Below are 144,179 nucleotides of genomic sequence, written 5' to 3' on the forward strand. Positions count from 1 at the left end.
TACTTATAATAAATCTATATTTGTTAGTGATAAATCTGTATTTTTAACCAACTTTCAAAACAAGGAGGAGGTTCTCAAATAAATATTTTCGATTCGATACTCGATTCATTGATTTAATTAATTATTTTCGCTTCGATTTGAGTGTTTTTTGTAATATGCAATCATTACAAAAAATGTAAATAAAATGGACTATCTTACCACTAGGTTCTTCTCATCGCTCTGTCTACCCTGCTATATGCGTGAAGAGGAAAGTAAAACAAATGAGCCACCAACATACTATATGCTTTATTATATTTAGGTCGACGTTACACATTTACATTCATATTCAACAACGACTAGGAATAAGTCAATAGTAGGTACGACTACGCTAACAGTGGGGCCGCCCTTCCTAACGTCATCGCAGACAGATACAAACGGAACTACTAAAACTACTCTATAAATCAATTATTTACTTAAAATTATATAATATATGTTAAAAAAATAAGCAATAATATAAATACATGATTTCATTTACCTAAACTTGATATTTATACAAATATACATAGGTATGTACATTGATGAAACACTACGTACTCTGTCCGATATATAAAAATAAAATATCTCGTCTGCGCTAAAGTGTGCTTCAATATGACAGCGAACAGAAATCACAGTAGAGGTAATACACTCGTGTATATCTGCAATTGCAATGACATTAGCACGCGACGAAGAAGAACAACAACGATACTAAAAACTACCTTAAAAATATTTGATATGTATTCGTTTCTATATCACTAGTATACGATATGTTCGTACAAGTATAGTATAAGTCACACAATGATATGTACGAGTAGAGTAGAGTCTTGGCGAAGTAACAGGCAGGTGACTCGCGAGTCACCAGCAGTGGACAGTTGAACACGTGGCGTGTAAAGTCGGGGAACATCGACACATGTAACCTACGATTAAAGGTTTATTCATAACATCAGCGAAACAGCTGTTGAACAGAACCGTATATGTCAGTTATATACAAGTAGTGTGCCGCTGCAGCGCTAGCACTAGCGGAGTACAATATTAGTGTATATCTAAACAACGCGTAAACTATGTATCTCGAACACGTCAATATGAGTAAACTATAAAACATCATATAAAAACCAACAATTCGTGATCTATAATATCGTTTTGTATTATTTTACAATAAGAAAATAAGAATAGAGTTTTTAGATTTAACGCGATTTGCTTTAGAAATTTGGATAATTCGTCAGACAGTGGTTTGTGTACGTAAGCCGCTACAAGCGTCGCTCTCCGCGTTCTCCGCGCTCTCCGTGCTCTCCGCGCTGTCCCTACGTTAATTGACTTAAATAAGGAATCTCTTTATAAATAATGCATTTACATATAATATAATATATCTCATCTAACGTACAGTATATTCTCACAATAATTGATATGTTTGTGTTTCGTTACATTACATACAAGTTGGCTACAAAATAACATTTCTTCAAACACTGTTCTAACTATTGCTTTACTTACGAACTACCCCTTCGTGTGTGCCGTAAAGATACTGTAAACATTGAGCACTAGGTACACGGTATCCACGCCATCAGGAGTCAGGATTTGTCATATCCATGTTTAAAATGTTTAATTTCGGCACGAGGATGTCTCTAAAACAGCTGGCAAAGAACATCTTTATATCAAGACTAAGACAACACTTGAAAAATAATTGGTTATTAACACTAATTACGATCCATCCCCGCTGAAACCAAATTAATAATAATAAAAGTCGTCTCAGAAAGCCGTTTGTTTTCCAAACGGCTGTACTGGCGGAGGAGCATTGCTGTTTCCGAAGAGAGGAGTGGGTCCATCATTGGGATCATCGAGATCATCATCATCAGGTTCCAGGGCTGGGTTGATTCTGCCAGATTTTTCATCAGGGCCCACTAATGTGGATGCGGCACCATACAGTCGTCCGGGGACTCCCCCGAGAACCGACATTTGTTCCCCCGCTTCGGAGGGCTCGTCCACGCGACGGATGTCCTCAGGAATGTTCACAACGCAGTTGAAGTAGTCTGATTCGGGACTTAGGTAGCCCGAGTTGAATAAGAACCTGTTGATAAACATATACTCTTAGCAGCTTATAGAAATTATATATATTTTACTATTTTTATTAGAAGGGAATCTTATAATGAACTTTTAAGATTTCATATCCTAAAACCATTGCGCTCTTTAGAAATCTCTAATTAAAAAATAAAATCAAATCAGTAGGCAGAGGGAACCTAGTGTTTAAGCCGAGTTCTGGGAGCATTGCGTGTTGAGGCCTCGACACCAGAGCGGAGACCGCGCCACGCTGCTTACTAAATATGTTAAGCGTTCTCCGGTAATCCAAATGGTTCAACAGTTCTCGTATTAAATCTTAGGTATTACTGAGATTTATTGTGAAATAACAATCTTAAATACAAACGATATTTCTGTTTAAAGATCTTTATTCTCATTACGACGATGTCATTTACATGAAAAATTAAATAAAAGAAATATTATATAATATAAAAAGGCATTAGTGAACAAAGCTGATAGTAATAATAAAATGTAAATATAAAGTTAACGTTAAATGTAAATATTAGGTAAAAATAAAATGTAAATATAAAGTTAACATTAAATGTAAATATTAGGTAAAAATAAAATGTGAATAAAAGTTAACATATATGTAAGAGTAAAATTACTAATAAAAACATACAAAACAAAAACGTCATCCAATGGATCCAAATCCAAACCCCATCCACGCCCGTTGCCCAGCCATCATTCACCTCTTAAGAAGAGAATGATCGCCAAGCACGGACGCGCGAAGCCCGGACTTAAACTCATCAAACGACTTACAATTTGTAATCGCTTGCGGTAAACCATTAAATAGCATCACTCCCTGAAAAGTTATTAGTTTGCTCCCATATTTAGTACGTGTCTTTTGTAATATCAAATTATGCGCTCGTCTGTGATATTGGTTCTGATTGCCTTTGATCTCGAACGCAATCTCCGTGTGAACACTTCCATCTAAGATTTTTCGAATGAGTATGCATGTAGTGTAGTTGTATAACTGTTTTATATTCATTAATTTAGTCTTTTTGTATAGTTTTTCTGTAGGTGTTAAATGTGGATAGTTAAAAAGTGATTTAATAATTTTATTTTGTGATGTTTGTATGCATTGTATATGCCATTTCGAAGCCGTTCCCCATATTTCGATTAGATACAAGAGATGTGATTTTACCAGTGAGTTATATATCATTAGCCGGACTCGATGTGGAAGACATCGAGCGATTGATTTGAGTATGTACATAAGACTAGCAAGTTTGTTACATATATAATCAACCTATTGATTCCAACTGAAGTGAGAGTCGAGCCATATCCCAAGGTATTTTTCTTTATTCTTTTCTAGCAATGGAATGTTATTGATAGTTAGAGGCATATGATGTGGAATTTTTTTATTTTTTGATTTGAAAAACATATAACAGGTCTTTTCAGTGTTAATGGTTAGTAGGTTGCTTTGAAACCATGTATATAAAATGTCTAGATCTTGTTGTGCCCGAGATAAGATATCGTGTACTGAATGTCCGTGATAAATTAAGCAAGTGTCGTCGGCGTAAAGGATAAGTTCTCCGTGTAGGTTCAATTCACAAATATTATTGATATAAATTAAAAAGAGTAAGGGCCCTAAAATGGACCCCTGAGGAACGCCATAGGTTAAAGTGGCTGGCTCACTCTGGTAAATTCCTATTTTGACAATTTGAGACCGATTTTCAAGGTACGATTTGTAAATGTTAAAGGCGTAAATATTTAAATTATCAAAAGTTTAATACTAAAAATTAATTCGTATTCTGTCTTCATACATAGTTGTTTCACAAGAAATGTAACTAATCTACAAATATGACCTTCACGTGTTTGCCTGCATAGCAAGGCAGACAAACGGAACGTAGTTTTAAGATACTCCATTCCCACCGCGCCACCCGATATTGGAGACATTGAGTATTGAGTGGCCGAACTCGTTGCAAAATTATATATGCCAGTAATGAAAATAATGTAAATATAATAATTCCCAAGTGAGGACAATATTCGCCACGCGAGGACTGAACCCACAAACAGCGCCCTTGAATAGCACTTGCACACTTGCACTTTGTAATATACGAAACGTTCTCTAGAACAAACAACTGAGTGCTGTCTCTATTTGTAGAGAGGTGCTTCATTATACAGGGTTGCTGAAACTGCATATAGGGTCAAATATTTCAAACCCAAAACTAAAGAAATTAATCAAGGCACCTCAACAGTTTAGACGTAGGATGATGTGACCATACCTATATTTCGCGTGACGCATACGCGTGCGACGTTGCCGCGCCGACAGGTAAGTGTGTGCGTGTTTATGTTTTACTTTACAAATGTCGTTTTATTTTAAAACGATAATTTTATTATTTATTTTGTTTGAAAAAATAACTTTCACATATTTGGGAATTTTTTTTTTCTGAATTATTAGGCTTTTAGAGTAGGTAGTTAAAACTGTGGTTTCATTTAAAGTGGTGCTGACAATTATAATGATATATTTATTGAATTTCATTTAATGACTTCAAGATAATATGATGATAAATATTTTTTAAATACTTGATGTAATTATCAGAAATCGTTATACTCAAAATATTAAAAAAGTAGATTATTATACCAAGGGCTACGTGATATTATTGAACAATTAATATTAGGCAGTAAACACGCGGCACACCGACCCCCGCACGGCGCGCGCTCTAGTGCTCTAGAACTTGGACCCCGGGACTAGTCTCGTCGTTAGGTATATCATAAATCTCTAGTCCTATTTTGGACTAAATTATAAATAAACCAGACTCTAACAATTAGTCATTTCCCTTTATTAAAATATAAACAAATACAAAGAATTTTATTAGGTTTTTATATTAGCTCCTGTACATCAAGCACTCTAAGTACAAACTTAAGTTTTAAAATTTTCCTAAGAGTCACTTAGTTACTTATAAATAATATGAATATACTTACACTGACAACCACGAGATGAAGGCCAGTGTGAACAGCGACAACACCATCGCCAGGGTCCTGAACGGGAAGAGCTGGACTTCTTCCTTGGGGTCCCACCCTGGGTAATGTATCAAGGCAGATAGTCCCAGTAGTTTTTCGCCTCCGGAGAGCCGCACTAGTAATGCCACTATATACGCGGCTAGAGAACCGTAGGTATTGCAGTACTTCTTGAAGTGTACCACCATTAGTAGTTGCGGGAACAGAATGACGTAGACCAAGTCTGAACACATCGACCTGGAGACAAATGATATTATATTATGCATGCGTCTTGGGTGGGTTTAACGTACCTACCTACTATGTTTAAGTATAAAATAGGTAAAGACTTGAGATTTATTTAATCTCATAAGAATTTTAAATATAATTTTTAAAATCTAAAATTTTCTATACATAAATTAGCAAGTACAACATTAGCTCTTGTTGCTGTATACCACAAATAGCTGTATAACAGAAAATGACGGCACATTCTTTATAATTGAGTTTCAGTTTTAATGAACGCGAGTTCCTCGCAGCACAGGGCCGCGTGGACCCCGCGTGTGTAATGAGCTTCTAAAAACAAAGTTTTATTTTGTTACTTTGTTTTGTCCACTATTGTAAGAAACTCTCTCTTTCCACTAGCTCTAATTGTTTTGTCACTAAATATATTTCCATGAAAATTTTCTTTTTGACATTTTTCTTAACACCACATTCCAAGACTAATAAACATTTGACACAATGACTGCGCGGTTGTATAATAATTATCAGACTACGAGTATATCATATATAATTTATACAAAATCAAACGTGTTCAAGCTCTATCCCGCATGTAGAAGGGTGGGGAGCGAGGAATGGAGGAGAGACACAGCCAGTGCTTACAGTCAGATGGTGCCACTCATCACTGCGCCACGACAGGCTCCTGGTTCTCTGTTAGGTTAGGTACCTAAAGCCACATCAATATACTCGTATGCAGTGCAGTACGAGTATTTCCACCTATTACAAAGCATACATTTAATAGTTTTGTATATGCCTATAACAAAGGCTCTAATAGGTAGCTTGAACTAGTTGCATTTCCTGCCACGATGCGATGCACTTCCCATATAACATGATTAGAATCAAATATGTTTTAGTCATCAAGAGACTTCAAACGCGGTAGTTGTGGGTTCGATACACACGCAACCTAAAACTTGACATCATTCATAAATACAAAAAACTTCCAAATGCAATAATCATTTTGTCTACAGTTTTTTAAATCCACTACCACCAACTTTTATACTAAAATTGTATACCATTTTCAATTTTTTTTATGTATGGTTGTTACATTAAAATAATATATGAGTAAACATTTTTTAAAAGAACATAATCAGCTTACCACAGTCCATATATGGACGGTATGGTGAGCGCCATGACGGTGGACAGCACGCCCACCACCAGGATGGACACGCGCATCACCCAGATGATCTCCATCTCCGAGGCGTTCTGTCTGAAGATCAGCTTGTACACGTTCCTTAAGAATAATTAAAATTTTAAATAAAACAGCTTATTCAACATATGTTATTTCAAAATAAATGATACAATGGTTCCCCGAGCAGTCTCGGGCTCTCGGGTAACTCGCAGCGCTTCTATGATACTTAGTCAGGCTTCCTTTTACATGAGAGCTGCTTTGGATTTGTTTATGAACTATTTCATGAGATAATGTCTGCCTTGTCTTATTGCCTGCCCTATTCTCGGGCTTTTTACCCGCTTTTACTATGTTATAATTTACTATATTATAGTATATTAAAAAGGCTATTGTTTTTTAGGATTTAACTACAAATGTATATTCAACAAAGAAAGAACCTTCTCTGGTTTATTCGTCGGTTAGTGAACACAATAAAAAACATAACGCTTACCTAGCAAACATAGAAGATGCGCTCAACACACTTGAGTCAGCAGAGGACATGACAGCTGCAGACACTGCTCCGAGCCCGAAGAAGGAGACGAAGTCGGGCGTCAGGTACTGCAGCACTAGCGGGAGTATCATGGAGGTCTGGTCAGAGGTGAGCTCGCCGGTCTCGCTCAAGTGACCGTGGTAGCCGGTCTCGTTCCATGCTATAGACAAATAAAATAAGGTAAAGGGATTTCATTACAGTTCGATAAATAGAATTAAATAAAAGTTATTGATAGAAGATCCTATAATTTAGTTTCCTTATATTTTTTGTCTAGGATTAAAGCTATTGTTTGATTATTACAATAATGAACTCTCGATTTAAAGAAAACTAACAAACTCAATCAATTATCTACTACAGGGTTAATTTGACTTTAATAGATATATACATAAGGGTCATCATCATCATACATTTTGTGTCTTTTCTTGTCCCGCTACTTTGAATGCGTTTTAAAAATACAATTTTAAAGATAATTTAAATATTTTGCCATTTACGATAAATTTACTTATTAACTTAAAGATTTTTGTAATGTTTTAAATGTATTAAGGCTAATAATAATATTTTATGCTAGTTGCAAAAAACTTTTCAAAATGCTTCCATACAATTTTTCGTGTCCCATTCACCAGTTTACTTTTTAAAAATTGATTTGTTACGAATATTTATGGTTTTATTTGATTTCAGATATGTTTATATTATTTTATTTTATGCATAATATTAAATAGAACTATTTTTATTGATACATTATTTAATAAATAATATATATTAATTAATTAAATTTGTCCCAAAATATTGTCTTTTTGTTACTCAGGGCTAGTAACGTACAATTAAAATATGAACGCAATTATTTTGGATGGTATTTAATATTAGTTTTTATTGTGGCACCATACTTCTAAAAGTCAATGCTGTCGTAGCTACAACCAGTGATGTTCTCGCAGCAGTTGAGGGGTTCAAACGTTTTAGAGGGAATGCGTAAAATTACATCTCAGGGTTATAAACGGCTTTTATTTTGGTAAGTATTCTATTATTTCATTTTCTTGTTTATGTTATTTGCTTCTTTTTACAAAATCTCAAAAAAGTACTTCAGTGCTTGCATATGCAACACGTGGCTTATGAGCAAATATTTAAAAAGGTTAGAATTTCTCAGACTTTATTCTCAATTTTGTTATATTTCGTTACGTAACGAAACTGAGAAAATATGAAGCCTAGTTCATAATTACGTTACCATCGGAAGATATGTATATAAAAAATAAATTGCTGGCATATGGAAAAAATTATTGGTGACTTTTGATAACGTAAAATGACCAAAAATAATGATTTTTAAGTTTTTTGCCTGTTTGCTTGTTTGTCTATGTATTTGTGCGCGTAAGCGTGCGCTTATCTCAGAAACGGCTTAACCGATTTAGTAAAAAACATTTTTTATTCTTCCTGAAATTAGTTGTGATTTTGTAATTACTATTTTTTCTCTGGAGATAGTGAATTAATAAATATATAGCTCAAGCGAGCGAGGCTTTTATTTAAAAACAAATACGTTCTGTACTAGCGTTCTTAAAGATTTAAACAATAAACATGAAGTATTATTAAATACCTATTGATACATATTTTTTTATTTTCAGTAAGCGTCATGGCTCCTATGTCAAATGCTGAAAGACAATAAAGATATAGAGAACGTCTTAAACAGACCCTATTAAATATGAAGATATGCGGAATAAACACTTACAAAGAATTAAACTTAATTCCCGTGATAACGTCTCATATTTTGATATATTTTAAAGTGGATTTAATTTTATCATTAACTTTGTGATCTTCAGAAATATAAGTATATTACGTTACGAACTAGCATTATTATATTGTTAATATGGTCACTTTGTTATGTTTTCTTACATTTATAATCTGTTAATTCAACGATTGAATCTTTAAAATTTTAATTTGTGTCTCATTAAATAAAAAAAACAATAGTTTTATTCATATAATATTTTTATTTTGTTATGTATAATGCCTTATAACATCAGTTTCGTAACAAACATTATCAGTATTGTTACTTATCAGTTACGTTACGAATTCGAAAATGTCCACTTTTCTGATTATGACCCATAAACGTTTTTATTAAATAAGATATTTTAATTTTATTACATTTTTATTAGTGTTCAAAGTGACAGTATGTGTTCTATACCTATAAATTGAAAACGTGTTTAGCAAAACATTTTTTTTCCCGGTGAACCCTAAAATTTAAGTCCTAAAAGCAATATTTTTTAATGTTACATAAATATTTGTTTGGTTTAAGCGATTTTAATTATAATATGTATTTTTTCTTATAATAAAAGTAACACACTGTAGCTTGACATTTAACACGTACGCGTAGTCACAAATACGCATCTTTTTTCAACCTACCTCACAATCACATTGGTTTTTATTTGTTAGTGATTTTGTTTTATTTTTGTGTCTGTTAAACATTATTTGTATTTTTGTATAGTTTTTATGTTTTCTTTAATTTAATGTACTTAGGAATGTGCAGTGGTCACACAAGCCAAATCGGGCTTAAGACCGCGAAGAATAATTAATTTTAATGTACTTTGTTATAAATAAATAAATAAAAAAAATGCGGTTTTCATTATTTCAAATTTCCCTTTAAATTTATTGTTTCATTTGAAAAGGTTTATAAATATAAAAATTATATAAATTTTAATTAAAACTCTTTTATTCTATTGAATTGACTAATATTTTAATCATCAATATGATAGTTCCTGACCGATTTCGGCCACAGCGACTGACATCTGGCTAACAAGAGCTTCGTTGATGAGCTCTAATATGACTGACATAACCGACTTTACCAGAAAAAGTTCGGCCACATTCACTACATGTCAGCACACCCCCCAAATAATTATAATCAATAGCCTCAGGTACCCGGGCCTTAAGCTCGTCGCGTCTGAGATTGAGCTCATGTCGTCGTTTTATTTCAAACTCCGACACCTTAGTGCTAAGGATGCGTCTCCATTTAAGCCGATCAGCTGCAATTGTCTCCCATTGGGATGGATTGATGCCGCAACTCTTCATATGGCGCTTCAGCACATCCTTGTATCGCAATAATTGGCCGCCATGTTTCCGCTTTCCTACCTGCAGTTCGGAATAAAAGATGCGTTTTGCCACTCTTAGTTCCGTCATCCGGGAGATATGACCAGCCCAACGCAACTGTCTTCGCATCAAGAAGGCTTCCATTCCGTCGATCTTCGCACGTTGTAGAACTTCTGTATTACGAACACGGTCCCACCAACGGATATTCATAATATCACGTAAACACTTGAGATGGAATCGATCAAGTGTAGTAATATGCTTGCGATAGAGCGGCCATGTTTCAGAGGCATATAAGAGAGACGAAACTACAGTTGCCCTGTATACAGCTATTTTGTAACGAGCTTTAAGTCATGCGAGCGGAATACCTTGTTGCGCAGCCTGCCAAAGGCTGCGGCAGCAGCTCCAACTCTGCCGTTAATTTCGGTATCAAGGAGGCATTTCGATGTAATGGTGCTACCCAGATATCTGAAATGGTCTACCTGTTTGAGCGGGTAATCATCGAGCTTTCTCCAGCTGAGCCTCCGTTCAGAGTGTCATGTACCATCACTTCAGTTTTCTTTACACTGATCTTGAGGCCAAATCTTCGACATGACTCAGCAAGACTCGTGATAAGTCTTTGAAGACCCATTGGAGATTCCGCTACGAGACACAGGTCATCTGCAAACACTAACTCGGTGACAGTTGCATAAGACACTTTGGTGCAAGCGTTTAGTCTAGTCAGATTAAAGATACCGCCGCCATCAGTACGACAACGAATATGAATTCCTTCTGATAAAGTTTGCAAAGCCTCCCGAACTACAACTGCAAAGTACAGTGCGAACAGAGTTGGTGCAAGCACGCAGCCCTGTTTGACGCCACATCCTACCGAGAAGAACTCAGAGTCTTCACTTTGCATTCTAACACAGCATCGCATGCCATCATGCAGGAGACGAATCATTCTCACAAACTTATCTGTGCATCCAAGTTTCTCCATTACCACCCATAAGGCTTCACGAGGCACGCTATCAAAGGCCTTCTCTACGTCGACAAAGCATAGATATAGAGGTTGACCCTGTTCACGACTCTTCTCTTGTAGTTGTCGCACTGCAAAAATAGCCTCACACTTGCCTCGGTTCGGTCGAAAGCCGTATTGGGTTTCGGGCAATATAGATTCAGATAGGGGCAACAAGCGGTTAAGTAAAATTCGCCCAAAAACTTTTCCGGATGAAGCAAGCAATCTGCTCTGTTGCCCTTGTTCTTGAATAGAGGACAAACACGCGATGTACGGAAAGTATCAGGTACTTGCTCTTTTTCCCACATTTGTGCAAAAAGCTCCCACATATATATATGTAATTCTGGGCCACCGTACTTCATTAACTCCCCCGGTACACCGTCAATGCCAACCGCTTTTCCATTCCGCAATTGTTGAATGGCAACACTTACCTCACGCAGAGGTAGTGGCTCATCCAGCTCATTGAGTTTGGGAAGTGGTATAATCGACTTTATGTGAGTAATATCCGCAATTCGATCAACATTGAGCAATGTGTTGAAATGCTCTTCCCATCTTTTAAGCATGTCCTGTTTGCTAGTTAACAAAAGTGTGCCATCGAGAGATTTCAAGGGTACTCTAGTAAGAGGGCTAACGCCAATAAGGTTGCGGATCTCATCATAAAAAATTCCCAACTGATTAGTATCTGCGAGCCACTGTATGTGTTCCGCTTTTTCACGCCACCACTTGTCTTTTATTTCTCGCACATATCTCCGTAGGTCATCGCCAACCTGCTTAACCTGCCTTACCTGATGGTCGTCTTGGTGGCAACGCAATAGAATTCGATGTTTCTGAATGGCCTTGGTCAAAATTTCATCGTTGTCGTCAAACCAATCCTCGTGTCTATTAGGTTTAATACCCAGTGTCTGTGAGGCGGTGGCAATTAAGTTGGACGAGAGCGTGTGCCAATTAGCAACGAAGTCACCATCCTCAACATCCATAGTCTTAAGCTTAATGCTGACTGCCTGAGCGTAAATCTCGCGTGACTCTGGGTTTTGTAATTTTTGTATGTCTATTGTCTTAAGCTTAACTCCTCCTGATTTACGAGGAGGTTTTAATCGAAGCCTTTTCTTGGTGATGACGAGGCGGTGATCTGAATGACAAATCGCATTAGAGTTGCGCATAACGCGAGTGATATGCACCTGGGAGATGTTTCTTTGACGAACCATTATATAGTCAATCAGATGCCAGTGCTTCGATCTCGGATGCATCCATGTGGTTTTATACCTAGCAGGAAGTCTGAACATGGTGTTGGTAATGGCTAGTTCAAATTGGGCACACAACGACAGAAGAAGTTGCCCATTAGTATTCATATTTCCGACGCCGTGTCTTCCTAAGACATTTGGCCGAGATTCAAAATCGCGTCCGACACGTGCGTTAAAGTCGCCCATCAGAAGGATCTGTTCTCTAGGAGGTACTTTAGAAAGAACCTGCGTGACTTCCTCATAAAACCTAGCCTTTATTGTATCATCCTTGTCTAACGTCGGCGCATACACACTGATCACATTTACATAATTGTTATTGTCCAGATGCAGGCGTAGTGTGGTTACACGATCCGAGATGTGGATCGGATGTTCCTCCAATTTAGAAGTGATACTATTTTTGATAGCAAGGCCGACACCAGATCTTCTTGGTTCGGACGATGGAGTGCCTTTCCAGAAAAAAGTATAACCACCCCGACGTTCCACTCTTTCTCCTTCATCAGGCAAATGTGTCTCACTGAGAGCAGCGACATCAACATTATAGCGCCTGAGCTCACGGGACACGAGGGCTGTTTTTATGGGTGGACACAAGTTTGCTTCGTTGTCAATAAGGGTGCGCACATTCCACGCTGCGAAAGTCATATTAAGAATTTTATGGTTGTTTTTATGTTTATATTGTTTTCGACCACGTTATGAGTGATGCAGAGACAGCCGTGGTTACTACCTCTGAAATATAGTGGGATAAGCCTTTTTTAGGACACCTTTTCTAGTCCCCTCCCCGAATTGGGGGTAGCAGGGCGTCCCTGAATAGGGCTGCTACGTCACCCTGGGAGCTGCCGAATCGCACTGTTAACCCAAGGCAATGCAAAACGACCATCTTCCCGAGGCCGCCTACGTGCAGACATCAGACAAAGCCTAGCCGGCATCACGACTAAACCTCTCTACCTTTGTCCATCGCCGCAGGACTATTAGTAATCGGGGTCCATTGTCAGAGTCAAGTCATTTGCGCAGGATATTTTATAGTGCACAAGACGTATGTAACGACAGGGTGTGCGCAAACACAGGTGCACTCTTATCTCTCCCTCCCTGAGTCCGATGGAACGGGTACCGCTACAACCGGAGAAAGGTAGAAAGGCTTTTTTTTTTTTTAATTAATTTATTTATTTATTTTGTACCGTACCGAGTTTTTAGTTTGTATATATATAATTTTTTTTATTTTTTGGAATATTTTTTTTTTATTTTTTTTTTTTATTATTATTATTATTTTTTTATTTTTTTATATTTTTTTTATATGTTCTAGACATTTATTTATTGTTAATAAGGCTGACGCTGATATCTAAAGGTAGGATGTAGCAGATCTATACGACTCATTATATTAGTTGATGAATCAACTTTTACACCAAAAGTAGTACTATCGCAGTAGTATTATCGTATGTAATTTTATTTCGATGGTTTTTTTTTTTTTTTTTTAGATTTGTCCAAGACAGTCTTACTGACAGGTGGAGGAATATACGTTGCTCAAAGAGCTATCGTACGACTTTGATTAATATTTACTGTTAGCTACAAATCTTCTCAAGAACTCTCCCATTCCACCAAGCGGAGGAAGCCATTAATATTTCTCCACCGTCTTTTTTTTTTTTTTTTTTTTTAGCAAAGATCCCTACCTCTTCGATAAACAGTTTAATTATCACTAAACAATTAAGAGCTTAAAACACCACTATTTAATCAGGTTTCAGTTATAATAATAATATCATAGCTATTACAGTTTACATTTCTGTAGAAATCATGTGTTTTGGTGCGCAGACCTTTTACATTCTGATAATACATATTTAATAGATTATATAAATAATTGCATGCAATATTGTTTTACGTAAGTTTGTTCAGGGAATCCATGTTGTTAATGAGTTTGTAGTCGCTGTCGTCAGTTTTTCTCATGAATATACGCCCATTTCGAACCCATACATGTTTGTACTGTAACTCTTTTCCTTTTTTACGAGCGGCAGCGTGAAGTGATTTATTTGCTGTCGTTAGATGTTCGCAAACATATACAGGAACCTTGTTTCCACCAATACCAAGATGAGATGAATTAAGTTTGTTGAAGGGGTTACTTTTGTTGTACTTGCTCACAGTTGCTATAAATTGGTCGCGGACCAAGGAAGCACTAAGTTGGACTATAATTGATCTTGGTCTCGTCGATTTTGGATTTATTTTGGCAATGCGAGAACAGTGAGCAATTTCATTATCTTTTATATTGAGGTTTATAGATTTTGAAAGTTCTTTAACTATAGTGATCAGATTTTCGGTTTTAGATTCTGGTACACATTGAATTTCAACATTGTTTGCTCGAGCTTGTTGTTCCATTATATTAATTTTATTTTGTAGAGTATTCACGGTAGTTTGTAGAGCTTCATTATTTTGTTTTAATTGACTAGTTACTTCACAGTGCATGTCGAGTTGCTGTTTCATACCTTCGTATTGATTACTCATGAAAGTAACTGACGTTTGCAATTCTTCAATTTTGTTTTCAAATCTTTTAAAGTTTGTATCAATAGTGTTGGTTATTGTTTTATTAATGCTGACCATTAAATTAGACATTTGTTTCTCAATAGCGTCGCTCACAATACTTCGTATGTTATCGTGGGTAATTTGTTCATTTGTTATTGGTGACGTCGGTGAACTAAGAGCTTGCCTTTTGTATGACCTTTTAGTAACATTAAAATCAGTAGCTTTTGAATTTGTACGGTTACCTGCAGTACGTACAGGCGTCTCATCAGTTGTTTTATACCTATTACACTTAGGACAGCTCCAATTAGTAAGCGCACTTGAATGCGAGTCAATTCCCAAGCAACCGAAGTGGTAACCTTTTTTGCAATGCAAACATTTTATATATCGATCCTTATTCTTAGGCGTATTGCAACATCCCCACGACGATTCTGTTTCCATATTTGCTATTATTTTTAAAATTTATAAAAAGTTATTAGAAAAATATTTATATTATATTTAACTGAGGTTTGAACTAAGGATCGGCAGATTAATTCTCAGTACTACACCACAGATCCAATTTGCAACTACCGTAAGTAGCAAAAAATACGCTTTTAGTTTTGCTGTAAAGCAGCGAAAAATAAAACGATGACGGGTATGTATCGATTTTTTTTTTTCAAACGTTGTCACCTTCAATGTTTGACTTCACTAATTTAACACTTTAGTTAATTATTTTAGTCATTATTACGCACTTTCACTGGTGTATTCTTCACAAATATTGCACAAAATCAATATATCACGCAACACAATAATTTTATGATCATTTCAACAACAAATACTACTTTGCAAATTAAAATGCAACAAACGAACGAAAACACGTCTACCTCCTCGGACGGTACGGTGTATTCTCGGACGGTACGGTGTATTTCTCTAATCATCAATATAGAGTTCTTAAAATCATAATACTAAATAGAACACGAAAGCAATTCAGATTAGTAAATGTGTGATAGAAGCGAGCGACGCCGCGAGCGGGTCGCTAGTACCAAACGAGGTAAAGGTTGAGGACAAGCTCACCGGTGCCTTTAGCAATGGCGCCGATGAGCACGGGCGGGATGGCCATGAAGATGCAGCCGATGGCCGCCACGTACGACAGCACCTGCGCGCGCCCCGCCGTCTTGCTGCTCAGCACGCGCTGGAAGTACACCTGGCCACCCAACAGTTGTATATAGTTAAACAATTGACTGAGCCCCTTTGCTGTCAAATTATAATTATGTTATAGGATATCACCTGCCACGGTATCCCTCCAAACACAAGTAACAGGCCGTAATCAATATAGTACCAATAATAATCAGGGTCGACTTCGCCTATCCAATCCACTTCCATGGAGCTGAGTGGCTTCACGTGCTCGTTTGCCCACGCGAAGGGAATACACATCCAGAGGCCGATGAATATGCAGAAGAGTTGGATCACATCAGTGTAGGCCACTGAGTATAAGCCTCCGAAGAGTGTGTAGAAGACCGCCACGCAGGCACTGAATATGACTGAGGTCCGGTGGTCCATGTCGATGATGACAGCGAGTGTTGCACCTAAACAGACCCATTGTTGTGAGGAAATTATATTTTAAGATCTAATACTTATTATTAATATAATGTGCAGGTTAAAAATACTCAGGTTTTTCAGGTTGTAGCAGGAGAAGCCAAGAGAACCTAGATAGAGCGCGAAGCTAAAAGAAACTAATTTACAAAACACATTTGAAAAAAGAAAATAAACATTAATTTTAATATGCTTACATATTTAATTTCTTGATATAAATTATAAAATTTCTCCCATAAAAAATCTTTAATAAAATACTACAACTTTACGTCCAGAAAAATTGTATAAGAAAATAGAAAAGGGGCAAACATAAACAAGAAACTCAACGCAAAAGTGCGCTTTTACTTTAATATTATAAAAGTGAGGGCGGCTCTTTTAGAGTGGCATCGACATCAGCGGTGGTAGTACTGAAATAAGCGCTAAGAATTCCTTGACTTCCTCGCGCGATGAAGGCCGGTGCGAACGATTCACAGTCTGGGGCCAGGAATGTTAACGACGCTCGTATTGTATGTACAATATGTGTACGACATATACCAATATAAACTAGTGCTCGCGTGGACTTTAACATACAAACAAAAGACAAGAGAAAATGGAAAGTAAAAACACAATATAATATTCCCGTTACGTTTTTCCGTTCTCACAAAATTTTTTGTCTATAATTCCTTTTTCTACGTAAAAAAGACATTTTCCTTTATATCAGACAGTCACCTACTTGCTGCGCGCTGGTGGATGGCTCAGTCACAATAAAAGCGGAAGACAACCTCGCAAGTAATTTATGTCCATAAGCAAGGATTGAAGTTTAGCACGGTAATAGTTCAAAGTCTAATTCAACTTATAGGTTTTTTTAAGCTTCACGCTGTATCCCGCACACAGCGCGGGTACGCAGAGGGAACGTAGTGTTAACACACTCCGTTCCCCATTTTCTGCCATTGCGTGTTGAGTGGCAGAACTCAACGCGGCGCTTTGCCTCGACATCAGAGCGAAGAAATGGAAATATAATCGTACATAAATATTTCACTCCCTCGAGTGGGGATCGAACCCACATCCGTTGCGTGACAATCACATCCTTGTGTATAATTTTGAACATAAAAAAAGCAATTTGTTCAATTTCAACCGGATCTCATAATGAAATCTAAGCACCCTTGACGTGTACCCTTCCCAATACATTTGCCGGGCCGAGCTCACAAAGTGTGACTGTACACGCGGGTGGTGGTGGTCCACTCGAGGAAATTAAATATTTTTTTCTTTTTTTATTTCCATTTTCTTTGCTTTCTTGTCGAGGCAAAACACGGCGTTGAGTTCCGCCATTCAACACGAAATGCTTTCAGAATTTGTCTGAAAGTGGGGAACGGAGTGTCTTAATACTAGGTTTCCTTTGCCTGTCTGCTTGTGACGTCACGTCGACACGTCATAGAGGAGACCCGCGTCACTCACCTGCTTCATAATCCTATACGAAACAAGTTATGTAATGTATAATACACAGAAAGGGTAAGGTTTCTTCAATATGTCATATTTAATGGTTTTGATTATTTGGTTAGACAAAGTTCAATTCATTTAAATAAAGTTAAATAAGTATATATTTATAAATTTTTAACAAAAAAAGGTATCTTTTGTACTTACTTAGACTGAAGTCGTATTCTTAATTGGGATCAACTTTCAGTCTGTCTAATTGGAATTTACTCTTTCAGGAATTATAACAATATAATTTGTTTTAGGTACTAGCTTTATCTGCGAATTCTTTACTTGTATTTTTGTTTATATTTCATAAATTTTAACTTTGATTGTAGTAATTAATACTCTTTCAAGAAAATATATTTTAAAGTTATTTTTGCAATGAAAAAGAGAATGCAAACAAAAGTTACGATTAGCTCGCCCGCCTAACAAAGTCAGAGCGACGCCTGAGGGAACCTATCCTGACCTAACCTACCCCTCCTCACATAATAGATGCTTTGCCGTCTGGTTAATAACTTACCAGACTAGAATATACTTTTTACTTTTTATTCTCTGCCTGCCTTACTACACCCGTAGTGTGCGGGAGTAAGCGTGAAACTGCTTTTTCATAGCGCTCTGCGCGATACGAACCAGAGATGACTGACAACCAAACATCAGCTTTCATGTATACAGTAGCGGCGTTAGGGTAGGGCGACGCCGGATAAAAAGGGCACCGTAGACGCCCGTTTAGGGCGCTTTGCGCAAAGATGTCTCCTCGCTGCAGTGGCGTAGCTAGGGTATTTGCTGCCCGGTGCGGCTTAGGGGACTTGATGCCCTTTAAAATGGTCTAAGAGCAAAAAAAAAAAAAACAAAGTGATCGTCGACTTTGATTACTGATAACGGGGACACAATCTAGCAATCTAAAGTAACAATCTTAACAACTTTGAAAATAAAATTGCAGAAAACATAGACTTTGAATGCCTAATAAAAGAGTTCGCAGATAGAAGAGAAATTTTATTAGTTTTTTTCATTATATTTTTTTTTAAATATATGGTTATTTTGTTGTACCCATTCCCTTTTTTGTATGTTATTGAATTGTAGTTAGGGGGCGCCGAAAAAACTTTGCCCAGGGCGCCGGTAGTGCTAAAACCGGTACTATATATATATAAACAATTTAAAAATAACTAAAAAGTTATTTTTAAGTAACTAAAATATTGTTGATGTTTTAAAAGATAAATGGAATGAAATCATATCACATGAACTTTTTCTAAGTGCCTACGTACGTAAATACTACAGAGTCTAGTTGTATGTAGGGAGCACCAGCACAGAGATGAGAACAGTACTCCATATGAGGCCGAACCTGGGCCCTATGATGAGCTAATTGGTGTTTTGGCGTAAAGTACTGCCTCGCTCTGTCGATGACCCCAATTTCTTTGAAGCCAACTTCGCCTTGGTTTCCAGCTTATGGGGCAGTATAATGCGTAGTGGAGTGGCATAAGGGAGTTCCCGAGGGATGCCTCAACAGAAAACAGAAGTTTATTTCGGCACTGATCGACGTTATCTCGAGACAGAGTGTACAGCGTCCACTGTGCTATCATCTGTATAGTAATGAGCTTTAGAATCTTCTGACTTGTTATTGATATTTGTTGTTATGAAATAATGTAGGGGACGGCACCCCGTCTTATGGAACGCCCGTGAGTTTTATAAGTAGCGCACCGTGCCACACTCGGTCGAAGGCCTTTGCCATGTCCAAACTACCTGCCAGGCCCTTCTCCTTGGTTTCTATAGGTTACGTAAGTCAGAAGATCACCGGTTGAGCGACCGTGGCGGAAGCCATTGATTAATCGGTGATTCTCCAGATAAGCCAAGAACTTAAGATACTTCCCAACTGCGACTCAATGGAATCAACAATTATTATATTATGTACTTTATTTTCAAAGCAATCTACAATGACTATAATATTTGGAAAAGCTATGAAAATGTGCACATCATATGTGCGAGTATATTTAACAAAACTAATATTAGCCGCGTGTATATATTTGCATACAAATTAAATCTGAGCTTTCGTATCTGAGCGCTTTGAAAATGAAAATGTAAACGTTTTGACGAATGTTATTATTACATTTAATAAATATTATTAATATTACTAAACATATCGTCCAGTTGAAGTCGGGACATCTGAGTAGCAGTAGTACTTTGCTATTTCAGAGATAAGTTTAACAAAGTGAAAGGCTGGACGAGGATAGTATTTTCATAAGGTGCAACTGTGGAACGTCGGGAGCATATCCCAAACACTACGGTGTTGGTTAGTCCGTCATCCACAACTGTTTATTATTTCCATTTGACTAAAGGAGCGAAGTGACAACAGTATAGGCGTCGTCGTCATCCAACCCCTCTAGTATAAGCTCTAGATATAAGTACAGTTTAAATTGTCCCAAAATTAAGTACGCCACATTATAAGAACTTTCTTAAAATAAAAAAAGCACGGGCAACTATGCGCCCGTGGATGTAGTTTTTAAAATGAAAAAAAAAGTATAGGCGTCGTTAACCCTTAAGGACGGCCTTATTATTAATATAAATGAGGGTGGGCTAAAACTCTTTTTTTTATTTTAATTGTTTTATATACATTTTCATTTGAGGCCAGTCATGGCGCAGGGGCCGCAGGGACACTAGGCTTCGATTCCCAATCAATAAATATTTTAATTTTCTCGCTGTATCAAAGCGCGGCGTTGAGTTCCGCCTCACAACATGCAATTCCTATGTTCTGCATCAGTCTATGTCAAAAAGTGGATGTAAAAGTGACCATGATGATGAGGATGATGATGATATTAAGATGATGATGATGATGATGTTTCAACTAAGTTACCCAATGCCGCTAATATGCCGGCGGCCCAGAACACCTCCCCGCAGAGCGCGGGCAGGAAAAGTAGCCCGCCCATGCGGCTCCCGAACGAGTCCTGCAGCGGGTCCAGCATCGTCACGTAGCCCTGCTTGCGCATCGGGTTCGCGAAGAAGATGCCACCTACACATATTATATAAATGTAATATATTCGCTATGTCTACCTTTAATAAAGTTGTCCACTAAACAGCTTAAATGAAAATAACATATTATTCAATAAAGTAAATTAAAATTAAATTATACTGTACGAATAAATTACGATAAAAAGTCTGTACCTGTCGTGGCGCCAGGACTCAACAAGGGCACTGTAAACTCGACAAAGTGGGAAACGGAACTACACTCTCCACCCACCACAGATACTCGTATAACATATTTGAATGTTTCCGTGATATCACACTAACACTCGCCATGTCGTAGAAAAATATGTACGTTACTTACATCATGAAAATTATGAAAATAACTAAAAGTCAAATTTAAAGCAGAAACCAAAACTTTACATCTCCAAGCCTGGCTACGACAGCGTCTTAATAATATTTGGCTTTATGAAATCTCGCCTAGACCTTCTTACCAGAGTGCTGTCAGCACTTAAGAACTGGGTTTCCATATAATCTACTAGCGGACGCGCACAGCTCCGCTTGCTTATTTAGGGGTGAATTCTAATAAACCATAAAAGGTGTTTTCAATGAAATATTTTTAACAATCTAAATTTAAAATTTTATAAAAATCGGTGGCGATTTAAAGATTTTTCCATACAAACTTTCAACCCCTTATCTGCACCCTTAGGGGGTGAATTCTAGAAAACCATAAAACACATGTTCAATTAAATATTTTTAAGAGTCCGAATTTCAAATTTTATAAAAATTGGTGCCGATTTAAAAAAAATCTATACAAACTTTCAACCCCTTATTTGCACCTTCAGGGGCAAAATTTTAGTAAACCATGAAACATGTGTTAATTTAAATACTTTTAAGAGTCTGAATTTCTAATTTTATAAAAATTGGTGCCGATTTAAAAAAAATATATATACAAACTTTCTACCCCTTATTTTCACCCTTAGGGGGAGAATACTAGAAAACGATGAAACACGTATTCAATTAAATACTTTTAAAAATCTAAATTCCAAATTTTATAAAAATCGGTGCCGATTTAATTTTTTTTCCATACAAACTTTCAACCCCTATTTCACCCCTTTTGGGGTAAAAATTTTTCAAAATCCCTTCTTAGTGGATATATATCTATATATATAAAAGGACTTGTCCTCACTGACTGAGGTAAGACGCACGCACAGCCGTAACCGCTGTGCGTAGAAACGTGAAATTTGGACAAATGTTTACTTTCGTAATCTGGACATCCACTAAGAAGGGATTTTGAAATAATTTAACCCTAAAGGGGCGAAATAGGGGTTGAAAGTTTGTATGGAAATTTTTTTAAATGTGCACCGATTTTTATAAAGTTGTAAATTAAGACTCTTAAAAATATTTAATTGAACACGTGTTTCACGGTTTTTTAGAATTTACCCCCTAAGGGTGCCAATAAGAGGTTGAAAGTTCGTATGGAATAATCTTTAAATCGCCATCGATTTTTATAAAATTTGTAATTTAGACTCTTAAAAATATTTCATTGAACACGTGTTTCATAGTTTATTAGAATTCACCCCTAACTAAGCAAGCGAAGCTGCGTACGTCCGCTAGTATTTTGATATAATTGAACAAGGTATAACTTCTGACAAGTTTCGGTACAGGACGTGTACCGAACTCCTAACAACTTTGATGGACGATCAAAATGTGTTAAACGCTTTTTTAATTCATCGAACTCACGCCGAGAATTGTATGAAACCTTTCTACTTTTTCTCGTGTTATTAGTGTTTCTTTCACAATCCGTCCCTCTTAATTAAACATAACTGTCAGCTACAAGTTTTTAAGTATTTACTAACATATGTATGTGTTATTCACATGGTATAATTAAACTTTTTTGTAATTTTTTTAAGTCATATAAAAACATACATATAAAATACAATTACTATTTTTACTAACTTTAAACACATAAAAGCAAATATGGAAGATATTATACAGATATAATACAAAGATAGATAAAAATAGTTCCAATCGAAAACCCACAAAAATAGTTTGAAGACTTACTTATATATCGTGAAGATATATTCAGTACTATTAATTAGTTATTTAGCTTAATAATTACATAGGTTGTAGGTTCGATCCCCACTCGAGGAACATATTTATTTAACCTTATATTTCCATTTCTTTGCTTTGATGTCGCAAAGCGCGGCGTTGAATTCCGCCACTCAATACATTCTCAATTCATTCCCAAATTCGGCGGAAAGTGGGAAACGGAGTGTCTTAACACTAGGTTCCCTCGGCTTACCCCGTTGCGTGCGAGTATACGTATAAAACAATAGTAACAACTAAGTTAGTACAAGGCGGAGCAGCAGTCAGTAGGCTGTGGATAGGGGAGTGGCAGTTAAAGAGGCCTCGTTACACCTGAATATATGTCGAGAGGCCCTCCACGTCGCCACGCGCTGATGCTGCTTTAATAAAATTGCTTTTTTCTATCTTATATCAAATAATGAAATCGTGGCCCAGTTGGAAGTATCTTTCATTGAATGAAGATTGTAAATTCAATTCATAGGTTATTAAATATTTTATTTAAATGGGAGGAGTCTTCCCCTCTATTGACCTTCGAGAACACAGTATCGACGATATTGGAGGAAGCTCACGTAAAAACCATGGAAGTGGAAGAGGCATGCATGTCGCAGCGTTTGGCGCTCCATTCTCTCTGACTACCCCAATAGTCAACTATCTAACACGAAATGTCTGTAAGATGGTAAGAAACAGATTTTCCATGTCTATCTCTGTGCAAGACTATGGAGCGTTTACTGAATGAAAGGCTTCTGGTATATCTGGAGGATAATGATCTCCTAAGCGATAACCAGTACGGATTTCGTAAAGGGCTATCGACGGGAGATCTCTTTGTGTGTGCCACTCACATATGAGGCGAGGCTATCGAGAGATATGGCGAGGCCCTTGCCGTGTCTCTCGATATCTCTAAAGCATTTTACAGGATCTGGCATGCAAGCCTCATAAGTAAGCTTCCCGCATATGGAATACTGCTTGACCTTTGCAAATGGATATCAGACTTCTTCAGTGAGCGATCTATACAAGTTGTGCGTTGTACAAGTGTACAGCAGGTGTTGATGGCCGCGTATCTGATCAACAGGCTATAAATGCCGGAGTTCCTCAAGGATCTGTTCTATCCACAACCCTATTCCTGCTGCACATCAACGATATGTTAACACCCGGTATTGTTGGGTACGGTGTTGATGACAGCACGGTTGTTGACAAATATCTGTCCAATGCGAAAACCAACCGAAACGAGATGCAGTCTTGTCGAGAGTCTATGATCGGTCGTCTGAAGAGATGTACCCATACCGATAGCTGACCATCTTGAGGTTCTTGGCATGAACTGTGAACTTGGCATAAAATGACTCCATTGAAAATCGCACCAAGAAGCTCATTGGCCACACAGCGATTGTTGAGGCACAGCTGCAAAGCCTTGAACACCGTCGTAAAGTAGCATACCTGTCGGTATTCTATAGCATACATTTCGGAGAGTGTGCAGCAGCGCTGCATGACCTGATAACCTCTTCTCCTTTCCAAATGTCATTGACGTGCCTCCTTTTCGTACGCAGCGCTTCGCCTCCACTTTCTTAATGCGAACAGCTAAAGAGTAGAACTCCCTACCTGCTGAACTGTTCCCCGATAAATAAAACTTGGCCCTTTCGTCCGTCGTTCGCATCGCCACTTACCACCAGGTGATAGTAGACAAATGCTTGCCTATCTACAATAAAGTCACTTGTGCTAAGAATGAACACATAACAGACACACACATATATCTATTGACCTACTTACGTCATATTTTTATAGGAAAAGATAATGACAGATGATCTAATAGACAAATGGGCAAACACCATCGAGTGTACCTATTAATAAGAAATTAGTCGTCGATACTAACATCAGTCTATGTCAACATATGTGATATAGAGAAGGAGAGAGCCGTGGTCGTGTAGTACTTTCACTTTCTCCTTTTAGAACTATAGCAGGTGGTATACGACCACGGCTGTCAATTTCAGGTGAAAATATTTTCTTGTTTCATACTTTGAGAGAGTGATTATCAGTAGTCGAGTTTTAGTATTGAACTTATTTATTTAAATTATTTTGGGGTTTTAACTCGTAATACAATATCTGTAGGACCTTTCTTTGTTTAAGTTATAATGTTTGTTAGTTTGTTTGTAGAAGTTACGTACCACCTCTTGTAATAAAACTATATATCTATATATATATATAAAAGGACTTGTCCTCACTGACTGAGGTAAGACGCACGCACAGCCGTAACCGCTAATGGTAGAAATGTGAAATTTGGACAGATGTTTACTTTCGTAATCTGGACATCCACTAAGAAGGGATTTTAAAAAATTTTAACCCTAAAGGGTTGAAATAGGGGTTGAAAGTTTGTATGGGAAAAAAATTAAATCGGCACCGATTTTTATAAAATTTGAAATTTAGATTTTTAAAAGAATTTAATTAAACACGTATTTCATCGTTTTCTAAAATTCTCCCCCTAAGGGTGCAAATAAGGGGTTGAAAGTTTGTATGAAAAATCTTTAAATCGCCACCGTTTTTTATAAAATTTGAAATTTAGACTCTTCAAAATATATCATTGAACACATGTTTCGTGGTTTATATTAATTCCTCCCCTAGGGGTGCAAATATGGGGTTGAAAGTTTGTATGGAAAAATCTTTAAATTACCACCGATTTTTATAAAAAATTAAATACAGACTCTTAAAAATATTTCATTGAACATGTGTTTCGTGTTTTTTTAGAATTCATCCCTAAGGGTGCATATAAGCGGGCGAAGCTGCACGCGCCCACTAGTCTATATATATGTGCTAAATTACTTTATGATTTTTGAGCTCTAGAGGGCGTCACATAGTCAGGGGACAATTGAGACTCATTCAACGATATCTCAATTGTCAAATTATGGTATTTAAAACTTCTATTTAGATGTCTATCTATCATAATTTTAGAAGCAACAGGAAAACAGATGAACATACATACATACCGGTCAAAGTCATAGATATAGTATAGTTTAGTAGATATAAGAATACTTACCAAACACGAGCGACAGCGCATATCCGAAGGGCGCCTGGCACCACACGAGGCCGGACGTGTAGATGGCCTCCGCGGTGCCGTTGATGTAGCCGCCGCCCACCCACGTGGCTGTGTGCGGGTAACCTTACATTGATATTACAAGCCTACATCTTTAAACTATGAAAACGCCATGTGTCATTCAATCGTAGCATTCACTTCATAACCCTTGCAGAGCCAGCCGGTTTCGTAGATATGCTATTTTTAACCGACTTCATAAAGGAGGAAGTTCTGCCATTCAGTAATTGTCCCATATCTCTTAAACAACGAAATTAATTTTATTCAAATCAATTTTTATTTGAAATTTTCATTGAATTTTATATTTACAGTACTTTTTTACAGTTTTTTTCTACGTTGTCCATAAATAACAAGGTCCAAAAAGTGTATTTTTGGCATTTTAGAAGCCAATATCTATCTTAGGAACCTCCATACCATTTAGAAAGACTTATCTAATGGCACCCCATACGGGATGCTCCCTCGATTTGTTTTTTCATCATCATTTACAAGTAGAATTTGAAAGAAATTAAGAGAGGACGGAATGCAATGTCAGTTGAATGATAAGATATTAGAACAAGTGAATGAGGTGGTGTACTTGGACAGTATGTTCAGTAGAGATAATACGCCATAGATGTGGAAAGGCGTGTTGCTGCCGGTAACAGAGTTAACGGAACCTTAAACAGTATCAAGAAAATGGAGGAAGGTAACGTAAAAAGCATGAGGATTCCCCGGAGGGCATGTATGAAGAGGTTGATGACAGTGGACGAGGCGAAAGAGGTATGTAGAGACCGTAGCGTTTGGCGCTCCGTTCTTCCTAACTACTCCGCTAGGGATAAAGCTGTTATGTTATGTTATTTACAAGTAGGTATAGTACATTCCATATTTTTATTTTTCATAGTTAAATATTACCATTTTTGAAAATATAATGTTTAATATATACGTTTATTATATAAGAAAATAAATTTTACATTTTTAAATATAGTTATTATAAAAAAAGACTTAAAAATATAATTATTACTAAGACATCGTAATAAGCTTAAATCGTGATAAAATTTGCCTTAGACCAACTGATAGGGGAACTAATTTACTCTTAATTATGTTTTATTTTAAATTCAATCAATACTCAAAGATAACAAGCTCGTAAATATGAGATACACAATACTATACGGTCACGCTCTGCTGGAACTCAGGAACATCAGCTGTTGGTATCACTATTAGCATCCATATAGATGGGATAAATATTTGTTAAGTTCCTCAAGCCGCCGTGGCGGCTGTAAGCGCGAAGGTTTTGGGTTCGATTCCTATTCAGGAGAATGAAATATTTAATATTTTTAATTCCTCGCTCCTAGTTACCACAAGGCAAACCACGGCGATGACTTCGCCACTCAACACGGGATGCCTCAAGTATTCAGTTTTATGGGGAACAGAGTTCTAGGAACATGGAACACCAGGTCCCCAGGTTTCCTTTGCCTACCCTGCTATGTAAAAGTGCAAGTAAGGGTAGGTGCAGTATAACTGTATACTGTATAGTAATATAATATCACACGTGGATGTGACGTTAGCCACATGTCATCTGACCTGTCATAGTAAATATGCCGACGAACAGCCCGATGGACCTGCCGGCCAGCATGACCTCCTCCTCGGAATCATTGCCGGGCGGCTTCTTGCGCCCCGCCCAGATGCCCACGGCCAAGATCAGCACGTAGAACAGCACGATGGAGATCACGCCCCACACGTTGATCATTTTCAATGTTCTGATATAAATGAAGTCACATACATATATGAGAATAGATAAGAGTGTAAAGTTTACGAGTAAATTTCATTCATAAGTAAAATGTCATTTTATTTTGTAAGATTTAACTAAATATTTAGATACGTTCTTAAAAATGGAATCCACAAAAAAACCGTATTTTCTACGAGTATATCAACAGCTAGACTGACCTGAACATGTAAAGGTCACGCTACTTCGCTACAGCTTGCACTCTACAAAGCTCAAAGTACTCACTTGTAAGGTAAAGCCTCAGAGTTCTCGTCACGCGCGGTCACGCTCTCGGCACGCGTCTATTGTAAGTAGCATCGGCCAGTATAATAATAATAATCCATCATAAAATATATAATCTAAACACTATGGTTATGTCACTCGCAAGTCGCGATCGCGGTTAGCGGGGCGCGCTAGGCCGGCAGCTGTCGCCCCATCGGAGGGAGGTCTTCTGCGAAGGGCTGTTCCTGGTCCTGAAGCTTAGCCCGCACATGTGCGCGCGTGTGCGGCCTCCGACATCAAAGCAAGGTCCCTGGTAGGCCCGTGTCCCGTTATGTAACCCGCGACGACAGGCTCGGGCCCGCTGTCACGCGCTCTGCCCGCTGCCGCCCGATCGATCCCCTGACGTCAGCGGCCCCGACCGCGCATGCCTCGCGCCTCCCACCTTGGTACTGAACACCCACGCGCCGTCACTCATACATTACTCATTTTCAAGCAAAGCTCACAGCGATAAGCTTAATGTGGCGATCGCTCTATAATACATGTTTGCTGACGAAGATAAGGCGCGGAGGTAGTGGCAGGAAGGTACCAGGACCAAAATAGAAATTGAAGGTTGTTCTTTTTTTGTAATAATCAACGAATTTACAGTCATTGCTGAATTTCTGAGTTGATTTTGAAATTCTTTAAATAATTTATAAGTTTGTTTGCTCCTGCTAGAATCGATAGCCTCAATTTATAACGAATCTACTTGTATTGATATAAATGATGGATTAATGTATTAAAATTATTAATACCTGACTATGAATGATATCCGGTTGTATGTTATTGAATAAAACAAGGATATCTATTCAAAAACAATAATCTTGTCACACGAAAAACGTTCTTAAAGGATTTAAAGAAAGGTTAACAAAGATGTATTATATTTTGTTCAAATCTACATTATTAACTTTAAGCATAGTAAAAGTAATCGATTTTTTTAAATATATGACCTTTTACTTCAGGCAAAATAAATTATAAAGTTCACCTTTACTAGTAGGTACATATTTCCCGCCCAAACTACTTATTCGATATTTTGTCGATTTATCTTTTTTTTTTAATTAATAATATATGTATTTTATGATTTACCCAAAAGTTCAATATTATACAGTAACAAATAATTGTTAATACATTGTTTGTTCTAAAAACCAATATCTGTATGTAATATTTCATACTAGCTAGACTAGCGGCGCGCCCGCGGCTTCGCCCGCTTGAACTATATATTTATTCATTTATTGTTGTTGTTCTTTATTTATGGCATTTAGTTCAGTTCAGCACTGTCACGTTGATTGTAAGACACACAAAGGAGAATGTACGGTAAAAAAGAGACAATATTACACAATAGGAGTATACACGTTAAAAAGAGATCCAGCTAAAATACTGCCTTCACCTATTATTCATTTACTAAACAGAATTGACTGACAGTCAAATGTGTTGATGTCAATGAATAATTTAATTTACTCGTTCAGAAACAGCCTTAAATGTTAAATTATTGATTTGGGTAAGGATTTATAATATTCTTTGTAAAATATTTTGATGAAACAAACTTTAGATGTTAAGTTGAGTTAAAACAAAACAATTGGTGAAAATTTTAAGTAAATCGGTTTAGTACTTTCGAAGATTAGCGTGACCATACATACAGACAGACAAGAAATTAAAAAAATATATTTTTACTTTCTATTTTTGTTTTTAATAGTCACTCTACCTATTTCAGTGAAAATAATAAATATACAGACAAAATGTTTTTACTATATAGATTTAATAAATTATAATTCAATGTTTAGGCCACCGTGAATTGTTATTAAACTAAGATTCTTTTTTTAGCTTGATTTGTCAATTACTGTCAATTGTCCATTTTATAAAAATATTTTATGGCTCTATTTTATGCATTTTTTTAAATATTTCTGTAATTGTACATTATTTAGTTAGTTTTGTGTTATTATTTATTATGAGATAAATTTCTAAATAAAGTGTATTTACTTCTTTGTTATAAGTGGAAGAGAGCATGCACGATACGGTACTGTATTAGTATATGCCTACTCATATACTTTTAATATAACCGACACCAACTAAACCTATTGTATCCATACCTATGTTATAAATTAGAAAGTTACTCTGTCTGTCTTTTACGCAATCAGGGCCAAATTGCTAATTTAATTGTGATAAAATACTCATATACTTTTGATGAACATAGGTTACGTTTTTTTCTCATATTTGTAATATTGTCGTTATGTACTAATATATTAAAATATTTATTAATTTTACATGCAATTTATTCCGCCATGTTAATAAGAACCGTCGCTATGCGACCGTTGCTAAGCAACGGCAAATGTCAAAATGAGCTTGCTTACGCATACAAGGCGCGCGCCGACTCAACCTTATAAGACACAAGTAAATGTCCGTGATGATATATGTATGTTTATCTCTGAAGGTTGAGCAAAAGTAACCATTTTAATTAATTTACTTTAAATGTATCGGGTTTCTGTTGTCATCCTTATGAAAATAAATATAATGGTCGCTTTTAGTATTTTATCTAGATTGAAATTATAGTTTACTGTATAACATTCTAATAAATAATTAAGATGTCACTGATTCGAAATGACCTGGCAGAATGAATGAATGAACGGGCAGATTACGTTGACGATTTTATAAATTGCCATACGTTTTCGAACTATTGTTAATTTTTATGTAATTATTTGCTTTTTATAATTAATTTATCTTTTTATTTATTTATACTTTTCTTTGGGTCTCTTCGAACTCTATTGGAAGAGAGCCAAAGTGCAGCCTAAAAAGCAGTTTAATTTGTTGATGTTCCATTGCCCGCTACTTTTTGTTTAATATTATAGAAATATATTTAAGAAAGAATGTTCGCTTATCTATACCGATGTTATATCGTAATTTTAATCATTTAGGATTTTATTTGATAATGTTTGCAAAAATTATGCTATTTAAAATAAAAAAAATGTTTAGTACGCGCGCACGGCAAAGTTTAGGTAATTTTTCTTATATTAAGAGTTTCCTTCAGTTACTTTTGCTTCTTTTGTTATCTACTTCATTTCAATTACTCAGATACTTTTTCTAATAATAAATTTTTAGACTTTAACTTATTATTCTTTTTTAGCTTATTTTAATCATTTAGGCTTATATTTTCTTACTAATTCTTTTGAAAACTGAAAATAATTTCATAAACATATTAAATAAATATTCGTATAGTTCAAGCAGGCGTAGCCGCGGCCGGGTCCGCTAGTATAAATATACATTTTTTCCCGATCCCGACAGTTCCCTGAATGTGAGTGGAATGTAAAATAATTTTACAATGGCGTCATTTGTTAAATTAATAAATTTTACTTTTATTCAATTAAAGTCTAGATTGGTGAGCGCGCGCAGCTTCGCCTGCTCATTTGCACCCTTAGGAGTGAATTCTAAAAGACCATTAAGCACGTGTTCAATGAAGTATTTTTAAGAGTATGAATTTATTTTTTTATAAAATCGGTGGCGATTTAAAGATTTTCCCATACAAACTTTCAACCCCTTATTTGCACCCTTAGGGAGTGAATTCTAAAAAACCATGAAACAAGTGTTAAAACGAAATATTTTTAAGAGTCTGAATTTCAAATTTTATAAAAATCGGTGACGATTTAAAAAAAATCCATACAAACTTTCAATCCCTATTTCATCCCTTTGTGGTTAAAATTTTCTAAAATCCCTTCTCAGTGGATGTCCTGATTACGAAAGTAAACATCTGTCCAAATTTCACGTTTCTACGCACAGCCGTAACAGCCGCGTAAATTTATCGTATATATGTACGATTAAACCATAGATTACTTATTATTTAATATTTTTATTAGATCGTACGTCTAGCAGATGTCTGGAAGACGTGCAACAAGATCCGCGCGGCAGCTTTCCGCGTCGGACTCAACTTGTGGGACTGGTACCGCCCCCTGGACCCTGAAGGGAACTCTCTCATTTCTGGTATATATTTTTAGTCTATTAATAATTTATTTTTCGAACATTTTTATAAAGTTATTACACCGAGGCCAATATCCTATCCTATCCTATATACATCCTATCCTATCCTATATCTTATAAAACAAAGTCGCTCTTCGTGTCTGTCTGTTGTTTCTAACTCTTCTTCTTCTAAACCACCCAACGGATTTTGATGCGGTTTTCACCATTAGGTCGAGTATTTTCCGTAGAAGGTTTATATATAGTTTATTATTTGTACATTCTTATATAAATTAGCATAAATACGATAAATATGTATAAAGTCCTACCCGTTGAGCCACTTTCGCGCATGTGCTGCTCTAATGGTAATTACTACATGAAAAAAATGTACTGGAGTATTGTTCCTCTTAATAAGATCTACAAAAAAGTCCGCGACGGCATATTCGTATCTTTTAAGAATAACGTGTAGTGATCATTTTTCTGTCTAAAAATAATAATTTCAATATATTTTTTATTGTGAGACATATTTTTCCATAATGGAAATAATCCTTGGTAATCCTTATCCTTTAAAATAATTTATTAATTTTCTACGTTACACGAAGATAAAATTTGCTTTTACACTATTTCGAAATTGCGAATAGTTTTACAGAAAAAAGCATTTAAATGTTAACACATGCTGTATGTTACTCAAATTTCACTTATTCCTTACTCTCAGCATATAAATAAGTATATTAGTTACGTTGGCCATTTAATGTAGATCAAAACTGTCTTTTGCTGTTTTTCATTTTAATAAGTACTTTAGAAGTTGTTCCAATATCAAAAAATCCTTGCTGCGAAACGGCTCGCCACTCGCCATGCGTCCGCCGCGCCCGCCTGCCTTACACGCATCGGTGGTTCAGTGGTAGAATGCTCGCCTGCCACGCGGGCGGCCCGGGTTCGATCCCCGGCCGATGCATTCTATTTAATTTTCTTCACAGGCAGCCACGTAGTGCTTGCTTTTCATCAGGGACAGAACACTCTCTTCAGCATTAACCACAAGCTCGAAAAAAAACCCGCCTGCCTTTATGGCAACGAAGATTTAGATGCGTTTGCACGTATTGGATAATTGGAGTTGAATGTATTATTTCAGCGCGATATATTTGGTTTCATATTTTTTGTAGTAGTTATTAGTAGGTAGGTTTTTGTTTATAATTTCTTCCGTTTAAAAATAACCATTTAACCTTCAAAAATAGTCATTTAAATATATTTTAATAAGTACTTGAAAAGATTAGTAGCACAGATTTAAAATTACCGTACCTACTAAAAAATCCTTGCTGTGTTTCCAATTGTTTAGGAAAGAAATTACGAAAATGCGGGTTGCATTAGGGTTTAATTAATTTATATTATCTTAAGTGCTTTGCAAACATACATTATATGAATAATCCAGTAGTAAAAGCGGGCGAAGCCGCAAGAGGGTCGCTAGTATTAGATATTTTAATTTATCTACTAAATATTACCATATATACCTTTCACTAACTTGATCATCCAATAACGACATAATGTTCGCCTGTTGTCTCTATAGCTCTACTCATGCTTCAGCTAGTTAACAAATATTAAATATATCATGGGATGGGAATCGAACCTACGGTCGCACGCTATTACCACTGCGTCTCGACGTTTGTCCAGAATCCAAGTTCGTGTCGGTGCTCGCGGGGCCACTGCGCTCGGTGATCGGTCTCTCCGAGGCGGAGATAGCGCAGGTGGCAGACTACTTTCGCGCTCAGGATGGCCGCGTGCTCTACCACCAGCTGTGCCAGGTCATACATGGAGAAGGTACCTACTTTTAATAACTTTCTTTTTATTAATGAAGTCATAAAAATATTGTAAATTTTATCTTAGCAGAAGGCGATCCTGCCCTACTTCACCTAGCCTACCTATACGTCTAACAATAATGACCTTCGCGCGCCATCTTCAACATTTTGACTATAATATTACTGTTGAAAGACGGTTTTTCTAAACAAAATACTTTTGTTCCTAAATCTATCCATATTATGTACTTTTAAAACACTACTTGACAATCGATACATTGATATATAATATAAATGATGACATTTACACACCAGTGTTTTGTTTTATTTACATTGCATCTAAGACACTGTCAATAGAAGCCGCAAAGCTTGCTAACATGGCAAATGGTAACATTATGGTGCGCACGCCTAACTGACATATATTACGTAAATAAGCGCATTTACTGCCGGTTGATCTACAATGATGTTGCAGACGGGGGCGGCGGGGAGGCGCGGGGGCGGCGAGGCGCGGTGGCGTGCGCGCTGGAGGCGTGCCCGGCCCCGGCGCCGCCGCGCTGCCGGCGCCTCGACGCGTGGCAGGCGCGCCGCCTGTGCTGCCTGCTCGCCACCATAGCGCAGCGCGACATACCCTTCAGGCCTTACTTCCAGGACTATGAACTGGTACACTGTACCGAGTTACTCTCACACCTCTCTCCCACACGCATTTCTCACGTTCAGCAAAGTTGTATAATGTGCAGGAACAGACAGATATCTAATAAATATATTTTTACTTTAATATTAGTATGAATTCTAGTATGTAAAGTTTAAGCAATTAAAACTGCTCATTACACTTGGATGCACTTACAGGTGGCCAAGAACGATGGTCGCATTACATTCGCCCACTTCGCACGCATCCTCAACTTCGTGGGCGTGCTGGTGTCGCCAGAGGACTTCAACTTGCTCGTGCGCCGCTACATCAAGGACTCTTACACTATCGATTACGTGGAGTTCCTCAGCGAAATCGAAGCTGTCAAAAAGGACGGTATTCAAGGACTTGGACCGGTAAATCTTGATCATCTTTGTAAATACATTGGATCGCCAGAATGTGAGTTGCAGGCACTGAGCACTCTGAAAGAAGGGTGTGCAAATACTGGTCTAAGCCTGAACAGACTATTATTTTCGCATCCTGCGAGTGAGACATACAGAAAGGACGGAACGCAAGATCAGCGTAAATGGTAAGATATTAGAACAAACGAATGAAGCGTCTCTGGCAGTAGCGTAGCTAGGGGGGGTACGAGCGGTGCGGTCGCGCCGGGCATCAAAAGGAAAGGGGCATCAAAGTCGACGATCAATTTGCAAGTCATAAAATTTTTAACGGGCATCAAGTCCTAAGCTGCACCAGGCAGCAAATACCCTAGCTACACCACTGCTCTCTGGGAAGTATATTCAGTAGACGCGGAAGATACGAAATGGATGTGGAAAGGTGTATTGCTGCTGGTTATAGAGTTAACAAAGTCTTCGGTCCATTTATGAGACGGTGACACGTTAGCACAGCAGTGCTGTACCGAACGAAACCTGAAACAGATGAATGCTGTAGAGATGCGATTTCTTCGTAGGATATGTTGAGTCAGCTTAGGTAATCGAATTCGCAATAAAAAGATACACAGAATGGCAGGCTTGGGCACGTCAAACGAATGAGTGATCAAAGAACAGCAAAAAAAATAGTAGGAAAGACACGATATACTCGAAAACACTGTATCCATGTCACTGGAAGGTCACGTAAAAAGCATTAACCTGTAAATTATTTTTTTTTTTATCCTCGTGGCGTAGTTCCGTTAATTTACGTCGAAAGATTTTAAAAATAATATAATAATCTTTATTTCGAAATTACAACTTAATAAGCTTGAACGGCTACAAAATGTTGCAATTCGGTTCTCAGAGTTTCGAACTAAGCTCAAGTGGCTCCCAATCCGAGTTCGCAGGAATACTCCTCTTCTCCATCTTCTTTACCGTGTACTGTTTGATCCAGTAACCCCACCTGCGATCCCACTCACGACACCTGCGCTCTAATCATAACTTCCTTCCTTAGCAATTCTTTTACAATTACATCTTCCCGACTCTGGAACATTTTACCTTTGAATATTAACGGGCAAAATCATTACCTATTTTTAGATAAATAAAAATAAAAAAATAAAAATAGCTTTATTCTCATAATTTTTTACAAGTTGAGTCGCTGAGACTTCCCAGTAAGTAATCAAGGATACTTGTGTTGAGAATGACTCGCTTCTCCGTTTGGTACATTTAAGCTTAGAGAATAGTTAAATTTAACAGAAAACAAATAAGGGGGCCGTAAATGTAGGCATTTGTGCCTGTGCATGAGTGTGTGTGTGTATGTGTGTGTGTGTGGGTGTGTGCCTGTGTGTGTGTGCGCATGAGGTATGAGAGGGTTGTCCGTGCATGTCCTGTACTATATATTAATAGATTATATATATCTGTGCATTGTGTGTAAAATAGAGAACAATATTACGAAAGTAATGTTTCAGTTTCTATATAAGAAAGTTTATTTAGCCAATTAGTCAAGATCTTCTTGCATGAGTAGTTTTTCATAGAATATATGCGGAGGAAGCGATTGATTTTATTGTATAAAGTAGACGATTGGAAACTATATTGCCGTTTTGCGAAACTCGAGCGTACTTTACATATTGGGGCAACACGATCATTTCGTCGTTTCCTTAATTTATTTTTATCAAAAAGTATGGTTCCATGACACTTTAAGATTAGGTTTAGAATATAGAGTTTTCTCACAGACAATATACCGCTGAATTCATATAGGGCAGTTGTTGGAAATCTGTATGACTTAAAGTACATCACCTTAATGAGAGCTCTTTGGGCTCTTTCTAAACTAAGGAAATGGGACTTTGCAGAGCCACCCCAGATCGGGATGCAGTAAGTAATTACAGACTGCACAAGTGCAATGTAAATTCTCTTCAATAATTCCTTTTCCATCACATGCCTGAGTGATTTGAAGACCCGAATTAGTTTTCTGATACGAGTCATCAGGAGTTCAATGTGAGCCGTCCAACACAGCCTTTGGTCCAACATAATCCCAAGGTACTTTGTGCTTATAACTTTCTGCAAGGTGGGACAGTGACAAGAGTTAAGAGTAGAGTTGTCCTGTTGACAATTATGAATCTTTAGGGAGAAATCAAGAGTAGGTTGTGTATTTGCATACTTTGTAAAACATATATAGCTTGTCTTTTGTATGTTTAATGTTAATATATTATCACACAACCACTTTGATATTTTTGATAAACCCCTTTCTGCCTTATTTTTTACGTCTAGCCAGGACTTGCCAGTAAACACGATGGCAGTGTCATCAGCATAGGAAAAAATATTCCCTCCAATGTCCTGAAGCTTACATAGGTCGTTTATGTAAATAAGAAAGAGCGTTGGCCCGAGGACGCTTCCCTGCGGGATACCGTAAGAGACACATTCTTCACTACTTAGGTGTTCTCCAATCCTGACCATTTGCTTCCTATCCCTAAGATAGCTCTTGAATAGACTAAGAGCTTTATCTCTTATACCTATTTGCTCCAGTCGGCGTACAAGCGTGACTACAGAGACGGTATCGAAAGCCTTTTTTAAGTCTAGGAAGACTGCGAGACATTTGTTACCCTTATCTACTTCTTGCACAATAAGAGATGTAAGTGCCAAAATAGCATCTTGTGTAGAGAGCCCCTTCCTAAAACTGTATTGTGAGCTAGATAAGATATTAAACTTGTTCAGGTATCCCATCAGTCGATTATTCAAGAGTTTCTCCACAATCTTAGAGATAGAAGTCAAAAGTGATATAGGCCTGTAGTTGTTAACGTCGGTTTTATCTCCACCCTTAAACACAGGAATCACTATAGACCGCTTAAGTGCTTTTGGGAATATACCCTTATGAAAGCATAGATTAGCCAGCGAGCAGATCAGCGGGACTATAAATGCTCTAGACATCTTCAAAAATTTGGTTGAAATACCGTCCCAACCCGGGGCGCTGTTTGAATCAAGACCAGTCAGTATTCTGTCCACTTCTGTGGGATCGGTGTCAAGCAGAACAAAAGATGATACGGTTGAAGATAGGCTATGTGAAATCACGGATGAGTTTTGAAATTGTTTTGAACTATAGATGACCTCTGCCAAGCTTTGTCCAATACTGACAAAATACTTGTTCACATGATTTACTGACTCTTGCGGAGTGGTTCGTACTGCCAATAAATTGGTGTTTGTGGTTTTTTCTTGTCTATATTGGGCAATGTAATCAATAGTAGACCATAGCTTTCTGGGCTGTTTAAGTTGTTCATTTATTTTGTTTTTATGATATTGTCTTTTTAGTTTATGGATTAAATTTGAACAAAAGTTACGATAACGCTTAAAAGTTATTTTTAAAATTTCATTGTGCGAATTTGTCCTAAGTTTAATTTGCATTAGATTTCTTAACCTAATACAGCGCAGGGCACCTATTGTGATCCACGGCTTTTTAATTCTTTTGTTGGATGGGATGGATACAACACGGGAGTGTTTACTGAGAATAGTTTTTATCATATCAATTAGCGCCACAGCATAACATTCTGGATCTTTGAAAATGTTAAGACAAAGCACGTCTGCGGTTATCAGTGAGTTGTAAGCATTCTCATAATCAACAATAGTTTTATATTTTAGTAACTTAGATGTCTTTAAGCCCTGCGAGATGTGTAGAGTAACCATATTGTGATCCGTCACGGTAGTATTTAAAACCGCAACCAAGGATGAGCTGTGGGAATTGTCGATTTTAAGCATCACATGGTCGAGGCAGCTGTCATCTCTCGTTGGTAACATATGACCGGGCATGAGTCCATGTGTGGAGAGGATGTTAAGATAATTTAACCTATTGTTTCGTTCCCAAGATTTTTCTCTTGGTGTCGATATCAAGTCTATATTTATGTCCCCAAGAATAATAACATTATTACACTTAGTAATACCGCTCAGGTAGTTATTAAGGGATAAAATAAAATTTTCGGCATGTATAAATGAGGGAGATCTATAAAGACCCAGTATAACATAGTTAGCAAATTTAATTTCAAATCCAGTAGCTTCATGTAAGCTTAGTTCACTTACTTCAGAATTAATATTATTCCTAATATAAACAATTACACCATCATTCTGGTTTAGTAGATTAATTGTTTGGAAAGATGAATAATTATCAAGAATGGGAACTGATTTCGCTGTTTGTAATCTACATTCAGTTAAAATTATTATATCTGGGTTATTTGGTAGTAGTGTCAAGTTAATCAGTAAGTCATCAAAGTTTTTTGTAGTACTCCTTATATTTTGTGTGACAATTGTAGTCAATTTTAAATTAGTTTTACTAAGGAAATTGGGTAAGCTTTCTATGTTACATTTTATTGAGTCTGTAGATTTAATAAAGTCTATATTATTTAATACCTTTAAGTTTTCATCCATAATCGGGAGACAAATTATATTGCGAGATGTCGCTGGCAGGCATCATAGGTATTACTTTTTTACTGTATATTCTTATCGTTTTATTTATTACAAAGGAAGTATTAGTTTTATTATAAATATGCACAGTATAACATATATAGTTAATATAGTTTATATGTTTAATTGTATGTGAGATCGGTGTGTAGTGTATAACAATGTTGAAGACAAATAGGTTTGGCCCAAAATCTTTCGATAAACAAGAAGATGATTATTAAAACAATATTTTCATACTTTTTGACCGTCCTTACCTTTTATTTATTTACATTTTATTTATATTATAAGCTATATATGTATACTATGCGGCCATGTATGTATATATGTATATGTTTATATATTAACATATTTATAATTCCTATATTTTATATATTTCTATAATTTCTATATTATATTTTATTAAATTTATTATTCTCACCCCCAACCCTTTCCTACGCTTTACGTGCTATGCCTTAAGGTTGTCTGGAAGAGATCGCTGTTTTAGCGATAAGGCTGCCTCTTGTACATTTCTTTCTGATCTTGATTCCTTTTCTTGTGTGATAAGCTACTTATACCTACGGTATCTTAAGGAAAAGAGTGGACGCGTGCTAAGATGTCATGTCGTCTTTTACTTACAACTTTTGGATTATACGGCAACGATTTGTGGTATTTTAAGATTAGGTTGATTATATAAAGCCGCCTAACTGATAACAATTCCCTAAACATGTATAAGTAGTCTGTTGGGTATCTATAGGACTTAATATATAGGCTTAGATCCCTGGGCATGGGCACGTTCCAGGGCTATAAAGTTAGATTTAGTCGCTCCACCCATACAGGAATACAGTAGGTATATGATGACGGATTGTGCTAAGGCAACATAAATCTTAGTACATAATTTCTTATCCATAATATGTCGGAGTGCTTTAAATGGAGTGGTGTATGGGGAACGAAGGGTCCTAAACCAGATTTCTTCTCCCTATCCTGGCATGTGCAAGGTGATTCCAGGAGTACCAGCACCCTCAAGCGCTGATCGACAGTCGTCCGCCGCCGACGCCGCGGCTGCCGGCGCTGCCCTCTTCCCCCGCCGCTTCCCCTGCCGCTTCCCCCGCGCCCGACCTCGCGGAACTCATGTTGCGCGTGCAACGACACGTGCTGGAGCGACGGGTGCGGGTGTCGGAGTTCTTTAGGGTGAGCATCAAGTTAAAATAATTAAGCAATATTATTTTCCACATGCACGATGTTTTCGTCGCGGAGTATTTGGTTCGACATTTGGGGGATGAAATTCGTTTAAATGTTTTAAGAAGAACGCCACAAAGTTAAATACCGCAGTGAAAAAGAGAAATAAAAGTATGTATCTTTTTTAATTAAGCTGTTTTTTTTTAAACTGTTAATTAATGACTATATAAAAAAAGTCCTTAATAAATTTGGATCACATATGTTAATGTGGGATAACATGTGTGGGTATATTTTAATTTTTTTTCCTTGGAATTGTAATATAAAATTACAAAGTTTTAGTTTTACATGTAATTTTGAGAACACTCGTGGCAGGGGCAGAAGCGTATTCACTTGGTTGTTTGTTTGATCTCCTGATATATATGTAAGATGCAATCTTCAGGAGATAGGAGATGCTTCAGAGAACATGGCGGTGTAAGTCTTAGTTAACAATATCAGGGAACACGTTAAGTCTCTTATCAATAAGACGCGATAACGTATTTTGTGACAAAATATAATTGAACATTGTAAAATGATTTTATCATTTTATCATTTTGACATTTATACTGAAACTTCAGAGTGAAAGTTATTTCATCATAAAGGAAATTTAATGGACATTAGCTGTGGCTTTTGTAGTAGGTTTGGACGTCATTTTATGAGAAAATGCGCCTAGGTCCGACTGGTGAAAGTGAAAACAAGTTGTTCATGATTGAATGTATCAATCTGTATCAATGCAGAGTGCGTGCGGGCGAAGCCGCGAGTGGGCTTCTAATATTTAATATTTTCATTCGTTCGCTCTAGTGTCAATGTAGAAAATGAGGAAACCCTTTGTTCGTGCGCAGGACTACAATTACAAACTATAAGTCGTTCGTGTGGGGTGACTATCAACGCAAGCATTGCAGGACTACGACCCGCTGGGCGGCGGGCGCGTGTCGGCGCAGCAGTTCGTGCGCGCGCTGGACGCAGCGGGGCTGCGCGCGGCGCTGAGCGCTGCCGACGCGCGCCGCCTCGCGCGCTGCTACGCGGACGCAGCCGACCCCGCGCGCGTGTGCTGGCGCACCTTCGAGGACGACTGCGACCAAGGTGCTCGAGTGTTACAGCGATGGGGGAACCCCTATAACTACCCTTTAATAATATTTAATCAATACTCCCTTTTTTAACCGACTTCTGTAAGAAAAGGAGGTTATCAATTCGATTGTATTTTTTTTATGTTTGTTACCTCAACTTTTGACTAGGTGAACCGTTTTTGATTTTTTTTTTATTTGAAAGGTGAAGCTTCCCGAATGGTACCATTTTTTTTTGGTCTATGTCTGACAATGGTATCGATGAGAAAATCACATAAGTCTCAAATTTGCCTTAGGTATGTGCGCGACAATATCTCTCAATACGAACGACGAATAACTCAATGTCGCGCCAACCGATTTTGATGATTCTTTTTTTATTTGAAAGGATACACTTCAAGGATAATTTGGTGAAAGTTTGGTTAGGTTCCGGTTATGGGAAATTGAGAAAGTTTGTTTTTCCATCCCATCCCTTAAAATCCTAAAATAAATTAATTTTTAACAAAAAGAAAAATCGAATCGAACGAACTAAAAAGTGAAAAATATTATTATTATTGTGTTTCTCTTTAAAGATTTACGGGTTCAAAAGAACCCGGTCCTTTGGAAGGCTTGCGTGGGGACACAGGTCAAACACGTAGAGGCCCCTTAGAAAATATTCAAATGTTTTACTATGACGCATCACTCATCAGCCGGGATCCATCTCTGGGTAACCACAGGTAATTGCCCAGAGATGGTCTCCGGTTAATGCGTAGGAACTATGGAAAATGTGGAAATCTAAACTAAGGCTATGAAATGGCACTTCCACCCTTTCGAGCATATAGCTCTTGCGCTCCACTCTGCCGGCCAATAAAGGCAAGCCAGAGGCGGGGGATAGATCACAATTCCCCTCCCCAACAGCTCGCCACAAGCTGCCCTGCGGCTTTATTATTATTATTTGTATATGTATTAATACTCAGTTTGAAACTGGATTTTATTGTATCTACGGGTTGTAACCAAGTAGATACAATATAAATTAATAGAATGTGTTATTGTACTTGAGGTGTATTCGTGTTCTGTTCATCTATTTGTGTTGTGTTTAGTATTGCTGCTCGTTGTAATGTAATATAAGTTGTACGTTTTAAGTTTAACATATTTAGACTATGGTGAAGATGTTTCGGAATAACCCCAGTGGTAGAGAGAACTATAGGTACTATGTATACTGTTTTTTGTTTCCAAATTCTTGTCACTTCTTCTTTTAATTCTTCATATTTATTAATTTTCTCGGCAATTGTTTTTTGGAGATTATGTGTATTAGGCACTGCGATATCTATCAGGTATGTTATTTTATCTATTTTGTTTTGTAATATTATGTCTGGTCTGTTAAAATGAATTGTTCGGTCGGTAAGAACAGCTCGATCATAGTATATTTTATGGGTAGAATTTTCTAGTATGGTTTCTGGTGTGTACTTATAATAAGGGGTATCAAAATTGGTTATAAATTTATATTTGTGTGCAAGTTGTTGATGTATTATATTACATATTTGGTTGTGTCTGTGCGTGTAGTCGGAATGTGTGAGATTGGAACAAGCTCCTGTTATATGTTGAATGGTCTCTGGTTGGCTGTGGCATCTACGACATTTATCATTAGTGACTTTGCTATCTTTAAGTATATATTTTCTGTAATTTTTTGTGTTTATGATTTGGTCTTGAATGGCTATTATGAATCCTTCTGTTTCGGGGAATAAGTTACCAACTTTGAGCCACATATTTGAGCCTACTGAATCTATATGTGCTTGTTCCATGTCATGCGGATGTCTTCCATGTAATACTTTACTTTTCCAATTCTCTATTAGCTGCTTTTGCGGATCTGTATGTTGATTATTTTGACAGCCAGTAATTTCTTCTAAATTTAACGGAGTGTAATTATGATCATTATCTTTTATTATTTTATGTATTATGCTACTATTTGATTTATAAATGAAAAACTTTTGTAATGATTTTATTTGGTTTTGCCACAAAATGTTAATATTTATGATACCCCTTCCACCGTGTGATCTTTTAATGTTTAGCCTTTCTATTGCAGATTTAGGGTGAAGATAATTGTGTTTTGTTAGTATAGTACGGATTGACCTCTCTAAGTTATCTATATCTGTTTTTGTCCATTTTACAATACCAAAGGAATATGTTAACATTGGGACGGCATATGTATTAATTACTTTAATAAGATTTTTTCCTGATAATTGTGCCTTGCAAATAGCATATAATCTGTTTTTAAATTGTGTAGTTAAAAATTGTTTTGTATTTGTATGGTATAAACCTTTTAATTGATTATATCCTAAATACCTGTAGATATCGTCACTTTCAAGAGCTGTAATAATGTAGTGATCGTTAATTAAATAATTACCTTCTTGAATTTTGCCTTTAATTATATGGAGAGCTTTACATTTATCCAGACCAAATTGCATTTTAATGTCATTGCTAAATTCTGTAGTTATATCTATTAGTTGTTTCATATCTGTATGTGTTTTAGCATATAGTTTTATATCATCCATATAAATGAGATGTGATATTAGGGAATTGCGTGAACGTGAACTAAAACTGTATCCCAACCGGCTATTCTGTAGAAGATTAGATAATGGGTTCAAGGCAAGACAGAACCATAAGGGACTCAAGGAATCCCCTTGATAGATTCCTTTTTTAATTAGAATATGTCTGGTTCTCACGGTAGTACTATTGTAATTAAGCTGCAAGGTGGTTTTCCATTGAGACATAATAATGTTCAAAAATTCAATAATAAAGGGACTTATTTTATATATTTTGAATATTTGTATTAACCAAGTGTGAGGTATGCTGTCAAAAGCTTTTTTATAATCAATATATGTACAATGCAAATTTCTATTTTTTGTTGTAGCATGCTTGTGAATGGTGGAATCTATAATGAGTTGTTCCTTGCATCCCATATGGCCTCGCTTACACCCTTTTTGTTCCTCCGCTATTATATTATACTTTTCTATATGTACCGTGATTCTAGATGTTATAACTGAAGTGAGGATCTTGTAAATTGTGGGTAAACATGTTATGGGCCTATATTGTGAAGGTTCCGACGAAAATTTCCCTTTTGGTATCATGTATGTAATTCCGGTTGCTATAAAACTGGGTATATTCTGCTTATTTAAAATAATATCTGTAAAATTTTTTGCTATTGCTCTGTGAAATATGGTTAATTTCTTATACCAAAAGTTATGTACTTTATCAGCACCGGGTGATTTCCAATTGTGTAGTTTGGCAGTAATTTTTAAAATTTCTGTTTCAGTAATTTCGTCAAAATTCATTGTATCTATTGTTTTATATTTATCCGTTTCTTCTACAATCCATTTGGCATTTTCGTTATGTTTCGATTCTTGTTCCCAAATGTCTGACCAATATGTAGTTAACTGTTCTTCTGTAGGGATACTCTCTGTATTTCTATTTCGGGATGGATGGTTTGGTTTTGAAAGTTGTCTGTAAAATGTTTTTTCTCTTGTTGCAAATAAGATATTGTCATCTTTTTTTTTCTGTGCTTTTTTGTATCTTTTTAGTCTATGAGATTTAAGAGCTAGTTTTTGTTTTAATGTATCTAGAAATTCTTCTGATTTTTGGTTATCATTTTCATGCTTAGTATGTAAAGTTGTATTACGGAAAATTTTCTGGAAAAAATCACTGTTTTAACTACTTTTTGGGATCTATTGCTATTGATATATTGTGTGAGACGTCCAATATCTAACCTAAGTTTTTCTATACTCTTTTCTAATCTTATTTGCCATGATGGTTTATTTTTATAATTTTTTCTTTGTCCTGTATGTGTTCTTTGTATAATTTTATAACCTAACTCTTCTCCTATTACTAAAGCTGTACAATATATCAATGTATGTATATCTATTAATTGAATCTCGTTGGAAATATAGTTACCTAATATTTATAAATTAAATATGTGTATTAGTTCAGTGAGTTTATGAGTATATTTTAATTTTGGTAGACTTGGTCGAATTGTTGGATCAAGCCCAGAAAAAAGATTAAGTGTTGTTGTTAGTTTTTCTCTTAAATTTGTAATAAGTTCTTCCGTGTAATTAGTAGGTACTCTTCTACTACTTCCGTGTAATTAAAGTTTCTATATCATTTTCTATTAAATAATTTAAGGATTCTGTTTGCGTAGAAGTCTGTGTTGTTTGGGTATTAAAATAATTTTGTGATTGTTCTCCAACTTGGGATACAGCAGTTATTGTGTTTGATAAAACTAAATGACTTTGGTTTTGATTTCTATTTATATTATCCATCTCTTTTTCTTCTAATTCTATTTCACGTTTTACTTCTTCTTTTATTTGATGTAGTAAGACCTGAGATACTAACTTATTTCTAACTATTGTTCTCCATGGGTCAGATACTCTTTGCTCAGAAACGGTAATGTAAGTATATTTTTGACAAAATAGTTCGTGTAGGCGTTGTCTATATGTGGAAAAATCTGTTTCTAACTTTGTGCCCGCCTGTTCAACTCCAGACCGCCGACGGTTCGCATGCTGAAACACCCAGCGTCAGCTCCAGGTGTGCCCCGACGATCACCCTCGGGAAGCGGCCCTCTCAGTTTCTTTTGTAACCGTGTCTCCATTTTTATGGGTAACCTTTACCTTGTTAGCCGAGTAAGTTTCATAAGTACTCGTTACCGCCCCCCACGTTAGCAAGGTGTTCAGCTAGGACGTAAGGTAGGATTTTGGGGAGCTTATTATTATTATTATTATTATTCAATCTTTGTAAAATTATTTTTCACTTTTTAGATCGTTGTTAGAAGACGGTTTTTCTTTTTGTTAAAAATTAACTTATATTTCGTTTAGTGTTTACGATAAAAGAACTAGAGAAACATCCGACGGTGACTCCGGGCGGGCCAAGCGCGACGGCGAGAGTGGGGGGCACGCGGGAGGTGGAGGCAGAGGGGGAGCGCGGCGCGTGCGACCAGGTGCTGGCGCGAGTGCGCGCGCGCGTCACCGAGCGCTCTCTGGACCTGCGCCCGCTGTTCAGAGACCACGACAAGTACTGCATGCCTTTTATTATATCATTTAACTTTTACCCTACGTCCACGCGGCGGCGCACCCCCGCGTGAGTGCTTCCGCACCGCCGTGTACCGCGCGCCAGATCTTGTACTGCGAGTCACCATGCGGTGGCGCGCGGTACAAGCACTCGACTGTTGTTGAGCGCGCGCTTTCGACACGGATATACTCATCAGGTCAGGAAACCGAAGCTTTTAATACGGAGTTGTTAATAAATGAAATAGAGAAACGTCCTACGATGTGGGACATGACAAGTCGCTTTCAGTCAGCCTGTGTGACAAAATTGAGTTGTTGAAAGTTCTACGTACAGCGCGCGCTGAACGCTTGTTATCTGAACGTAGCCTTATGGTTAGTTTGCGGTATAAAACACAAGCCGCCGTCGTGTGAACAGGTGACCAGCGCGGCAGCGCGGCCATGTGAACGTAGGGTTATTCGCCTAATACCTATCGAATCATAATTAAACTTAAACATGTTCAGTTCGCTGTATCCTCCACGTATATAGTAGACATAGGGAACCGAATCCTCATACACGTCTGCGTATACAGGCCCTCGTGACACAAAGACACAAGGGAGCTACTGGGGGGAAAGAAATATTTAATATCCAGCCAGCCTCAAAAATCTTTATGATAACACTAATTTAAAAAAAAATTACAGTTGGCTTAAAAAAATCAAATAATGTTTTAACGTCAGACGCGGTACGGGCCACGTGTCGCGCGCGCAGTTCCAGCGCGTGGTAGGCGCGTTGGGCGTGGTGGGCGACGACGCCGCCGCGCTCGAGGGCGCCTACCAGGACCACGTGGGCGTCAATTACTATGCTTTGTTGCACGAGGTAAATACTACACACTGACTTATGTTGCCTTCTGTATTGATTGGTAATTTCTATCTGTTAAGTAGGTACTAGTACCTTACCAGTCAAAGCTATCACTATTAGTTTAACAATGACAAATTACCTATCTAAATTGAATCCCAGCTCGAGGATGAGGCGGAGCCCATCGCGCCGCCGTCCGCTGTCGTCGCGCGCGGCTCGCGGGCGCCGCCCGACCCGTCTCTCACCGACATTGTACAGATATTAGCCAAGATCAAGGGGAAGGTAATAATGTTGAATAATATGTTATATCAACAGTAACAAGCTAAAATATCATCCACACCACCAGGATATGTGGTACTCCACTACTGTGCGGTTTCGTAGGAACTTCCTTCCACATGAACCCAGAATTATATTGTGTTCCCCCCAGGCGAACACAATATAATTTCATATGTATCTTTGAATAGTTTTGCGGACTATTTGGCGCCCCTTTATGAGCAGCTCCGGGAGCGTGATGGCCTCCCCTTGCCCTCCCACTGGTTGTGGGCGGCGGTGATCACTTACCATCAGGTCACATACTTTCACTCCCATAAAACTATTGTGTTATGGCTGTTTAACATCTGATTGGATGTGAAACCACAGCGATATACCAGCTCCACGAGGGTCCACTCCGCCCCGTAGGCACAAAGCATGTTAAAGATGTAATCTATATATATAAAAGGACTTGTCCTCACTGACTGAGGTAAGACGCACGCACAGCCTTAACCGCTGTGCGTAGAAACGTGAAATTTGGACAGATGTTTACTTTCGTAATCTGGACATCCACTAAGAAGGGATTTTGAAAAATTTTAACCCTAAAGGGGTGTAATAGGGGTTGAAAGTTTGTATGGAAAAAAAAATAAATCAGCACAGATATTTATAAAATTTGAAATTTAGATTTTTAAAAGTATTTAATTGAACAGGTATTTCATCGTTTTCTAGAATTCTCCCCCTAAGGGTGCAAATAAGGAGTTGAAAGTTTGTATGGAAAAATCTTTAAATCGGCACCAATTTTTATAAAATTTGAAATTCAGAGTCTTAAAAGTATTTAATTGAACACATGTTTCTTGATTTTCTAGAATTCTATCCCTAAGGGTACAAATAGGGGGTTGAAAGTTTGTATGGGAAAATCTTTAAAACGCCACCGATTACTTTAAAATTTGAAATTTAGACACTTAAAAATATATAATTGAACGCATGTTTCATGGCATATTAGAATTCACCCCTAAATAAGCGAGCGAAGCTGCGCGCGTCCGCTAGTTATTAATATTTAGTCTCCATATACATTCTACCATTAGGCATGCAAATATTACATTTTGTTTTATTAAAATAAAATTTTCAATTTTTATATTTAATTATTATGGTTTACAAAAGAAAAATCTTACAAAGTTATAATTCATGGCTAAGAAATTCAGAAACAGAATAATACCATTTATCTATTAAAAAAAATATTAATTGTTTTTTTTATTTTATAAGTGGCAATTCTTTAAAAACTTTAGGTATATTGTTATAGATACATGGGGCTATTTTGCTAATCCTGTTTTATGGTAACCCATATGTATAAACTAAGAGAACATTTTTAAATATTTTTTTATACACCAACATCCTTCATATCCATGCATCCTTTGATATATCCTTTATATTCAAAAAATTCTAATTAAATATATGTATGTTTTTTTGTTGCAACATATTACAACATCCCATCTCGTTATGGATATGACTCTGTCCAACTAACTGTGTTCTACATGGAGATGGTGCGCGAGGGTGTCCGCCCAGAGCAGTTCCTGCAGCAGTTCGACAGGTCGCGCGGCGGCGTGGTGACACGCGCGCAGTTCCAGCGCGGGCTCGCCGCCGCCGCGCTGCCGCTGCACCCGCTCGAGCTGGACACGCTTATGGAAGTGTGAGATGTGTTCACAATGTATTATAGCCTAATTATACTAAATAATCTCTTCTCTATATATAATAAAACAGTAAAAGTATTTTGTCTGTACATTTAGTATTTTTGACTGAAACGGATAGATGTACACTTAAAAAGAATAGAAAGCAATTTTTTTTTTAAATTTATTGTTGTTCTGTCTGTATGTCACGCTAATCACCGAAAGTACTGAACTGATTTACTTGAAATTTTCCCCGATTTCTTTGTCTAAACTCAACTTAACTTCTAAATAATCATCTTGTTTCATCAAAATCAGTTCATTAAAAAAAAGATAACTTTTTTTTTTATAAGATATTATTAAGATAGTCATTTGAAAGAGCTCAAGCATGAGTTTGCCCGCAAATATAAAGCAATCCATATCTATACTTATACTTGCACTAAAACTGTATTTGTTTGTAATTAATCTGACTGATCTGACTTTTAAACTGACTTTCAAAACAAGGAGGATGTTCTTAATTAATTATTTTCGATTTCATATTCAATTAATTATTGTGGATTCGATTTCGATATTAATTTATTCGATTCGATTTGAGTATTTTTTGTAATACGCAATCATTACAGTTATTTTACTAACAATATTAAACATCCTTACCCAAATTAATAATTTAACATCTAAGGCTGTTTCTGAACGAGTAAATTAAATTATTCATTGTCATCAACACATATGATATGTCACTTTATAAATCGCGGGCGAAGCCGCTGGGGACCGCTAGTTTTAAATAAATGTAAAGTGAATAATTATAACAGTAGAATTATTTTTTATTTATCCCACCGACCGGCAACAGCAGTCCTCTTTGACAAAATATTTAATATTATTATTAAAACGATATTAGCAATAGCGAATAGTCTCTAACAGCACGATGACATAGTTTCAGCGCGCCAGGCCGCCGTCAGCTGGTGGAGTACGCGCGCTTTTGCGCGGCGGCCGGCAGCGCGCTGACGCAAGGCGGGCTGGAGCGCGCGCCGCTGCTGGCGCCACTGGCGCACACCGCGCACGCGCCGCCCACGCCGCCCGCGCACCTGGACTACGAGGAGCGGGCCGTCGTGGCCAAGGCGCTCGACAAGCTCGCCAACTTCCCAGATCGGACTTCTAACCTACTTGATGTGTTCAAGGTGCGTTGCTGGCCTTTAAGGTAGAGATATGCGCGCTTTTTAAAGGAACCCATGTCGTATCGACCAGTTTTTGTGCAATTTATGGTGGAAATCAGAGGCGGTCCCAGACGATTGGCAAGGTGCAGTCATGGTGCCTTTATATAAAGGCAAATCTTTACAGGTAGACTGTGCAAGCTATAGGACTATCAGTATAATTAGCTTGCGTAGTAAAGTTTATGCTTTTTAGCATATTAGCGAGAAGAATGCAAAAGAGATCCAAAAGGCTGTTGTGGGAGGCCCGAAAAAGCTATAGACCTGAAAGTAGACATGGATGAATCGGCACAACGGCCAAGAATTTTTCCGTGACCATTCACAAAAAATTCTTGGCCGTTGTGCCGTGTGCACACGCACATACACTTATATACTTACTTGTTTTGCATTCCAGTATCATGTAATGTTTCAGTTAGTAATATAGAGCCGTACGGAGTTGTTTTATTTATTTCCCTAACAAGCCGCTACAGCCGTTAACCAAAACGTTTTCTGTGCTTTTGTGGAGTTGGAAAAGGCGTTTAACAGAGTCGTGAAAAAAGTTACATGTGAGTGAAAGTAGGTAGGCGTAGAAGATTCAGTGCCACTCAGGACGAAGGGTTTGAAATTAATGGTTTGAACCTAAATGGGAGTAAAATAAAGGTTCTGGCAAGTATTTGAAAGGAACAAAAGACGGGATGCAAGATCCGTGTAAATAGTAAGATATTAGAACAAGTGAATGAAGGGATATATTTGGGAAGTATCTTCAGTAGAGATGGAAGATACGAGATGGATGCGGAAAGGCGTATTGCTGCCGGTAACAGGGTTAACGGTGCCTTGACTGCATTGATGAGATGGCGAAACGTCAGCACATCTGCAAGTTTGGTCCTACATAATGCAGTATTGGTACCGCCGCTTCGACCGACGCGCAGTTTTGAAGGACGCCAGGTTTCAGGGGTATATATTAGAGCAGAAACCGTCGATAACTGATTGATGCTGCTGTCCCTTTCGATAGTCGCAGGCGCACCAAAGTCAGCTCAGGGGCACATGAACGGAGCACTAACGGATATCCAAAAAACACAGAGCTCGCCTAACAGCTTTTTGGCTGAACTTAACATCAGGCATTGAGCTCGGGCACTGCGGGATGATCGACGGCGTTGTTCCTCGGTCATCCATAGACGACTTTGAGGCAAAGAGAGAGCCCAGATCGGCTTCTTTGCCGTATGAACCAAGATGTCATTCCCTGTGCTCGATGGCGGAGGCGATTGGTGGCTAATGTTGCCAAGTGCGGGCTTTGAAAGGGGCTAAGCTGACGAGTTCCAGATTGGCAAAATACTATGAGGCTCGATTGTACTTCCTTTTAAAAGCTTTTACTTTTGGATCCCCAGTGACTACTACTATCATTCTCATTTCTCTTCTCTAGAAGACCCAGTGCGGCTTTGAATGTCTCGTCTCGGAACGTGGTAGTGCTAAAGCACTAGCACAGTAACGTTAAAACGTTACCTCCGCTTTCCGTTAGTAGGCATCAAAATCAGTACCTCAGTATTGCACCGTACAGGAGGCGGACCGGAGCCACAGCGGGCGTGTGTCTCGCGCACTGCTGGAGCGCGCGCTGGCCCGCAGCGACGTGCTGGCGCTGCTGTCGTCGCGCGAGCGGGACGTACTCTGCAAGTGCTTCAGCTGCCCACAGCTAGGCAACGACGAGGTTCCCTTTATATTCCATTTATTTCATACTAATATTTAGATATAACTAGTAAAAATATAGAAAATATTTACATACATCTTTTCGTGGTGTAAGCAAATAACGCGGTACATATGTATTATAACATTGAGTTGTATCATATACATCATTATTATATAGGTATAACATTGAGGCTGTAACTGTAAGTGTAGCCTAATGGCACAAGGGTGTGACTGTAGCGCGACGGTTTGGGTTCAATCCCCACTCGAGGGAATGTCTTGTTTTTATTAATATTTTCATGTCTTCGCTCTAGCACCAAGGCAAAAACCCGGTGTTGACGGAATAACGGAAGATCCTAACATTAGTTTGCCTCTGCCTACCCTGCTGTGTGCCGAATGCAGCATGAAGTAGATTTTTTTAATTTAGGAAGTTAAACATAAATAGGTACTTGTCACCAAGTATTACGTAGATAAGAAACACCAACATCGTTTACCAGGCGATTGGTACCTATGTATAGCATAATTTGTATGCTGGTCCCGCCAGGTAAACTACCGAGCGCTGTGCAACACGCTGGACGTCCTGCACGCCACGTCCAGCGCGCAGCCTTGTTGACGACTACTAATACTGCTGCTAAGTATGTATACTTACATTTTTTGGCATTACATTTAAAAAATTAACAAAATTAACATTTATATGAACGCAAAGTTCTACGTGTCCAAATTTAAGACATGATATAAAACTTTTTTCATTTTCTTGATAAAATTCTAATGACGGAGAGGAACCTACTGTGGCATGTGTTTTATTAGTTGTGTGAGCGGTTACTAAAATGTATCATTATTTAAAAACTAATAAAAACCTACCAAATGTCAATAACTTTTAATAAATTTGCCCTGAAGTTAACTGTAAATAGCACTAGCATAGCATAGCACATAGTTACTTGCCCAGTGAAGAATGCTCAATAGTTCAGACTTCAGAAAACCCAACTGTAGTAAAAACCCAACTGTAGTATCTTAGGTAGGTCCTAAGATATATCTAGTCTATTCATTTGGGTTTGAGACAAAGTGTACACAAAACAATTTCTCAAACCTTTATGGATAATATACATCCCATTCAGATACGAATCCTTGGGGTTTCTTCCAAGTGTTAGAAATACATTTACAGGATTTTTCTTAGATGTTTTTCATCAATACAACAAAAATAAATCATCACCAGAGCCGATAATGGCCAGACCTTCGATAAGCTGTGCGCGTGCACCCAACAATGGTAAGTATTGGGTGGCGGTTACTTTGGAGTTATTAGGTAACAAAGATGCAAAAAAGAGTATCTAACTTTCGTTAAATTATAAAGCTCTAATTTTTTATATTTTCTTAGGAATAATATCAGAAATGACGTCCATTGCCAGTCACTTAGCATGCATACGATCGCAACCAGACAAATCTTATAAGCGCCTACCCGAATATTAGGAGCAAATTCACTTGTGTATTATTTTAGATTGAACAATTCTATATTCTCATCAAATAAATTTGGTTTTTTTTTCTCTTAAGGGTTCAAGAGAATTTTCGAAGTCTGATAGTAGTAGCACTAGACACAAGCACAATACAAAAAAAATAAAGTCCTTATGCTTTTGGACATTGTAATATTTTACTAATACACATACAACATAGATAGGGAGGAAGAGGGGACTTTCAGGATTTACTCGAGCGCGGCAGATTAGGATACTGGGGGATTCCTTGTACTCGGTTATGGCCGCTCGTCTAGGATAAAGGATCAGATTAGTTAAAAAAAAATTATCATCTGACATTTTCAAGCGCATCAGATTAAGGTAGGGTAAGTTAGTTATATGCTAAATCGTGTATATTCCACTAATCTGACAATTTGAGGGGGACGCAAAGACCCCTTCTTTCGGGGGCGGAAGGTTCCAGTTGTAAAAAAAAAATGCTATCTCGACATCTCGAGCGCGGCTAATTTTTGTTTTATTTTGGAAGGAATAATTCAAGGATTACGAAAAATATATAATCCGACGAATCCCGCAAGCCGAAGTAATAGAAATTGATCGATAGTTTAATGTACCTACGAATTGTCTATATTCCTCTCTCTGTATTTCTATTCCTCACTCTTTCTCTATTTCTTACTCCCTTACTCATCAATGAAGACAATAATTTAAAATACTTGAAAAGTTTTTTTTGTATTTTTATTTTATAAATACAAGTATTCTATTTCAAACATACTTTCTTTTATTTACATTCTATTTCTTGGGCTTTTCAATCGATTACGTTCAATGAATAAAAAAATTGAGGTCAGTCGTGGCGCACGGGCACAGAGTGTGACTGTAAAACCGACTGGTTGGTTGTGGGTTCAATCTCCATTCCAAGAAATGAAATATTTATTTAAATTTATATATCCATTTCTTCGCTCTGGTGTCGAGGCAAAATCTTAATGTTAAGTACTGCTACTCAACACTCAATGCCTGCAAAATTTGGCAGAAAGTGGGGAACAGTGTCTTAACGTTAGGTTCCCTTTGCCTACCCTGCTGCGTGCGGGATACAACGTAAAGCTGACACGTCAAAATGACACACGATTATTTTTTTTTCATTTTAAATTCTTGCGTAAGACCACCTCCGTCATGGAAACTGTCAGATTAACATATTAACATGTTTAAGACATTGGAAATTGATATCAATATCTGACGCGCTCGAGTATGTCCATGCAAGTTTTTTTTACATTTTTGAAAATCTATAGCCGGTCAAAAGATATGTATTATACGACATTTCTCGTTATCATCTAAGCTTTCTCAATTAAAATGAGCGGGTAAGGGAATATTAGGTTTCATGTTAAAAAAATTCAGTAACAAAAATAATAAGAAATAACTAAAAAGGGAAACTTATTTAAACAGATAAAAAATACGAATTTAGAATGGAAGTGAGCAAGACAATATTGTTACCATATTTATTTTGACCATCTTTACTTAAGTTAGAAGTACTTAGGTTTAATTTGTAACCAAATCATCGTTCAACACAAATACAACGATCATTACACATTAAGTGACAAGACGACAGTGGAGCGCTGGCGGTTGTAGTGGTGGTGGTGGCGGTGGACGCCCCACAAACAAACACCCATGTAGTTACACAAAAAGTCAACATTTTATTTACAGTTTTATTTGGACATACAGTTGTATATCAGCAGTTTGTTCATGTGATCCTTATTACACTACCCGAGCGCCGCGGAGGGACGCCGCTCTGTATAAAATACATGATTCTGATTTAGTTTCTTGTTTCGCCTCTGCCTCCAAATGAATACAAATCTACAACGATTGTTTGCAGTGAGATCCTTCTCTTCACGCACACTCGCGCGCGCACACACACACTCGCGCGCGCACACACGCGCGCACACACTCGCGCACACACTCGCGCACACGCTGCGGGACGCCGCTGTTACTATACTTTATGTTAAGCTCTGTATAATTATTACTATAAGAATCAGTTCAAAGGTAAGAATTCGATACTATAATGTCAAATTGAATCTAATCAGCAATAATACTCGAGTTAATCTATAAATCCATACTATATTATATTAAATGAGCGCTGCGAGGCTCGTAGTCGCGCGCCGCGTACTTTATCCTTAAAATGTTCTTAAAAAGATTTCTTAAATTAATGTGGAATGGAATAGCGCGTCCCCGGCGCGGCTGCTGGCGGCGGAGCACCCGGGGGCGGAGAGCCGGCGCGGCGGCGCGGGGGACGCGCGACCGATCGCTTAACCTGCAACAAGCGACCACGCCGTCAGACACCGCACATCACAACTGGCGCACCTACAGAGCTCTACGCAAAGCGCGTGTAGCAATAAGCAAGCGTGGTTCCAGAGTGGTATATTCCATATTCACCTTACTATTGGACTGAGATGACTATCGGCAGGTACTGGTGCGCGCCTAGTAGGGCTGGTGCCTCTGGTTGGCGCGGCCGCCGCCGCCGCCGCGCTGCTTGCCGCCCTGGTAGCCTGCTGCAACACACGCGCACTTGTACCCACCACGCACACTTACACCACTAACATATCTAACAATACATCACATTAGTACGTCATTAGCAGTATTTAAACAGTCAAGTAGTTGTAAGGGACAATTAAGTACCACCGACTGCGAACAGGGTCTGCGGCGAGTTATTCATGCGAGTATTATGGAGTAACGGTACGCTCACACGTAACGGGAAAACCGCAAACCGGTCACCAGTTATAGTTCAGTACAAGTCCAATTTTGAATAATGTTTCAGAGGGATCATTTTTTATCATATTTCATTTCTGTTGAATATAACATCAGAGTTGCCCTCGCGCCGTGCGGTCTAACGGAATCACGAATATATTAATGCTTAGCGAATATTAGGTGTAAGCGTATCTTTACGCAATTAGCGTTCAATGGATGACTAGTGTGTGATGTAAGCAAGAGCTACTTCTATCTAAATTGAGCAAAGCCTAACTGTGAGATGACACTGAACTATGAAAACATAACTTTATAAATAAAGGTACAAACAACGTGCCGACTCCGCGAAGCGTGTTATCTCACATAGTTACTAGTTGCTAAAGAAATGTGGTATAACTAGTTAATTCATACAATTTGGGTAATTAAATGCAATGCAATGCTCACAGCCGCAGCAACCAGACGTCACTACCAAATAATGCTAACTAGATGGTGACAGTTCATACCAAACGTTTTGGCACTTTACACTTGGTGGACCAGAGGTGGTACAAAACGTCGGTACGAGATTGCGGGCAGTGGGCGTGGGTAGTGGGGGGTAGGTACCTTTCCCGCGTGGAGCCGCTCGCGCGCCGTAGCCGCCCTCGTACCCTCCGTACCCGCCGTAGTCTGCCCGCAACACAGTTCCATTAATTACGCGCTCGGCCGTACGCGCCACCAAACATGGCAAGTGGCCATCTTCAGTGGCGCGTATTGTTTCTGCTATAGCTGCCTGCGGTAACAGCGGACTCAATACTTTGTTCATATTATACTAGGATATTATTTCATTAAAGTTCTTGAACAAATTTGTTTAGTACTGAAATGATTATATGTTTTGCTATTAATACTTTATATAAATGTAAATTATTTAATATTATCATTATTATTGATAAGTTATCAATATAAATAAAATATGTCAAAATATTTATATTTTAAATGTAGACTAAATTAAATTATAATCAACAAAATATATTACTTAGTTTATCTGTAATCACTCAAATGCAAGACTGTTTCATTGACTTCAATGAACAAATAAAATGTATATTAAAGGTGACAGTGAAGGTGTCGTGTTCCGTCATATTAGTTAGGGTAAGGCGGGGTGAGGCGGGTAGGGGAGGACAGGGGTGATGGAGGAGTCAGGGCGGGGTATATATGGAAACACATTGATTTTTGGTAACAGTGCTTTATTCAAAGCTTCATCATATCTTTATCACTTTCACAATGTCTCTCCATATATTACCCCAATTACCCAAATGTAGCATGTGGCGAGAGCGTTAATAGGTAAAATAGAGATACCAAAAAACAAATAAAACTCGGGCGACATTGCTACATATGTCAAAAGTGGTATTACAAATGAACACTTATATAAAACGTAAGGCGGTAACATATATGTACAAACATAGTACCTAGTGAAACAATGATAAAGAGTGATCTAGCTGCGTGGGCACTCGCGCAACAGTGATGCAAATCAGTGGAATTACATAATGAAACTAAATAATGCAAATAAAATGATCTCTCGGAAATATTACAGTCCGCTTGGGATCGACGGACACGGCGCCCCGACGACATTCACTACACATTATCTCGATAGAATATCAATGTAAATACGCAGTTATAATAGAAAAATAAATATTTTCTACACACTAAGACATACACCTAACGACGCTCAAGGACGGAGGCGGCCCACTACGCTAACCTAGCGGCGCGGCGGCCCGCAGCCCGCCGCCTTACTCTACGTCTACTCTACTCAGGTAACGTCAGTCGAGGTAGTGTGTCGGAGCGGCCCCCCGCTAGTGCTGCTTGCCGCGTTTACCGTAATTCGGGTAGCCCGAGTAATCGTATCCGCCGTAGCCTCCGTAGCTGTCGTATCCGTATCCGCCGTAGCCGTAGCCGTCGTAGCCACCGCCATAGCCGCCCTGCCCGTAGCCGTAACTGCCGTAGCCCTGATTGCCCCATGCGCCCTGTCCACCGTAGCCCCCGCGGCCGCCGCGCCCCCCGCGCGCGCCCCGCCCACCGCGGCCCCCTCGGCCACCCATGCCCCCGGGGCCGTCGGGCTTCGGCGTCGCGCGCTTCACGTCCACCTAAAACAACACAAACACACATTAGAATACACAACAAAATACACATCAAATAATAGGAGGGCGCATCCAAGAGGGCGCTGGCTCTGTACCCACCTCCTTTCCGCCGATGGTCTGTTTGGGAGTTTTCAGTAGCTCATTGACAACTTGCTCGGACTCAAATGTGATGAAACAGAAACCTTTCCTTTGGTTCTTTGTCTTGTCGAAGGGCATCTCCACATCTATGACCTATAAGTAGAAAGAAGATATTATCCCAATGTATTTGAAATAAATAATAATTATTAAATATTATAAATTAATTATCAGTGGCCCGGAGTCATCTTCACCAAGATTCTAGAAAATTTCATCTCACCAAAACCGGAATTTTCATCATAAAATGACAAAAATATTTTAAACAAGACAAAAAATTAACTTACTGCTCCAAAATTACTGAAGAAGTTTTTTATTTCATCATCAGAAATTTCACTGCTGAGTCCACCAACAAATATTTTCCCATGTCTCGCCTTGGCTTTCTTTGGGTCTACTTTTTTGTTATTGATGGTGTGGTCGCCGGCAGCCATCACCTTGTCAATGGAGTCAGGTGCCTTAAAAACAATGAATGCAAACCCCCGCGACCGCCCCGTGTTAGGATCTGTCTTAACATTGATACTTTCAATTTCTCCATAAGCACTGAAGTGATCACGTAATTCCTCTGTAAAAGAACGAAATATAGTAAAACAGAGTCACAAGTACAAAAACAAATAATATTTATTGGCAATGTTCAGTATTGTGGGTATGTTGACTTCAAATAACTTCAGAAGCAGAACTGATATGTTCATCATTTGAATATTCTAATTTATTTCAATGTAAAGATTTATCCCTAACACAATAGTTAATAGTTTGTTAAATTTATAATTAGAATATTGTGATTTCTTAAGAAATGACATGAATGATGTATCAACTTACTATCTGTTGTTTCCCAGCTCAAACCTCCAACAAAAAGTTTTCTGTAAGCACACAACAATATAATTAAAATAGGAAAAACACATGAAAGTCATTTGCCTCGATAAAGAAACTGACTTAAATTACAATTAATTTAAAATTAACACTATGCAGTACTTGTTTATAGTACTTTACAGCTACTTTTTTTTTGTTAAAAACAAACTCCAAGCACTGCAGCAAAATAAATTCAGAAACCTGTAAGTTACAAAAATTAAACTGCAAAATTTAACATTATCAATCAAAGACAACGAGAAATGAAAACAAGAATGTTACACTGATATCGCAAGATTTGAAATTGGCAAGTGTGAATAGGGCCCAAAGTTAAGTGGATTCAAAATCAAGTGGTTTCAGTCAGTGGGTTCAGTCGTCAGTTTGGTCGTTGTTTTATTGTAGTGTGAGCCTTTGCGGATATATACCATGACGTCCTCCGGCGGCTGCGGCGGCGGCGGCGCAGGCTCACACCTGCAGAGAGACAGGGCGTTAGTAGCGCTCCAAACTGACCGCGGCCGCACTGCACGGCGCACATATATGCAGCGCCATAAATGCACTACCACCGATTTAAAATCTTGCAAGCTAACGCGGCCGAGCCCGAGCTGACCGTAACATCCATTAAACAAATAACTAAACGTGCGAAACAAAATCAATAACGGGACCGCGCCGGCGTCAACTCGAGAGTGACGCGCGAGTGACGCCATTTTGAGTCGAGAGCTTCAAAATAAATTTAACAATTGGTAACCTGGAATTTATCTGAAATGAGAACTACGACATTGATGATTTAATTTAAATCGCGAAGAACCCGCTGCAAGAGTAAAAGCATTGAATTTTGAATAAACATCATGGATTAAAATAGATTAGAACGCCGATATTGAAAAAATGCCGGACCGACGCCGCCATTGCGGCAAGCTAGTAATTACTGTGAAAATAAATTTAGAACGCAAAAAAACTAATTGAAAATTAAATATTTAAAGTATCAATTAAAATATATTGAAATGTTTCATTATATTATCGATAAATACATAGAAATGGTTTTACCTGTCGTCATCGCGTCCCGGGGCGTCGGCACTGTTATGTTCTTGGCCATCGCCTCCACCGTTTTCTGCATTACCATTCACTTGATTTTCAGTAACATCTTGTGCAAAATTATCGTTATTAGCCATTATTACTATTATTATTACTATATTTAGACTTAAAGTAACAATAAACTAAAACCTAAGGTCTGAACACGACCTTCAACGCTGAATGCCAAATGCAGAAGAATGAGAGAGGGCGTATGATGAGTCGGCGCGAACTATGCCGTCATGTTGGCTAATGGCAAACAGACGCGCTTTTTTGCGTACTATTTCATCCCTTCTTTGACATTGGCCAATAGGGAGCGAGCAGAGTCTATGAGGTCAATGGCACGGACCGGCGTCGACAAAGATGGACGATGCAGTCCCTTGGTGCGCGAAAGAGAACAATATATTTGGCAAGCAATCAATAACTTTTACCAACGTTAAGAAAATAAGCCCGCGTAATAAAACATACTTACGTTCTGAAACACGCAATATCATTCTTTGAACAAAATATACCAAACTATATGTTTAAGCAATATCAAACAATTTTAATTCTATTAGTTTTTATTATTGATGACAAATATGAGCTAAATTTTTAATTATGAACTATTTAAATATTTTTATTAGTATAGTTAAGATGTAAAGCATTATAGTAATACTAGCCATTTAAAATATAATTGTATTTTCTTTACAAAATAATTATTTTATACAAGATTTAGTTACATATATATCAATTATCAGACCTACAAATTCTTTATTCACAGACACACATCGTATATATTTTTTACAAGTTATTTACATTATTTTTTTCGAAATCGGGCATTAATCTTTTTGAATCGTTATTTTTCATATAATACAAGTACACGTACATGAATTCCATATCTTTGCTATGTGTCATTATATATGTATACTACCGTATCGTAGTTTTATGTATTGTAAATAGAAAATTCAAAATTAATTCAGGAAAAGCGGCAACACTGCGCCTAAATTGACACCGAACGGTGAGGTAGGCTCTTTTTCTGTTTTCAGTCCTTATTTATCGTGAAAATTACGCGATTTTCGAGATTATTCGTTGCAAATTACACCATTTTGATGCCTATAATTTACTGAGGTAAGTTTCATGCTTTTTAAAAAATGATACTGTCCTAAAAATTACTTATTTTGGTCGTCGGCAGGGGATTTCTTTCTATAGGTTAAAGCCCTAATGTTTCTTTGATAGATGAACCGGACTTACTTTATGGATGTTATATCGTTGTCTTTAACAGTAAAATATTTTTACGTTAAAAATGTTGTATGAACTGCTCTTTTGAAAGCGGGGATGAAATGTATTACTTAATTTATAGTGATAGTCGCCATGCGTGGTTTGACGGACCCCTGGATGCTGATCGTATGTAACAGACTAGTCTCTTTCTGTTCTTCTCGTTTTCTTTTCATACATATTTATTGCTAAACTATAGTTGTTTACAACGAAGCATACTTCGTAATGTAGGGCATGCATATTACATCTTTTGTTCTAAATACCATGTAACAATAATATTTGTTTTTTAAGACTATACCCGATACGAAAATTACTAGTATTACTTCACTGCCTTATTACTTTCTTGTAAAATGGTCAATAACTCCATACTTTCATTTAAATTGTTGTCAGCAATATATTTTTATAGTTTAAAGAAGAAACTAAAAATTAAAACTTTAGTTAACATTTGTCAGTTTTAGATATCATTTTTTTGTTAATATAGTACTTATATATGTAAAGGTCTGTTTCTTACATTTAATATCCTTTTGTAAATAATTATTAATTTCATTGTTGTCTTTAATTAAATGTGGCAATATTTTAAGTATGAAAGTAATCTGATACAATGCTTAATTTTAGGTTTTGTGTGTCGTAACTAGTAAATTAACATTATTCTTGGTTTAATTGTATATGATGCTACAAGCAGATAAAACCATATAAAATTTATTAATTATAAAATTCTCAATAGTAAAACTTACAATTTTTCTTTCATGTAGATCAGCATAACATTTATTGTATATTTTTTCTACATATTTACTATACTCTACAATTTTTGTAGAGCATTCATTTTTTGCACAATTTTCTGATATCCAGGATAACTTAACCTTCAAATATAACCAGTAAATATTTTTTCTAGTATATGACAATATAGTATTATATAATAATACTATATTAGCATCTGTGTTGATCTTGATTGTTATATTACAGTATATTAACAGTTTTTTTTTTCAGCAGGGTAGGCAGAGGAATCCTAGTGTTTAGATATTCTGCTGTCATCATTAAAATGGAATGCAATGTAGCACTTTGCCTCAACACCAGAGTGAAAAATTGAAAATATTAAATATTTAATTTTTTCAAGTTGAAATCAAATTCATAACCTGTCACGTTTGCAGTCACTCTAGCCACAACTAGGATTAGCTAGTAAAGCTAATTGAAATTTTATTACACAATATATTTTATATACTATCTTATTATATTTTGCCAAATTTGCAATGATTTCTTATTGGCTCATCTCATAAGAATTTTCTGCGGCAGTTGACTATTACAACAGCTTCTTCACTCAATAAAAGGCTATTCAATTCCACAATCCAATACTCCTTGTTTGTAGGGCAACGTGCATAGCGGAGGGGTGTATCAGTCGGCGCAGTGTTAGCAACAGCGATGGTAATGGAGGCGTCCCCGTCCCCGCAGAGCGTAGGTCGCGAGTTTGTCCGCCAGTACTACACGCTACTTAACAAGGCGCCTGCGCATCTCCACAGGTAACTTTTGACACACGTTGGTAAAATAATCTCTCCTATCTATGATTGTTTATTTCTGCTATCTGCGACACTTGTATTATCTGGTCTGTTAGGGTAAGTAGGTGAGGTCTCACCTACTCACCCACTCAGTAGTGCGAGCAAACCGAAACTTATGTCACGCCGTATCCCGCACACAGCAACCCTGTTGTGCCTACTGGCTGAGGCAAAGGATACTTAGTGATAAAACACTCTGTTCCCAATTTTCAGGTATATACATTTTGGAAATAATCTTTTTCTCTTTAAATAAATAAACATTATGTTTATGTCATACCTGTGTATTTTTTCTAAATATGTTGTTCTTCTATAAAAAGTAAAAGTTATCGTAGTCCTTCTCTTTGATCTGCAGTCACATTTTCCTATTTTGTACACTTTGTATTTAATCGACGATATGAGGCCCATGGTCTGACTACAAACGCGCTTTGAACACTCGCGTTCTATCTATCTTTGTTAAAAAGACAAAGCGTGGCATTGCGGTCAATTTTGAGGAAGGTGGATGGAGAGAGTTCTTTAGTGGGATGGAAGTAAAACAAGGGTTATGCAACTATGTTTATATTTCACGGGTTTATAAATTTGTGAACATCGTTCAATCGATACACGCTATTTTATACTGTTTTTAAAATACAATTACCCACTTTTACAATTTATATTTTAATTTAAACACGTTCCATTTCTCGATATCAAATAATTATATGTACTAAAAAATAATGAAAGTACTATACTTTATATGCTAATACAAAATATTTATTGAGCAGAGCGCTCTACTGGAGACTTTTTACCTCTTGGTAACGCTAGGCGCCTGCTATAGATACCGACTAGGTAATTAATGTAACTACAATTGATACTCGCTTCGCTCAACATGTGAACACTACCGATATTGTTAACTAGCGGTCCGCGGCTTTACCCGCTTGCACTACATAATTGTTCATTTAATAAACAGAGTTAACTGACAGATCGAATCGAAAATATTTAATTGAAAACCTCCTCCTTGTTTTGAAAGTCGCTTAAAAATACAGATTCATTACAAATAAATACAGATTTATTATAAGTATAAGTATAGATATGTATTGCTATATATTTGCAGGCAAACTCATACCTTGAGTTCATTCAAATGCCGATAACTTTTTTTAATGAACTGATTTTGATGAATCAAACTTTAGATGTTAAGTTGACTTTGTAGTGTATGTAGACTTGTGTATGGTGTTTAGGTTAATATAACATCTTTAATACATGCATTTAATATTTAAGCACAGTAATAAACTAGTATTGATCAAGAGCAGTCTTTCATTAGACGTCTCGAACACACCAACATTACATGGCTACCCTGCCAGGCGGTACCAGGTATACATACACTACAACTTAAACAAGGCAATTGACGAAAGTTTTAAGTAAATCAGTTCACTACTTTCGGAGATAAACGTGATCATACAGACGTACATATCAGTGGCGTGGCTAGGGTATTTGCTGCCCGGTGCGGCTTGGGGGACTTGATGCCCCTTTCCTGTTGATGAGTTCTAAAAAAAAAAACAAAGTGATCGTCGACTTTTATGCCCCTTTCCTTTTGATGCCCGGTGCGGCTTAGAGGACTTGATGCCCTTTAAAATGGTCTAAGGTCTAAAAAACAAAGAAAAAACAAACTGATCGTCGACTTTGACGCCCCTTTTCCTTTTGATGCCCGGTGCGACCGCCCCGCTCGCACTCCCCTAGCTACGCCACTGGTACATATAGACAAGCTTTTTCGCTTTCCATTATTCTTTTTAAGTGTCCGTCTATCCATTTCAGTTAAATGTACACACAAAATATTCTTACTGTTTTATTATAAGTATAGATTAAATCATATCATATTGAAGTACAAGAGAGAATATATATTAAATAGTGGTATAAACCGAGGTATTATATATCTGTTACATAATGTCTCCAAAACTCGGTGGGAGTCGGGGTACTCAATATTTTCTAATATTATATGAATGTAATTTGCCAGATTCTACAACAATTATTCGTCGTTCGTGCACGGCGGGCTCGACGCACCCAACAGGGAAACGCTGCCCGTCGTGGGGCAGAAGCAGATACACAACCGCATACAGCAGCTCAACTTCCGCGACTGTCACGCCAAGATTAGTCAGGTACGGGGCACCGCACGAGTAACCGTGCCATTACCACACCTCTAGTCGACCTACTAATACAGCTGATGTTTGCGTGGCAGGTGGACGCGCAGGCGACGCTGGGCAACGGCGTGGTGGTGCAGGTCACGGGCGAACTGTCCAACGGCGGCGCGCCCATGAGGCGCTTCACGCAGACCTTCGTGCTCGCCGCGCAGACACCCAAGAAGTACTACGTGCACAACGACATATTCCGCTACCAGGTATCCCTATGTCCCTAAATGTTGCGTGTAGACATTCTGAGTCCTTCATTTAAAGATTATGTTGTTACAAACAAATTTTTAGAGTAAGTATCAACAATAAAATTGTAAATTTACACACCTTTTCTAAGTTTTAAATAATAAAAAATATGCTCATGACAACAAGTGTTTGTGTTTTGTTTGCATAGGACATAGTGTTCTCTGACGAGGAGGGTGAGGGCTCCGGGCGGTCGGAGGGCGAGGAGGAGGAGGTGGCGGCGGCGGGCGGGTACTTCCCGCCGGCGACCGCCTTCCCGCCCGCGCCTTTCCCGGCACCGCCGCACGCGCCGCTGCCGTCGCCGCCCGCCGCCCCTGCTCCCGCCGCCCTCGCCCCCGCGCCCTCTCCCGCTTCCGCCCCCGCGCCCGCGCCGCATCTCAACGGGCACCCGCCGCCGCACGAGGACGCCACGCGACACCTCGTGGCCGCGCTGCAAGGTGAGCCGTTAATTAATTCAAACTAAAAACTTAGAAAAATGCATACGTTTGGCGCACCAACAATACGATACAGAGTCAAGTTTTTGGAATTATTTTATACTCTTTCATTCTCTTTCTCTTTCATTCTATTCATAATGTAAGACTTATAGTGTATAGTTACAATATTTTAATACAAAACTTTTTTTTTTTTTTTATTGAAGATAGGTAAGCATTTGTCCGCTATCTCACCTAGTAGTAAGTGACGATGCGGACGATGGTGGAGCATGCTTACCCAGATAATGCCTATTCACTCTTTCCTTGAAGACGGCCAAGTTGTATTTATCGGGGAACAGTTGAGCAGGCAGGGAGTTCCACTTCTTAGCTGTTCGCATTAGGAAAGTGTAGGCGAAGCGCTGCGTTCGAAAAGCAGGCACATCGATGACATATGGGTGAAATCCCAGCCTACGTCTTGTGCCCCGCTGATGGAAAGGAGAAGAGGGTACTAGGTCATGCAGCGCTGCTGCACACTCTCCGAAATGTATCCTATAGAATACCGACAGGCATGCTACTTTACGACGGTGTTCTACGCTTTGCAGCTTTGCCTCAACAAGCGCTGTGTCGCCAATGAGCTTCTTGGCGCGATTTTCAATCGAGTCTAAGGTCGCTAGCTGATATTTAGCAGATCCGACCCATAGGTGACAACAGTACTCCATATTCGATCGGACTTGAGCTTGATAAAGTTGAAGAAGCTGTCCCGGTGTGAAATACTGCCTAACCCTTGAGAGGACTAGTTTTTTAGCTGCTGTAGTAGCCAGAAACTCGATATAACGTCCAAAGTTCAGATCTGACGTAAGGCTCATGCCAAGAAGCTCAAGATGGTCAGCTATCGGCACGGGTACATCTCGGAAAGTCGGAGCAAGATCGAAGGGGCTCCGTTTTGTAGAGAATAAACACGCCTGAGTTTTGATGGCGTTAAACCTGACAAGATTAGCATCACCCCATTCAGAGACGCCCTGAAGTGCCAGATTCAGACGACCGCGACGAGTCTATGATAGACTCCCGACAAGACTGGATTTCGTTCCGGTTGGCCTTCGCATTAGATAGATATTTGTCAACAACCGTGCTGTCATCAGCGTACCCAACGATATCGGGTGTTAACATATCGTTGATGTGCAGCAGGAATAGGGTTGCGGACAGATCAGAACCTTGAGGAACTCCGGCACTTATAGCCTGTTGATCAGATACGCGGCCATCAAGGACAACTTGTATCGATCGCTCACTCAAGAAGTCTGATATCCAATTGCAAAGGTCAGGTGATACTCCGTATGCGGGAAGCTTACTTATGAGGCTTGCATGCCAGACCCTGAAATCAAATGCTTTAGAGATATCGAAATAAATTTAGAGATCGGATAAGTTTAGGGCGCTGATATAGCGTGTTTACAATTTATCTTTAGAAATAATGTTTATGCTTGTGCAGTACCCTTACAATACTGTCCCCCTTTGGGAAAAAAATGTACAGAAAAATATATAACTACAAAAATAAAATATGTTTAAAAACCAAATCGAACTGTAATGTCGGTGTAATTGTTCGACCAGACCTCGTAACTTGAAGCAGAGTTTTGCTGTTGTCGGCTGCTGCGTTTGCGCATTGTTGTCGTTCTGCTGATGTTGTATTTGTGGGTTCATCGCCTTTGTTGACAACGAAGGCTGGCTTAAGTCGGTCAATTGATATGACAGCTGTTTTGTTGGAGCGTTGAACTTTAAAATATTTTTCATGTTTTTTCAAAACTTTGTAGGGGCCCTCGTGCGATCAGTGGTTTTCTTACAGAGTGGGTCCTGAGAAACACATTGTCGCATGTACTCATATCTTACTGCTCAGGTAGCTCAGGTAGCTTCGGCTACCTGAGCTACATTTAGCCACAGAGTAAATCGGTCCCATAATATCGATGTGAACATGTTCAAATCGTTCAGATTCGGGGAACTGCATGAGTGACGAATTATTGTGACGCGACCGCGTGATTTTCGCTTTTTGACAAGATACACATTGTGTTGCCCACGTACTTGCGTCTATTCATTCCAGGCCAGAAATAATGACATGTTAACATCTTTCTCGTTGCTCTGACGCCTGGGTACGCTACGTCGTCTAATATACTGCGCAGTATATACGGTTGACTTGCACTTGTATGGCTTCAGGTTGAGCCTTGGAAAAGAAATTGCAGTTTCCCATTCATTAATTGTAGCTGTGGAACGTCTTCGACACATGCTTGGGATGCGTCGGTAATTATCGATGGCGGTGCAATGGTTCTCTACTGACTGAGAATTTTCCCTAGTTTCTTCGTTCTACTTGTATTTATTTTATGGCGCTCAATTATTGATAATCGTAATTACAGTGTGCCAAAATTAATTATCCTTTTCGGATGTAATAATCCTGTAATGCTGCCGACTAATCTGTTATCGCGCATATCCACTAATAAATTATACTTTTTTTTTTAAAAATCGACCCCTTCATGAATATTTGTATTTTTCATTATTTTATGCAGCATTTTGTGCAGCGGTCGCACCGGGTATCAAAAGGAAAAGGGGCATCAAAGTCGACGATCAGTTTGTTTTTTTCTTTGTTTTTAGACCTTAGACCATTTTAAAGGGCATCAAGTCCTCTAAGCCGCACCGGGCATCAAAAGGAAAGGGGCATCAAAGTCGACGATCACTTTGTTTTATCTTTGTTTTAGACCTTAGACCATTTTAAAGGGCATCAAATCCCCTAAGCCGCACCGGGCAGCAAATACCCTAGCTACGCCACTGTTCCACACTAAGACTACACTAAAGTCGGTTTTTCGGTCGGGTTAATTTCATTAGAAAAAAAGTATTTTTTTAAACAGGTAGGATTTTTAAAAATATAAACAGTTCTGATTCATTGTTATGATATTTGCGTAGTATATTGTTAGAAACTATATTCTTTATTATTTTAACTTGATTATATAATTTGCTAAGGTAAGTTTTATAAGTTCGACCATAAGTCTCAAGTCCATATTGTATACTAGCGGCCCCCCCGCGGCTTCGCCCGCTTGAACTACATGATTATTCATTTAATAAACAGAATTGACAGACAGTCAATTGTGTTGATGTCAATGAAAAATTTAATTTACTCGTTGAGAAACAGCCTTAAATGTTAAATTATTGATTTGGGTAAGGATTTATAATATTCTTTGTAAAATAACTTTCATGATTGCATATTACAAAAAATACCCAAATCGAATCGAATAATCCAATGCCGAAATCGAATCCAAAATAATTAATCGAATAAATGAATCGAATATCGAATCGAAAATAATTCATTGAGAACCTCCGCCTTGTTTTAAAAGTCGGCTTAAAACACAGATTAATTACAAACAAATACAGATTTATTATAACTATAGATATGGATTGCTATATATTTGCAAAATGAACTCATGCCTTGAGTTCATTCAAAATTCATCCAGAACCGATTTTGATGAAACAACTTTAGATTTTAAACTGGTGGTGGGTTTTAGGGTGGTCATAAATACAGACAGACAAGAAATTTAAAAAAATATATTTTTGCTTTCTATTATTGTTTTTAAGTGCCCCTCTATCCATTTCAGACCTAAATACCAAATGTACAGACAAAATATTTTTACATATAGAGATATGAATGGGTTAGGGAGTAGTACAATAATAGCTTGACCTTGAAGGGGATACGATTTTTTATAATTATAATCACAGTTAAGAACTGCCTGAGTTTATTATATACATGATCAATTTGGTGAGTCTAATTGAATTTATTGTCAATATTAAGTCCAAGATAAGTATGTTTGTTAACTATTTCGTTATATGGACAATTGCATGACCCATTTGTAAATACATGCAGGCAGTTATGATTATGGGTGATTATACATTTTAAAGGTAACTGCCTAATAAAAGGTGATTTAACTATTACTAGCTTATCCTGCATCATGGCACCACATTATAAGGTTGATGGGCAAAAGAAAAGAAAAACGAAAAACAGCGCTTAGAAGATCTCGATGCCAAACGCCAATTACGGAAGACTCGACTCAAACCCTCCTACACCTATACATATAACGATGCTGGCCAACTGTACTGTGCGTCCTGTAAGCGAATTTTCAAAACAAAATTCATATTTCGGCTTAGCGAGTCACACATAAGAGCCCACCAAAATTAAAGTAAAAAAAGCGAGACATGCAAGAAGTCGCCATCGCCGAAATCAGTGTGGATATATATATAAGGCTGATAAAATCCGTTTGTAGCAATTGTGTGGCTTTATCTGGATCAATACTAGCAGCTAGCAGGCATGAATCAACTGCAAACTGATAGCATGAACAATGTTTGATACAGTTGCTCGTCTCATTGACATAATATAAGAAGTGCAATGGACCCAAGACTGACCCTCGAGCTGTACCTTTTGTGTTCGGGACCACGAATACCGCAATTGAGCTTTTCGATTGCTCTTTATCTTGCAAAGTGTCAAAAGCGCAAGTACATGTCTTTTGTGATTTAAATGTTGGTTTACCTTGTGAGTAAATTCAGCTCAGGTCTATTGTACCTGGTAAAGACCAGGTTGAAATTCAAACTGTTTTTTTTTGTAATGACGTCATTATTATGTGAGAATATATACATATAACATGATATACCTATATAGAGACATATATTAATAATGTCACTTAATTTTATATTCTTTCCAACTTATGTCCATATTATCGAGGTCTGAAATAATTAAAAATTTTAAATTAATAATGTTTGGTGATACAGGTAACGCGATCTCGGGCGCAGTGCCAGCGCCGCCGGCGAGCGCGCCGCCCGCCGAGCGCGAGCCCGAAGCGGCGCCCGAGCCAGAGCCGCAGCCAGAGCCCGAGCGCGAGTTGTCGCCGCCGCCGCAGCCTTGTTTGTGTTTTGCCTTACTAATAGTTTTATATGTTTGTAATTTTTAGAACAAACAATTTTTTAATATACGTTATGGATTAAGAGCCAAAGATGCAAAAAATAGTACCAAACTTTCGTTTATTATAAAGCTCATTTTTTTATATTTTCTTGGGAATAATATTAGAAATGCCAGACACGTTGTCCATTGCCAGACACGGCACGGTTTTAACCACCTTTATAATTTAACCTTATTTATTTAATAACTCCCAAGGTACCACCACAGAAACTCCATATTCTTTAATCGTACTTATCGGTTTCGAGTGTAGTTTTTTATATTTTTGTAAACAACAATTAGAATCTTCATGACAAATTCTATTACTGACTGGGGCCTAGGGACTTGAACTATACAAATATTTAGATGTATTTAAGAAAAAAAATGTGGTATGTTTATCTATACTGCAATAGACTAAGTAAATCGTAATTTAAGTCTTTTGGTAGTTTATTAAAATAAAAAAATCACTGACACGCTTGACACTGTATCCCACATACAACAGGGCAGGCTGAGGGTACCTAGTATTCAGATACTTTCCCGAATAAATTCCGACCCCGTGAGAATTTTGGGATAAAAAATAGCCTATATCTTGCTTCACAACCTGTCTCTAACTTTCAATATTAGTTAGGTACATAATAATCAGTTTATATGCCTCGGAAAAACGGAGGGACAAAAAAAATGATATTGTTTGTTTCTGTTTTGGTGTTGTGCTATGTATATGCATTTGAAAAAACACGATTATTTTGAAATCACAGACCCTTTAATTGTATTTATTACAAAAAAAATATTAGCAAATAATATAATCTTTCAAAATTATCTTAATATAATTGGTTTTATAGACGTGAGGTCAACTTACATTGAAGATATCTAAATCCTAAATCTTGAAATCTCAGTGTTTTTATCATCATACAATCTCGTTTTTGTCTAATCTATACATATAATAAGAGAGTAAAAATGGCGCATCTGTACATTGAATATATTTAGAAAATAATAATTGAGGGGGGCTTAGGAAATAGTAATAGAGCCCAAATTTACAAAAAAAATCGTCTGTTTATTTGTATATTGGTGTACACTAATCTCTGAAATTACTGGACGGATTTGAATGAAACTTCTTTGGTTGTATAGCTGTTATGTCTAGGCAACACCTAGGCTATATTTTATTTTGAAAATCTGGATACCTGGTGTGGAACCTTCACAGCCTGTCTATAGTTTTACAAGAGATAAAAAAATACACTCCTTGGGGAAAATTGAACAACATGACAAACAATTTCCACCACATAACAAAAATGAAGGTTGGAGTACCTGACGTAGAATCCTAGCAGCCCATCTAATCTCTAAGAGATATAAATATAGCGTCTTAGTAAAAGTTGATCAACATAACAAGCATTTTCTGTCCATATAACAAAAATGAAGATCTGGATATCATTCATATCTCTTAAAGCCTAAGCCCCCCCGGCTTAGGCTTTAAGAGATATGAACATAATGGCTTCGAAATAGGTGTTATGCATGGTCAGTGTTAAATGAAATGAGGTTACTATTCGGACCTAATAATTTGAAATAACATAAGCTAGGAGTACCTCCACGTGATGAAGGCGGTAACAGTTCAGGTCCATTTTATAATGATAGGTATATTATTGAAGACTGCCTCGCCCCTGAAAAATAAGTACTGACTTTGATGGACGCTCTTGCATCCCCCGATTAACACAATTCTTTCATAGTTTTTTTACACTTATTTCTACTCTCTTTTACACAAGTTCGCTAACAGTATAATAAATAATTAGCTCTACATATCAATGGTCAATGTATATTATTATAAATATCAAGTATCAACATTGGTTGTATTTTTTAATTCAAAACAATCAAATCAAAAATCCTTATAGATATTACGATAACGTAGAAAAAAAACATATTTGAAGTCATTATAGTTGTCAGTCAATTCCATTTATTAAATGAATAATCATGAAGTTCAAACAGGCGAAGTCGCGGGCGTGCCGCTATTTATATCATAAATCATAATTTTACAAGCAATTTCAAAGAACAAAACATCGAAAATAAAAAAAATGCCGAATCAATAAAACAGTTGTATAAAATAACTCTTTTAGCAAGTAGCAATTTTGTCGATTAACCATAATTTAAATTGATTTAATTTTTTAAATTATAAACTGATTGTAATAAAACACTAAATGTTAAAGGAAACTTGCCAGCATCCAATCGTGAATGTTACGCGGTTTCTGAGATTAGCGTTATCCAAACAAGCAGACAAAGTTTTTAAAAAACATTTTTTTGGGTTCTATTACACTAAGAAATATCCCCAGTAATAGTTTTCCTGATATATCTCCATGTACAAGCACCGATGGGTTACGAGTAAGTTAGTAAGCTTATTATGAGTATCCTGTTATTTCAACAGCTACCCCCGCACCTCCGGAACCCAAGACGTATGCAAACCTGTTGAAATCGGGCGCCGGCGTCCCACGTGGCTCTCCGCCCGCGGCGCCGCCGCCCGCCGCCCCCCCTGCCGCCACTGTCGCGCCAACGCCCGCATCCCACGCTCCTGCCCCCGCCACGACGCCCGCGCGCCCCCCTCGCACCATTCCCCACGCGCCGCCCGCCGACGTGCGTGAGCCGCGGCCGGAGCGCCGCTACTCGGACGCGCAGCAACTGTTCCTGGGCAACCTGCCGCACTGCGCCACCGAGGACGAGCTGCGGGCGCTGTTCGCACGCTTCGGGCCCGTGGCCGAGCTGCGCGTGCACAGCAAGCCGGCCGCGCCTGGCGCACCGCGGCACCCCAACTACGGGTTCATCACCTACGAGACGGCCAAGGCGGCCGCCGACTGTCTCAGCGCTGCGGTCGGTATCCTGCACTGTCATTATTTTATTTTATACATTTTAAAATGTTATCAAAATATAATTAGACATTTGCAAACATAGTTACCATATCGTCCGATTGTTTGTATTCTACAGCCTCTGTTCTTCCCGATGGAGGGCGGCGAGGGCGCCGGGGTGAAGTTGAACGTGGAAGAGAAGAAGACGCGCGCGCGGGAGCCTCCGCGCCGCCGCCCACCCTCCGGCCACCGCGCCGCCTTCCAGCCGCGCCAGGCCTACCGTCGCTAGGCGCCCTACCCGCGCCTCCCTACCCCCATTAGGCGCCCTACCTGCGCCGCCCTACCACCGCTAGGCGCCCTACCCGCGCCACCCCTGTCACGCGGATCTGATCACGCTTCGCATATCGCTTCTTTTCGTTAAGTAGTTAGATAGTGAATTAATTTTATGTAAGGTGCTCCTCTCGCCCCTCCGTCTTTCTTCACGCAAATTCTTGTATGTACTTGTATGTCGTCGTGTCCGACCAGCGGTCGCCCCCCGCGGCGCCACACCGTCGTAGGTGGGCTCAACTATAGGTTAGGTTTTTAGGGTTTTTTTTTCAAAACTCAATGAAGAAAAGTAAAAAATGACTTGTCGCGAAGGTCGACCGCCGGTCGCCGTCCCCGTCCCGTTGGACTCCTGTAATTATTATATAAGTTTATATTAAGCGGTTAAAATTTAATTTTTGTTTATAGCTAGCGCTCGTGACGCTCGCGAGTGGAGCGAGCGCCCGGATGCGCTCGCGCGCCGTGTACAGCCTTTAGTTCTTCAAATAGTCCTATTTTCTGTAATTTACTTTTAAAGCATAAAAGTGTTATGCATCACTGATGATATATTCATTATTGCATTTAGTGCATCCGATCGCTCGTTTCCATTTTGTAAATGTGTGTCTGTCCTCGTCAGACCGCGACAACGGAAGCGAAGTCTATTATACAGCATAAATACTTGCAATGCCGCCTGCATTGCGCCTCCAGCTTTTGGTATGTTAAAGTTGTCCGTGTGACCGATGTTACTTGACAGTGACGCCCGCGAATCACTTATATAGTTTGCTTACTGTAACTACATTTTTGTATACTGATTATAATAAAACTATATTGAACTTAGTTGAACAAAACACTAGCATTCGAGTAATGATATATGTAATTTAAAAATTGTATGTAGATGTGGAAAATTCTAATGTAAGATGTTGGAAGGTGCGGCCGCCCTCTCTTAAATACTCACACACTTACAACTTAAACTGGGACTTCTAATTTTTGTAGGTCGACCTATATTTTCTATACCACTAATTGTATTTTGATTTAAAAATATTAAGATATATTACATTTTGGCTGCGCCGTGTCCTGTGCGTAGGTACATTCGCAATTGATATTTGTCATATAGCTTCTTATAGATTATAAAAATATCTTGATGTCATTACTTTGGACTCAATGTCGTCGTTATATTGAATATGGAGCAAATTTGATCCAAAACATTCTTAAGTCGTTCGTCCGACGTCGACCGTGTCTCTGGTATCTATTATATAACATACAATAATTTTCAAATCTAGAAATGTAATAAATTCTTATCATTAAAATCAATGAGTGATAACATTTGCCCATATTCTGTATATTATTTTTAATGTATTTTTACGTGACTTAAATAAGTTGGCAAGATTGACATATTTGAAATGGCTACTATAATTTTATCTTTGGCGAAATGAATTGTGCTCAACTGGCACGCTCGAAACGCCATATATCAAGAATTCAATTCAATAATTTTATCTTAAATAGCTATGCATCTAATTTGACATAACACAAATATTAATTGACAAATTGGTCTGCTTACATACGTCGTACGGACATCTAAATGGCATTATTTTGAGTTAACCAATATTTATTAATTATTGTATTTTTAGAGTACGTTCAAATAGAAATTATTCATGTTGGTAACACTATAAATTATTTACAGCAATTGTGGTGTAAACACTATTGAAAAGGAAACTGATCTTAATTGAAAGTGTTAGGTTTAGTTCTTTACGTCACGTTGCCGCGCCACTCCTTACATCAGCTTTTGCTAAAATATGTCACTAATATATTCTTGCGTACTCATATCATTTTTAGTTTATACTGTAATGATTTTTTTATATTACTTGGAAGACATTTTTGTTAACAGGATGAGTGAGTGCTTCGTTCACATTTAATCGAGTCTATGGTTCTTAGTGACTATAGTGTTCTAGAAGTCTCTTGAAGTAAAAAGTTAAACTTTTATCTTTTCCAAATTAATAAATACATTATGATGAACTTTTTTTATCAGATTAAACAATGCAAATAAATGTAAGTTCATAATGTTATAAGGTATAACGTTTTTGTTGTATCTATTATACTAAAATTTAGAATTGAATAATACTACAGCTGTGAATTTGAAAACTTCTATAAGTCATATGATTGTGGCAACTCTGCCTGGCATCGAGACTGTCTTGTACATGTTTACGTGTTTTCCATCGGCACCGGCAGTGACGAGCTTGCTGTTGTGTGTAGAGGAGATGAGGTCACGCTTAAACCACCATTGCGTATTTTTTTTACATAATAATTATATTCGTATAAATTTTTGTAAGCATTTTTAGTCGATTTTATTAATATTTTTGTATATGAGAAATATTACTAATAATAAATAGTATTTTGATTCTCAACAAATAAACATTGGGAGCAATATTGGATGCATTTGGAATATTTATAGTTAACCCCTACACATATATCCGACACCATCGTCACTGCCAGCCCCACCACCACGCACGCACTTGCAACTCGTGTAGCTCTTAACCTCTTCAATTTGTTTCTGTATTTATTGTACTGATTTAATTTAAGTTTATATCATAGTCAGAACTAGCCATATGCTAAATATTTACGAAGCTGTCGCCGGAACGAGGACGCAGTCGGCCTCTGAGGCGTCCTCGTTCGGGCGACGAGCAATGTCTTTTGTACTAAACACAATGAATGTGACCTCGCGGTCGTCGTCCGCAAACTGCAAGCGAGTTTAGACTCTGAAATTCTCAATAACATGATATGTTTTATAGTTCCTTACAGTCGTCAGTTGGTTGTTGTGTCGATGCGGGTCTAAACTTAGCGTTGTGGAGTGCGCGCTGTAGTGTTGATAGTGGTGGCGCCGCGACCACCACCACCACCACCTCCTCCACCGCGCGCACCGCCCTCTGTAATAGAGACGTACTTTTTGTAACAACGCCGTGTGTTTTATTTACTATCCCCCTTAGATTAATAACAACGAGCCTTCATGATTAAAAACGCTTTGAATTACTATAAAATTATCATTCTATTATATTATCTTTTCAAAATGAAAAGTAACGGACATATAATTAATCTATATATATATATATATATATATATATATATATATATATGTATATATATATATAAGGACATGTTCCTACTGACTGAGGTAAGACGCACGCACAGTAGCATCGCTGATGGCAGATACGTGAAATTTGAGATTGAACAGATGTTTATTTTCGTAATCTGGACATCAATGAAGAAGGGATTTTGGAAAATTTTAACTATGAAATAGGGTTTGAAAGTTTGTATGGTTTTTTTTAAATCGGCACCGATTTTTATAAAATTAAAAATTCAGACTCATAAAAATATTTCATTGAACACGTGTTTCACGATTTATCAAAATATAACCCCTAAACTAAAAATAATTTCATAAATATATTTAATAAATATATTTAATAAATATTCGTATGATTCAAGCTGCGCGCGTCCTCTAGTAATGTATAAATGCTACTTTTAACTAAAGCTAACGAATACTTATCTACCACAATATCTGAGGTGGACACCACCATCCACTCTCCAGCTGTTCACGGTTCGATCCGATTTATCGAAACCGTTAATTGACAAATGTATAAATGTCTACATTAGGTATCTATGTCTATTTTACATCATCTTATTTAACATCATTTTATATCTGTGTTTATTTCTGTTGTTCATCTACTATGACAAATATAATTTTAATAATAAATATATTTTTCCTATAAATAACAAAAATAAAAGATTTTTTTTGTGTCACGCTATATCCCGCACACAACAGAGTACGCAGAGGGAACCTAGTGTTAAGACACACCGTTCCCCACTTTCTGCCGAATTCTGGAGGCATTGCGTGTTGAGTGGCAGAACTCAACGGTCAACGCCAAGCTTTGCCTCGACACCAGCGCGAAGAAATGGAAATGTAAACGTAAAAAAAATATTTCACCTCCTCGAGTGGGAATCGTATTCACAACCTTCGCGTTACAGTCGCATCATTGTGCCGCTGCGCCACAAAAAAAAAGATTATTTTATTTTTAGTAGCTACGTGTTTAATAGCACTGAGGGTTCAGTGGTATCATTTTTGCTAAGATTTTATTAGAAAAATTACTGCTATTAATGATTTAAACAAACATTGACAAAATAATTGCGATGTAAGAATGAAAACAAAAGCACAGGTCAAACGTCGTCGTAGCACTAGTAAGACTGCAAGAGTAGCAAGGCGGGCTGGGGCAGTGGGCACAGGCAGTCGGCGGCGCGCGCTCGTACTTGACGCGCTCCTCGGGGTGAGTATTATAGTATTTATTTCGTCTAAAAATTATTTGTATCAAATTGAAATAAAGATGATAAATGAAGGTTAATAATTTAAAATATGTACCGTTAATATCTGCTGCAAAAAAATTAACAAACTTTTTATAATTAAGCTCGTTATTAAAAATTGCAGATTTTTTACTTTGTTGTAAATTGTAAGAATACTCTGAGAGGAGACGGGATAAGAAAAGGACTATCGCGTATTTGAAAACAGGTTTATTGCTAACTCAACAACAGAATTGATTCTGCAAATTTAACACAACATTTTAGAGTTATGAATGGAACTTTGAGAGTGTATTGTAATAAAAAGATTAATTGCCAACTACGAAATAAAATGATCATGTAGATATGTACCTAATGTATAATATAAAATCATTAAATAATATATTTTGTATATATCAATTCTTTAGTTTTCGCGATATTTACACATAAATGAAATTATTTTGACTGCACAAAGAGTATTATCCATTTTTGGGTTCCGTATTTCAAAAGAAAAATGGAAGGTACTCCTGGCTTATGTTATTTAAAATTATTAGGTCATAATAATAACCTCCTTTCATTCAACACTGATCCGCAGAACAACTATTCCTAAGCCATTGTATTTATATCTGTTAAGGTTAAGGCAACCCAGCTAGGTTAAGGCAACCCAGCTAGGGTTGTTGTGGGTATGTTGATCGACTTTTACTAAGACGCTATATTTATATCTCTTAGAGATTATATGGGCTGCTAGGGTTCCACGTCAGGCACTCCAGACCTTCATTTTTGTTATGTGGGTGGAAATTGTTTGTCATGTTCAATTTTGCCCCAAGGCAGTATATCTCTTATAGCTTAGACAGGCTGTTAATGTTCCACATCAGGTATCCAGATTATTAAAATAAAATATAGCCTAGATGTTGCCTAGCATTAATAGCTATATAACCAAAGAAGTTTCATTCAAATCCGTCCAGTACTTCCGGAGATTAGCGTGTACAAAAAGACAAATAAAAAATATAAATACAATTTTTTTGTAGCTAAACCCCCCCTCAATGATTATTTTGTAAATATATTCAATGTACAGACGCACCATTTTCACGTTTTTGATTAGGTAGGTGTAGTACATCAGTACATGCATAGGTTGTTATTTGTAATATTTGATTCGTAGAATGCAGTATTATGACACTCGTTACTAAACAAGTCGCTGAACGTTGGAGTCAGCGTTAAATGTTTACGTCCAACATGCGCTACGATGTATTGTGTCTTTGAATATAATAAAAGTTACATTTCATATTTTTATCTTACGAGTTTATGAGCAGCGAGGCGGGGGCGGCGGCCGGGTCGCGCCTATCGGCGGACGCTGCGATAGCCGCGCTTCCGTCCGCGCGAATAACCTCCTCATCACCATACGTGTTCCAGTTACATTAGAGATATCTCAAAATAGAAAATGTAAGCCAGTTTGTGACAGAGTTAGCGTGTTCGGGGAAGAGGCTGCCGGTCGTAGGTTATCGTCCATGCTCTGTATTTAGGTACTTATCATTATTTTTACACAAATATAATGTTTTGGTTTATTTAAATACGGTCAACTCACAATCAGTCGAGTGATAACGAATATCATATTTATACTTATATAACGACACTCACGCTTATATACTTATATTATGTATAGTTTCTAAAGCCGGCACGGAACGGAAGTTATGTTTAATAAGAAAGCTCGGCGAGCTGGAGGAAATGTACGGACGTGTACAGAACTAACATGATGGAAACTCTAAAGTACCCATTGCCCAATACACTTAAAATGACTTACTGGTAATACATTTGTGGCATATTTAGGTCAATGGAAACAAATATACCGCAAAGTGAGCTTGTCGTTATGTTCAATTAGGATTCTTTCCTTCGCATCTCTTATAGGCTGAAATAGGTAAATGGATCACGAGCTCGATTCTCGATGTCAACACTTCTGCTTCTGCAATGCTTTAATAAAATAATATTTTCAATATTTTGTTTTTTCAATGTACTTAATTATATGTAATACTAGCGGCCTGCCAGCGGCTTCGCCCGCTTGAACTACATGATTATTCATTTAATAAACAGAATTGACTGACAGTCATATGCGTTGATGTCAATGACTAATTTAATTTACTCGTTTAGAAACATCCTTAAATGTAATGTTATTGATTTGGGTTTTGTAATATTCTTTGTAAAATAACTGTAATGATTGCATATTACAAAAAATACCCAAATCGAATCAAATAATCCAATGTCGAAATCGAATTCAAAATAATTAAATGAATCGAATATCGAATCGAAAATATTTAATTGAGAACCTCCTCCTTGTTTTAAAAGTTGGTTAAAAATACAGATTTATCACAAACAAATACAGATTTATTATAAGTATAGATATGGATTGGTATATATTTGCAGGCAAACTTATGGGTCTTGAGTTAATATTGACAGTCGTCTGCGCCCCCTGCGCCCCCTGCACCCCCCGCGTCCCCTACTCCTGGGTCCCGATCAGCGCAGATGACGCAATCGAATGTGACTTTAATCAAAATAATAGTGATCACAATTTAGTTCCAGCAAATAAACGCAGATAGATACACTGTGATAGTGGGTTACGTTATAGCCCGGGCCGGGCCGGGCCGGGCCGGGCTGGCTGAACTGTGCCATGTCTGCAATTGTGTTTAAACGATACATATGAAGTCATCGCGAGGTAATGTGTTTCTCGGCCATTCCTCGGACCGTACCTTCCTATAATATTGGTTTCAGCAGCGAAACAACATCTGCCTTTATTTTTATATAACCCTGCGGTAAAATTATAATATTTTAAGATTGTTCTTAAAGTACATATCAGCCGGTACAATTAGACTTAAGGTTCAACTCAGATTCGTTTGTTGTAATTTTTAACTTAACTGTTTAAATGCTAAAGTAAGTATGGGGTATACTAGGTCGGTTTTTCAAGTACTTTAGGATGTCGATTGCATCCTTTGACTTTTTTATGCTTGCGTTGAACAACAACATTGATTTGTTACAATCTCAAGCCGCGTGCCGGGCCTACCGCGCGTCGCTCCCGCGGACGCCGACAACGACGACGACGACGTTATATCTATTGAAAGGAATATCCGATTTTAATAATTTAAAAAATAAATTTTACATGTATTGCAATTATCTTTAATAAAATATATAATTAAAAGGATAAGGAATATTACAGAGGTAGGAATAATATAATTTGATTATTGTCAGCATTTTTATCAACTTTTAAAATGTAAAAAAGTGGAATATTGGCATACTTAACTACAGTAGTTGGACATATGGTGCGGACGCGGACGTTCTGTAATACTTTAGAACATCGTCAATAGTTTCCGCAGCGCACCTTCGGTTACATTATTGCATTTTCATTAGGGATCTCTACTTTTGTAAATGTAATGTAGCCTATGTTGAATCAGTCAGTGAAGATGCAAGACTGATTTTAGCACTAAAATTAAGTTTGTTTTAAAAATGAGTAGGTACATTATATTTTTTGTCTCCTTTCCAGAAATAATACACGATGAGGAGTTACTTCCTGCTGCTGGCCTTACTGGTCGCAGCAATTTGCTCCACTGAAGCAGTCACGGTAGTACTCTGAAACCTTCTAGTTAAAATGATTGTATAGATTAGTCACATTTTCAAAGTTGTGTTGTGTCAGTTGTGACACTAACGCTTTAAGCAAGTTCTCGCGTCACACTGGCCGCTGGCCTGGCGCCTATCCATAAAATATGTATAATTATACTGTACTTTTTGTATTATTTATTGTTTTGTTTGTGATATATCAGAAGCGGCGTCGCCATCGGCGCCCGCGAACCACCACGACGACGGAGCCGGCTATGCTGGCGGCCGCGCGCCTCTTCCCCCCCGCCGAGGCCGAGCACATCGAGCTTGGCATGGCGGAGCGCCTCGACGAGAAACGCTTCCAGGTAACGCGGCTTACTTAACTAATATATAATAATAAATAAATAATAATAAAATAATTTATTTCTCCACACAAAGTAAAGTATACAAAAAAGTCGTGTATATTTAGGTACATAAAAATATTATATACCTGTACATATAACTATAGATGACTCACTTTGTAATCACGTGTGTTATTGTAGGAAGCGGAACGGGCTCGCGTCAATGAATTGATGAACGAAGTAGACGAGGAGAGCGGTAACGAAGTGTTTATGGACGACCCGTGCCTGAAGGTGCACTGCAGCGCAGGCCGCGTGTGCGAGATCGACGAGCATGGCGACGCCGTCTGCAACTGCATCAAGGAGTGCCCCTACGAGACGGACTCGCGGCGCAAGGTGTGCACACATCGCAACGAGACCTGGTCCTCGGACTGCGAGGTGTACCGCCAGCGCTGCCTGTGCCTGGACGGCAGCGAGCTGTGCCGCGGGCCCGAGTATCATCACGTGCAGATCGAGTACTATGGCGCGTGCCGCGAGATGCCGGCCTGCTCCGACAGCGAGATGTCGGACTTCCCGCGGCGCATGCGCGACTGGCTCTTCAACATCATGCGCGACATGGCGGAGCGCCGCGAGCTTTCGCCGCATTACCTGCGCATGGAGCGCGAGGCCGAGTCCAACCTCACACGGCGCTGGACCAATGCCGCCATCTGGAAGTGGTGCGACCTGGACGCGCACGACAACGACCGCTCCGTGTCGCGCCACGAGCTGTTCCCCATCCGCGCGCCGCTCATGGCGCTGGAGCACTGTATCGCGCCCTTCCTGGACCGCTGCGACGAGGATGATGACCACCGCGTCACGCTGGCCGAGTGGGGCAAGTGCCTGCAGCTCGACGAGTACGAGCTGGAGGATCGCTGCGACCAGCTGTCGGAGGACGCAGCTTAGACGTCTCTTCACCAAAATTACTTTATATAAAATATTATTTTAACAATCTAATTCGTAATTTTCATCGACGACGCTGATGACGCTGTTAATTCTAACTTTGCTTATATGATTTATCTATTATTAACACTACCTAGTTAATAAATACTTTACAATTTAATAAACGATCTTATTATTTGTGCTTACTATAGAATATTACTTCAAGGCTAGGGGCTATCTTTTACCTACTCGCTTAATAATTATGCAAAAGGTTTATAAAATATATAAATCTGTGATTAGAAACCAAAACATATAAATAAAATATAATGTAAATAATTGCTAACGTCTTTGAATTAATATTCCTACCCATTAATGTCTATGAATGATTTAAGATTTTTTATTTGATATCCTAAACCTAAATAAAATTTTATCGGGAATAAGCCACTATTTCGATAATTAATGGAGCAATAAAGCAGCAACTTTAAGACCAATATTTGTGGGTTCGATGCAATGTCATTTGTCCGTGATATCACTAGGTAGGATATATCCAAATTATATTAATTTCCTACCAGTACAAGACAACGCGGCGTGGAACGGAAAACTGATAATTTCTCTAGACAAAAAGCTAGACTGAAACAAAGCAGTGCGGCGTAACGCGGTCTGACCGCATACGCAACACATTCATTCGGGGCAGTATTGGGGTCCGTGACGTAGCGGTTTTGGCCACGTCACGCGCCGGCCTAAGAACTATGTCGGATGCAAGTGCCTTGCTATATCAGTTCCTGGAGTGAGACCTCCCGGGCGCCCAAGGATGCGCTGGTTGGATGTCGTGATGCAGGACATGAGAGCCAATGGTCTAAACACCTAGGACGCAAAAGACCGTGCAAAGTGGAGTAGGTTGAGTAGGAGGGCAGACCCTGGCAATAGCCGGGATTAATGCCAGGAGGAAGGATCACCTTAAAGATCCATTGGTATGTTTCCTAAATAAATACATATTTAATGAATCAATTAATAAATTACATTTATTTCTAAGTTTTTCATAGAAAGTCAATCATAGAATGAATTTCTTTTACGAAGATAATTAATATATTTTTTACCTGCCAAATGGATTTTTGGTTTTGTCTTTTAGTCATCAGTTTATAAGCAGATAAGATTTTAATTTAAGATTTTATTGGAGACTAAGTTTCTTAACAAAAATACTTACAATTATTATTGTTTCATTTGTAGTCGATTCTACTACTACTATATGTCGGAGTCGGGTGGATTTCCCTCGCACATAGTTTTTGAGTACCCGATCTACTGTGGGCTTCCGTGGATAATGTTGGCATGAGTAAACACAATTTGTGATATTACGAATTAATTACAACACCGTAATCAATTCACAAGAAAGCAGCTATCGCTATCCCAGTAGGTAGATACACAGCACGGAACGCGGGACAGTTTCAGTGTCGTCTGCACCGGCCGACCGCCAAACACAAAGTGAGTCGATGTCCGTCGGCCACGTTTCGACTCGGCCCTTCCATACCAATGCATAACACTAACTCTGTAAAGCGCCAACAGATGGCGCTGGCGTTCCGGAACCACCTCAGTACTACAAATTCCGACACGGCCATCCTGCTAGCACACGTCCTCGTGTGTTGGTTAGCCTAGAAGAAAAAGCTACAACAGTACCTCGTACCGCTCGGCCAACCTACACCAGAACCTTACCAACCAACTTCCAGAACCGTACACTAGAATTGTAATACACGTACACTAGTAATTAAACTAGTAATTACACTAGTAATTACACTAGTAATTGTATACCAGAACCTTATACCTGAACTTTGTACCTGAACCTTATACCTGAACCTTATACCTGAACCTTATACCTGAACCTTATACCTGAACCTTATACCTGAACCTTATACCTGAACCTTATACCTGAACCTTATACCTGAACAACTTGACACCAGAACAACTCGACACCAGATCAACTCGACACCAGATCAACTCGACACCAGATCAACTCGACACCAGATCAACTCGACACCAGATCAACTCGACACCAGATCAACTCGACACCAGATCAACTCGACACTACAGCTTGACACTAATCTGGATCATAATTGTAACTAATTACTACACACAAATACCACAGCCATGTACCATCGACATCATCATAACCAAAACTTCACTTTACTTTACTTTATTTCACTTTACTTCAGCAACAAGTTACAACCAAATTAACAGAAACCTCCGAGTAAAGACCTCTAACGCCACGGCTCTCCCGCCTAACAGCAATCACATTGCTCTCTCACATCTCAATACGCATATCCATCGAGTGGATCACCCGTGTACGTCACCTCTGCGACTACACGCTACGGTCTCTGCAGACCACGACCTCAGTACGGTCGAAAACCTCAATACGCATATCCACCGCGTGGATAGCCCGTGTATGTCACACCTGCGACAACACGCTACGGTCTCTGCAGACCACGACCTCCGCCAGAGTTAAGCGCACACCGCGCACCCACGGTCTACTTGAGTTACCCCAAGAGATACCGATTTCTACCGGGCTACGACTACGAAATAACTACTGGTACGGTCGAACACATTACGGCCGATAGAACCATTTACTCGAGTCTCTTCAACTACTTAAGCTTAAACACCATCATTATCATCAACAACATCATAAATTACACATTGATTTCGTCGGGTACATGACTTACTGGCATTTTCCTCAACCTATCGTAAGCAAATTTGTACGTTACAAGACGTTTATAATTTACAGCTTTTAGTGTGTAACGATCACACTCCCAAAACTTTGACAACCTTAAATTAACCTTTAAATTTTGGATCTAATTTTTACAGTTATTAACTTTACAATATTAACAATACGCCAACAGAAAACTTAGTAACTTTCGTTTTTGTCATATCAAAACGGGACCTACCATATTCCGCACACTTCGTAATAATGTCTGATGCTACTGAACGAATTTCGTCAATGTCAACGACAGTCTATACCTCACTACTACACATCAATGATACAAATCAATGATACACACCAATGATACACATCAAAGACACACATCAAAGATACACACCATTGACGCACATCAACGACAAATCAATGACACATCAATAATACACATCAAAGACACACATCAATGATCCACATCAACGATATACACCACCGACACACATCAATGATAACGGTATCGTGACTTAGCGTATTAAAAGCTCCCGGTTTATCGTACAATTTATCGCGAGTTGTACTCTCCTACAGATTCTTGCTACAACCTATTACTGCTAGTCTCAAACGCCGTTAATATGGACTTTAACACACTCCTGACGCGCCTTACCTGCCTTTTAGCATGAGGTAAACTCGCCGCCAAGAGATGCCAACCAATGTCTACTAGTGAAACCACCACCAGTGAAACATCTTCCCTGGTCAGCAATGATGCGAGTTGGAGCCCCAAACAAAGCCACAAGTCACCTCGTGAACACTCCAAGAGTCAATGCCTGCCGCATGAAACAAAAGAACACACTTCGCGAACGCGCCTGTCAGAATGAAAATGTAGTCTTTCTTATCGTTTCACTGCTGAGCCTACCCGCCACGTCTAAACGAACCGCATGGCACGGCATCATTACCTTAGGGATCAGATGCAGCCCAGCTTGAACCCTGCCTGAGTGAGATTTCGCGACCCTACAAGCAACGCAGTCATCCACAAATCCTTCAGCACACCATGACCGGAAACCAGCAAAAGTCAAAATGCTGTTCAATAGTCCCCTCAGCCTCGAGACGAACAACAGGTTCAAAACTGCCGGAAATAGAAAATGACAGAAGGAAACTGACGGAAATCCGCCAAACTGCCACAACTTAATCAGTCTTCGGAGGCGGTAGAGACTTGACCAGCCTCCACTTCAAACCCCAAAAACACCACCCTCGTCCTAAAGAAGGAACACTTCACTAGGTTCAAAGAGAAACCAGCCTTTGTCACAGCTTCCAACACTGCATTAAGTCCTCTCATACTGGGCCGCTAAATCGGTTGAGACAATTAAAATGTCCTCAAAATACACCACCACGCAATCGCGAACCAAATCACCCAACACGATCACAATTGTCCTCTGAAAAACCGAAATTGAATTCTTCAGACCAAAAGGCACAGTCAAGAATTCAAACTGCCCTTCAGCTGTTATGAAAGCAGTACTGTCTATAGAATTTTCGTTTACTGTGATCAAATGAAAACCGCTTGCGCTATAGAGTTTCATAAAATAATTAGCACCCTGAAAACGTGAAGTTTGATCAGTAATCAATGGAAGCGAATAACTGTCCGGGATGGTATTATTGTTAAACTCACTATAGTCAATATGGATACGATCTGAACGTCATACTTCTTTACTAATAAAGCTGGACTTTCGAAAGGAGAACAGCTCGGCCTAATGATATTCACGTGTAACCGTTCTTTAACTCTGTCGCGTATAATGTCACGTTCATCCGCCGATATTCTATATGGACGCCGCTGTACTGCGCGATTCGAACCAACTCGAACATTCGAACCAATACTAGAGTCGTTGGAAAATCAACTATGAAAAATTCTGAATATCGACCTAAGGTTTCTAAAAGTTTCAATTGGTCACTACCAGTAATGTCAGCTGAGATGTCAGTCAAAGTCAACTCACTCACACTATCGTTATTCATTGAATTTACACAGAGATTCCCGTCAAACAAAATGTCAGTCACAGTTATGTTTACAGTAAAACCCTGACTTAAAATCTCGCGACAACAATATCTCAAGAGGGCAATCGTTAATACTACACAACACAGAATTTGTTCGGTACTGTATACTCGTGTTTGACCAATGCCGGTCATAGTAACAACATTACTAAACCGTCGACCACTAAATGTAACAGAAAAACTTTTAACTAACGAGAATTCAGCACCAAAATCGTAAACAAAACAAATCAGTTCACCTTTGTCCTGTACCCTACCCTTTGGAGGTTAGACACTGTATACGTCCACACGCCGCTTCGTCCACACCGCTCACCGCGCCGTCCCCGCTGCCATCGCTTGGCCCGCCGCCGCCTTCGCTCGTACACCAGATGGCGATATGACCCGGTTTGCCACGCAGAAGCACACTAAAGGCCTCGCTGCCGGCTGCTACACCGCTTGATTCGACGTTGAAGCTACAGGTGTTCGTCACGTCGCATCGATAGGCTTGCTTCTGCATTCCGCTCACTTATGGCCAGCCATTTTTCCGCCGCTTAAACACTTCCAATGTTGTAAACGCTGTACGTTAAAGCCGCGGGTCTTATCGTGATATGTGAACAAGTACAGTAGCCACAGCAACCTCTTCTTTGCCCACGTCACAATGTCCAGTGATTTGTGAGGGTAGCATGTCATACTCTCGTACGCTGTTTCGAGACAGCCACAAAGATGCTTCACCTTCCAGTGCCTTACTTACAGCAAGCTCGAGTTGACTGCCTCTCGGGGAGTTTGTCAAAAGCACAAGTCAGCCGTTGCGCACCACGATCTCGCGTCCGTGTCTTCTTTGTCAGGATCATAAGTGGGTAACCACATATACCTCCCTGAATTAGCCTCGGTGTATACAGGGCTTCGAACATAGCACGCCAGTGGTTATCTCCATTGTTCTCTGTGCCAACACCGATCCCACTTCTGATGTCGGAGTCGGGTGGATTTCCCTCGCACATAGTTTTTGAGTACCCGATCTACTGTGGGCTTCCGTGGATAATGTTGGCATGAGTAAACACAATTTGTGATATTACGAATTAATTACAACACCGTAATCAATTCACAAGAAAGCAGCTATCGCTATCCCAGTAGGTAGATACACAGCACGGAACGCGGGACAGTTTCAGTGTCGTCTGCACCGGCCGACCGCCAAACACAAAGTGAGTCGATGTCCGTCGGCCACGTTTCGACTCGGCCCTTCCATACCAATGCATAACACTAACTCTGTAAAGCGCCAACAGATGGCGCTGGCGTTCCGGAACCACCTCAGTACTACAAATTCCGACATATATATATATTAAATGCGTAATATTGAAAAAAATATGGGTTTATATAACGATTAAAACGTGACAAAATTATATGTTTTTTTAAATAACGACATTTATTAATCTTCCTAGTTCTACCTAAAACAATATACAGGCTATAAATCATAGAAGCCAAAATGCACACATTATAACCTAACGCTAGCAAAAAAAAAAAAATACTTTCCAAAGTAGCCGCAGTACGGCTTGGCAGCACTGCGCCACCCGCCTTTTTCTAAGCATGTCATTGGTCGAATTCACTAGGGAGTGTTGTTTATTTTTGCGCCACTTCCGGTTTTGTGCGGTTGGCCAACCTGCCACAGCACCAAGTGGCGCGGCGCTGCCATCTTTGTCCCGTTGATTTGGCTTGGCGCCTTTCCTGTTGGTTGTTCTCTTGTAGTGATAGTGTGTTACACGTTTCAAAATGGTGAGTTTTGCAAGATTTTGTGAAAAATATTTAGTGATGTGATCATTTTATTGTGGATTTTGGTGAAGTGTGATGTGACACGTATTCTGGCGAAGTTTCAGCTTCGTACGATTAAAATTAATGGGGTTTTTTGCAATTTTTAGGCTGGTGGTAAAGCGGGCAAAGATTCTGGCAAAGCCAAGGCGAAAGCTGTCTCACGATCGGCTCGGGCGGGCTTGCAGGTATGTTTATTCCGTTTCTTAATTAATTTTAAGAATTTAGGAAGTCGAAATTATCATTACATATCCAAAGAAAATTATTTCCTAAAATTGAATAATACGCATGACCTCTAGTATGGCGGCGGCTACCTTTGTATGGGCTAATAATCAATGACCGAGATTATTTGTATTCAAATTTCAGTTCCCTGTGGGTAGAATTCATAGACATCTCAAAAATAGGACTACGAGTCACGGCCGTGTCGGCGCAACGGCTGCCGTTTATTCTGCGGCTATTCTTGAATATCTCACAGCCGAGGTAAGTGACGCCTTGTCAATATGGCGGCTAGCTAGTATAATTACTATAGAAAGATGCTAGCATTTTCCAGAAATTAGCTTTAAAACAATTCTTTTAAACACTATTTTGGCTCTTGAATTACTTTTTCTATTTGCAAAATATTTCCATATTTTCTTATGCCTACTTATGATAATAATAATTTTGGCGGGAAATTATTAATGATTATTTATTTTCGTATATTATACTTTTAAGTAGTTGAGCATTCTATTTTATACCATATGAAAATTAATATTAAAAGAGAAAAAGTTTATATTACTGTTTTGTGAATTATCTGAGAACACTAAGTAAATTGGCGGCAAATTACATATAAGTAAGTGAGTGAGTTTTTATGGTATTTAAGTTTATTATTCAACTAATATGTTACACATTTTTAGGTTTTAGAGTTAGCGGGCAATGCATCCAAAGATCTTAAAGTAAAACGTATCACTCCCAGACATTTACAACTAGCTATCAGAGGAGACGAGGAGCTGGACAGCTTGATCAAAGCCACCATTGCGGGAGGTGGTGTCATCCCACATATTCACAAATCACTCATCGGTAAAAAAGGAGGACCAGGGGCACCTGTTTAATAAGGTAAATGTTATGCATATTCAATGATTAATATTGTTATTTTTAAACATTGTGTTAAGACACTCGGGTATCCCATGCACTGTTCAATTTTTTTATTGCATGTTGAGTAAGCAAACTTAACACGCCACTTTGTTAAGTTATACCAGAGCGAAACTAAAATAATTACTTCATCTCAGTCTGTGGCTCCGCAAGCTTTTCCTACTATTTACAATTAATATCAAAAAATGAAATAAAACATAGTGTATAGTTTTGTAGAATATGTAATAGTAATTCTATTTGTATACTTGTCTGTTTGTCTAGAGTCTTGCTTCAATTCAACATTCTAACTGCATTTAAACCGGAGACTATCAGCATTGTAAGTTCATCAGCCAGGCAGTAAACATAGTTTTCTACAGGTAGTGATGTGGACAGTGGGAGTGGGACTGACTTCAGACATATTGATCCGGACTAAACTTATAGTTAAGACTAGTAATATTTTTAGTTTAAGGAGATTTAAATATAATTGAATTAGAATTAAGTTAATTTTGTCGTTTTGTTATGGGACATGTTTATTTTATTAGGCATGTGTACAATTTATGTCAGCTACTACTAAAATTAGTTCACTGCCAGTTGGGCATGGTCTGAATACACAAGGTTCAGATCCACTGCTGCAGTGATTTAATTTCACATTGACTATTTGCAATTGTTTTAGGTATAAGCAATTTTTAGTATAATTTTTCAGCATTTCGTGTTTTTTAAAGTGACAAATTGTAATAGAGAATGCTACTATATAATTGTTCTAAATTGTAATTTGGTATGATTGAATTGTTAACATTGAGGTATTGTTGTAAGAAATGTATTTTGATCTTTAAAATATATTGAGAAGACATTGATACTTGTTTATTCTGATATTGATTTACTAAGTCCCAAATGAAGCTTTACTGGTTATGAATATCAAAATACATATTATAGTGATGAAAACAGACTCTCCTTTTATTATATCCTTAACTTTAAGTAGCATACCAACTCTTCCTATGATTACTAACAATTTATTTGTTTTAATAAACAAATAGTAACAAATGATACATGTAAATTTAGCCGAAAAGAGAACAAACTTCTAGAATAAAGTTAAATAAAATTAAATGTTAATCAAACCAATTGTAGGACCAATCTATATATATATAAAATCGAAAGGTCACTCACTCATCACGAAATTTCAGAAACTACAAGAGTTACGACTTATATTTTCCATAGGCGTTACTTTTAGGATGTAGGTGCTCAAATAGACGGGAATATTCAATATTCAACTCCTAAGGGATTGTTTTTGGGGTTGATAGTTTGTATGAAACTCCGTTAATACAAGGGTGTCAAATTTTGCATGTTTATTATTTTTTAGATACTCGCTAAGACGGGTATTTGCGACATTGGACACCTAAGGGGTCAATTTTTGGGTTGATAATTTGTATGAAACTTAGTTACTACAAGTGCTAGGAGTCTCATCTCGACTATTGTGGGTTCGATCTCCACTCGAGGTAATGCATTATTACACATTAATATTATTATTTCTACGCTCTAGCAGTAACGCTAAGGCGTTAACGCTAGGTTCCCTCTATCCCTATGGGGGATACAGTGTGAAGTTGATAAAAGATAGAGGTCAGTCGTGGCGCAGAAGCACAAGAGAACTGGTTGTAGGTTCAATCCCCACTCGAGGAAATGAAATATTTCGGTTTCGAGGCAAAGCATGACGTTGGCCAATCAACGTCTCCAGAAATTAGAGGAAAATTTGGAACAGAGTATCTTAGCTCTTGGTGCCTTCTGCTTATCCTGCTGTGCGCTCGATAAAGTGTGAAGTAGATTATAAAGATATTATAGATAGATATATATTAAGAAGACGGACTGCCTTCCTGTGAAGAGAGAATGGTCAACGGCTGCGCAGACTACATCCCGGATGAACAATGCGCATAACTTCAGAAGACCTAACTTCAGCGCAACCACGACTTGTTGACCGTACTGCAGCTGTGCTCCATTAAATTCAAATGAAACAGAATATTGTAATATATTTATATCTCGTATCATATTTTTATTAGCTACGAGTGTTGACCCTAAGACTAAGTAGCGCAATTCATTATTTTCTCTCTAGATAGATGTCTGTTATATTGCGCGTTTAGTAAATGACTTAGTACTGTGAAATATTATTTATGTAACTAATAACGAAAAATAGTTCACTTTTAAAAGTCAAAATAAATTACGACTTCAATAAACAAAGTAAAAATTAACTTAATAAAAATTTAATTTAGAACATTTCTTGTTCAAATCTAACTTTAACTAGCGGCCCACTCGCGGCTTCGCCCGCATACTACCTGTAATACTTTTATTATTCTGCATATGCAAACAGATTGATACATTCCATTAACTTATTTTAATAATTCTGGGAAAGTGCAAGCACTACGTGGCTGCTTGAGAGCTGTATATTCTTGTAAAAAAATAAACGATCTACAAAAAAGGTCTAATGTTTTTTTGTTAATTTGACTCATTTAAAAATTATAATATAATAAAGTTGGACCTGAAATCTATCTTCTATATATATAAAAGGACTTGTCCTCACTGACTGAGGTAAGACGCACGCACAGCCGTAACCGCTGTGCGTAGAAACGTGAAATTTGGACAGATGTATACTTTCGTAATCTGGACATCCACTAAGAAGGGGTGTTTAACCCTAAAGGGTGAAATAGGGGTTGAAAGTTTGTATAGAAAAAAAATTAAATCGGCACCGATTTTTATAAAATTTGTAATTTAGATTTTTAAAAGTATTTAATTGAACACGTGTTTCATCGTTTTCTAGAATTCTCCTCTTAAGGGTGCAAATAAGGGGTTGAAAGTTTGTATCGATTTTTTTTAAATTAGCACTAATTTTTATAAAATTTGGAATTCAGGCTCTTAAAAGTATTTAATTGAACACATGTTTTATGGTTTTCTAGAATTCTTCCCCTAAGGGTGTAAATAAGGGGTCGATAGTTTGTATGGAAATATCTTTAAACCGCCACCGATTTTTATAAACTTTGAAATTTAGACTCTTAAAAATATTTAATTGAACATGTGTTTCATGGTTTTCCAGAATTCACCCGCTAAGGGTGCAAATAAGGGGTTGCAAGTTTGTTTGGAAAAATCTTTAAATCGCCTGCGATTTTTATAAAATTTTGAATTTAGACTCTTAAAAATATTTCATTGAACACATGTTTCATGGTTTATTAGAATTTATCCTTAAATAAGCAAGCGGAGCTGCGCGCGTCCGCTAGTGATAATATATGACGACTTCCACAAATATAAAAAAAATATCTCAAAATTAAAAAATGGTAAAACATAATATCATGAAGTTTATTAAGTACTAGCGGCCTCCTCACGGCTTCGCCCGCTTGAACTACATGATTATTCATTTAATAAACAATTGACTGACAGTCAAATGTGTTGATGTCAATGACTAATTTATTTTACTCGTTCAGAAACAGCCTTAAATGTTAAATTATTGATTTGGGTAAGGATTTATAATATTCTTTGTAAAATAACTGTTATGATTGCATATTACAAAAAATACTCAAATTGAATCGAATATCGAAATCGAATCCACAATAATTTATTTAATGTATTTCAAAGGATGTCTCTCTATACTCGTGATAGCTTGTTTTTTATTCTTCTCTAAATCTGACATATATCTTATTTTATCTTTTTAATTTAATAAAACCTTTAAACTATCCCACATATAAGTATGTCACCGCAAGTTTAAGAACACTGTTTCTTTATAATCTTACTCGTAAATTTCTAAACAATCCGAAAATTGTGAACTCATTAAACGCTGGCACTGATGAGTGGTCGGCAGGTTGCCTTTACAGCAAAATCGACCAATACGCGTTGTTACTACAGGGCTAAAAATGTAAAAAGGGGTCAATACGGTAATTTTTTTATTATCTTCTATTCTTAGAATAAAACAGTAAAAATATTTTGTATAATTAGGTTTTTTAACTGAAAAAGAATAATAGAAAGCCAAATTTATGTACCGTAACCGTGCTGTGTCCAGGACGAAATCCAGACTGGAAGGGGGATACGATTTTATTTAAAGCTATTAAGGATGAGAGTTGTTGATGGACCATACGCTCTAACACCTTTGACAACAATGGGAGAATGGAGAGAGGGAGAAAAAGATAAAGGATTTGGTACCTTGGGAATAGGAATTACTTTTTTTTTTGCTTTTTGCTTGGCGCCAGGTATTGAGAAAAGAGTTTGGGGAAAGGGAATGGTTAAAGATGTGGCATAGGACAGGAAGTACAGGGTTGAGAGTTAAGAGAATCATCTTGCGACTGATTTGATCACTACCAGTAGCATCGGATTTAACAGGCCAGCACATGCTTCTTCACGTCATCAGTAGAAACAGAGAAGAAATAAAAAGGAGAAAGGCAGGAGGTATCGGGAATCGACTTAATAGTGTGGGCTTTCATTCAGTAAGTTAACATTTGAAAAGTGTTTGTAATTTCATCAAGATTTATTTTTTCTTATATAAATTTTTCGTTTTTCTTGTACGTCCAGTACCCATTGCATCTACGAATACGAAACTTTAGCAGGGCTGTTATTTTCATTAGTGGAATGGATAAATTTACGCTGTGCATCTCTGCAAGTCTTACTACATCGGTTCCGTAGTATTTTGAACCATATAGATATAGTTTAGAGTTAAAAGTTTATTTTTTTTAGATTTTAGATATTTCGTATTTTATTTAATTACAAGATGTAAACAAAATATACATACACACTACTTCAAAAATCTTTTTACACCAGGATGGCCTCATTCAACTACGCTGCCCCGGGTCTCTGACGGATTAGTCGGACTAATTTAGTCCGCCATTGAAATGGATATTGCATTATTGAGTTGAAGGTACATTACTGTGGCAATTCAAAAATAATCTTAAAAAATATATAGAACTATTAAAGCTCGTGGACAATTTTATTTCTCATATCTTAAACTGTTCGGTTGATGTCGCTATAACTAAAGCACTAATGACTAATGTGTAACCTGTAAAATATGTTTGTTATCTATAAACTTTTGGGTAGATGTGTTCTGTGATTTTAATAATCTGTGATTGTGTCAACTTTCAGCTTGTTGGCTGCGTGTTTATTAATTATTAGATTTATTTTAATTTTGCAAAAAACATTAAAGATTATCTATATATGAATAATTGAAAGTTATTTATGAATATAAGTGATATCTTGCTTAAATAAATATTAGTTGTCAGTTGAAAAAAATGAGTTCTCGACATCGTGATAGGAGTCGTTCTCGTTCCCGTGACCGTGATCGCCACAAGGAAAGGGATAAGGGACGCGATCGTGACCGGGAGCGAGATAAAGACAGGGATCGTGAGCGCGACCGCGAACGGGATAGAGACCGGGATCGCGAGCGGGATAGAGACCGCAACCGGGATAGGGACAGGGACCGAGATCGCGATCGGGACCGCGACCGAGACCGTGATCGTGACAGGCACAGGTCTAAGAGGTATAAGACAATACTAATTTCTTCTTTACGAGAACGATTACTATGTAATATAACTTCCGTCCTAAACGACTGCATAGACTTATAAGACTATTTATTTCTTTAGGGATAAAGACAGAGAACGTAGCCGAAGTCGTGATCGCCACAAGGAGAAAAGACGAAGTCGTTCACGTAGTCGTAGTCGAAGTCGTGGAAGGAAATCCAAAGACAGGTAAATCAAAATTCTTCTATCTTTAGCACTTATCACATTACTAGTGAAGTTGATCAAGGTTGAGCGAGGCAAGTAGTGTAGAATGTCAGACGCTTTGGTTTTTTTAAGGCCTAGACGTAGGCCCAGCTCAGACGACTTCTGGTGTCGGTTTTGGCTCGAGTTAAAGGACTTCACGACACATGACACACTTTGGTATGAAATAAACTACAAATAAAAATTTTGTAATATTTTTTTTCCAGGTGAAGCAAATTTTCACTTTTAATTTTTTTTCTCTGTTTGTGTGCATCTTCTGTAGTACTCACTTCATGTCAAATTTTATAATTGTAGGTCAACTGGAAATATCCTATGGGTTATGATTATGCTGCAAATTTAATACAAAATGCAGCAAAAATGTTACATAAATGCTTGTATCGTTTGATTGCTTAGACATAGAAGTTTTATTTTTTGTGTGCTTGTTTGTTGTCCTTGCTTTGATTATTTGATATTAATATCGGAACATATCATGCAATCAGTCATAGTAGCTATGAGCAGATGAGTGGAAGGGAACAGTCTTGTTAAGTGCTACGCCCAGTGGAGTACATCTTTTTATTTATGTAGTCAGTTTTTATGCTGACTACCCTGGTCGAAGATATCTTGTGCTTTCTTGAGGAGGCGAATGCTTTCAGATATTGTTAACTGTCTAGCAAGAAGGTTGGGATGTTTTTCGAGCCTTGCTTTGTAATAATCACTACAAGAAGCAATTTCCTCTTTTACTAATGGGACATCAAGGTGTTCATGAAGCTCACTTGTTTTAATGAACCAGGGTGCACTTGATATCTGTCTCAGAATATTATTTTGCTTGCTGCACTTTGCTGCCTTGCTGGCACTAGCAGCACCCCATAGTTGTATACCGTAAGTCCAGATTGGTTTTATTATTGACTTATATATTAGTAATTTGTTGTCAACTTACAGCTTAGAGTTTCTTGCCATTAGGCAATGTAGACATTTGTATTTTAGGTAAATCTCGTCCCTTTTGGTTTTGATGTGTTTCTGCCAGGTGAGTCTACGATCCAAATGCATGCCCAGATACTTTACAGAGTCTTGGTGTGTGAGTTGAATACCATTTAGTGTGACAGGTCTACAGTTTCAGCTTCTTACATAAGGTAAATGAGACCTGTACTGATTTGGCTACATTAACAGCCATTCTCCATTTTATGAGCCATTCGTTCATCATATTAAGGCTATTCTGTAGGATCTTAGAAGCTTCAATTGGACATTTGTTGGAAGCCAAAAGAGCGGTATTGTCTGCAAAGGTGGCGATTGTTACCTCAGGGTTTTATAGCAAATCACATGTAAATAGTGTGTGCAGGATAGGTCCCAAAACAGAACCTTGTGGCACACCCGCACTCAACTCATAGAAGCCTGAGGTGGTGTTTCTCTTGTTGACTTGAAATATTCTATCAGAAATATAAGATTTCATAATTCGTAGAATGAATGCAGGGTTTTTATCTTGTACAACAAACCCCTGTGCCATACTCTATCAAAAGCTGCTGTATGTCTAGAAAGGCCGATGAACGGTACTCTTTCTTTTCAAATTTTTTTAAAATAAATGAATTTTGAATTTTTCTACATACTCTATGTATCTGTTCTATGGTGGAGTATTCCTTTCGAAAGCCGAACTGGTGATTCGGTACAATGGACTTCTTATCTAGAGCAAGATTAAGTCTAAAGAGTAGGCACTTTTCAAAGATTTTCGACATAACCGGAAGTAAGCTGATTGGTCTATATGAGGTGAGTTCATGAGGAGGTTTCCCAAGTTTGTCATCATTACTTGGGAAACTTTCCATAAATCGGGAAAGTACCCGATCCTCATCATGGTTTTAAAGAGCATTGTAAGATATACCACGGCTTTGCGCGGTAGTTCTTCGAGAACGTTTTGGTCGATGAGGTCGAACCCAGGTGATTTGTTGTTTTTCATAGACTTAATAGTTCTGGCTTTTTCTTTGGGCATCACTGGTTTTAGGGGAACGTCGAGCTGGAAGTCTTGATTGAGAACCAAATTAATGTCTGTTTCTTTAGCGTTCGGTTCACATGTCGGCGTGAAAACTGTGCTCAGGTGTTTCGCGAATGCTTCCACCTTGGTATGTTCATCTCTGGCCCATTCTCCATTCGGCATTCGTTGCGGCGGCTTATGAGCCAATGGTCGATCAAAGTTTTTGCAAGCTTTATACAACGAATAGTTTGTGGCTTTTGTTGCCGTTAGGCCTTCGAGGTTGTTAAAGTCTTCAGTTCTTTCATTGACCTGTTAAATGCTGCTTTGTCGGTTGGGTGCCTAAATTTTTTGTCGTATGGTATCAGAGTAAACTTTACATTGCGGTGGACGCTCCAAGGTTGCCGGCGTAAATGACCAACAACACCCCTGGATAGTTGTGGTGATATTTTTCACTGCTTTATCAATATCCGATTCCGTTTTTAGAGGTATTAGGTACTAGGTTGAGTCTTTCGTCGATCAACTGTCGAAAAGAAAACCAGTCTGTACTGTTATTATATAGTTTGTTCGGTCTTAAGGCTGTGATCACTGTGGTTCCAATTGAGAGTATGACGGGAACATGATTGGAATGGGCGTCCAGAAATATTTCTATGTTAAAGAAAGCTTTTGTGAGGTTTTTGGCAATAAAGAAATCAATGACATCAGGTAATCTATTGGGATCGCTGGGCCAGTTCCTAGGCTCTACTACATTGCAAAAACGTTGTTTTAGTCTGTTTTTTTTAAGTTCTCGACCACTAGTGTTAGTCAGGCTGGAACCACAGTGGGTGATCTTGGAATTCCAATCCCCTCCAACTATGAAACGTCAGCCAAGAGTATCCAAAAACTCATACATACACTCATCATATTGCTCTGCTGTTATTTTATATTTTGGAGGACAGTAAATTGCGGTAACATTTAATGTTCCATGTCGCTCTTCTATTGTGATTGTGGCTGCTTGAATGTAGGGTTTTTTAAACTGAGGCTGTTTGTTATGTTTGATATTGGACTTTCATATTACCGCTGAAATCATATAATAAATAGTTTTGACCGAGGGGAAAAGGAAATGACCTTATAATGTGGATTCCGTTTTTTGTTTTTGAAGTATAGAACCTTAAAGATGATTCATCTGGGGGTTAACTAATTATTATTAGATTGGTTATTTTTATTCATCTTTGTCAAAATTTGAGTTTTTTATTCCACTCAAACTATTATTATTATATTTCTCTTTAAAGATTCACGGGTTCAAAAGAACCCGGTCCTTTGGAAGGCTTGCGTGGGGACACAGGTCCAACACGTAGAGGCCCCTTAGAGAATATTCAAATGTTTTACTGTGACGCATCAGCCGGGATCCATCTCTGGGTAACCACAGGTAATTGCCCAGAGATGGTCGCCGGTTAATGCGTAGGAACTATGGATAATGTAGAAAACTAAACTAGGACTATGGAATGGAATTTAGATGGACTGGCTACTGGGCTATTGAATGAGAACTAACGGACGTCCGCCTTTACAATAGTCTCAAATTGAATGGTTGGCGGACGGTGAGTCGCCTCCCACTAGATGGGCCTCCACAAAGCGGCGTAGTACTTTGGGCGCAACATCGGCGTGGTCGGCTAAGGGTGTAGAGAGGTGTGCACCGGTTTTACCATCACGAGGAACTCGTGAGCGGGTTTCCCCGCTATTACGCAGATTGAGCACTTCCACCCTTTCGAGCATATAGCTCTTGCGCTCCACTCTGCCGGCCAATAAAAGCAAGCCAGAGGCGGGGATAGATTACAATTCCCCTCCGGAGGTCTCAGGTCCGTGGGATCGCCACTCCCCAACATCTCGCCACAAGCTGCCCTGCGGCCCTATTATTATTATTATTATTATTGTATTTTTCTCAACAGGGATGGCACAATTGCATTGTTGGACCAAATGGTGGGAACTACAACTAAAGCCACAGCACGACAAGTAGCTGCCCCTACTAGTATCAACCCTGCCACACAAGCCGCCATACTAGCTGCGGCCGCAGTTGCACAGGTAATGTTAAGAGGCAATAGAACAGACATCTTGTTTAAGATTATTTAGCACATAATGTTATCATTATTTCCAGCACAATGCTGAAGAGAGACAGGTAACTATGTACTATGTGATGAAACTATGTGTGAAACACCTATATTATATGTAATGTCCTTTGTTCCGAACTTAATTTATCATTGTTTATCATATTTGTAGAAATATATCGACCACATGGTAAGCACTAGTATAGTTATTGTTTAATATATTTTTAGATAATACATAGATTGTATAATGTTAGATAACTCTAAGCTTACTAAAGAAATTGTTTTATTGTCTCCTTTAAATAATTTGCTGTTTACTTAGTTTGTGTGGTATGCTTACGTTACATAATGATTGTTACTAATGGCTGTGCGCGGCGGCGGGCGCCAACAGACGTTCGTGGCGCAGCGGCGCATGGCGGCGCCCGTGCAGCCCGCAGCGGCGGCGGCGGCTGCCTTGTCCGCCGCCACCGCCATCCCGCCGCCCACCTCCGTGCAGCAGAAGCTGGAGCTGCTGCAGGCGCGCACCGAGTCGCGTTACCGCGATCACCACGACCACCACGACCACGACCACCATCCCGACGACGACGCCGACGACGGCCAAGGCCCGCCCGGCGAGACGGCTGCCGAGCGGCGTGCGCGCCGCCGCCGCACGCGCTGGATGGGCTCCGAGCACGACAAGACCTTCATTCCCGGCCTGCCCACCGTGCTGCCGTCCACGCTCACGCGCGAGCAGGAGGAGCAGTACCTGCGTGAGTACCACACACACCGACCATGGCTTACTAATCCTAATACATTTTAATAATAACTAATGCATTTATTTTGTCCCTTGCAGACCAGGCCAACTGATTGTTTTTTTTTAATGTATTTCGCAGTAATTTTTGATATACTTTACTCTAAATTTTTAATAATTTTATAACATAAAAATATTTAATATTTTTACAATATAAATGAAATGAATTGATTATTAGTATAAGTGTTGATCGTTCCCTTGTCGGCCGTCGACGCCGAGGGGCCGAGGCGGGCCGGGTTCGAGCCCCGGCGCCGACGGAACAGTGAGTGCGAGTCTAACGCGCGGCCGCCCGGCGCTAACCCCTTGCCTTGCAGTGCAGCTGCAGATCGAGGAGGTGAGCCGCAAGCTGCGCTCCGGCGACCTCGGCATCCCCGCCAACGTGGAGGAGAGGTGCGCCATCACCCTTGTCGTTGCACGCAGCGCCGCCCCGCGCCCCCTCGCAGGACGCGCTGTGGCGCCTCGCAAGGTTTTCTCCAAACATTATCTAGTCACGCTCCAAGCTAGGACGGACCGCTCCATGTGAAGACTTACCCCGTTTTTGATTCGCAGGACGGTTTCCTTTATTTCCCATGAACGCTGACTGACGGTTGTTATGAGTAAAAAACAATTGAGAATTTAATTAAGTCGGATGGAGCCCGAGTCTGCGGGGTCCTCGCTCGCGTTACATTAATCACATTAATGCAACTCTTTTCAGCGACGCAGCTCCATTAATATGTTACTTTTAATAATAATTTTTTCAGCGTTCTAATGCATTCAAGTTTCAGGTTTAATATTTTACGATAATCAATTTTTTTTTCTCAGGCCGTTGTCGTTAGGAGCTACTTAGTTTAGTTACCAATAGTGGAGCACTTTTTTCACTTGTATTATTTTTAAATGAAAAGTTTTCTGAGTCGGGTGTTCCATGGTGGGGCGGACACCAGTCTCAGGCGCGCGCGGTTGCAGGTCCCCATCGCCGGAGCCCATCTACTCCACGGACGGCAAGCGCCTGAACACGCGCGAGTACCGCACGCGCCGCAAGCTGGAGGAAGAGCGCCACCGCCTCGTGCAGCGCATGCACCAGATCAACCCCGAGTTCAAGCCGCCGCCCGACTACAAGCCGCCCGTCGTGCGCGTGCACGACAAGGTCATGATCCCGCAGGAGGAGCACCCCGACATCAACTTCGTGGGGCTCCTCATCGGCCCGCGCGGGAACACGCTTAAAGGTATCGCCGCACGCCCGCCGGCCCACGTCCGGCCGTCCACCTCGAACCACACGTAGGTGTAGTCCTCATGTTAATGTAATGTTGCAGCCATGGAGAAAGAGACCGGTGCCAAGATAATAATCCGCGGTAAGGGGTCCGTGAAGGAGGGCAAAGTGGGCCGCAAGGACGGTCAGCCCCTGCCCGGCGAGGACGAGCCCCTGCACGCCTACATCACCGCCACAAACGCGGACTGCGTCAAGAAGGCTGTCGAGAAGATCAAGGAGGTGATTCGCCAAGGCGTGGAAGTGCCCGAGGGGCAGAACGACCTGCGCCGCATGCAGCTGCGCGAGCTGGCACAGCTCAACGGCACGCTGCGCGAGAGCGACGCGCCGCGCTGCGCCAACTGCTCAGCCGCCGACCACAAGACGTGGCTGTGCCCCGACAAGCCCAACGTCACCGGCAGCATCGTGTGCTCCTCCTGCGGCGGCGCCGGCCACATCGCGCGTGACTGCCGCGGCCGCCGCCCTGGCCACGCACCCCCCGGCCCCGCCGGTGCCGGCTCCGCGCCGCCCGCGCGCGCCGACATCGACGAGGAGTACCTGTCGCTCATGGCCGAACTGGGCGAGGCGCCGCCGCCGCCGCGCCGCGCCGTCCACCACGCCGCCCACGCCGCGCACGCGCCCTTCGTGCCCGCGCCGCCGCCGCGCGCCATCATGCCGGCGCCCACGCCCTTTGCACCGTGGCTAGGTAAACCACTACTACTCAAATAAACTATTGTAAGCACTTTTGAACCATCAAATGAACATATAAAAAAAGCACCAGCTCGGCAGACAGTTCTTCTAAGAAGAGCAAGAAACTCAGTTGCTGTTTTCAATGTCAATAATACCATTGACTTTTATTTAATTATTAGCGGACGCGCGCAGCTTCGCCTGCTTATTTGGACCCGTAGGGGTGAGTTCTAATAAACCATGAAACACGTTTTAATGAAATATTTTTAAGAGTTAGTTTATAAAAATCGAGAAATTGTTTATAAATTTATAAAAATCGATGGCGGTTTAAAGATTTTTTCATACAAATTGTCAACCCCTTATTTGCACCTTTAGGGGGTGAATTCTAAAAAGAACATAAAACACGTTTTCAATGAATGAAATTTCAAATTTTCTAAAAAGCGAAGAGGATTTGTAATTTTTTGCATACAAGCTTTCAACTTCTATTTCATTCCTTTAGGGTTAAAATTTTTCAAAATCCCTTCTTCGGTGTCCAGATTATGAAAATAAACATCTGTCCAAATTTTACGTTTCTACCATCAGCAGTTATGGATGTGTGTGCGTCTTACCTCCGTCGGTGGCAACATGTCCTTTTATATACAGGTGTCCCAGGAGTCAACGATAAAACGAAAACAGGTGATAGACCAAGTCGTGACAGTTATGAGAAAAATATAAAAAATAAAAAAGTAAAAAAAATATTTTAAGTTAAACGGTTTTATATTGCAGATAAATAAAATCGTGGGGCATGTCCACTTTAAATTAATTTTGGATGACCTTGGGATTAATTGTATCATATTCATTGAATAATGAAATGATAACTTTAAGATAATCTACGGACGTGCCCCACGATTTTATTTATCTGCAATATAAAACCGTTTAACTTAAAATATTTTTTTTACTTTTTTATTTTTGTATAGTGCACTGAATTCTACTTGACAAGTCCTTTCATTTGGTACCCATATTGATGGGATTAAAAAAAAACTAAGTGGTCCGCCATCTTGTAGCGGCGGCCATCTTGGATTCACAATAATATCGAATATGGATAATTGTATTGTCACCAGAATCAAAGGCGTATATCAAATTTCAGATCAATCGGTTAACGGGAAGAGGGTTAAATTTCAATTACTAAATTTGACCCATACAAACAAACAGGGTGAGCTAAATAAAACCGTTTAAAAAATCTGTGTCAAGTATTTTTGATATTATATTGATTTAAAAAAAAATCGGAAAAACCGACACCTGTGATGATTTTTCAAGTCCTAAGACTACAAATATTACTCTTTTTTAATTTTTTTTTCTGTAATGTAATCATGAGTAATCCTTCTATGAATTACAGTGTAAGATTGAAACATACCTGCATCGGTTTTCAATAAAATGCCGTGTTTTTGCCAAACATTAAATTCAAAATATTTACTACACCCAACTTTAACCGACTGTACCGTAAAAAAAATGTACTACACTGTTTTTGCAAGTAACTTTAAAAGTTGGCGCATTTAATCTGGATTCCGAAATGGTACGATACTTGCTGGATTACTTCTTCGTTGAAGAGAGAAAAATCGAAATACACGACAATCGGGATGACGGTCAGCGTTTTGGTATCTTTTCCGATACATTCTAGCTGCAGTATTAGCATTACTTAACCATTCTCCATGAATGAAATGCATATTGGCAATTTGTCAAAGACCGAGTATATGACCTGCGAGAGCCCGGACTCGAGCACTATCCTTAGGTATAAGTCCTGGGCCAGCCCCTAAGTCGGAAAAGGTTTGGACGGTATCCTGCGATCACAGACCACACCAGTGACCTCCCGCCACTTAGCCCAGGCAACGCTTATCCGACCATGGAGATTGTAATCGATGCCTCCAGACTCGTGCATGACGGATCTGAGATACCTGAACTTTTCCGACTTAGGGGCTGGCCCAGGACCTATAAGGATAGTGCTCGAGTCCGCGATCTCGCAGGCCATATAATCGGTCTTTGACACATTGCCAATATACATTTCATTTAATTTCATTTAATCGTTTTATCGTTGACTCCTGGGACACCCTGTATATACAAGCGGCCCGCCCGCGGCTCCGCCTGCGTGAACTACGTTATTGTTAATTTCTGTCTCCATGAGTACCTATGTTCTATAAGTGACGTCCATGCAAAATTTGAGACTCCTAGCATTTGTAGTAACGAAGTTTCATACAAACTTTCAACCCCAAAAACAACCCCTTAGAAGTCGAATATTGCAAATTCCCGTCTTAGCGAGCACCTACGTCCTATAAATAACTCCTATGCAAAATTTCAGATTCCTAGCACATGTAGTTTCTGAGATTTCGTGATGAGTGAGTGACCTTTCGATTTTATATACATATATAGATATATATATATATATATATAGATATATATATATATATATATATATATATATATATATATATATATATATATATATGTAAAAGAAGTTAGTCATACTTCTTTCACATTCATATGTGACAATGTCATCATTGACGTCTCTTAATAACTAAAGAGAAAAATATATTTTAATATTTAATTAATACGAACTGGTGAAACAATAGCTTTAAATGTTGTTTCTCTTTTCAGAGCAACTCAATTCTAGTTATAGTTTTACTGTTCACCCTAATATCCAAGGATAAATATAAAACACTTTATATATATATATATATATATATATATATATATATATACTAGCGGACCCGGACGCGGCTACGCCTGCTTGAAATATAAGAATATAATTTCTATAGAAATATAATTTCAATCTAGATGAAATGCTAAAAGTGACTATTATATTTATTTTCATAAGGATGAATATCAAAATGACGGGGTGACGAACGCGGTCGCGTAGCGACGACGGTTGTTATTAACATGGCAGAATAAATTGCATGTCAAATTAGAAAGTATTTTAATTTATTAGTATATATGTGTAATGTAATGTTATATAGCCTATAGCACCTCTGAAGAATGTAGCTTTCATACAAAACAAAAACAAAGTAAATCGGACCAGTAGATCCAGAGATCTTAGCGTTCAAACAAACAAACAAACAAACTCTTCCGCTTTATTATATTAGTATAGATATATAGATTATGGCCTAAGGTCCCAATGAGTAAATGTGCAGGTATCTGTTTTCTGATTTAACTTGTTTTTAAAAATGATAGTAGAATAGATTACACCACGGTTGCCTAGAAGAATGGTGATGCAATCACATTCATTTAATTTACAGTGATGCGTCTTTGTTTAAAAATTGCACTCATATGGTTTTTATGATGAATCCAAAATCATTTAATTAAATTTAATTTAATCGGTTAATTAGCTATTTTGGCTATATAGTGAGAAAGGGTGGGGAAATTGAAGTGGGAGCGATGGACGGCATGCTTTCATGCTCGTATGACGACCTCCAACCACGATCATCACACATGATGTACACTACTAACAAGAAGAAAATCATTTGGAAGAAAACCATGCAAATCATTTGGAAGAAAGTCAGCAACATCAACTTGGGGACATGGTGGTGGAATGACAAGGTGGCATTCCACTACTGTGCGGTTTCGTAGAAATTTCCATCCACGCGCCATCGAACTGTGGAATGGCGGCATCCGCCGCATCCGCGGCTATCCGCGGCTGTGTTTCCAGGTCGGTACGATATGGGTACCTTCAAAAAGCGCGTCTATCTCCACCTCAAAGGCCGGCAACGCACCTGTAGCTCCCCTGAAGCTGCACGGGGTCGTGGGCGGCGGTGATCACCATCAGGGGACCCGAACGCTCGTTTGCCTTGTCGTTTTTCCATAAAAAAAAAGGTGATGATATGTGAAAAGAAGACCGCATTTAAGGAATGGCAGCAAAGCATCTCTCCTGAAAATAGACCGGAGTACATAGTAATGAAACGTGCCTGAAAAAAGAGCTCTAGCCAGAGCCCGCAGTGAGAGTTTATCACCACTATATGATAAACTTGAAACTGAAAGGGGCAGAAGCTTATATACAAACTGGCATATACCCGGCATAAAGCGAGATAAAGGTATCGCAAAATGCCTTTGCGTCAGAGATTCCCAGGATAATCTATTCTGTAGTCATGCTTTTGTGAAGCATGACTCAGCACCGGAAAGACTCGACTACTCGACTCGGACTTATTGTCCCCAATAATTCTTGACAAAACTCGTAATTGCCATCGACACATGAACGGAAACGTGGTGGGACCTGCATGTGGCGTTTTTAAATCTGTAGAAGGCCATTGACTGTGTGCTTTGTCAGTGTATCTGGTGGGCATTGTGATCTAAAGGAATCCCAGAGGCCCATATTCAGATAAACAGAGACATACGAACGAAACACGAATCACATCGAGGACCAGCTTTCGTGGTTGATGTGGTAGTCGATAAGCTCCAAGAGCGTCGCCTGAGATGTTACGGCCAGGTTACACGCCGGCCTAGGAACTATGTCGGATGGAAGTGTCTTGCTATGACTGTCCTTGGAGTAAGACTCCCAAGTAAGTAACCTATGTTGGATGTCGTGGTACAGAACATATGAGCCAATGGATTAAACAAGATGTTAAAGGCCGTGCACAGTGGAGTAGGCTGAAGCAGACCCTGGGCTTATTACCAAGAAGAAGTTTCGAAGAGGTGTTAACGTCACAAACAACTGTATCACGGTGCATAGTCGCTAATTTTTTAAACGTAAACAATGAAAAATTTCGGAATTTCTTGGAAACTCGTTGCTCGCGGTCTCGTGCCTATGTATACAACTATTGTTATTGTACTTAAAAATAGATTTTTGACTACTTAAAAAAGCTTGAATTAAATTGCTGGCATGTTTTAATTAGTTTTATAACTTTTATTTTAGTAAAAATCGAAAATCCCGTATATTGTAAAAATCAAAACTGGGATTTTGGTCCGGGATTTGTCCCGGAATCCCCGTTTGCAACCCCTAGTCGCAACTCTAGGATTTTCAGGTTTTTAAACAGGTCACTTAATGTTGATAATTTGCACTCATGCGTTTTTAAGTGAATTATATATGAAATTAAAGCTTATTTTTTTCCAACACTATAACAGATGGTTGCCTGTAAAATAACTGCTGTTGAATTGCCATGCCATGCCATATCATTTGACTTATTTTATTCCGGTTCCGGTTAACTATGAGACAAGATGATGAAATGCGCGTTCTGCCTTATGTTTTAAAGAAAAATAACATGTAATAGAAAGTTCCTATTCTACTGTAATTCTGGAGGAGTTGCGTTTTGTTGAGTGGCAGAACTCAACGCCGCGCTTTGCCTCGGCACCACACCACGAACCCACAACCAGTCGGTTTTACTCTGTGCAGTCACACTCTGTGCCCCTGCGCCACGACTGGCCTCCTTTTTCTACAACTATAACTAGAATTAAGTTGCTCTGAAAAGAGATTTATTACGTAAATAAATGTTTACACTTTTTCAAACATTCTCTAACATTAATCAATCACAACTCACCTGAAAAGAGAAACAACATTTAAAGCTATTGTTTCACCAGTTCGTATTAAATAGATATTATCATACTGATACTAGCGGACCCGGACGCGGCTACGCCTGCTTGAAATATAAGAATATTTATCAAATATATTTATGAAATTATTTTCAATTTTCAACAGAATTTGTAAGAAAATATGAGCTTAAGGCTTAGCGCGCACTGGTGACTTTTGTCACGGTGACAATAATTTTTTTGTCACTGACATGTCACCATACTTTTCGCCACTGCGCGTACTTGCGATGACAGTGACGAAATTTTTTACATTTGATAAAATGGATCTCGAAGAGATGGTTGTCTGTGCACTTATATTAAGAAATAGAAAAAAAGCAAATGTAGAAAATATTGGCTTTCAACTTTTCATTTGTCATAGAGCAATGGCCTCAACTCAATTTCGTCAATCAGTATTGTCATTATCTATTTCATCTTCATGAAAACACACGTTTTGCCTTGATGATGCCCATTTTTGCCCATGATGAACTTGACGCCATTCTTGAAATAAAAATTCGGTGCTAAAAATGCAACATGCTGCTGTTTCATGTTTATGCGGAAGACGACTAGTATGGAAATCGCGAGGGGGAGGGGGAACGACGTGACATTTAGTTGCTAATGCGCGCACGGGCATACAAATCTATGGACGCGGTGACAGTTGCGTCACCGGCGTGTTGCCGTCCTCCGCGGACAAAAAGTCACCCAATTGTCACGTTTCCAAATGCGCGCACCTTCTTTAAGTGTAATGTACACGGTGACAGTGACGCAACAGTCACGGTGACAAAAATCACTAGTGCGCGCTTTACCTAAATAATCAAAAAGAATAATAAGTAGAGACATCTATACTAATATAATAAAGCGGAAGAGTTTGTTTGTTTGTTTGTTTGTTTGAACGCTAAGATCTCTGGATCTACTGGATCGATTTACTTTATTTTTATTTTGTATGAAAGCTGCATTCTTCAGAAGTGCTATAGGCTATATAACATTACATTACACATATATACTAATAAATTAAAATACTTTCTAATTTGACATGCAATTTATTCTGCCATGTTAATAACAACCGTCGTCGCTACGCGACCGCGTTCGTTACCGCGTCATTTTAATATTCATCCTTATGAAAATATATATAACTAGCGGACGCGCGCAGCTTCGCTTGCGTATTTAAGGGTGAATTCTAATAACCCATGAAACATGTATTCGATGAAATATTTTTAAGAGTCTGAATTTCAAATTTTATTAAAATCGGTGGCGATTTTAAGATTTTCCCATACAAACTTTCAACCCCTTATTTGCACCCTTAGGGGGTGAATTCTAGAAAACCATGAAACATGTATTCAATGAAATATTTTTAAGAGTCTGAATTTCAAATTTTATAAAAATTGATGACGATTTTAAAAAAAAGCTATACAAACTTTCAAACCCTTATTTGCACCCTTAAGTGGAGAATTCCAGAAAACGATGAAACACGTGTTCAATTAAATACTTTTAAAAATCTAAATTTCAAATTTTATAAAAATCGGTGCCGATTTAAATTTTTTTCCATACAAACTTTCAACCCCTATTTCACCCCTTTAGGGTTAAAATTTTTCAAAATCCCTTCTTAGTGGATGTCCAGATTACGAAAATAAACATCTGTCCAAATTCCACGTTTCTACGCACAGCGGTTATGGCTGTGCGTGCGTCTTACCTCAGTCAGTGAGGACAAGTCCTTATATATATAGATAGTCACTTTTAGCATTTCATCTAGATTGAAATTATATTCTTATATTTCAAGCAGGCGTAGCCGCGTCCGGGTCCGCTAGTATTAGATAAAATGCTAAAAGTGACTATTATATTTATTTTCATTAGGATGAATATCAAAATGTCGCGGTAACGAACGCGGTCGCGTAGCAATGACGGTTGTTATTAACATGGCAGAATAAATCGCATGTCAAATTAGAAATAAATATTTTAATATATTAGTTTATATGTGTAATGTAATATTATCAGTGGCGTGGCTAGGGTATTTGATGCCCGGTGTGGCTTGGGGGACTTGATGCCCCCTTTACTGTTGATGAGTTCTAAAAAAAAAAGGTAATCATCGACAATGACTCCTAAAAAAACAAACTTATCGTCGCCGTTGACTTCTAAAAAAACGTGATCGTAGACGTTGAGTTCTAAAAAAAAAAAACGTAATCGTCGCCGTTGAGTTCTAAAAAAACAAAGAAAAAACACACTAATCGTCGACTTTGATGCCCTTTTCCTTTTGATGCCCGGTGCGACCGCCCCGCTCGCACCCCCCTAGCTACGCCACTGAATATTATATAGCCTATATATAGCACTTCTGAAGAATGCAGCTTTCATACAAAACAAAAACAAAGTAAATCGGACCAGTAGATCCAGAGATCTTAGCGTTCAAACAAACAAACAAACAAACTCTTCCGCTTTATTATATTAGTATAGATTAATTTAAATTGTTATTTTAAAACGAATAAATTATTTGATCAAACAAAATATTTACAAATATCGGTCTTCTCTAGTCGGCAATGTCGGCAACGTTTTTAATGTAAAAAGTGAAATACTTAATTAAAAATTCATGGCGGGTGCCAACTATTTTAAGACCTAACAAATTTATAAAATTTTTATTCATATTTATACAAGGCGCATAGGCATCCCTAGTTTATCTTGCTACGCCGTTTTGGAGGCGAAAACTTGACGTAACAAGCTTATCTCGTTCCTATCGTATGTCTGTCACGTTCTCCCGCAGGAGGCGCCGTGGCGCAGCCGCCGCCGCCTGGCAGCGCCCCGCCCTTCCCGCCGCCGCCGCCCCCGCAGGTCGGTCATACACTAACATGCTCACATACATGCAAGAGGCTTGCTTGCATGCTTAACTGCTTATTGTATATTGAGTTGTGTTGCAGGTTGCAGGTGACGCGCCGCACATGCCGCCGCCGCCGCCCGGTACGTACGCCGGCCGAGGCCACCATTCCTATGTCATAGGTAGTATAATACCTGCGTACTAATGAGTAGCGTGGTGTGACGTCCGCAGGCATGATGGGGTGGCGCGGTGCCTTCGGCCCGCCGTGGGCGGCGCCGCCCGCCGCCTTCCTGGCGCCACCGCCGCCACCGCCGCCCGTGTCCAGCGCGTGAGCGCCGCCCTCGCCGCCCTCGCTGCCCTCGCCGCCGTCTGCCATTGGGACTGTAGTTTGACGTAATACATATTATGTATTTGTACGACTCTCACGTGATTTAGCACAAAAAAATGTCATTGACGATGTATTTCTCTTTAGATTTCTTCATAATTAAATGAACGTATTGAATTTAATAGTTTTTTTTATTTTTGCTTCCTATTTTTAAATAAAAAAATATTTGAATAATGCCGACTGCATAAAACTCCGTTTCTAAAAATACCAAAATATCGTCTATGTAATTGACAGTAAAATCTGACAGTTTGTGCTTCGTTATGAGGTCCACTAGTGTGCATCCTGGGTCACAAATGCAGTTTTTGGTCTATCTTCAATCTTAAGAGAAATGTTGTTGTGGAAATCTGAGTTTACATCAAATATTTTTTTGTTAATCGAATTGTTCAAAATTTACATTTCCTTGTTTTGACCATTAAATCCTCGACTAAAGGAAAAGGCTCCGATAGCAACATATATATTGTCCTATTTTGTATCGCCTACAGGTTTTTTTTATATTTATATGAAAGCTTACACAAATAATTTATGTGAAGTACATTGTATATTTACATGTTTTATTTAAAGGTCGTTTTGGCGCAGGGGCATAACGACTGACTGAGGACTGTAACGAGACAGGTTGTGGATTCGATTCCCACTCGAGGACATTAAATTCTAATTCAATTGAATAAGCAAGCAGTGTTCATTAATATTATTAATATTTAATCTTTAAATAAATATATACACTGGTTGTGTCTCCTGTTAGAATTCTTAATATTTTTTATTTCTCTTTGGAATAATATATAGCATGAGATTATTTATTTATTTTTTAACTCATACTGTGTTTTGTTAGCTAGTAATAACAAATAGAATAATGATTAAGTTTTAAAGTTATAATATGTACAAATCTTCTCTTTAAGGCGAAGGTCGAGGCGAAGCGCAGGGGTTCCATGGGCTCCCCCTGCCTATGCCGCTATGTGCGGTGTGTACAACTATTAATATATAGAAATAAATTAAAGTCTCTATTGTATTTTATAATTCGTATAATTCATGTTACATATTATTTATAAATAAAAAAAAATCATTACGTCAGTCGCACGTGGCGCAATCGTTCGATTGCAAAAATATATTTTAATAACTTATTATCTAATATAATATATAGTATATAGTCCGTCCAACGTGTTATTGATAATGGGATACCCCACGCTTAGTAACTCACATAGCCATATGTATATGTGTATAAACATTCAGTATGCGTAATACAAGCTTATATACTATGCAATATGGATAAAGAAATATCTGGCAATATTTAAACTGTCCGGTATCCCTTGGCCATACAAGTTACTGTGCGTCAGTGCGAGCGCTACGTCCTTCCACACATCTTTATAGGTACAATCGAGCTCACTATATGGTTCAAACAAGAATATAATTAAATGTAAACAAAAATGCCATTCCTTTTAATTCTTTGTTTTTATATTTGACATTTTATTTATTTAAATGTTTTTTTTTGCATGTATAATTATTTTTATTCTTTTATGTAATACCTTATTAATATTATTCTTTAAATTTAACCTTTTTATTGAAGATTTGTATGTATGTATTAATAATTTCAATTCAGTTTTTTATTTAATTTTTCAATTTGCTTATCCATAACTTCATTTTGCATGTTGGTTAAGCTAACAGACTAATTATTATAATATTACTAGACAGATATGCTCTAATACGCCATTTTGTATATATGACGCTATTATATGATATTATATAAATATTTCATAGTAATGAAATATTTACTAATAACTGACAGCGTTGCGCTCGACTGTACCGCAGTTTTGCAATAACACCTGTCGGACTATACGTAGATGTCGTGACATAGACCGAGGACACAGCGAGGGCGGCCGCTCCCCGCGCGTGCTTCAAATAAATAAGGAACCAAATACGCGGCGTACAGCACACTGTAAACAGAGTGTAGCGTACTATATACAGGGGTGCAGTGTGTAGCGCTAAGTGTCCTCCCCGGCTTCCTCTACACTGATTCGTACAATAAGTAATTTTATTATTTTCAATCCTTTTTTACGCTATTACTCAGCCACAGAAGATTATACAATAATATTTACTGTAGAAGCCTCTGCGGTTTCCGCTCTCGCCTCTGCCGCAGCCTCCCAGTCTCCAAGTAGCTCATATCACAATTTCATTCTCGTAGTAAACCTTAAAACATTAATTAGTACATTAATAAGAACCGCGTCGCGGCATGTCACCGGTCGCCACAGACGCAGGCTAGACCAGACGCGTGACGGCTGTCAGATGTGTGTATGGCCAATACAGAAATGGGTACGTTAAATTTAAGTACAATAGTTGACATTGAAACAATGTTACAACATTTACAATTAATCTATTCTATGTGTTTCTTCGACGTCATGCACGTGGGGAGGTGTGGGGAGGTGGGGGTAGTCATCGTTCATCGTGCCTCCTTAGCGGTGAGCTTCTCGATGAGTTCCTGCAGCGGCGCCAGCTCCCGTCGCTCTATCAGGTTGAACTCCTGTCACATAATAAGCGACTGTCAGCATGTGCTCGTAGTCGGAGAATAAGTAGAAACGTTATCTAGTCAGAGCTGACTCAGGGGTGTATTAGTATTGTGTTAATACTTGGCAAATATAATCAATACTTCAGTAATACTTTTACCTGAACAAAGAATATGAAGTGTTTGAAAGAGGTGTTTAGGTGCGCCTCTTCGCCCAGCTGCACCACCTCGGGGAAGTGCTGGTGGTAGATGTGCGCGTACACGCGGAACAGACGCTTCAAGATCGTCTTCGCCATTGACAGGAAGTTCTTGGGGAACGGCACACCTGCACACACGTAGTAGTGACAACAGAAGTGAATACAATGAGACACTTTCTCGCGCGCGGCTTTTGCCCGCTTGAACTACACAGAAGAATATGATGAATATAGAATATAAAATTATGTATATATAAGAAAAATCGATAAATTCTTTAATTATGGTTATTTACATTGTCATGTATTAAATAAATCGTAATTTAAGTCTTTTGGGGATATATTTAACTAGCGGACGCGCGCAGCTTCGCCTGCTTATTTGCACCCTTAGGGGTGAATTCTAATAAATCATGAAACACGTGTTCAATGAAATATTTATAAGTCTCAATTTAAAATTTTATAAAAATCAGTGGCGATTTAAAGATTTTTCCATACAAACTTTCATGCCCTTATTTGCACCCTTAGGGGGTGAATTTTAGAAAACTATGAAACACATGTTCAATTAAATATTTTTAAGAGTCTAAATTTCAAATTTTATAAAAATCGGTGGCGATTTAAAGATTTTCCCATACAAAGTTTCAACCCCTTATTTGCACCCTTAGGGGAAAAATTCTAGAAAACCAAGAAACATGTATTAAATTAAATACTTTTAAGAGTTTGAATTTCAAATGTTATAAAAATCGGTGCCGATTTAAAAAAAAATCCATTCCAACTTTCCAACTTTCAACCCCTATTTCACCCCTTTAGAGTTAAAATTTTTCAAAATCCCTTTTTAGTGGATGTCCAGATTACGAAAGTAAACATCTGTCCAAAGTTCACGTTTCTACCATCAGCGGTTACGAATTTGGAATCGTGGAAATAACTGTAATAACTATTTATATGTAGGTATATGTGTACAGTGTGAGAGTCACGTCGTCAGCAATGGCAACACGCATGGGCAGACTCGGCAGGATTATTACCACCTCCGTATCCGAGTGTACGCAGTTGACTTGGATCACGCACCACCTAGCATACGGGAAGGGTTGTATTCGACCTTCCTATGGCGATTGGATTGTCCCAATTGATTGAGACGGTGACAATTCACAGCCTTGGTTTCATCAAATCTGGGCCGAGGCACTGGTTACTAAGGATCCGAAGGTGAAACCCTAAAAGAGGAAGTATAACCGACCCTCAAGGTATTTTAAGTGACAAATTGCCAGAGCGAGCTCTCTTTTCTTCGAACTCGACTATAGATGACTGAGGAACAACACCGCCGACAGAGCTCAAAGTCGTAGCCATAATTTGGCTACGGCATGATTGACCCAAAAAGCTGTTAGTCGATTTCTGTTCTTAGTATATCTAAGGCTTAAAGGATCATCGATTGATTGGCCATCACTATGGCTTTCGCCGTGGTTGCTCGTCGGAGATCTTCTGGTTTACCTTACCCACCGCTGGGCTACAGCTATCGTAAGCAAGGGATAGGGCCTGGCGAGAATTTATGCAAGTGGATCGCCAGCTTTATCATTAGGCGCAGCAACAAGGTTGCTGTCAACAGTTTTACCTTAGAATACATGCCCGTAAATGCTGACGTTTCCCAAAGCTGCATGCTTTCCCCTATGCTCATTCTTCTTCTTATCAATCGGTCACCTGATGATAGTGATCACTACCGCACATGACCCTGTGTAACACCAGATGAGCTACAGGTGCCTTGCCAGCCTTAAACTCTTCCAAAGTACCGGCTTTAAACCTTACAACGGGCACAGCACATTGAGCCTTAGCGTTTCGAGTGACTGCCGGTATCGTGATCATCTGGAAAGCAAGGTCAAGTTGGCCTGAAAGAAACTGGGGTCATAAGCAGAGCGAGACAATATTTCACGCCAAAATAGGGCCTAGGTTCGGCCTCAGATTGAGTAATGGTCTCATATCTGATATGGTGCACCCCAGTTGACCCATTTTTTTTTTTTTTACAATCTAAATATATAAAAAATCTCTTGCCAAACTCGTGAGTTTGTAGGCAAGAAGCGCTCTTTACTTACTACATTAATCTAAACTACTATACCAACACTTATAATTTAACCATACATACATAACACAAAAAATAAAAGATAAATAACATTAATAAACTTAACAAATCTGATGCAGGTATGTTTCAATCTTAAACTATAATTCACAGAAGGGTTACTCATGACTACATAACAGAAAAAAAAATGAAGAAAGAGTAATATTTGTAGTCCTGGGACTTGAAAAACCATCACAGGTGTCGGTTTTTCCGATATTTTTTAAAATCAATATAATATGAAAAATACATGACAAAGATTTTTTTTTATATTTTTCTCATAACTGTCATGACTTGGTCTATCACCTGGTTTCGTTTTATCGTTGACTCCTGGGACACCCTGTATATTATATCTATTCTTATTGTATTACAGACTACCTATTCTATATTATATCTATTTTTGTACTATCTATTCTATATTATGTCTATTCCTGTACTATATATTCTATAAAAAAAACAAAAAAAAACAAAAAATAAACCAAATAAATTAATACTCTATGCCCTTGTCTGATTCTTTAAGACAGAAATCTTTCAGTTTTATCTTTAAAATTGGTTTAGTAACGTTTTTATTCAATGTGAGGTTATTTATATTATTAAAGATTTTGGGTACCATGCACCTTGTTGTTCTCTTTCCAAAATAATTTTCCGCAGTTGGCTCAAAAAATTCTTTTTTCCCGACCCTCCTAGTTAAGTAGTTTACTTTAATGTCTACTGGTAAAATTCCACAAATTGAAAATAGTTTTTCATACTCTTCACTACATTTTTCTTTTATCTTTTTACCAACCAAAAACTTGATCAAACGTATTTGAAGTTGCTTTATATCCCTTAAGTATGTTATGAATGTCCGCCCATACACGCTGAGACCGTAACTAAGTACGGAGTCCGCAAGGGCATAGTATACAATGCGTATCGTTTCTTTATTTAATTCTTTACTTAAGTGGTAAAACTTCCCCAGTACACATCTTAGCCTATTGCAAATATCTATTACCTGAGATTTCCAATTAAATTTTTTATCAATTTTCAAGCCTAAGTACTTGAGTGTATTAACGAATTCTAGTTTGTTTCAGTTACATTTTTTTTATTACTATGAAGACAGTCATAAGTATGCCCTACTATTTGTAGCATTTGATCGCATACAACGTAGAGCCATTCGAATTGTTGGGGACCCAATGATCTGTGAAAAGCTTGACGCTTTGGTTTTGCATAGAGACGTCTCGACGTCATCGACGTTCCCCATTCGACATTCGACAACACTACCGCAATAAATTCTACCGCATTTATCATAGGGAGTGTTCTCGAGAAGTGTTTGATCTGTTACATCTCAAATACAACATCCATAAACATCCACACCATCTGGATACGTGGCACTACAGTGCGGTTTCGTAGGAACTTCCTTCCATGCGTGCGCCACGAAACTGTGGGATGGCCTACTTACGGCAGTGTTTTCAGGTATAGGACCTGAGTACCTTCAAAAAGCGCGTCTATCGCCACCTCAAAGGCCATCAACGCAGCTGGTGTTACAGGGGTCATGGGCGGCGGTGATCACTTACGATCAGGTGACCCGTACGCTCGTTTGCCTTATCTTTATCCATGAAAATTTAACTAATAATAGAATAATAATAATAATAATGTTTTGGGAATTTCTTAGATGTTACACACAAAGTTTATGTTTTTAAAAACGATATCAAGTAACAAAACAAAAAACGGGGAACCTCACTCTTTTAGCAAGTGGCAATTAACACTAGTAAATGCCCCAAGTAAGTTTTTTTTACATACTCGTATCTTCATGTAGAGGCACCGATTAATTACGATTTTGTTATAAGCAGTAGCGGCCCTCGCGCAGCTTTGTCCGCTTGAACTATACGAATATTTATGTAAGTGTATTTTAAGAAAAAAATATTAATTGTTTTTGTATGATTATGTAAACAATTATTTGATTTTGCTCGTAAAAATTATCGTATTTAATAGACAAATGTCTTTTTTCTCTATCTAGATACACGGTAAATAATAATTAATATAAATAGCCCCAGAAATAGGTTTTCTGGCGTATCTTCCATCAGAAAGATTTTTTTAAATTTGAACCATGTATATCAGCTTCACACAACAGGGCAGGCAGAGGAACCCTGGTAATAAGACACTCTGTTTCCCACTTTCTACCGAATATCGTGGCCGAGCTCAACGCGGCGCTATGCGTCTAAACCATACGAGAGTATACACCAAGCAAACAACTGCAATTATACATAATTATACATTTAAATAAATATTTCATTTCCTCGAGTGGGAATTGAACCCACAATCAGTATGTTTTCAGTCGCACTATGTGACCCTGTGCCACGACTCGCCTCAACCTTGCATATTATTTTGTTATATCATTTTGTCCTTGTACATTACCTATTTTAGATGGGAAAAGTGTCTCATCATCGAGCTGATCCTGGGCCCAGGTCATGAGGTAGTCAATGTATTTGGGAGCAGAGCATTTGATGGGCTTCTTGACAGTGTGCCCGTCTGCCCAGTGGTACTCGTACTTGGGCCCCGCAGACATCACCGCGCACGACTCCTCTGTGCAGAATTCCGTGATAGTGCCGTAGAGCATGTTGATCTGGTTGAAGAAATCCACTGCTGGAAAGTGTATTAACATATAAACATTTATTGATTTATTACATAATGCTGTGTTGCTTTTGTCACATTTTAAGTATATATATTTCATATTTTTACGTCACGCCTTTAAAGAAATATGTTAAGTGAAATGTGCTATTCAATATTTGGACCGTTTATTTTGAAAGTGGTGTAAGTCCATTTTTGAGAAAAATGAGCTATCACGTAATTCATGCTTAATTTAATGTAATTTTTTTATATATAACTAGTCTAACGATTTGCATTGTTTCCACTACGTGTTTCCACTACTCGTAAGTTAAAAGATAGATATTAAAAAATTAGAGAAATGTATTAGAAAATGTACAGCGCATAGCCTGTGAGAAGAAAATAAATACGACAAGGCTGTATGACTCCGTATCTTTGCCCAGTAACAGCAAAAACAACAGTAGCGCCATCTTTTTGCAATCCGCAATCTTATTACGATTTTCCTAATTTTATATTATTTAAGCTATTATAGCTATATACTTCCGGTGCATCACACATATTTTGAAACACTACTACATGAAGAGAATAAGTAAATTCTTGTAATCAGTATCTAGTGTTGACAATGTAATTGCCGTCTTAAATAAAATTTTATGTGTTGTTATGCGTATTTGTAAACAAAATAATATTAAAATGAAGTATATTTTATAGCGATATTTGATTTTTCAAAATTGAAATTAAACGATTTCTACAATTGTCTAATTATGAAAGTGGTGTAAGTCCATTTACAGCACATAAATATGTGTTATCGTAGTCTAATTAGCCAAAAACAAATTTAAATAAACAAATTAAATGTTGATAAAATAATAGAAACAATGCCAGACTCATACGATTTGCCTATATTTTTAAATTAACAAATATACTAACCTTTAATTTTCTCGAAACAAAAGAAAATGGACTTACACCACTCTCAAAATAAACGGGCCATTTGTTGCTTCACAAGTCTGTATATTTTTAATTCAAATATTATATATTAAATAGAATATTATATTAAATATAAATACAATATATTGTATTAAATTTAATTACCAACCCCATAACATCAAAAATGTTCTTGATAACATTTTGTTCCAATATACAGAGTGTTTTTGTCGGCACCACTTTAAATGAAACTGTCTTAACTACTCTATTAAAGCCTAATACAATTATTATTTTTTATCCCAAAAATGAAAAAATCAAAGGGACACCGCCGCGCCTCACACGTCTCATTCTGAAATCGAGTCGTAGGTATTGGAGATAAAGTTCAAAGTTGTTTCACCTTTAGTAAAATTTTTGTAGTAGTAAGTGTTTACGTTGTTGGAATCTATGCGTAACTGCGTCACAAGAAATACAGGTATGGGCAAACATCGTTAAATGAAAAAAAACCTATGTCTAAACTGTTGAGGTATCTTGATTAATTTCATTAGGTATGAATTTGAAATATTCTACCCTATATGCTGTTCCCATATAAGGAGCGCTGAAGCTTCCATCCTGTATATATATCACATATATACAGGTTGTCCCAGAAAATATCGTGTTTTTGCCAAACATTAAATTCAAAATATTTACTACACTCAACTTTAACCGACTGGACTATAAAAAACCCGATACCGATATAACACCGATTGGCAAAAACACGATATTTTATTGAAAACTGATGCAGGTATGTTTCAATCTTAAACTGTAATTCACAGAAGGGTTACTCATGATTACATTACAGAAAAAAAAATGAAGAAAGAGTAATATATATTCATATATCTTATTTTATATTTATAATTCTTATTTATTTTAATATTTATATTTGTCTTATATATTTTATATATATATATTTATAAAAACATATATGGTATATAATAAGTCATGGCTAATAGTAATGATGAACTTGACGATTCTTTTTTTTCCCTTTCTTCCTCTCCTAGTGGATCGAGTAGTACAGACAGCTTTCTCAGTATTCCCACATTAAGTGACAATATTGATAGCAATTTCTCAGACGTTCTGAAAAACTTTAATGTCATTCATATTAATGCACAAAGTATTCCTGCACACTATCCAGATCTTCTTACTTCCTTTAATAATAAAAATATTCATGCAATATTGGTATCAGAATCATGGTTAAAGCCATGTCTGCAATCGGTTTCTTACTCGCTCCCAGGGTTTCATTTGAATCGTAACGATCGTATTGGCCGCTCCGGAGGCGGAGTTGCTATATACTTACGCTCCCATATTGCCTTTAATATAGTTGACCAGTCGCAGCACCAAACAGTTGGTGGCCCAGAACATCTTTTCATAGAGGTAATTTTTTCACACACAAGGGTCTTGCTCGGAGTTTACTATAGTCCAAACCTTACGATCGATTACTTTCCATCTCTTGAAACCCTGTTGGAGCGTCTGAAGCCACTGTACCACCACACAATTTTAATGGGCGATTTTAACACCTGCCTATTAAAACATGATTATCGTGCCTCCCGTCTAAAGTCAGTGGTTACTGGTGCCAATATGCATATACTTCCTCTCGCTGCTACGCACAATTTTCCAAATAGCTTACCCTCACTTCTCGATTTAGTTTTCGTATCTTCTATTAATCATGTTGAAAAACACGGTCAATATCCTGCTCTGGCTTTCTCTTACCATGATCTTATTTACATATCGTACAAGATTAAACCCCCTAAGGCCAAATCAAGAATTCTTCTGCGACGCAATTTTCGTGGTATAGACTGGAACCTACTGCGGAGAGACGCAGCTGCAATCAACTGGAGCGATATTTCAAATTTAAAAACAATTGACGAACAAGTTAGTACTTTTAACTCCTTACTGTTGCATCTTTACGATTGTCATGCTCCTCTACGTCCTGTTCGGATGAGACATTTTCCTGCTCCCTGGCTCACTGAGGATTTAAAACACCTGCAAAAAAAGAAAAATATGGCAAAATTACGCTACAGATCAAATCCCTCTGACCGAAATAAACGTAAATATAACAAAGCCAGAAATCACTGCAATAGGGTGTGTCGAGACTACCAACGACGCCATATTCATAAATCCATAGTCGAAGAAGATGATTCTTCTAGAGTATGGAAATTTCTTGAATCCATAGGAGTAGGTAAAGCACGCAGAAGCGTTAATCCTCAAAATATAGACTTAAATAAGCTCAATAAACATTTCTCTTCTTCAAGTAACATTAATGATACTGATAAGCAAAAAACACTCAAACATGTCACTGCTTTTACCTCTTCTAACGCTCCTAACTTCTTCTTTAGTCAATTTACGGAAAGTGATGTTAAGAAGAATATTGTGGCTATCAGCTCTGACGCCGTTGGGGCTGACTCTGTGAGTCGTAATATGATCATCCCTATTCTTGATATCATTTGTCCTATCCTGACTTCCATGCTTAATTTCTCCATAGAGTCCTGCGAATTTCCTTCAGCATGGAAAGAAGCTCAAATTCTTCCTCTACCCAAAAAGAACAATCCCACTTGCGATAGTGATTTCCGTCCAATTTCAATTCTTCCTTTCTTATCCAAAGTCCTCGAACGCCTGGTGCAAAGTCAACTCACATATTTCCTTTCAAAGCATAACCTTCTCAATTCTTTGCAATCCGGTTTTCGTCCTGGTCATAGTACGACTACAGCACTTATAAAAATAACTGACGACATCCGCACTGCTATGGATACACAACAGGTCACGGTGTTAGTGTTGCTAGACTTTAGCAATGCTTTTGGCACTGTAGATTTTGACTTTATGCTTGCCACCTTAGTTTCTCTTAACATATCTCCTAACGTAATCGACTGGTTTCACAATTACCTGCATGGACGCCGTCAACGTATTCGAATAAATGATTCGTACTCGGACTGGTCTTCAGTCAATGCTGGCGTTCCGCAGGGTGGCGTGTTGTCTCCTCTTTTATTTTCACTTTTTATTAATAATATTTCCCAACATATCTCTTCTCTCTACCACCTATATGCAGATGATTTACAAATTTATTGCCATTCCAAAGTGTCTGAACTACCTGCGGCGATAAATTTCTTAAATAATAATTTACTGACTATAACCAACTGGAGTAAGTCTTTTGGACTGCAGTTAAATCCAATTAAGACTCAAGTAATAATCGTCGGTAGTCCAAAGCTTATGTCTAGATTTAACACGTCCTCTTTACCTCCTATACTACTGAGTGGACAAACAATACCGTACAGTAAGACTGTTAAAAATCTTGGCATTATTATTGATCAAAATTTGTCTTGGGATCCACAGATTAGTGAGGTGAGTAGGAAGATGTTTGCTTCGATTGGTTATCTTTTAAGGTTGCGTAATTTTCTACCTATACCAACGAAAATTGCGCTAGCACAGTCTCTCCTTATACCAATTCTTGATTACGCTGACTCATGTTACCTTGACTTAAAAGAAGAGCAACTTAATAAGCTTGAGCGGCTACAAAATCTTGCAATTCGGTTCATCTTTGGATTAAAAAAGTATGACCACGTCTCAGAGTTTCGAGCTAAGCTCAAGTGGCTCCCAATCCGACTTCGCAGGAATACTCGTATTCTCCATCTTCTCTACTGTGTACTGTTTGATCCATTGACCCCACCTTATCTAAAAGAGCGTTTTGAATTTTTGGGGCGATCCCACTCACGACACTTGCGCTCAAAACACAACTTAACACTCAAAATTCCTTCACATTCTTCTTCCTTCCTTAGCAATTCTTTTTCAATTACATCTTCCCGACTCTGGAATAATTTACCTATGAATATTAGACGGGCAAAATCATTACCTGTTTTTAAACGTTTATTAAAACAATATTTTCTTACTTTCTGAGCTTCTTATCTTTTATTTATTTACATTTTGTTTATACTATAAGCTATATATGTGTACTATGTGACCATGAATGTATGTATGTATGTATGTATGTATGTATGTATGTATGTATGTATGTGTATTTATGTATATATGTTTGTATATGTTTATATATGGATATATATATATTTTATTATTTATATGTATTTTATTAAATTTATTATTTCACACCCCCAACCCTTTCCTACACTTTACGTCCTATGCCTTAAGGTTGCCTGGAAGAGATCGCTATTTTAGCGATAAGGCCGCCTCTTGTACATTTCTTTCTTATCTTGATTCCTTTTCTTGTGTTATATTTTTGGGTGTACAATATAGAATATTATTATTATTATTATTATATTTGTAGTCCTGGGACTTGAAAAACCATCACAGGGTGTCGGTTTTTCCGATATTTTTTAAAATCAATATAATATGAAAAATACATGACAAAGAATTTTTTTTATATTTTTCTCATAACTGTCACGACTTGGTCTATCACCTGTTTTCTTTTTATCGTTGACTCCTGGGACACCCTGTATGTACAGGATTGGAAGCTTCAGCGCTCCTTTTATATTATACTAGAGGCCCTACCGCGGCTTCGCCTGCGTGAAATACGTTATTATTAATTTCGAATTCGATAAGTACCTACGTCCGATGAGTACCTACGTCCTATAAGTGACGTCCATGCAAAATTTGAGACTCCTAGCATTTGAAGTAACGAAGTTTCATACAAACTTTTAACCCCAAAACAACCCCTTAGAAGTCGAATATTGCAAATTCCCGTCTTAGCGAGCACCTACGTCCAATAAGTAACTCCTATTCAAAATTTCAGATTCCTAGCACTTGTAGTTTTTGAGATTTCGTGATGGAGTGTGTGACCTTCCAATTTTATATATATAGATTATACTGTGTGCATATACAGCTGTAACCACTGATGGTAGAAACATGATATTTGGGCAGATGTATATTTTTATAATGTGAACATCCACTAAGAAGGAATTTTGAAAAATTTTTGCCCTAAAGGGATCAAAGTTTGTATGGAAAAATCTTTAAAACACCACTGATTCTCTCCTAGTCTACCATATTAAGAAATGAAAAAAGGCTAAATAGGAAGAATGAATAAAGTTATAACATGGTGTAATATTTGTGTGACAGCTTTGCATGTTTAGCAGTTCACAATATCTAGTGCACAAAATACATGCAAGTTCTTTAAAAATAGAGTAAGAAAAGTAACAATTCAACCACTCCTCATTCTCTTTCTCTAAAAAAGACAAGGTAAATAAGTGTTCAGGTCACTTGATCTGTATGTACTAATGTAAAATAGAAGCTATACCCAATTTTATAGTTGTTTACATATTGTATTTTATAATAAGGTCTGTATCCTTGCCAATCAGGTCCCAATGTCCAAAGATTAGCAACACACAATAAACCTATAACATCGAAGTATAACTATTCCAGTGTCCAAAAATCGAGTATTGTGTTAGTTTCAATGTCTTCTAAAAACAGATATCAGTCACTTCCTGTGGCTGTCAATTTAGTGACTGACTCATAATGGTTAGCAATATATGTGAAGTGCTTCAATATACTTACTATTGACAGCGACCCATTCGTTCAAATCTTCGCCTTCAGGCAACATCACTGCAAGCCGAAGGTTCCCTGAGCCAAGAGTAGCGGCGGCGTGACGCATAAGATCATATTGATGAGTCCCTTCAGGAATGTTTTTCTTTGGTTTAAAAGTTCTATTAGATCGACTGCCACTAAAATAAAGTGATATCGTTAGTAACGACGTTTTTAGATTTTATTTACATTCATCTATAAAGATTATCCAGGAACAAGATGATTATTTTGATTATAGTATATTAATCGATCGTTAAAAATTACACAATGAAATTTCTTCTTCATTATAATAACAGTAAAACTTTCTGCTAGTGTCATTTTATTACTAAGAAGACAATAATATTGATAAATATATTGTGGCTTTAACAGTATAAACAAGACACCATAGAACGGAAGACGACAAGTTATTAATAGATATCAGATAAACACATTGTCGTCTTATCGACTCACAATAAAAAGCTCATTTTTTTCTGTAAATTCCTTCCAATTTTGTGTTGCACTCCCGTAGCGTAGCACCAAACCATTAAAATAGGTTATTTATTTAACAATTTTTATCAGTCGATCAGCTAACAGCTTGTCACAGACACGGTGACACTGACAGACGACACGGCAGTGGGCAGTGGGTCGACACTCGCGTGCATAGTTGCATACACTATAGAACAATATTGTTTCATTATAATTAGTGACTATTAAAAATTTCATTAATATTCTAATATTACTTAAAAAAAAAATTACGTACGTATCAATAATGATAACATTTATTCTAAGTAATTATTTAACATTAATTGTGCTCTAGTAACATTAATATATATCTGTGTATTGCCTGTGTAAATCGTTAATCGACATATTGATAGAATTTTCCTGTCCTCCTAATACTTTCAGACGATTGCGGATTACTTGTTAATAAAGACTGTAACAATCAATAATGCAGGGCCTCAGTTTCTCCAGCTTAAAGAAGCACAAAGCGGTGTGTATGTTTTATATACGTTGTTTTCATTACTACGTCTTGGCTTACATAATTAACCTGCAATCTTTATCTTCAGGATATAACGTTATTTTTTATATACGTAGTGCATTCGTTTATTTGTTGTAGTAATAAAAACCTTTAATTATTATTTAATATAATTAAATACTATTTCTAATATAAAGTCGCAATTTATTGTATTGCACTAATCGTACTGAAGAGAGTTCTACAAATTGTATAAATATAATATGTTTACATATTCATAGTATCGGTTTGCTTGGTTCAAGGGAAACTGTAGGTATAGCTGCAATACCGATTATGATCTTCATGTTATATTATGATCTACAGTTGATCCCGTTGTACGTGTGCGTCGGTCTGGGATGCGCCGGATCGGTGTTCTACCTGGCCCGCCTCGCGCTGCGCTCCCCTGACGTCTCCTGGAACAAACGCACCAACCCCGAGCCCTGGGAGGAGTACAGGAACAAGCAGTACAAGGTATACTAAGGGTTTTTAATAAATGTTAGCAGTCAAATATTATAAGTTTATATCAAATTGATCATAAAACTTTTAGAGATTTGTATTGTATATTTGGAATGGAGTACAGTAAATGAATAATTACCTAAATTTATAAAAATATGTGACAAAATACTAAATAATGTATTGGGAAGTAATAAACAATATTGTTTACAGTTCTACTCACCCACCAGGGATTACTCAAAGGAGGACGGTGCACCCAAGTTCTAAGATTTCTGCATTCAAGTTATCATCATTATGTACATTAGTAAATTTTATTTAATAAATAGTGGTATGTGATATCATTTATAGATTTTTTATTATCCTATTTTCTCATAATTTTTTTTTACTCTTAAATTCAAAATTCAAATTCAAAATATTCTTTATTCAAATAAACTTTATAAGCACTTTTGAATCGTCGAATGTACATGTCAACAAAAAGCTACCACCGGTTCGGAAGGCAGTTCTGCTGAGAAGAGCCGGCAAGAAACTCAACAGTTGCTCTTTTTAAAGTCAATGGTATACTCGTATTTTACTATTACATTAGCTGGCAGCTGTCCTGCCTGACATTCAATAGACATTAATTCCATACATGCTTATCCTCTAAATATTCTTGAACAGTGTAATAAGCTTTACTTGTTAGAATTTTTTTTACAGATATTTTAAATTTTGGAAGTGGCAAATTAAGAATACACTGCGGAATTTTATTATATACACGTATACTCAGACCCATAAAGGATTTATTAACTTTTTGGAGGCGAAAACTTGGTGTAACAAGCTTATCTTTATTTCTCGTTTCTATCGTATGACTGTCGCTATTTTTTCTATGATAATGTATATTTTGTCGGACAAAGAGAATATTATAGTATAGAAATTGGGAAGCAACTGTAATAATACCTGCATCTTTGAAAACATCTCGCAGAGAATCTCGAGCTCTTAGATTATAAATATATCTTACGGCTCTTTTTTGGAGAATAAATATTGAATTGATATCTGAAGCACTGCCCCATAACAGCATTCCATAAGATAAAATACTATGGAAATAGCTAAAGTAGACTAGTCGGGCAGTTTCAACGTCCGTCATTTGTCTTACTTTCTTAATTGCGAACGCGGCAGAGCTGAGTTTATCTGCAAGTGCTTCCAGATGAGCGTTCCACTGGAGTTTGGAATCTATAGTAACACCTAAGAAAATAGCTGATTCCGACACATTAAGAGGTTCTCCTTTAATTATTACATTAAAATGATGTTTTTTAACATTTGGTAAGGCAAACTCGATGCATTTCGTTTTTTTAGCATTTAACATTAGATTATTAACATCAAACCAACGAAGAATATGCGATAATGCACTATTCACTTCGTCATAGTTTATTATATTTCTGTCAACCTTAAATATTAAAGAGGTATCATCCGCGAAAAGTACAATATCACATAGGTTCTTCACATAAAAAGGCAGATCGTTAATATAAAGAAGAAATAAAAGAGGACCAAGTATAGATCCTTGTGGAACGCCCATCTTTAGAGGAGATCCAGATGATTTTACATTATTTATACTAACCGTCTGGATTCTTTGGTTTAGATATGAGGCAATAAGGTCAAGGGCAGTATCCTGTATACCATAATGTTTTAGTTTTAACAACAGAGTTACATGGTCTACGCAATCAAAGGCTTTGGATAAGTCACAAAACACTCCAATTGCATTTTGTGACCTCTCCCATGCGTCATAAATGTGCGTTAGGAGTGCGGCACCCGCATCCGTAGTGGACTTGCCTTTGGTGAAACCATATTGCTCACTATGGAAACAATTGTTAATATTTAAGAAAATTGTGAGCTGGTTGAACATTATTTTTTCAAATATTTTACATAAGGATGGCAAAACAGAAATCGGTCTGTAATTTCCAGGCTCAAATCTATCTCCACTTTTGTAAAGCGGCACTATTTTGCTATATTTCATTAAATCAGGAAAAGTACCGGATTCTACACAATTGTTAAAAATTAAAGCGAGGTAAGGAGCAATATTAGGTATAATTGAATTAAAAACTTTAACAGACATGCCCCATAAGTCACCAGTTTTCTTTAAATTAAGGCTTTTAAAAGTTTTGACAATTTCATCTGGTGACACATTCTTAAACACAAAATTTTGTCTACAACTATTTACATGGGTTTTTAGTATTAATTCTGATTCCGAAGGAGATGATGGCAGTGAACGTGTTACTTCAGTAGATATATCAGAAAAAAAATGTTGAAAAGTATTTGCCACTTCTAAATCTGAATTTAAGATTATATTATTAACTTTTAATTTAATAGGTTCACTGACAGCTCTAAATCTCCCAGTTACAGTAGTGATAGCATCCCATGTAGCTTTAATTTTATTATTAGAGTTCAAAATTTTTGCTCTTATATGCATAGACTTAGCCTGGACACATACCTTTTTAAATATTTTTGAATAATTTCTAACTTTTAACAAGAACGCCGTATCTTGTTTCTATTGCCTCATATTATATAATTCATATAGTTTATTTCTGCTTCGGTATATACCAACAGTTGCCCAGTCGCTAAAAGTTAACTTCGAGTTTTTATGTATCTGTTTAACTTTAAAAATGTTATCAAACTCTGTAGTGAGTAAATTAAAAACTTTACAATATAGCTGATTCGGATTTAATCCGGTTATTTCTAAGTTTGCAATTTTTTCACTCACTTTATTATTAAAAAGATTAATTTTATTTTCAGTAATTGGTCTAATTGATATTTGTTTACGTTCTGCGACTGTTTTATCTATTACCGAAAACATTTGACCACAATGATCCGAGCTAAGATTAGTAATAATTTGTTTTTCTACAGTCTCACAATGACAAAAAACATTATCTATACAAGTAGCGGACGTATTCGTTATACGAGTTGGTTCAGAGAAAATATTAAACAAATTAAAAGATTTAAATAAGTTCAAAAGACGAAGGCTTAATGATGTCACCTGTAGTATATCTATATTAAAGTCTCCGCAAACGATTAAAGATTTACTATTCGAACTCAAATTATTCAAAACATCCTCCATTTTTTCTTCAAATACTTCAAAACTACCTGAGGGGGGTCGATACACGCATACTATAATATGTCTATTGAATTCAACGCAGGACAATTCAATGGAGCGTTCGTCGGAGAGAGCTACTATATCTGGTCGCGATTTACAACGTATATCATTTCTCACTAATATAAGCGAACCGCCGCGGATGGCCTTCTCTCTAACGAACGAACTTGACAATGTATAGTTTTCTATATTTACTGTATTGTTACATCTCGAGATCCAGTGCTCAGTTATACACATTATATGTATATTAAATTTTTTTAGAAATAATTCTAGTTCCAGTTCTTTGCCTCCTAGGCCTTGCATATTCTGATGTACAATGTTAAATTTAAATGACCTAGGCGTTGTCTTATTGTCTAGTTTAAATTGGAACTTACATCATTATACTTTATAGAAGTATTATTAGTACATTTAATTTCCTTCGTTATACCATGTACAACGGGGTTTTGTATATTATACGCTACTAAAGTAGCAATTTTTTTCTTAAAATATAGAGGTAGATACAATGTATCTTCTGTCAACTTACAGCTATTAAAAATAAATTTATTTAAATCTAAATAAAATAATGCGTCGCTATGACGTTCTGTCGTATTATATAATGTCAAGTTCAGGTTGTATAAGGTAAGTGACGGTAACTTCGTGATAGTACGTGGTTTCGTGAGTTTTGCTTCTGGCAAAAATAATAAGCAATTTAAGTATTATTTACGGAAACTATATATTGGTATATAATCTTTATACTTTCAACTGTCTAAAAACTAAGTAACAATATTTTAATGATAAAATTGAGCGTATAGCGACATTTTAAACGCAGAGTTGGCTACAAACTGCTTTGTAACGTGTCTGCGATGCTTGCGACCGTAAGACTAGCGTAAGAATTTCTTAAGGTTGTAGAAAGACAAAGGTAAGTTATTCGAATAAAACATTGAATATATGCTTTTTTGTATTCTATAAAAAAACATTTTATTGAAAAAAAAAATAGATGGAAGCATAAAATTCTTTTAAAATTGCAATAAATCGATTCACGAAATAGCAGACATTTTATTTATCAAGTGTCCGCTATTTCGTGTTACTACCGAATTAGGGAAATCTTAGATACTTTTTAATAAATTTATATTTATATTATAAATAAGATAATTTAAATTTAAAGCTTAAAATCAGTTACTGTATTTATTAAAGTTTCTCGTGATCGAAATTCGGTATATGTTTTGTCCACTTAAATTTCTATATTACTATTTTAAAGGTAACCTGAATTGGTAATTTTAAGCTAAATTCGTATAGATACTGCCAATGTAATTTTATTTTTTAATCAACCTTTATAATTTATTTTTGTGTATTTTATCGAATATACGTGGTAGTTAATGATTACTTTACATAATGTAAAAAATACTGAATAAACAGAACTGCGGAAGTTACTAAAATCAGTAACACGAAATAAGATCCCCTACATTTCATTATTTTCTCTAACTTCGTGACAAATAAATCTACGTAAAATCAGCACATTGACTTCTTTGTCTTTGTTAATAGTATTTATCTTAGTCTTGTTATAAGTCTAAATAAAGATCTTTTTATTTTTTCAAGAATTTTTCAAGAATATAATATATACCTACTAAACACAAAACGCCGTACAAACTGGTTGCGAAAATATATAGTTCTATAAACTGGCATACCTAGCTTCAAAAAATTTAACTTCAATTTTGAGTTTTTTTATATATTTTTTATAAAAAAAATATATAAAAGTTCAAAAATGTAGTTTTTTTAAAACTGAGCTTATATAATTTGTAAATTATAAAAGTTGGGCTACTCGTGGCGCAGGAGTACAAAGTGTGACTGTAAAACCGACTGGTTGTGGGTTCGATCCCCACTCCAGGAGATGAAAATAGGAATAGTATAGAAAATAGAAAATATTTATTTAAATTTATATTTCAGGCAAAGCGCGGCGTTGAGTTGTGCCACTTAACATGCTGTGACTCCGGAATTCCGCAGAAAGTGGGGAACGGAGTGTTTTAAAAACACTAGGTTCCTACCTATCTACCTACCTACCTATCTACCTACCTACCTACCTATCTACCTACCTATCTACCTAGGCCTATCCTGCTGTGTGCGGGATACAGCGTGAAGATGATTTAATTGGATTTGATTTTTTTTATAAAAGTTTTAATGTCGTTAAGCTGATCTACTTATTTTTTTTTATTTACAAATTATTTACAATCAAAACCAATAAAGGTGTTAATTTTTTTTATTATAAAACCTCACTCGCGAGGTAAAAACTTGTGACCCGAAATAGGGGACACAAACTCACGAAGTTAGAAACAGAGCTAAATTTTATCACGAAGTAGGGTTCAAATTAGAGGTCCACAAATAAATTAATATAAAAATTAAGGTTAAGTTAAACCGCATAATTCACACATTAAATTACTGCCAAAAGACCCACTTTGATCACACTAAAATTTGCAAATTCATATAACCTTTAATAATGTATTTATAATAGTTTAAAGTTATGAGAGCCTTAAACTGCCGAACTCCCGTACATTTACCTTATATATTTATTTTGTTTTTCTGTGAGGGAAGAAGAATATGGAAAAGAGCATATAATAAATTTACATTTAGTTTTACTATGTAAGTCAAGCAAGTTTTCTATACTCTTTATAACATCTTGTTTCCTCACTGACAAACTATTTCCATGTAATAGTACAATAGTACTATGCTCATTTAGTTGAACAAACTCAGCAAGCAAGCTTATAGGTAAAAATATGGTTACAAAATAAGAGAGCCGCATCTGAGCTGGGACTAGTCCGAGCTAACAAAATCATTTTCTATGAATTATTCAATTAATGCATACCCTTGATTTGCAAAACAAATAAAATACTTGTGCATGTGTTATTTGTAATTTAAAGTAAGTTTAAATGTCAATAGACTTTTTGAGAGAATGGTGAGTTGTCTTTGTTTCTTACAGCACAGCATTAATAGTATGATGATTTGCACTTAACATGAAAGTTGTTTAGGGAAAATCACAAAAATATATTTTTCTAGTATTTGTATTAATTGTTTTTGCACATGTATGCTCAAAATTGTTTACCTTTTTTTTATTGAAACAATATATACATGTCAGTAAATTGTACTTATGTCTTAATTTATAAGTTTGCATGATAATACTCTTAGCTTATAGCTCATTCTGTGACATATCTATTCCTTGTAATTATATATGTATAATAAGTCACAGTTAGGCTTTTGATTGTGTAGGCCACTGGCCACGAAACGTTATTGTTCAAACTTAACCATCATGGAGTCCGAGGCAGTGCTTGTGATCTCATTGCTTCATACCTTAGTCCGTCCGGCCGCTTTCTGCGGATGGGTGTTCCACAGAGATGCGTTTAGAGGCTTTATTAGAGGCTAGAGGGGGAGATTTTATTCTGAATTATATTAATGATATCTCATTTAATGTAAAGAATTTATGGGTCATAATCAGAAAAGTGCACATTTTCGAATTCGTAACGTAACTGATAAGTAACAACACTGATAATGTTTGTTACGAAACTGATGTTATAAGGCATTATACACAACAAAATAAGGATATTATATGAATAAAACTATTGTTTTTTTTTATTTAATGAGACACAAATTAAAATTTTAAAGATTCTATCGTTGAATTAACAGATTATAAATGTAACAAGAAAACATAACAAAGTGACAATATTAACAATATAATAATGCTAGTTCGCGTAACGTAATAAACTTATATTTCTAATTAGAGATCACAAAGTTAATGATAAAATTAAATTCACTTTAAAATATATCAAAATTTGAGTCGTTATCACTGGAATTAAGTTTAATTCTTTGTAAGTGTTTATTCCGCATATCTTCATATTTAATAGGATTGGTTTTTTTAAGACGTTCTCTATATCTTTTATGTTTTAGCATTTGACATAGGAGCCATGACGCTTACTGAAAATACAAAAATATTTATCAAAAAATAATAATCACAAAATCACAACTAATTTCAGGAAGAATAAAAAAATATTTTTAACTAAATCGGTTGAGCTGTTTCTGAGATTAGCGTGCACAAACACAGACAAACAAGCAAACAAGCAAAAAACTTAAAAATCATTATTTTTGGTTACAATACATACAATATTATTATAAACATATATAAGAAAACATTGGTACCGTAATTGTGAACTAGGCTTCATATTTTCTCAATTCCGTTACGTAACGAAATATAACGAAATTGAGAATGAAATCTGAGAAATTCTAACCCTTTTAAATATTTGCTCATAAGCCACGTGTTGCATCTGCAAGCACTGAAGTTCTTTTTTGAGATTTTGTAAAAAGAAGCAAATAACATAAACAAGAAAACGAAATTATAGAATACTTACCAAAATAAAAGCCGTTTATAACCCTGAGATGTAATTTCACGCATTCCCTCTAAAACATTTGAACCCCTCAACTGCTGCGAGAACATCACTGGTTGTAGCTACGACAGCATTGACTTTTAGAAGTATGGTGCCACAACAAAAAATAATATTAAACACCATCCAAAATAATTGCATTCATAATTTAATTGGACGTTACTAGCCCTGAGTAACAAAAAGACAATATTTTGGGACAAATTTACTTAACTAATATATATTATTTATTAAATAATGTATCAATAAAAGTAGTTCTATTTAATATTACGCATAAAGTAAAGTAATATAAACATATCTGAAATCAAATAAAACCATAAACATTCGTAACAAATCAATTCTTAAAAAGTAAGGTGGTGAATGGGACACGAAAAATTGTATGGAAGCATTTAGAAAGGTTTTTTGCAACTAACTAAAAATACTATTATTTGCCATAATACATTTAAAATATTACAAAAATCTTTAAGTTAATAAATAAATTTATCGTAAATGGCAAAATATTTAAATTATCTTTAAAATTGTATTTTTAAAACGCATTCAAAGTAGCGGGACAAGAAAAGACACAAAAAGGACACTTTTTCTGATTATGACCCTTATACGATATTGTACTGTTTGCTGATACTTCTTTAATTTTTAAAGTAGATCGTTATAAGGATAATTATGACGTGAATATTAAAATAAATGTTGATACTACTGGATTTAGGAAAGCTCATTCTTGTTTGGAGAACTTAAGTAAATTAATTTTGTACATTCAATCAGGGTTTGGCCAAGCTAATACTACTATTAGACTATTATAGTTTTACATCAGGAGTGGGAAGTCTTGAAAATCAAATATTGCCCAGACCTAATAGCTACACAACAAAATCGTGGCCAAGGCTATGCAGCTGCGTATCAACAAAGATCTTGTCTTTGGTTAACATGCCGGCCGTGCCGTCTCTCGGCTCCAAAGCCTGTAACTAGCACTTGGCAGAGCCATCCTAATAGTGAGAGCAGGGCTCCATACATGGTCTTACTTATGCTTTATGTAGTACGAGAAGATGTTGGAAGTATACCGTAAGAAAGATATACACCAGTGGCGTAGCTAGGGGGGTGCGAGCGGTGCGGTCGCACCGGGCATCAAAAGGAAAAGGGGCATCAAAGTCGACGATTACGATTATTCTTTGTTTTTTTAGACTTTAGACCATTTTAAAGGGCATCAAGTCCCCTAAGCCGCACCGGGCATCAAAAGGAAAGGGGCATCAAAGTCGACGATCACGTTTTTTTTTAGAACTCATCAACGTCGACGATCACGTTTTTTTTAGAACTCATCAAAGTCGACGATCACTTTGTTTTTTTTGACCTTAGACCATTTTAAAGGGCATCAAATCTCCTAAGCCGCACCGGGCAGCAAATACCCTAGCTACGCCACTGATATACACTACACACATACGTACAAAGTATTCAAGATTTATGGTTCTATCATGTATAATATTATCCTCACTATGATAAATATAAATTAAGAAAGAAATACTAATTAAAACAATGACACGTATAGAAACCGCATCAATTGGGAAGTATCGACTGTTAGTTATAGAATATGTCGTCGACAAGGTGGTAGGCGTACCTACGACTCCGTACCGGTGCAATCATCGGCAACGAGCGCTTTCACATAGATAAACTAAATACGAATTACTTACTATAAAATATATAAATTCTATGTTTCATGTATATGGAAATATGAAAATATAAATAAATTAGACATAGTGATATAAGTAAGTTCTCCTTTTACGGCAACAGCATAAAGAAATCAATCAAGTTAACTCAACAATTTTTTTCATTTCACCATGTGACGCAGTTACGCATAGATACCAATAACGTTAACACACTCAAAAATACTAAATGTAGAAACAAAATATCTATACTAATATAATAAAGCGGAAGAGTTTGTTTGTTTGTTTGTTTGTTTGTTTGAACGCTAAGATCTCTGGATCTACTGGTCCGATTTACATTGTTTTTGTTTTGTATGAAAGCTGCATTCTTCAGAAGTGCTATAGGCTATATAACATTACAGTACACATATAAACTAATATATTTTAAAGTACTTTCTAATTTGACATGCAATTTATTCTGCCATGTTAATAACAACCGTCGTTGCTAAGCAACGGTTTGCAAAGTTTCTTTGTTGAGTCAAAATGAACTTATATTTTGATATTCATCCTTATGAAAATAAATATAAGAGTCACTTTTAGCATTTTATCTAGATGATTGAAATTATAGTTTACTGTATAACATTCTAATATATAATTATGGAGATGTCACTGATTCGAAATGACCTAGCCTTCAGGCGGCACAGTACGAGTATGACTGACGCGAATGGGCAGACATTGACGGTTTTACAAAATTTTCATACATTTTCGAACTATTGTTAATTTTTATGTAATTATTTTGCTGTTTGCATATAATTTGGACGTATACTTTTTGAAAATGTAAAATCAAAATAATTCAACGCTCTGTTTACGGCCGCAACTCTTTCGCTTTATTATATTAGTATAGATTAGATTTTATTCCTATTCGCTAATCCATAATTAATGATTTGTACACTACTCTTCGTCGTCGTTGATATTATTGTTATTATGTTTCGTTTGGTAAAAATAAAACTAATAATTAATTTGTTGGTGGTTGATTTCTGATTTGGTCAGAATAAGAGAAACATAGGTTATAGGTGATATTTAGATTAATATAATTATATACTTATTTTTCTAAGTTAGATTTCGATCTTACAGTGTCGCTATTTATTTTTTTATTTGTGTAAATATAGTATTCAATGAATGAGATTGATCTGTTAAGATTTTATATTCTTTTTATTTTTATATTAATATATTAAAATACATGGTAACCTATAATTATATTTGTTGTATCTTTTACCATTTCAATTATTAAACAAGTTAATTAGTTGATATTTAAATGTATAGATTATAATATATCGTAAGTTCAATATAGTAAAAGTGCCGTTTCGCGTAATTAAATAATAAAGAATATAATAATTTAAAAGATTTTGTGCAACACGTTTGTATTTTTGTTTGATCAATAATAATTTCACAAATACTTATTTGAAAATAATAATAATAATATCGTCTTTTTTATACTTTTAACAGTATAATAAAGTCTTTTTTAAAGTTATGTTTTTTTTAAATAAAACCTTTGTTTATATTTTTCATATTTGACAGTTGTCTTCATTTGTCGTATTTTTATTCATTCGTTTAATACGTGTAGATTTTTTGGACTTTTGCTAAAAAGTTATATATAATCTTTCACAATCCATACCTATATAATAAATTCGAAAGTAACTCTGTCTGTCTGTCTGTCTGTCTGTCTTTTACGCAATCAGGGCCAAACCGCTAATTTAATTGTCATAAAATACTCATATAGAGATACTTGAGGGTCCCGGGATGAACATAGGATACTTTTTTTTCTCATATTTGTAATATTTTCGATATATACCAATATATTAAAATAATTAATTTGACAAGCAATTTATTCCGCCATGTTACTAACAATAGTCGCTACGCGTTGCTAAGCAACGGCTTGCAAAGTTTGTTGTTTTAAGAAAACGTCACCCAAAGTGAGTTTGCTTAATGCATACATGGCGCACGCCGATATAGATTTGTATACATTAACAAAAATTAGATGATTTCTATAATTTTATATCCATCCTTATGAAAATAAATATAATAGTCACTTTTAGCATTTCATCTAGATGGAAATTATAGTTTACTGTATAACATTCTAATAAATAATTAAGATGTCACTGATTCGGAATGACCTAGCCTACGAGTGGTAGTATGACCGACGCGAACGGGCAGACGACTTTAATGGTTTTGTAAATTTTTATATATTTTCGAATTACTATTATTTCTTATGTAATTATTTGCTGCTTATAATTAATTTATCTCAGTTCGGTTATCTATACCGATGTTATACACTTAAAATATCGTAATTTTAGTCATTTGGGATTTTATTTAATATTGTTCGCAAAAATTAATAATTATTTAATATAGAAAAATGTTTAGTACCTACGCGCGCACGGCAGACTTTAGATACTATTTCTAATATTGAGAATTTCCTTTAGTTACTTTTACTTCTTTTGTTTGTTCATTTCGGTTACTCAGATATTTTTTCTAATAATAAATCTCCACTTATTATTATTATTTTTTAACTTATTTTAATTATTTAGGCTTATATTTTCGCGGGCGTAGCCGCGTCCGGGCCCACTAGTTTTTAATATTAGTTAAAAATATTTGTATATTTGTAAATAAAACTCTTTATATGAAAAATAATTATAATTATTTTATTTATTAAAATTAGCATAATTTGGAGATTATAATTCATTTTTATAATTTAAATACTATAGAAATCATTTACGTTATGTATACTTTAGAGCCGTAACACTTAATAAATACACCATCCAGCCTCTGCCGTTTTATTTTTGGATTATTGCTAAGTTTCTCCACCTAATTCTTGATTTAACAATGAAGAAAAACAATGTTGGTGGGTTCATTGACTGTGACAGAAGAACTTGAACTATTTGGTGTTTATCGTATGTTGCAAACATACATACGTTCTCATTACATATTCTCTCTGATAAAAACTTAACAAAATAGTTAATTTCCCAATAATTTTTAACCTTATTTTACAATTATATATTACTACAACAATTAGTAAATTCCTTGATAACCAACATCTTTGTCTAATCTGACAACGCATTTGTGGAGGAGAGCGCGGTCGCGGTCCTTTATATTTAGCTACAAGCAAGTGTAATAAGCAAGTTTCAATGATACACACAAACAATGTATATATTATTTAAAAAATGCTTCTGTACTTGGCAACCAGGAATGCCCGATATTATGCAACGGCCTTGTAACTTTTTTGTTTTATGTTTTCGTTTTGCACATACAGATTGTGTATGTGAACAAACTAGACATTAAAGTAAGAAATTTAAAAAGTAACTATATTAGCGTCCTAACAAATGTCTATAAACATATACTCAAAAATTTCAATGAATGCCTTATCCTTCGATCAACTATACATAGATTAAGGATACACTCTAAAAACGGATCAAGAAATAAGAGCACTAAAAGCGTTTTGTTATTGATATGAGTATCGTCCAAATATTGCGAACGAGGGGACGCGCTAAAATGTCTCAGTGTAGCACAGATTTAGTTTTGTAGCATTTAAAAATTATTATTTAACAATTAAATACAAATATTTCGTCGTGCGGCGAATATTTGCCACCACACTACCAATAATCTCGTCGAATATTGGTTGGTCTGGACTAAGAAAACTGAATTGGAAAATTTCTGGTACACAAATTTCTGGCTTTCAAAAAAAATATTCACGTGCATTTTTTTTGATCCATGTTTGTATGCGACCTATAATCTGGTGGATAGTCGAATGGTGGTGGTGGTCTATTGCGGCGGCTGGTGGTAGGGGCTGTACCCGGCGGGGGGTGGCTGCGGGTAGCTGGCGGGCGGCGGCGCGTACTGGTAGGGCTGGTAGGGCACGTGCGGCGAGCGCATGTGGTGCGGGTAGGGCAGCGTGGCGTAGGGGTTGTAGAGCGCGGGCATGGGCGGCGCGTACACCGCGTAGGGCGCCGCCGGGGCGCCGTAAGGTAGCGGCATACCTGGAAATATAGACAAATGAGTTGGTACGATGTTTATATGCTATATCATTTTGTTTTTTCACTATTTTTTTTATTTAGAATTTTTTTTGTATGAATGGTTCAACATTGAAGATACCTTGTGGTTGCGAGGGGTAGGGCAACGCGGGGGCGGGCACGGGTGCGGGGGCGGCGGACGGTGTTGGCGGCGGCGGACGCGGCGGAGGATCCTTCTTTGAGACCACAGTGGGCTAGTAAAAGGTAGATTATTTAATTAAATTAAATATTAATATGAACAAAAAGTTTTGTTGATATTAACATTTTTATGAATAGAATGAGTATTAAAGTATTGCTAAAGTTATTTAATAACGATGTGAATGCATGAGATACCTCGCTGGCAGTGGCGACGTGGTGTTGCGGCGGTGCGGGCGCGGGGCGCGGGGCGGCACGCGACGCCTCCTGCGTGAGGTCCTTTAGCAGCTCGTCTTTCTCCGTCTTGCGCGCGAAGCAGAAGTCCGACACCTTGTTCTGGAAGGCAACGAGCAGCTGCGTGAGGTCGTTGTAGAACTTGACTCCCTCCCGCAGGTTGCCAGTGAGGTCTTGGTAAGCGTCGTAGGCGGCACACAAGCGGCCGAGCGCCTCGTCGCGGCCCGAAGCGCCACCGCGCGCCACCGTGAGGGTGGCGTGCGCGCGCCGCAGCGCCTCTGCCAGCGCCTCCTGGCGCACCAGCGAAGCGGTGGCGCGGCGCTGCAGGGGCGCCAGCGCAGCGCCCAGCGCGGCGGCCGACAGCGCGGGCTCGTCCACGGCGCCGTCGGCGGCCAGCGCGGTCAGGAAGCGCTCACGCAGGTCCACGGTGGCGCTCTTGAGCTCGTCCTCGAGCGCGTCGCGTTCGGCCTTGAGTGCGTCGACGTCGGCCACGAGCGCGCGCAACTGCGCCGCCGCGTCGCCACCGGCGTCCGTGCGGTCGACGCCGGCGTCAGGCGCTGTGGGTACGCCCGCGTCGATCTCGCCGTCGCTGCGACTCAGCAACTCGATATTCTGCAAGAAGGAAACAACAACAAATTATTAATTATCAATAACCTAAGTATGTATCTGCGTCTGCAAATTTGGAGCTTTTGCATCAATTTAACATCTGTATTCCCATTAACGGATTGCGGATGTTTATGCAGATGCGATACAAGTAGTAACATGAACGATGTCGGTGACACTACGTGTTTGTTCTTCTCGACTAGAACTGCCTTCCGATTCAACTAAATTTATTTTAGCGTGCAAAACTTTATACATATAGGATTTTATATTGCAATTTATGGTAAGCAGACTTTTTTTGCAGTGAATTTTCTATAAAACTTATAACTTAATTCATTATAATCTCAAAATGGGTATCAAACACTCCAGGCATATCTAGAGGGCCTATATATGTACATTATTAATTGTAAGTGTATACAGACCTCCCATTACGTTATATGAACTCTTTGTAATAATTTTAGAATAAGTATTTCTATAATTATCTGGATCTAAGAAATTAATAGTTGTATGTGGTAATTTTAATGTTAGATCTTTATTAAAGTCATATAACTAACTAACTGAGGGTTGCCTGGAAGATATCACCAGCGGTGATAAGGCCGCCCTCACACCAATGCTTTTCTGTCTGATCATTTTTTATTCTTTTGTATTCTTCTATTTCATCTTGTTGGTGTAATAAAGTCTTAAATAAATAATCGTAAACGTTATATTCAAAAGTTTTGAAATAAACAATGAGTACCTGCTCATGCTGTTGGAATTTCTGCTGCACGATGGCGTCAGCGCGAACCGCATTGTCTATGATCTGCGAGTACTTGGCGGCGTTGGCGCGGAACGCCTCCGTGAGCTGGTCGGAGGGGGTACGCGACCAGCGCGCGCCGAACTGCGCCCGTAGCGCCACGTCCGCCTCCGCCTCCTCGCGAAGCAGCCGCTCCGCCTCCGTGAGGATGTCGCGGTTGCGCTGCAGCAGCTCCGGCAACTCCGCCGCCAGCTGCCGCAGCGCCGGCAGCCCGCCGCCCGCGCGCACTGCCGCCGCCTTCTCGCGGATGGACTCCGGTAGACCGCCCGCCGCGCCCTCCTCCACGCAGGCCGGCAGGTTGAGCGAGGCCAGCACGCTGTTGAGCAGCTGCGTGGCGTCGCGCAGGCGCGCCACCTCCGCCGCCACCAGGTCGCCACGCCGCGCCGCGCTGGCCTGCAGCGCCTGGTGCACGGCTAGCGGCACGAGGCGGTCGAAGAGGCCGGGCGCGGCGCCCCAGCGCGCGGGCGGCGACAGAGCGGCGGCCACGGGCGCACGCGGCACGGGCTCCAGCGCTCGCGCGTCTGGCACGCGCTCGTGGTAGATGAAGTCATTGTCGCGGCGCGCGGCGGCCAGCTGGCGCTCGGCGCGCGCGGGCACGTCGCCCAGCGGGCCTGCGTCGCGAAGGCCGCGCAGCGCGTCTGCGGCCAGCTGCAGGCGCGCGATCTCCTCGCCCACGGCTTTGGCCTGGCGGCACACCTGCGCCTGGTAGTAGTGCGCGAGTCCGCGGAACAGGGCCTGTTTGACCTGTACGGCGGGCCCCCAGTCGCGCTCCCACAGCTGGCGCAGAGGGTCCTTCTGCATGGAGCGCGCCGCATCTGTGTACAGCTCCTCGCACTGCGAGCACACCTTTGCCACCATACTCTCTTTCATCTCATCTGCGCGCGTAATGACGATAAATTAATCTTGATTTTATTTCTTTTATTATATTTAATTAAATCATAAAAATTAGTCTGGTATTTCAAATTAATAAATGAAAGAATTTTAAAACAAACCTCTAATGCACTTGTACACGATGACCTCCTGTGCCTGCGCCAGCATGAGCTGTGACAGAGCATTCAAGGATTCAGGAGTCAAGTCGGGAGTAGTCTCCTGGTGAACTGCCATCAGTACATTTTCCTTCAAGTAGGCGAAAATTCCTGCTGATTGCTGCAAATTATAAAACACATAATAAATTAAAATAAAATCAATATTTTATAAATATGCATTTAAAGAGAGAGAGAAGAGCTTAATATATGATTTCTGACCCATATGGCCACAGACATCAGAAGTCCCACCTGATCAAACATCTACTTATTAAACAATCAGAGAAAATGGAAGGCCTCCAAGCCCTACAACAAATAAGCTCTATGATGATTCTTATACTAAAACTTAGTTGATAAATTGGCAAAATATGTTTATGAACGAAATATAGGTATCAAGGTATCATTGTCACAAATAATTAAATATATTGTATTTGTATAAAATTGATTTAAAAAAAAGTCCCGTTGAGTTTCTTGCGCTGGTTCTTCTCAGGTCTGAGCATTAACTTTAGTGAGCTTTGACATTCAAAAAATGAAGCTTGTAACTTCTTATTTTGAATAAAATGATTTGAGTTTGAGAGTCATATTTCGCTTGGCCACATGAAACATAAATGGATTACCACCCAATACACATGAGCTTAAGTTGCTAATAGATATACCCAAACTGCAGATTATCCTTATATGTGAGAGGCATTTCACAGAAAGAAGTCAAATCAATATCCCAGGTTATAAAATATACTCCACCAACCATCCTGACGGCACTGCTCATAGAGGTGGAGATGCAATTATCATCAAAGTATCCATAAAATATTATCAAGAAATAAACTTTAGATTGGACTGTCTACAGATCACATCAATTACTAGGGAAGATAGGATGGGAAATTTAACTATCTCAGCAGTGTGCCGTCCTCCGAGGCATAAAATTTCCGAAAGCCAAATCCTTCTGTACCTTTGCAGGCTGGGAAATAGATTTATA

At 37.8% G+C, this 144,179-nt stretch overlaps 11 protein-coding genes and 1 non-coding gene across 19 annotated transcripts in view; 6 read left to right on the top strand and 6 right to left on the bottom strand.

Annotated features, from left to right (window-relative positions):
- Positions 1-265: 265 nt before the first annotated feature.
- On the bottom strand, positions 266-28,294 carry ChT (choline transporter). The gene is made up of 10 exons (XM_085207227.1): positions 27,875-28,294; positions 27,448-27,623; positions 25,837-25,944; positions 20,620-20,775; positions 16,017-16,315; positions 15,804-15,933; positions 6,915-7,113; positions 6,395-6,529; positions 5,011-5,283; positions 266-2,077 (listed from the first exon to the last, which is right to left on the bottom strand). The coding sequence occupies exons 2-10, from the start codon at positions 27,611-27,613 to the stop codon at positions 1,759-1,761; spliced, it is 1,785 nt and encodes a 594-aa protein (XP_085063353.1). The 5' UTR covers positions 27,614-27,623; positions 27,875-28,294; the 3' UTR covers positions 266-1,758.
- On the bottom strand, positions 14,111-15,746 carry LOC146540203 (uncharacterized). The gene has a single exon (XM_085207230.1). The coding sequence runs from the start codon at positions 15,189-15,191 to the stop codon at positions 14,115-14,117; it is 1,077 nt and encodes a 358-aa protein (XP_085063356.1). The 5' UTR covers positions 15,192-15,746; the 3' UTR covers positions 14,111-14,114.
- A 1,449-nt stretch (positions 28,295-29,743) lies between the features above and the next one.
- LOC146540204 (uncharacterized) lies at positions 29,744-52,873 on the top strand. The gene is made up of 14 exons (XM_085207226.1): positions 29,744-29,900; positions 31,732-31,855; positions 33,494-33,640; positions 34,088-34,275; positions 34,462-34,656; positions 40,096-40,278; positions 41,205-41,385; positions 46,208-46,403; positions 47,111-47,249; positions 47,391-47,510; positions 49,016-49,164; positions 50,070-50,313; positions 51,878-52,024; positions 52,544-52,873. The coding sequence occupies exons 1-14, from the start codon at positions 29,889-29,891 to the stop codon at positions 52,610-52,612; spliced, it is 2,094 nt and encodes a 697-aa protein (XP_085063352.1). The 5' UTR covers positions 29,744-29,888; the 3' UTR covers positions 52,613-52,873.
- Positions 52,874-54,932: 2,059 nt separating this feature from the next.
- sqd (RNA-binding protein squid) lies at positions 54,933-60,566 on the bottom strand. Of its 4 annotated transcripts, none has more exons than XM_085207237.1 (8): positions 60,311-60,566; positions 59,243-59,283; positions 58,714-58,988; positions 58,394-58,525; positions 58,033-58,300; positions 56,787-56,849; positions 55,878-55,990; positions 54,933-55,755 (listed from the first exon to the last, which is right to left on the bottom strand). In XM_085207237.1, exons 1-7 carry the CDS (start codon positions 60,433-60,435, stop codon positions 55,923-55,925), a joined length of 972 nt encoding a protein of 323 aa, XP_085063363.1. In that variant the 5' UTR covers positions 60,436-60,566; the 3' UTR covers positions 54,933-55,755; positions 55,878-55,922. The 4 variants fall into 4 exon arrangements, with proteins under 4 accessions (XP_085063363.1, XP_085063360.1, XP_085063366.1 ...); XM_085207234.1 differs by having other exon boundaries at positions 55,878-55,993; positions 60,311-60,565; XM_085207240.1 differs by lacking the exon at positions 56,787-56,849 and having other exon boundaries at positions 60,311-60,564.
- LOC146540206 (small nucleolar RNA snR61/Z1/Z11) lies at positions 59,055-59,123 on the bottom strand. The gene has a single exon (XR_014879498.1). It is a non-coding gene; the product is annotated as a small nucleolar RNA snR61/Z1/Z11 (small nucleolar RNA).
- Positions 60,567-61,188: 622 nt separating the features above from the next.
- rin (ras GTPase-activating protein-binding protein 2) lies at positions 61,189-76,974 on the top strand. 2 transcript variants are annotated; one of them, XM_085207229.1, is made up of 8 exons: positions 61,189-61,336; positions 62,952-63,102; positions 65,120-65,261; positions 65,342-65,500; positions 65,686-65,971; positions 70,736-70,867; positions 73,306-73,745; positions 73,860-76,974. In XM_085207229.1, exons 2-8 carry the CDS (start codon positions 63,005-63,007, stop codon positions 74,007-74,009), a joined length of 1,407 nt encoding a protein of 468 aa, XP_085063355.1. In that variant the 5' UTR covers positions 61,189-61,336; positions 62,952-63,004; the 3' UTR covers positions 74,010-76,974. The 2 variants fall into 2 exon arrangements, with proteins under 2 accessions (XP_085063355.1, XP_085063354.1); XM_085207228.1 differs by having other exon boundaries at positions 61,282-61,441.
- A 1,215-nt stretch (positions 76,975-78,189) lies between these two features.
- Positions 78,190-83,516, top strand: SPARC (secreted protein, acidic, cysteine-rich). Of its 3 annotated transcripts, none has more exons than XM_085207241.1 (4): positions 78,190-78,336; positions 81,870-81,947; positions 82,147-82,287; positions 82,465-83,516. In XM_085207241.1, the coding sequence occupies exons 2-4, from the start codon at positions 81,882-81,884 to the stop codon at positions 83,200-83,202; spliced, it is 945 nt and encodes a 314-aa protein (XP_085063367.1). In that variant the 5' UTR covers positions 78,190-78,336; positions 81,870-81,881; the 3' UTR covers positions 83,203-83,516. The 3 variants fall into 3 exon arrangements, with proteins under 3 accessions (XP_085063367.1, XP_085063370.1, XP_085063369.1); XM_085207244.1 differs by lacking the exon at positions 78,190-78,336 and adding an exon at positions 79,710-79,863; XM_085207243.1 differs by lacking the exon at positions 78,190-78,336 and adding an exon at positions 80,846-81,047.
- A 5,970-nt stretch (positions 83,517-89,486) lies between these two features.
- His2Av (Histone H2A variant) lies at positions 89,487-91,724 on the top strand. 2 transcript variants are annotated; one of them, XM_085207246.1, is made up of 5 exons: positions 89,487-89,638; positions 89,782-89,859; positions 90,038-90,151; positions 90,565-90,763; positions 91,156-91,724. In XM_085207246.1, exons 1-4 carry the CDS (start codon positions 89,636-89,638, stop codon positions 90,757-90,759), a joined length of 390 nt encoding a protein of 129 aa, XP_085063372.1. In that variant the 5' UTR covers positions 89,487-89,635; the 3' UTR covers positions 90,760-90,763; positions 91,156-91,724. The 2 variants fall into 2 exon arrangements, with proteins under 2 accessions (XP_085063372.1, XP_085063371.1); XM_085207245.1 differs by having other exon boundaries at positions 89,489-89,638; positions 91,061-91,724.
- A 4,119-nt stretch (positions 91,725-95,843) lies between these two features.
- SF1 (splicing factor 1) lies at positions 95,844-112,059 on the top strand. The gene is made up of 10 exons (XM_085207247.1): positions 95,844-96,275; positions 96,379-96,483; positions 100,378-100,510; positions 100,922-101,279; positions 101,635-101,710; positions 102,263-102,522; positions 102,610-103,248; positions 111,502-111,569; positions 111,656-111,695; positions 111,784-112,059. The coding sequence occupies exons 1-10, from the start codon at positions 96,028-96,030 to the stop codon at positions 111,882-111,884; spliced, it is 2,028 nt and encodes a 675-aa protein (XP_085063373.1). The 5' UTR covers positions 95,844-96,027; the 3' UTR covers positions 111,885-112,059.
- Positions 112,060-112,935: 876 nt separating this feature from the next.
- mats (MOB kinase activator-like 1) lies at positions 112,936-126,386 on the bottom strand. The gene is made up of 5 exons (XM_085207248.1): positions 126,222-126,386; positions 125,745-125,911; positions 119,106-119,333; positions 114,590-114,753; positions 112,936-114,446 (listed from the first exon to the last, which is right to left on the bottom strand). Exons 1-5 carry the CDS (start codon positions 126,293-126,295, stop codon positions 114,366-114,368), a joined length of 714 nt encoding a protein of 237 aa, XP_085063374.1. The 5' UTR covers positions 126,296-126,386; the 3' UTR covers positions 112,936-114,365.
- Positions 126,387-126,577: 191 nt separating this feature from the next.
- Positions 126,578-127,553, top strand: ND-MLRQ (NADH dehydrogenase (ubiquinone) MLRQ subunit). The gene is made up of 3 exons (XM_085207249.1): positions 126,578-126,738; positions 127,084-127,230; positions 127,426-127,553. Exons 1-3 carry the CDS (start codon positions 126,697-126,699, stop codon positions 127,477-127,479), a joined length of 243 nt encoding a protein of 80 aa, XP_085063375.1. The 5' UTR covers positions 126,578-126,696; the 3' UTR covers positions 127,480-127,553.
- An 11,483-nt stretch (positions 127,554-139,036) lies between these two features.
- Positions 139,037-144,179, bottom strand: part of ALiX (programmed cell death 6-interacting protein-like protein AliX) — a 7,343-nt gene continuing 2,200 nt past the window's right edge. The window contains exons 4-8 of the mRNA XM_085207250.1: positions 143,177-143,330; positions 142,128-143,059; positions 140,756-141,403; positions 140,505-140,616; positions 139,037-140,389 (exon numbers count right to left, since the gene is read on the bottom strand). Coding sequence (XP_085063376.1) covers positions 140,175-140,389; positions 140,505-140,616; positions 140,756-141,403; positions 142,128-143,059; positions 143,177-143,330 — 2,061 coding nt within the window. The 3' untranslated portion in view covers positions 139,037-140,174. The remainder of the gene's footprint in view (positions 140,390-140,504; positions 140,617-140,755; positions 141,404-142,127; positions 143,060-143,176; positions 143,331-144,179) is intronic.

This window comes from Heliconius melpomene, chromosome 3 (assembly GCF_056956725.1).
Source record: "Heliconius melpomene rosina isolate 202511_hmr_F chromosome 3, ASM5695672v1, whole genome shotgun sequence".
Classification (NCBI taxonomy): Eukaryota; Metazoa; Arthropoda; class Insecta; order Lepidoptera; family Nymphalidae; genus Heliconius; species Heliconius melpomene.

Excerpts from the sequence above, each read along its gene's own strand:
- mats (XM_085207248.1), bottom strand. The coding sequence starts at position 126,295 with ATGGTTTGGTGCTACGCTACGGGAGTGCAACACAAAATTGGAAGGAAT. Across the intron at positions 119,334-125,744 it reads CGAATGGGTCGCTGTCAATA|CAGTGGATTTCTTCAACCAG; the intron begins GTAAGTATATTG and ends TACACTTTCCAG. Across the intron at positions 114,447-114,589 it reads ACTTCATATTCTTTGTTCAG|GAGTTCAACCTGATAGAGCG; the intron begins GTAAAAGTATTA and ends ATTATGTGACAG.
- sqd (XM_085207234.1), bottom strand. The coding sequence starts at position 60,435 with ATGGCTAATAACGATAATTTTGCACAAGATGTTACTGAAAATCAAGTG. Across the intron at positions 58,989-59,242 it reads GAGCTGGGAAACAACAGATA|AGGAATTACGTGATCACTTC; the intron begins GTAAGTTGATAC and ends GTTCTTTTACAG. Across the intron at positions 55,994-56,786 it reads AGCGGCTCCACGCGGGAAAG|CAGGCTACCAGGGCGGCAAG; the intron begins GTACCTACCCCC and ends CGTGTGTTGCAG.
- rin (XM_085207229.1), top strand. The coding sequence starts at position 63,005 with ATGGTAATGGAGGCGTCCCCGTCCCCGCAGAGCGTAGGTCGCGAGTTT. Across the intron at positions 65,262-65,341 it reads GTCACGCCAAGATTAGTCAG|GTGGACGCGCAGGCGACGCT; the intron begins GTACGGGGCACC and ends TTTGCGTGGCAG. Across the intron at positions 70,868-73,305 it reads GTCGCCGCCGCCGCAGCCTT|CTACCCCCGCACCTCCGGAA; the intron begins GTTTGTGTTTTG and ends TTATTTCAACAG.
- LOC146540203 (XM_085207230.1), bottom strand. The coding sequence starts at position 15,191 with ATGGAAACAGAATCGTCGTGGGGATGTTGCAATACGCCTAAGAATAAG.
- ND-MLRQ (XM_085207249.1), top strand. The coding sequence starts at position 126,697 with ATGCAGGGCCTCAGTTTCTCCAGCTTAAAGAAGCACAAAGCG. Across the intron at positions 126,739-127,083 it reads GCTTAAAGAAGCACAAAGCG|TTGATCCCGTTGTACGTGTG; the intron begins GTGTGTATGTTT and ends TATGATCTACAG. Across the intron at positions 127,231-127,425 it reads ACAGGAACAAGCAGTACAAG|TTCTACTCACCCACCAGGGA; the intron begins GTATACTAAGGG and ends TATTGTTTACAG.
- LOC146540204 (XM_085207226.1), top strand. Across the intron at positions 33,641-34,087 it reads CCAGGTCATACATGGAGAAG|ACGGGGGCGGCGGGGAGGCG; the intron begins GTACCTACTTTT and ends ATGATGTTGCAG. Across the intron at positions 41,386-46,207 it reads CGAGGACGACTGCGACCAAG|TGTTTACGATAAAAGAACTA; the intron begins GTGCTCGAGTGT and ends TATTTCGTTTAG.
- His2Av (XM_085207246.1), top strand. Across the intron at positions 89,860-90,037 it reads CGGCTCGGGCGGGCTTGCAG|TTCCCTGTGGGTAGAATTCA; the intron begins GTATGTTTATTC and ends TTCAAATTTCAG. Across the intron at positions 90,152-90,564 it reads TTGAATATCTCACAGCCGAG|GTTTTAGAGTTAGCGGGCAA; the intron begins GTAAGTGACGCC and ends ACACATTTTTAG.
- SF1 (XM_085207247.1), top strand. The coding sequence starts at position 96,028 with ATGAGTTCTCGACATCGTGATAGGAGTCGTTCTCGTTCCCGTGACCGT. Across the intron at positions 102,523-102,609 it reads GCGCGGGAACACGCTTAAAG|CCATGGAGAAAGAGACCGGT; the intron begins GTATCGCCGCAC and ends GTAATGTTGCAG. Across the intron at positions 103,249-111,501 it reads GCCCTTTGCACCGTGGCTAG|GAGGCGCCGTGGCGCAGCCG; the intron begins GTAAACCACTAC and ends GTTCTCCCGCAG.
- ChT (XM_085207227.1), bottom strand. The coding sequence starts at position 27,613 with ATGATCAACGTGTGGGGCGTGATCTCCATCGTGCTGTTCTACGTGCTG. Across the intron at positions 15,934-16,016 it reads TTGGAGGGATACCGTGGCAG|GTGTACTTCCAGCGCGTGCT; the intron begins GTGATATCCTAT and ends TTGGGTGGCCAG. Across the intron at positions 2,078-5,010 it reads TTCATCTCGTGGTTGTCAGT|GTTCTTATTCAACTCGGGCT; the intron begins GTAAGTATATTC and ends GTTTATCAACAG.
- SPARC (XM_085207241.1), top strand. The coding sequence starts at position 81,882 with ATGAGGAGTTACTTCCTGCTGCTGGCCTTACTGGTCGCAGCAATTTGC. Across the intron at positions 81,948-82,146 it reads GCTCCACTGAAGCAGTCACG|AAGCGGCGTCGCCATCGGCG; the intron begins GTAGTACTCTGA and ends GTGATATATCAG. Across the intron at positions 82,288-82,464 it reads TCGACGAGAAACGCTTCCAG|GAAGCGGAACGGGCTCGCGT; the intron begins GTAACGCGGCTT and ends GTGTTATTGTAG.